Source organism: Notamacropus eugenii, chromosome X, assembly GCF_028372415.1.
Source record: "Notamacropus eugenii isolate mMacEug1 chromosome X, mMacEug1.pri_v2, whole genome shotgun sequence".
NCBI classification, from domain to species: Eukaryota; Metazoa; Chordata; class Mammalia; order Diprotodontia; family Macropodidae; genus Notamacropus; species Notamacropus eugenii.
In genome coordinates, this window is record NC_092879.1 from 20,576,392 (window position 1) to 20,720,570 (window position 144,179).

Genomic DNA, 144,179 nt, shown 5'->3' on the forward strand with positions numbered 1-144,179 from the left:
ACTTGACTTTGTTTTGAGTGAGGGAGGGCTGTGCAGGTCACCAGCCTCACTTCTCCCCCAGAGCCATCTGAATCCAGTGACCAGATATTCATCAGGATGCCTGGAGATGACCCAGGATGAGGCAATTGGGGTTAAGTGACTTGCCCAAGGTCACACAGTTAGTGAGTGTCAAGGGTCTGAGGTGAGATTTGAGCTCAGGTCCTCCTGACTCCTGCACTGATGCTCTATCCACTACACCACCTAGCTGTCCCATGGCTGGGATACAGTGCTTTAAAAAGTGTTGTAAGCTCTCTGTTCTTCTACAACTCACAATTCCCTTATATAAAGACCGCATGGTGAATCAGGAATTCTAGGACGTTCCTAGTTTGAATTCTTCCTTGAGTAGGAGTAATAAGAAAGTGTCTGCAGGACATGCTCAATTCACATCCTTCAGGATTAGTTCTAAGGTACAGCTCCAGGAGCTCTGGGGTGAGGGTCTCAGCTTAAAGTTAGCATAAAGCTGAAGTGTAGGATCCAGATTTCAGGAGGTTTGTCTGGTTCCTAGAGAACTAATTGTTGTTGAGTTCTGTCAGACTGTACATGACCCCATGGACTTTGTCTATGGTGTTTTCTTGGCGAAGATACTGGAGTGGTTTGCCATTTTCTTCTCCAGTGCGTCCCCATTTGAAAGATGAGAAATTCAAGCAAATAAGGGTTAAATGACTTGCCCAGGTCAGGCAGCTAGGAAACTAGCAACAAAACAAATTAAAAATCCCCAATTAAATGGAACAAAATAATTCTGAGAGAATGAACGTTGACCACAAGTAAGATTTAATTAGAGACAATGTGTCTTACAGGGTAAAGCTCAATGTGAGGCAGGAAGACGGGTTCTAATGCTGCCTCTAACAGACTGGCTCTGTGTCCTTGGACAAATTGATTAACCTCTCTGTGCCCAAGAAACTCAAAGTCTTTAAGTTACACAGAAGGTGCTGACTCACATTTCTAATTGTCCATTTGGTCTTCAAGGTGAATTCACAGGTTTCAACAAGAAAAGATGAGGTTTTAAAGACTGTATCATAGAGTAGAAGGCAATTTTTAAAAAAATTATTCATTGTTGTCATAACTATTTACAGTCTATTCCTCTCACATCACCCCCCACCAATCCAATTCAGCAAATAAACATTAAATTCTTTTTAAAGGAGGCAATTGTTTACCAAACAAATTCCCCCACTGGCCAGATCTGAAAATGTATGTCTTTCCCTACATTATAATTTGATGACCTCTCTGATGGGAGGAGTGTTCCATCTTCTCTCTTTTAGCCTGTTGATTTATCATCACATTAATCAGACTTGTAAAGTCTTTTGAAATAGTTTTTTTTTCTGTAGAATACTGTTGTCACTCAATAAATTGTTCTCTGAATCCTTCTGTTCACTTTGGGATTCTTAGAGTCCTTCCGAGGTTCCTCAGAACTACTCATTTGATCATTTCTTTCTCTCTTTTTTGATACAGTAGGCATATATTAAATGCTTTATTATGTGCCAGTCACTATTCTACCTAATGATAAGTTGTACTGAGAAGACGACCTTTGGCTCCCAAGAGATATCCCAGGAAAACAGGTTCTACTCCACTAGAAAGACTTTAATTATGAACCTAGCAATAAACTTTCTGTGAACCAGCCTAACTAAATACCACAGAGGCTTATCACCAGTAATCTGGTCACTATTTGAAAAATTCTTTGGCAACAGCAGCTTATGAAACAAAGAAAAATTGTAGATGTCCTTCAGTACAGTATGGGGCCATTCTGCTGCTTTAGTGATCATTTGATCATTTCTTAGGGCAAAATAACACTCCATGATGTTCATATCTCCCACTTTGGTTAGCCCTTCACCAATAGGAGGACATTCTGTTAAGTTCCAGTTTTTGGATACTGTGAAAAGAGCTACCATAAATGTTGTACATATAGATTTTTTCCGTCATTCTTTGGTCTCTTCTGGGTATAGGCCCACTAGTGGGATAGTGGGAGAGGCACAAGTTAGTACCTTGTAGGGTATAATTCCAAATTGCTTTCCAGAATGGTTGGACCAATTCACAGTTTCACCAATAGTGCACTAGTACTCCTGTTTTTCCACAGCTCCTCCAGCATTTGCCATTTTCAACTCATGTCATCTTTGCTAGTCAGATGTATGTAAAGTGAAACTTGGATGTTGTTTTCATCTTTCCATATATGGCTATTGATAGTTTGAGTTTTTCTTCTCCTTTCAAAGCTGCTGTTCATCTATTTGACTACTCATCAATTGGGAAATAGCTTTAGATCTTACAAATTGGAATCAGTTCCTCATTTACGTTGCATGCAAGTCTTTTATTAGAGAAACTTCCTGCAAAATTGTTCCCCCCCCCCCTTGCTTTACTGTTCCCTACTAATTTTACCTATATTAGGTAAAATGTGCCAAAACTTTTAAAATTTTATATAATCACCATTGTCCATTTTATGCTATGTGATGCCATTTATTGTCTGATTAGTCATGAACTCTTCCCCTCTCCATAGATCTGAAAAGTATTTTATTCATAACTTTTTTTGGTTATGATGAGACCTTTAATATCAGGGTCATTTATCCATTTGGAGTTTACATCAGTATATTGTGTGAGGTGTACATCTAAGTCTAATTTCTAACAAATTTTTCTCTAGTTTTCTTATCACTCTTTGGCAACTAGCCTTTCCCCTGCAACTGTGGTCAAACATTGTGCCAGTGTGATTGTTCTCTGCTGGATATTGTATTTCTAATCTGTTTGACTGACTGATCTCTCAATTCTTCACCAGAGTCAAGTGATTTTATAATGATTATGCCTTTACTTGTAGTACAGTTTGAAGCTGGCACTGATAGACCCTCTTCTTGGCTACTTTGTTTTCATTATTACACTTGAGATTCTTGACATTTTGTTCTTCCATGTGAAACAGGTTGTCATTTTTCCTAGCTCTGTATAATATTGTTCTGGAAGTTTGATTGGTATAGCACTGAATAAGTCAATGAATGTAGGTAGTATTGTCATTTTTGTTATATTTGTTGGGGGTGTAAGCTCAGTTTTCACGTGAACAGTCTCGGGCAAGTAAAAGTGAGGACTTCTAAACCTCAGAGTTCTCAAGAGGCCCCCCAGGGAACAGCTGGGGATTGAGGCATGAAACACGGGCTATCTCGTGCATTTCCACCTCTTCTCAGTGGGAAACTTGCTGGGGAGAGCATCCCACCCTTGAGATTGGCCCGTGGTCTGAGCACACCTGTTGTTGATTAGCTAGGGGCTGAGAGCACGCACAGTATTCATGTGCAAACTATGCAGCGGGAGAGCTTAAGTAGGGACAGGAAAGCCTGAAAGTGCTCTTCGCGCTGAGGGGCCCTTGGAGGGAAGAGGGTCCCTCCCCTCTTCCACTCCCATCCTCTTGCTGTATGATCCTTGCCCCTTGGGAGGAGGAGGATTCCTCTCTCCTGAGGAAGAATTCACCCTGCATATGGATATGTAACTAAGACCCTGAATAAAGCCTAACCCTTGTTCGACTCTGGAAAGTCTCTTCTCTCAACACGTTTATCCAGCTGATCACCAAAGACCTGCGAGAGGTAAGAAGGCTCGGGTAGCTCATCGGCCTCTAGGCCGAACAATATTGGCTAAACCTATACATAAGGAATCACTGTTTCTCTCACTGTGTAGCAATCTTTCTTTCTACCAAGATTACTTGATAGTTGGACTCATATAATTACATTTGGTTATAGAATTTTAGCATTTCCACTAGGTACTTAGTTGGCACAAAAGCAAGTAAGAATCTCTGGGAGAAGATTCTAAACTTTGCTGGATATCTTCCCAGGTAAGATGGCAAGGTCATGGTCTGGTTGCCTGCCTAGAGAGGAAGGGAAACATGGCTGGGCATTTGGCTGGCTAAATAGTGGACTTGGCAGTTTTGTGCTTACTCACCAAGGAGGCTGGGCAGGGAGGAGGATTCCAACAGGGTAAGAATGAAGTCCCCAGAAGGATTTTCTCTGTAGGTGCAGGGATTGTGTACTGAGATGAGTCAGGGAAGCACTTATTAGTTGTGTGACTTAACCCTACCTCCATGGCCATCCCCAAACCCATTCCCTTTCCAGGCAGATCATTTACCTTCTCTGGGCCTCTTTTCCTCCATCTCAACAATGAGCGTCTTAAGACTTGCACTTTCCACTTTGGAATTAGGTTGAGAGCTCTTACAAGGGTCTTGTGAAAATCAAAAGGGGCATGTGAAAGTTTTTTGCAGTCCTTAAAACACATGTGATCTGCAGAGCATTCTGTAACATTCAGAGATTTTCTTGGGAAATTTAAGATTTCAGGAATATATTTGACCTAGGGACAGACTTTTGGACACCTGGTTAGGAGGGGATCATTGAGTCTTTGAATGATTTGATGGATTTCATGTTTGTTCTCCTAATCCAATTCTTGTAGCCACAGCTGGTTTACATATTCTCTTTTACATACTGTTCTGCAGTTAGCTTCTCTCTGTCTCTGTCTCTGTGTCTGTATGTCTGTCTCCCTCTCCATATACGTATGTACACACATTTTATATATACACACACACACACACACACACACACACACACACACACACACATATGCATTTATGAGATTTGGGATATGTTTGTTATCTCTCATAAGACTGCAGTACCTAGGGATTTAGGTCTGTGCTGGTTGGCTACTCAGAACAAAGAGGAAAAGAAGCCCCCTCCTCCTGTTGGCTGAGGAATCATCATAATGCCAGCCTAATAAGGAGCTATTATCAGAGCTTGCAACTCAGGACAAGATTTCCTTGGTAACAGACTAGTCACCATGACAACCAGGGATAGGGCCCCACTGACACAGCTTCAACAACACAGTTCTTCCTCAGCAGGGCCTCACTCCTGAAGGGCGGGGCTGCAGCCTAGAGCCCATATTGGGATCCTATCCTCCTCCAAAGACTTTGCCAGCATTCTCCTGTCCCCCATTCCCGCAGGACAAAGAAAAAAGAACTAGGATATTGGGGTAAAAATCCACATGATTTTACACAGGAAGAGCACATTAATCCTTAAAGCACTCCCTCAGCATTTCTCCCCTACCAGTCTCCACATTCCCAGGAGGAGAGATGTACCATCTGACCTGTGACTTCCTGACTGAGGCCTGTGTTGACATTCCCCCTGCTGTAGGGAGGTTGTCACATCTCCCTTCAATTAACAGTAGACATAGCTTCTGCACAATCACTTCAGAAGGATGAGGGGGGAAGCAGACATTGAAAACATGCTACCTTTTGTCTGGGCCAGTCATAGGTTAGAGAGGCCCAGACTGCAGAGACTCTATTGAGGTTAGACTATAAACCTTTCTCGCTCTGAGCCTTCAATGACCATAAAATATGATCTATGTTAATTCAACCAAGACTTAGAATGAAAATTATGCTAAGGAAGGACTCAGGGAGAGGCTATGCTTGTTTCCTCCCCATCTCAGTGCTTAAGGCAATACTGGTATATAGTAGGTGTTGAATAAATGTTTATTGATTGATTAATTGAAGTCCAAACCTAGAGACTTTTCCTCTATATCACAATGAATGAGTGGAATTTACAGGTAGAGAGAAGCATGGCTTGGTATGGGGCTGGCTAGATAGTGTGGTCTAAATGAATTTGTTCTTACCAAGGAGGGCAGCTGGAGGTAATGGGTAAGTGGGGAAGGATTCCAAAACTGCAAGGATTAAGTCTCCAACAACATGGTTTCTGTAGGTCAGGAGGGTGAGGTCTGACACAAGTGTGGAATGAAAGAACTGTTAAGTGTGTGACCTAACCTTAGGCCCATGGTTATCCTGAAACTGACATTCTTTCTAGGCAGGACATTTCCCTTCTCCAGGCTCTCTATTCCTTCATCTGGGCAATGAATATCTTAATACTTGTACTCTCTACTTGGAAATTATGTTAAGAATCCTCCCAGTGTCTTGTGAAGATTAAATGTGGCATGTGAAAGGAAAATTATAATCCTGAAAGTTCTTGTGATCTACAGAACATTCCTTAACATTCAAAGATTCTCCTGGAAATTTTAAGATTTTAGCAAGATTTCAGGATTAAGGACAGACTTTTGGGCACCTAGTTAGGAGGTGCACTGAGTCCTGGAATGGTATGATGAATGGCATGATTCTTCTTCCTACTGGCTCAATTCTTGTAGGAACCACTGGTTTACATATCTTCTTACACATTTTGTTTTGCACTAGCTTCTACATAAGTCTATCTCTGGTTCAGCTTGTTTCCTACTTTCAGTCTCTCTGCTTTCTGTGTCTGTTTCTCTCTTTCTCTCTGTGTCTCTGTCTCTCCATTAATATCTATGTACGTGTATATATATATATATATATATATATATATATATATATATATATATGAATGTAGGGGTTTTGGGATATGTTCAGTATCTCCTGTTCATTGTACTCTATAGGGCACTTCTTGTGCTCATTTGGCTCTTCAGAGCAAAATGGGGAAGAACACCCTTTGTCCTCTTGGCTGAGAAATCATCATAACATAGGCCTAATGAAAAGCTAACATGCAGCTAGCAACTCAAGAAATCAGATTTCCTTGGCAACAGACAAGTTACCATGGCAACCTGTGATGAGCTCCAGCTAACACTGCTTTCATGGACACTTAGTTCTTCTTCAGCAGGCCCTCACAGCCTGAAGGATGGGGCTGCAGCCTAGAGCCTCTATTGGAATCCTATCCTCTTGTAAAGTCTTTGCCAGCATACCCCCCTTCCCCTTTCTGACAAAGAAAAGAGAATTCAGATGTGGTCAAATTGGGATGATATGACACAGGGGGAGGACGGTAATCCTTACAGCACTGCCCCCACCAGCCTCCATGTTTCCAGGAGGGAAGGATATGCCATCTGACCTGTGGCTTCCTGACTGAAGCCTATGTTGATTTTCCCCCTACTCTACCGGCTTTGTCACATCTCCCTTCAATTAGCAGTAGACAGAGCTTCTGCACAGTCACTTCGGATGGAAGAGGGTGGGAGGTGGGCATTGAAAACAGACCTCATTTGACCTGAAGCAGGGTACCTCTTATCTTTGCAACAACAGGCTAGCTTATCCCCTTGGATTCAGCATGGCTGCCTCTTAATATTGGTTCTCCTGGTCCTCTCCTTCTGTGTGGCTCTCTTGCTGCCATCATGGGCTCAGGGGGCTCCACAGAAGCCATGGTATCCTGGCGATGATACCACCCCAGGGCAGATGGTCCTGTATGCTGCAGGGCTCCGAAGATATATTAGTAGACTGACCTGACCCAGGGATAGGAAGAGAGCAGTGGGCCAGAGAATCTGCCAGGATGTGGTGGATTTCTTGGAGTAGATGGTTCTGCTGTATCATTTTCAGGACACTCAGTCAGATGAAATTTCACTGCTCCTGGTTGTTTCCCCTGTCCCCATTTCCAGAGCCCTGTAGAAAGTCCTGGTCCATAGGTTCTATGGCTCTGGCAGAAGCTGAGCTACAGAATTCTATCCTCATCCCTAAACTAAACTTAAAAAAACTGAATCAAAATCACACACACACAAAAAGAAAACATTCTATCTTCTGTCTGGAACCTGCCCTAGGTAAGGGACCCCCAGGACTACAGAGACTGCTCAGGTTATTCTCTAGAACCTTACTGGCCTGAGCCTTCAATGACCATAAAATATGGTAGGTGCTAATTAAGCCAAGACACAAAAGGAAAGCAGGATGAAGGGAAGAATTGGGCAGGAAGTCATGGTTACTTCCTCCCAATTAGGACAAAGTCTGGCACATAGTAGGCTTAATAAATGTTAATAAATGGTTTTGATTCATTGAAATCCAAAAGCAGGGGTCTTTCCCCTATATATTAAGTGATTGTGTAGAATTTACAAGTAGAGAAATTTGGTGATGGGAACAAGTGCCATTTCTGTGCCCCTCAAGTCACACTTCTCAGGCAGACACCTCTTGTGCCAGCAACAACAGTCAAACTTGTGGACTAGCTCCACTGTTTCCTAAATAAGGATCCCTCTAGTGTCAAGGCATTTTGTTTCTCCGGAAGTTAATAGCTCACCAGCTGATTCTGATTTCTACCAACATGTGGGAATGACTATGGGAACATCCTAGTGCAGGAGGAAACCCTGGGTCTGCCTGAGTCTAGACATGTGGGGATGGACTTCATGGAGCCTTCCCCACCTACAGTCCCAGTTTCCTGGCTCAGACCAATGGGATCCATTTCTGTAATGGCTCCTCAAGGATGGAAATCCCAGAAGCTCTTAAGAAATATATCTATTGGATCTTATGATGAGAGATTGTTTTATTCATTGTATTTAAAACCCCAGACCATAGAGCAGTGTCTGCACTAAGGCTATTGTTTGTCCTTCATTCTGGAAGAGGAATCTGACATCTAGAAGGAGATATCATGACTTGGAAGTGAGTTGGATTTAAATGAGGCAGATATCTTGCAAGGTTTCAGGGATCAAAATTTATATTCCTTTGGGCAGAGCACCCATGGGTAAGGGTATGTGGACAGAGGGAGAGGAGGTAGGCAGAGAAGGAGATTAGGAGGGAAGGGAGGGAGAGAAGGAAAAAAGGGAAGAAGGAAGGAAGGAAAGAAGGAAGGAAGGAAAAAGAACTGCATTGTTCAACTGGAACTGGCCAATTGGATACTCTCTGGAAATGGACCTTCACCTCATAGCACATTGCAATATTAGCGAGTTAAAGATTTTCCCCATCCATTAATGGGCCTCACCATTAAAGGAAGCTTGATTAGGGGAGGCCCACACCTTTTGTTAATTTCTAATGCACCGGTTCTCAAGGATTGTGATGCCCTCTGGCTCTCAAAAGTATACAAATACTCTGAGGTGAGATTTGACTTTGGGGCTTACTCATCAGAAGTGTTTATTTGGCCAGTCGAGACTCTGGGCAGCCACTAAGGAGGCCCCCAACCCCGCTTTGGAAACCCAGATGTTGGTGCTTATTTCTCTGATAACTATGTACATTTGGTCAGAGAATTGAATCTGTCTGTTGTGTGATGTATATTGGAAGTCCTATCTGTTGATTATTATTTCTTTGTATTTTCTCTGAAGTTCAGGGTGCTGACTTTTCCCCCTGAACTAAGTGAATGATATATGTGCTTGATTAAAGTGATTGGTGATTAAAGTGAAAGTTGCCTTTCCTTTTAGAAAAGCAGATCAAAGAACCTGAGATAGCAGATCATCCTGGATGTGTCACGGGGCTTGCTTTTATACACCCACGCAGAGGGGCACATCACTCTGTTCAACAAGCTATGCATGGAGACCTATCCCTCCACTCTCCTACAAAAGGAAGAAAGACATGGATGCCTGCCATTTTAAGAAGGATGTCCCACAGGCGTCTCAAACTCTACATGTTCACAAGAGAAGTCATTTTCTTTCCATCAGACATGTGCCTCTTCGGAACTTCTCTATTCTTGTCAGGGACAGCATAACCCTTCAAGCCAGCCAGGGCTGATACCTCACAGTCATTCTCTAATAGGTGACCTGACAGCTTATCTTTCTTGGAGTCAAGACTGCACCTCATTCTCTAGTCACCAACCTCAAATCGTTCACTTTCCCTCTCTTTGCAATTCCAGGACAGTTGTTGTTTTTTTTTAATTTAATATATATATATATCATTTTTCTACTTCTGTTTAATTTACTTTATATCAGTTCAAATAAGGCTTGCCATGCCTTTCTAAATACATTGAATTTATCCTTTCTTACAGGAAAGTAATATTCTTTTTTCTTTTTTAAAAAAAATTATTTAGTATTTTATTTTTCCACAGTTACATGTAAAAACAATTTCAGTATTCATTTTTAAAACTTGTAGTTGCAAATTCTCTAATTTCTTCCCTCCCTACCCCTCCCCTGGATTGAGAAGGCAAGCAATTTAATATAGGTTATATACATATGTGTAGCTGTGCAAAACATTTCCATGATAATTATATATTCAAAAATATATTCAGACACCATCACTTCTTTCTTTGGGGATGTGTAGCATTTTTCATCATAATTCCTTCAGAGTTGTCTTGGATTGTTGTACTGCTGAGAATAGCTAAGTCATTCACACCTGATCATCTTACAACGTTGCTGTTATTTGTACACAGTACATTTCATTTTGTATTAACTCACGTCTTTCCAGATTTTTCTGAGAGCATTCTGCTCATCATTTCTTATAGCACAATAGTATTCCATCATAATCATATACCACAATTTGTTCAGCCATTCCCCAGTGGATAGGCATTCCAAAATTTCCAATTCTTTGCCACCAGAAAAGAGCTGCTTTAAATATTTTGTATGTATAGGTCTTTTTCTTTTTTGTTTTTTATCTCTTTTGGGATATAGACCTAGTAGTGCCATAGCTTGATCAAAGAGTATACATGATTTTGTAGCCCTTTTGGTATAGTTCCAAATTGCTTTATACAATGGTTGAATCAGTTCACAACTCCACCAGCAGTGCAGCTGTTTTCAGAGATACTTCTAAGGACCTGTAAGTTTTCACTTCTCTTGGGGTGGTATGATCTAAGGAGAGTTGTTTACTACACTGCTGGCCTATGCTCTTGTCTATGAACAACACACAAGCACCCTTTTCAGCCCTGGAACTATGAAAAGAGTCCCTGCTCCACTGTGGCCACAAGCCCTGGTATGGTAGTGCTTCTCACCCTGAGACTGCCACCTAGGACTGGGCAAAGCATTAGAATCCTGCCTCAGTGCTAGCCCAGTGATCTCCTTCTCACCAGTTCTTCAACCCCCTTACTGTCTGTGGGCTGGGAGCTCTGGAAGCAGTGACTGCAGCTGCTGATTCAGTGGCTCCCAAGGCACAGCCTTCTCAGGACTGTACTCCTCTCTCACCCTGATACAACAGATCTTTCCTGTTGGCCTTCTAAGTTGTCTTGAGCTGAAAGATTGTTTCATTCCATCTTTTTCTGTGTTCTACCATTTCAGAGTTAGTTATTTAAAGGTATTTGGAGGGGTTTGGGGGAGAGCTTATGTAAATCCCTGCCTTTACTCCACCATTTTGGCCCTGCCTCTCCAGGTCAGTTGTTTTTGATAGAATGGACCTTACATTTTGTTTCACTTTTAAAAATCTTTTTACTTTCTTTTAATAGTTATTGTCCCAAGAAGTCACTGCTTTCTCTGTTTTCTTCCCCTTGAACATATGCTTGGGCAAATCACACTTTTCATCAGCTTGTTTGTTTATATTTGAGATAGCAAAATGACTTTACAGAATTATTTTGAATCCAGAGCTTTAAGAATGTGAAATGCTATAACAAGGGAAATTATTATACTTATGAATGGAGTTGAATCAGATCTACGATTTCTACTTTCCCTCCTACTCTGAGACCTGGAGTCTTACAGAGCTGCTTGAGGAACTAGTGTATGAGCAGGAAAAGCTATGACTTCTTTCATTATAAAGATTAGAAAAAGAAAAACAGAGATCCATTTCAGAGTATAAAGCATTGAGGCACTTTTAGGAAGGTCTGCTTTGAGGGTTTCTGTGTCCCTGAGGTTAGTGAGCTTTCCTTCAGGTACACAGTACAGGAGTGTTGATTGGCTAGTTAGAGTGATCCCTGAATGACTGCCACATGCAAAACATTGCCACATCCCATAGAAGAGCAGTCTCTGTTTGGTCATATACCTGTTGACATCTTCATTTACACAGTGCCCTCCTGGTGCCTGATGGGGAGGGGGTAGAAGAGACAGAAGATTCTTTGGGTCTCAGATGGGCAGACCTTCTGGCAAGATCTAGCAAACCCTAAAGGCTTCTAGGGAAATCTCAGTGATGAACTAGGTGTCTGAAGTGTGAGCACTAGCCTAATCAGTCTCCAAGAAGATCATCAACACAGCTTTCATGACCATGATTCCTTTGGTCTTCTAGGGAATGGCTTTTATGGTCAGAACAACTCATACACCACTGGCTAATCTGTGAAGGGTTTTGATTTAAAGAGATGGAGGTGATGCTAGCTCCTACCCCACAGCCCATAAAATACCTGTAAAGAAGAACTCTCAACAAATTCTGGAGCAGTAGAAGTCACAGAACATCGGAGTGGAGGAGATTTCTATCCCAGAGAGACCTGAAAGTCCAATGAGACAGATCTGTCATGCACCACACATGGAGCAAAGCCCAGCCCTGCCTTGACCATGCAGCACTGAGAGGAGCAGATCTGAGCAGACTTCAGGGACAGAATCTCCAGCAGCAGCACAGATCCCTCAACCCACAGGTTTTTCAGCTGGCCAAGAGGGGAGCAGGGTGTCCCCATAACTCGGGCCTCCTCAGGTGGCAGCAGTAGAAGAAGCAGCAGAAAGGGCTCCCAAAGCAGGCAGTAGCCCGCATCCATTGTTGAAGGTCTCATCAGAAAGCCCCTGAGGGAACTGAACCCTGTGTAGAGGCCCTGTCCCCACTTGAGTAGCTGAATTTAATCTCGCAATAAATAGCACCCCTGCCCCCCCCCCCAGAAAGCCCCTGAGGCTTGGGAGCAGCTCATTTGAATCTCAGCCCCCAAGCTCTGGCTTGGAGGAACTGGAGGAGAGGTGGGTGTGGAGAAGAAACTTAGAAGTCAAGCAACTGGTTGGGAAAATGCCCAAAAAAGGGGAAAAAAATATAAGAGCATAGAAGGTTACTTTCTTGGGGAACAGGTGTCTCTCCCCATCCTTTCAGATGAGGAAGAACAAGGCATACTGTCAGAGGAAGTCAAGGCCTCTGCCTCCAGAGGGAACTTACACTGGGCTCAGGCAGTAGAAGACCTTAAAAAACAAGTTAGCAGCTTACTAAAGGAGAACCAAAAAAATGCTGAGGAAAATAACAGCTTTAAAAAAAGGCTAACTCAATTGAAAAAAGAGGTCCAAAAAGCCAACGAGGAGAAGGAGGTTTTAAAAAGCAGAATTACGCAAATAGAGGAGAAGGTTTAAAAGCTCACTGAACAAAATAATTCATTGAAAGAGAGAATTGAGTTCAGGGAAATGAATGACTTTGAGTTAAACCAAGTAGTTAGTAAACAAAACCAAAAATTTGAAAAAATAGAAGATAATGTGAAACAACTCATTGGAAAAACAACTGACCTGAAAGCCATGATCAAAAAAAGAGCCTAGACATTATCTTCCATGAAATTATCAAGGAAAACTGCTCTGATGTTCTAGAATCAGAGGGCAAAAAAAATATTGAAAGAATTCACTGATCACTTCCTGAAAGAAACCCGAACAGAGAAACTCTTAGGAATATTGTGGTCAAATTTCAGAGTTCCCAAATCAAGGAGAAAATACTGCAAGCAGCTAGAAAGAAACAATTTGAGTGCTGTGGAAATATAATCAGATAACACAGGATCTGGCAGCTTCAACATTAAGGGATTGAAGGGCTTGGAATGGGATGTTTCAGAAGTCAAAGGAACTGGGAATGAAACCAAGAATCACCTACCCAGCAAATCTGAGTATAATACTGTAAGGGAAAAAATGGTCATTCAATGATATAGACAATTTTCAAGAATTCATGTTGAGGAAAAGACCAGATCTGTATTTAAAAATTTGATATCTCAATACAAGAATCAAGAGAAGCATGAAAAGGTAAACAGAAAAGAAAAATCATAAAAGACTCTCTAAAGCTGAACTGTTTACATTCCTACATGGAAAGAAAATATTTTTAACTCTTGAATCTTTTCTCAGTATTTGGGTAGTTGGAGAGATTGTACATACACACACACACACACACACATACACATAGATAGATAGAGAGTACAGGGTGTGTTATATCAGAAGAGATGATATCCACACACAAAATAAATAAAATAAAATAAAAATGAAGGGGTGAAGAAGGAAAATTCCAGGAAGAGAAAGGGAGTAATGAAATGGGGCAGGCTATAACTCATAAAAGAGATAAGAAAAATCTTATCCAATGGAGGAGATAAGGGAGAAGGGGAAAGGGGGGGAAATAAAGCTACTCTCCCCACATGTGGCTGAAGGAGGGAATAACATTCTCACTAAACGTGATATGGTCAGAAGGGAGGGCAAATGGGAGAAAGGAGTCACTAAAAATAAACACTTTCAAGAAGTGACAAAATCAATTGAGGGGGAAAAATAAGGGGGCATAGGGTAGGACAGAGGGCAATATAATTAGTATAACAACATAATTATTATGGAAGTCTTTTGCAAAAGAATACATATTTAGTCTGTATTGAATTGCTTGCCTTCTCAGTGGGGTTGCGGAGGGAGGGGGCAGGGAGAGAAGTTGGAATTCAAAGTATTAGAAACGAATGTTGAGAATTTTTATTGCATATAATTGGGAAATAAGAACTACAGGGAATGGGGTATGGAAATTTATCTTGCCTTGCAAGAAAAGAGAGAAGATGGGGATAGGAGAGGGGTGGGGTGTGATGGAGGGGAGGGTACATTGAGGGAAGGAGTAATCAGAAGGCAAGGTATTAGGAAGCAGGGGGAGGGGGGTGATGGGGAGAAAAATTGGTCATGTTACAAAGTGAGGTAAAAGCAATTAGTATTAAAACAATAGACTGAATTAATTACTGAGAATAAATCAATGACATCTTTAGTTTGGAGAAAAGAATTTCAGTCTAAATTTCCTAGAGGAAGGTAACCTCAGGTAAAATTTGGCATTGATGGAAAAGTCAAGGTTTTAATGGTAAATTTGATTTTATGATTGCCATTTAATCAGGAACTAGAACATGTATAGAAAGGCATGTAGGCGACTTAAGATTTGCCTCAAAAGATGTTCCTTAGTCAAAGTGAAACTACAATCATATTTGAAACCTGGTTATTGCCATTTTTAAATGCTATGGAACTATTAAGTGACTGTTCTTCTGAGTCCTAACTCCAGGTATGGGTAGCAAGAAAGGTGATCTGAGCCAGTAAGCTGAAGAGGTGCTGGTATGAACTGCATAAGGTGATCTCAAGGGAAGGGTGGGAGAGCAGTTGTTCATCATGGGCTGAAGTAGGATTCTCCTGACTCAGTTTCCCCACTGACACCTGGCAGACTTTAAGCCTGACTGAATGCAAGTGGATAATCTAATTCTGCCTGGAACTGACATGAAGTTGGGGAGATATTGTTTCCCTGCAATGTCCCTACTCTTGGTGGTAATTTCCTATAGTCAAAAGGTTTGTAAGCTTAATACCAAATCTATTCAATTATAGATTATTGGTAGGAGAACATCCAAGGTTGTCTAAAATTAAGCTATTAGGCATAGGACTTTAGACCAACAACAATAAGTTAGGGTCCTTTAATTTTTAGTAATACTGTGCAGACAATTAGGTCAAGAGCTTGTGAAGTTAGCAACTTAAATATTGTTTGCATCTCAGTTGGTTAATGTTTTAAAAAAAAATTCTTTTGTGGTCCATATTGTAAATGCTTTAAAAAGAAGTATCACCTGACCAAAAGTCTGAATTGCTTTATATGTTATAAACTGTGTTAAAAATAAATAATAAAAAGACAAAGAGATGGAGGTGAATACACCTCCCCAAATAAAATACAGATTCTGGGCGTATTGGTGTAGCTCAAGATTACAAAATGTCCTCCTACAACCACTGACTTCTTTCCTTATAATAAGAATTATCTTCTGGTGATAAAAGAGGCTACTTGAGGGTTCCAGAAAGAACACTAGGTGAAGAGGAGATCTGGATCTAATGCACTCTCTCCTCTCCCCCCTCTGCTGGGTCATCTTTGACTGGTCCCTTCCCCTGTCAAGGTTTTCCTGTCCTCATTGGTCACATGAGGAAGTAGATGGAGGCCTTTGATTTCCAAGGACCTTTTCAGCTCTGACATTCCAGGAATTTGACTAACCCATCATCATAAATGTTTAACAGTTAGCTCTCAAAAAAAAGTATGCATTGCACACTTTTAAATTTAATCTGAAATATTAACATTTTCCATCACTTTCTTAAGTATAGAAAATTAACAAAATAATAAATCAAGCCTTAATTGCCAGTTTCTGGCTCCCATTGAAAATTTCAGTATTGGTTCTCTCCAGCAGGTATGAGTTGGCTCCAGCATATCCCTGCACTGATTTCAATGGCACTTGCCAAGGTCTCTGGAAGAAAATAGACCAAGATGAAACATTTAAGTAGTCTCCCTGCCTTTAGAAACATTTATATTCATTTTGTTTTATTCTGAACTTCACATCCAGAAAAAAGAAAGAATATTTCCATATACAAAATAGGACAGAAAAAGAAAACATTGATATAGTTTTTGCCTTATATAAAAGTTCTTTCAATGTACCATTCTAGAGCAAGTGCTTCATTTGGTTTGATTTTTGGAAAAAAAAGCAACTATTTCTGCAAAATCACTTATAGGAAGAAAATAATGGAATTGTACTGAATGAACTCCAAGTTTTTCTCCAGCTCTGACAGGCAAACATACAAACATACAGGCATACATATCTGGCACTCCCTCCTCTCTCCGTGCCTTTCAGTTGGGGAAAATTTCCTTCTGATTGTGAAGGATTCCAGACACCCAAGATAGGGAGGACCTGTCTGACAGGGAGCTAGAGGATTTTCTTTGGGATCCTGAAAGGCTGAGGATAACCTGGACTGAGAGCAGTAGTGAGCTCCTAGATAGGCATCTAGAGGTGTAATGGAAAGAGCCGTGGTCTGGGAGTCAAAGGACCTGGCTCCTACCTCATGGGTCAGGATACCTGGGTGAGCTGGGGCAAATGAGGCTCCCTTCCTAGGCCTCCCTTTTCTCTTTTCTACAATGGGGAAGGGCGGCTGTTATCCTAGATGATCTCTGAGTTTCCTTCCAGCTGTAGAGTCTATGGTCTCTACTCACAACCTGGACCTTTCAAGTCAATTCAACAAGTGTTCACTGAATCCCTTCTGGGGGCTGATGGAGCTCTTAGTGCTTTCTGCTGGGAATAATATAAAATTAAAGTTAGCATAGTCTTGGAGAGTGGGAAGGTGGATGACTTAGTGGGAAGTGACAGAGATGCAACAAAGAGGGAGAAAAAGTCAATATATAATAACAATAAACAAGAAAAAACAAAATGTTCAAAAGATGGCATGGAAACAAATTGGATGATTTGTTCATAACTTCTGCAATAAATACTTTAAGGCTGTATGTAATAGAAGTTTTGTGTCATATATGATTCTCTTTTCCTTCTTTGTGTGCCAGAGTTTGTTGAAGATTGTTCAGCTCATAATCCAAACATAAAACACTGAATTGTTGTTAATTTCCTGCCTTTAATGACCTTGGTCTATAGGGGTTGTTGTGAGTGGGGGGTGAAAGTGGAGTGGAGTGAGGACCAGGATGTTCCACAGTAAAACTCTAATGATTGTGTAAATAAAATTGCCCTAAGCTTCAAAGCCTATAGAAAAATCAACTGCTATTAGTCTGTGGGAGAAGCAAATGAGAGATCCAGAGTGTCAAAAGAAGTTTGAGGAGGGAGAAGACATTTACAAGGCTTCAGGGAAGACTTCCTGGAGACTTCTGTTGCTCTAGGGCTTGAGGAAGAAAAGGGACTTTAGTTAATGCAGATGGGAGATAAAGGATATCAAATATGGAGGCCTGTGGGAGTCAAGGCAGGGTGGTGGGAGAGGGTAAGTAGAGAGGAAGTAGTTCAGGGGGTTAATTCCATCCAGGGTTAATAGATAGGGGGGCAAGAAGCTGCTGCTCAACAATGAAAAATATTTGATAAGTTAGCAAGAGAGGCAAGCAGAGGGGCAGCAAGAAGAGGAACAATGGCTTGACAACAGAGGACTTGAGTTCAAATCCTAGTTCCCTGTGACCCTGGGAAGTAAATTCTCCTGAGACCTCAGTTTCCTTATGTATAAAAAGAAGTGGTTGGACTGGATGATCTCCAAGGCTCCCTACCTGTTGCTAATGAAGAATAGATGGGTGGGTCCTAGTGTCCCGAATGAAATTCAGTTGGACCGTCTCCAAGTTAAAGAAAGGCATTTATTGGGATCATGCACCCAAGCAGGCTCTATTTCCACATGAGAGAAACAGAAGGATTACTCGAGTTAGGGGTCTTGATTTAAATGCAGTTTGGGGGATAGAGAATGCCTGGGAAAATCAGGTAATCTGGATGTACTTTTATCATACAGATAAGTATTAGAAGAGGAGGACTACTACAGGATGTCACATAGTCCATCCAGTTAAGCTGAGAGAATAGGAAAGGGGAGGGAGAGAGTTGTCAGGTTACTTTGCAGTGCTTTGTGAAATTACACAGCTAAATCCATAGTGGGAGTCTTCAATGCATAGTCTTCTTTGATCACTTTTCTGGCTGGTCTCACCCTGCGTCTTATCACTTATCCTGCACCCTGTTTGTTCCCCTCTGTCTCAAACACATCTGCCTGCCTCACCTTATCATTTTGACATTTTATATTCTAACGTCCCTTCCAGCACTAACCTTCATTTTATGAATATTCTTTCCCCATGCTATCTTTTCCCCCCAAAAAAAGGCAGTTGGGGGAGGGTGCTAACCAAACACCTGTCACTGGCATCTTTATCCTGCTGCTGACCCGCTGCATTTGACAATGACCTCTCTTGTCTGCAGGGATCTTTGGTCTTCTAAGGCCTAAAGTATTTTGCCCCTCATAGCTTTCACCAAGCAGCAAGCCAAGTTTTGGTCCAGGACTAGGTATCCACTTCTCTTGCTTTGGGTTGCCTACTGTGTGCATGTCCATTTCTGCAGGCTGGAAGGGCGAAGGTGCGGCAGGAATCCAAAAGAAACGAGTGGCCCTTTCTCTCTGGGGCTCCCTCCTCAGCTCCCTGCTGCTCTTGCTGCAAGGCTCCTGAAGCTGCCAACTACTGACAGAACTGTTTTTGGCTGGGGACTTTGGGAGCAGCTGTAAATGTAAATTTAGGCCTAAATGCCTCTGCCTAAGTAGAAGGAATTTCCTGACTGGGGGCCCAAAGAGGCTGTGGTTGAACTCGTAGCTTCTTGTCTAAGATAAACTCACTAAGCAAGAGAGGAGGTAAGTCTATCAATCTTAGGGGCCATTACATTACACACAGGCTTTCAAATTGCTGAATATTGTGTCAGGTTTTACACTTAGAAAAGAGGTGATAAGAGTATCAAAACTGGGAATATGCTTAGATCATAGAATATCAGAGCTGGGAGGACCCTTAAATCCCAGAACTTAGAGGGACAGAGATGGAAAGAACCTTGTAATACTGGATGTCAGAGTTGGGAGGTCATAGGTCATATGTGGGAAACAAAGGAAGGAATTCTGCTTCCACAGAGTTAAAATTCCTCCCAGCTCTAAGTGATAGCAGTCAATCAGAGTTGTGACCTAGCATAATCAGGTAAAAGGTCAGAAACTTATGTGCAGTCTTGACAAGTTGTTTGAGGGAATGCTTATTGGAGAGGAGAACGTGAAGTCATGTGACCAATAGATGGTGTGGCGGGAAGTTCAAAATTTGGAACACTATAAAGGGGCTTGCATTGGTCTGAACAAATTGTAGTCTTCCTGTAGCCTTACTTGGGAGCTACCAGTTCATTCAGGGGAAATGAACATAAAGATTAATAAATGCTTTCCTGATTTCACAACAAGTACTGTTTTTTGTTTAAGGTGACCATGTTTCTCACAGTTGGGGGCTTGTTGGGCTCTGTTTCTCACATCATAGAATGGCAGAACTGGGAAGAAATTTGCAGAGGCTTACAGAGTTTGTGATGGGGATAACAGCTTCTCTTTGCGGAATACATGAGCCTCCTGGAAGTGGAACTCAGACCAAGGATGAAGGTGTATATTCTCACGATCTATGATTTTTTGGAGCTAATTAATGCCACCCTCTTCCCCACAACATCTTGCCTGTGGTAGAGAAGGAGTGTATTTGGTGCAAATGGGATCCATCTAATCCTCAAATGAGGCTCTTCAGTGATTTTTAGTAATAAGTGAATTGATAAAGTAAAAATTAGCTCCCTGCCAAAGTAAAACTAACTGATTTTGAATGATTTGACTCTACTTATTCATGTTTACTCATGTGGTAGAAAGGCATTTCATTTTGGATTTGGAGTCAGCAAGCATTTCCCCACCCTTTTCCTTCCTTGGCTCTCCTTTTCATCTGTATTTGAGCTGAATCATCTTCTACTACAAGGTGGGAGGAGGATCTCCCAGGCAGTCTCAACATCTTTGAGGGTCCCTAACCTTGGGCCAACCCTAGGGAGAAAATAGCATATTTTCAGTGTCCCCCCACCCCCCCATGAACAATTGAGCCGAAATTAGAGTTTGTTGCTTGTTCCAGAGAGGTACAATAGTAGAGTGAGGACAATGTGTTGGCAAAGTCTCTGAAACAGCAAGAGGCTCCCAAGGGAATATCAAGCACACCTAAATTGAGAGGTTTTTAAAGGAGTGCTGAGTGAGCACTTTAGGGATTCCCAGGCTCTTCCAGGGTTAATTTAGCCAAATTTTGCCTTGTTAGATTCTCTGTTTGTTCTGTGGATTTGAACATAATTGCTCTATATCTGGTTCAGAATCCCTCTTTCCTGGAAGTTTGGGGAGTTAGTAGGGTGTCAAGAAAATATTTAATCTGACATTTTACTACTTGAATGGCCCAGAAGGCTTTCTGTTCCTCTCAAAGAACAGAATAAGGTATGATACCCTCCTGATACAATATCCCCATTCTACCAAATCTCACTGACATCTACTGTGTGAGACCAAATTGGTCTCCTTGCATTAGATTATTCTGTTACTCCCATTTTATGTATTACTGGTGTCCATATGTGGACTAGGTTGGATTGCTACCTATCTTTCTTTATACATATCAGTCTTCTGTGAATTACTTGTTCTCTGTTGCATTTAATCCTGTGATTTGACAGTAGAGATCAGGAGAGAATTTAAGGCTGGATACACAGATTTGAGAATTGCCTGCATAAAGATAATTTATTGAACCCACGGGACTGAAAAATCTGCCAAGTGATATTTCATAGATCAAGAAGAGAAAAAGATCAAGTGTAGACACTTGGGGGACATCCAGTCTTAATTGGGTATGACCTAAATGAAGATCCAACAAAGGAAACTTAAAAAATGATCAAAGTTCATTATCTTAATAATATTACTGTTGTGTAGATTCTTCTTCTGGTTCTGCACAATTGGTATCAGTTTGTATCAGTTCATACAAGTCTTCCCAGATGTTTCTGAAACCATTCCCTTCATTTTTACTTATAGCACAATAGTATTTCATGACATAACTTGTCCAATCATTCCCCAATTGATGGGTTGATTTTTCCACATCCCCTTTGGTACTTGTTATGTTTCACTTTGGTCATGTGATTTAGGCTGACAGGGGTGAGGTGCTTTGGGATTGCTTAATAGGTTTTGGGTTTTTAAGTTGCATTTCTCTAATTTTTAGTTATTGAGAACACATTTCCAGATAATTATTGATCACTTAGATTTCTTCCCCTGCAAACTGTCTATTCATCCCATTAGGTCATTTATCAATTATGGAAATGCTCTTATTCTTGTAAATTTAACTTCATTCTTCCTTGGAGATTTCATAGAGAAGAATTTCAGTTGAAAGTCAAGTGAAGAAAGAGGGAGATCATGCTGAATGGCCTCAATTACTTCAGTATGAGGTGAAGTCCTCAGATGAGAGATTGAGGAGAAATGTGCCATGGGAGAAACAGAGACAATTTAGGGAGAAAAGAAAATGGCCAAGAGTTAGAACACATACTTAGGAATATAGGATGGAAAATAAATTGAGGAAAAAAAATGTTTCGACATGAAACAATGAGGACATAGTAATGATTAAATAACAGGAATTTGTCATGTTCCCAAGAGGTATAATTTTGTCTTTTATAATTCTTCACATATATATATATGTATATATATATGTGTATATATATATATATATATATATATATATATATATATATATATTTAAATGAATTGTTGATTGTTATCATCAGCAACCATGAACACCATCATGGCAGCACCAATATCCGCCTTCTTCAGCTCCTTTGCTTCAATGGCCATCAGTATTGTGCTGAGGTATCTCTACAGGTGAGAATCTCCTTATACCAATGCAGATCCATATTTCCTAGGGTTCTGAGAGCTTAAGTAGCTTTCCCAGCTACTCACAGGGCAGTGTTCTCTGGAATTCTTGTTGGTCATTGTATCAATTAGCTGTTGCTGTTTTAAATCAAACTTGTTTTCCTTTCAAATGTTTTCACTATATTTTTTGCTCTCCTATTCCTACTCACTTTTCTCTGAATGAATTCATACATATCTTTCATTTCTTATATCACCATAACAATCCATTACCTTCATATACAGTATATATTTAGGCATTCCCAAAATGATGGGTACTCACTTTGTTTCCAGGACCCTGATATAACAAAAGGTACGGATGGATCTTTTTCTTCTGTCTTTGCTCTCTTTGAAGTATTCACCTAGTAGTTGTATTTCCAGACTAAAGAGTATGTACAATTCAGTTATTTTTGAGGTACAGTTTCAAATTGTCTTCCAGAAAGGTTGGATCATTCTCATTTTCACCTGTTCTTATCATAGCCACTTAAATAATTGCCATTTTTCTTGCTTTGCCCTCTTTTCTAGTCTTCTGTTTATAAGGTCAATACTTTGATGTTTTAATTTAGAATTCTTTCATTTTAGTGACTTGGAGTATGTGTTCATATAGTTATTATCACATTTTTTTTCTTTTGGAGAACTGACTATTCATTTCCTTTGACCATATATCTATTGGGGAAGGGCACTTGTTCTTATCTATTTGTGTCAACTGCCTATATATGTTGGTTACTAGAATTTTATCAGAGAAATTTACTGCAGAGATTCTCTCCAATCCTCAGTTTACTACTTTACTTTTAATTCTGACATCTTTAATCTTGTTTGTACAATAGTTTTTAAATTTTATGTAATCAAAGCTTTCTGTCTCCTGTGAACCTGTCACATGTTTGTGTAAAAAAAAAATTCTTTCCTCAACAATGGTAGGAAAGGTATCTCCTTTGCTCTTCTAATTAATTAATTATCTGACCTCTCAATCCAGGACAACCATTTGAAGCTGGTTGTTCCATATGGTGTGAGATAATAGTCGAAGCTTAATTTCTCCCATGCTGTTATCCAACTTTTCAAGCACCATGATATGTTGTCACATACCTAGCCTTCACCCCAGTATTTGGTATTCTTGGGTTTCTCAAATCCAATGCTATTACATTCAGCAAATTTTGGATCTTGAATACTTAATTTGTAGTACTAATTGACTTTCCTATTTTTTAAACTACTACTAAGATCTTTTGATAACTATTGCTTTGTAGTGTAATTTGAGATCTGGTATGGTTACTCCTACTTCCTTCCTATTTTTTCCATGTTTTCTGTAGAACTTTTACATCATATGTTCCTCCAGATGAATTTTACTAGACCTTTAATAGTTTGTTATGATTCTAAATCTACAACTTATTTAAGGTAGTATTATATGAGCTTGGCTCATGAGAAACCATATGGCTTAGTGAATAAAGAGCCAGCTTTAAAGCTCTGAAGACCTAGCCAGGTTCAAATCCTTCCTCGGAAACACAGTGACTTTGTGACCCTGAGAGAGTCACTGAAACTCTCAGTGCTTTAGGCAACTCACTAAAAGTCTAAGTAGCAGAGAAGATTTCAGACCTAGAAGGAGATTATTCCTTAGGGATTTCAGTATAACAATGCAATCAGAGGAGCACAGTTAAGCACAGGTGGTGTTTGCGTAAGCCAGTGAGAGGCCCCCAACCTCAGTGCAGTAGGCGATCTGCTAGTGCTAAAACCCCTTATGCAACAGAACAGTCATCATAATTGGTTCTTCCCTACCCCATGCATCAGATGGCAACAGCCACAGATGCCTTGGCACAGTAACACAGTCACCTAGCACCTGGGCCATGCTTCAAGAATATTAAAACAGTGCCTCCAGTACTCAAGGAACAGAGCTCAACTTTAAAACTCACAAAATATTCTGGAAAATGAGCAAACAAATAAACCAAAAAAAACCTTGACCACAGAAGGCTACTATGACAACAGGGAAGATCAAAAAACAAACTCGGAGAAGGACAAAATGTGAAAACATTTACATAGGAAAGCTGAAAGAGAAATATGAATTGTTCTCAGGCCTAAAGCCCCTGGAGGAATTGAGCTACTGATCTAAATCTCAGCCCTGAGCTCAGCCCTGGGGTGAGGAGGAGCTCTGGTGTGATGGAGATGGAGGTAGGGGTGGTGAGGGAATTCTAATTGCAGATTCTGGACAGAAAAGTTTTTGGTTGCTCCGAGACCAATGTAGAGGCCAGGAGAGGCATAAACTCCTCTCCCTTGATTTTACAACCTTAGAGGAACTGAAAACTTACAAATTCCCAGAGTATACCCTTCTCTTGACAAAGGACTCAAGAGTCAAGTAACTGACTGGGAAAATGCGCATAAAAGGAAGAAGAAATAAGACCATAGAAGGTTACTTTCTTGGTGAACAGGTATTTTCTTCCATCTTTTGGATGAGGAAGACAATGCTTATTTTTTTTTTTTCCCAAACTACAAACAAGTTTTAATTTACGAACAGGATTTCTTTCCAAATGAAAGTTTCTCCAATGGGAGGAAAAATCAATGTGAAGATTTGTTTGCTCAAGTGTACTGATTATGGAAGGGGCTTAGGGCCTGCTGCTTCTTGCAGAAACTGAAAAAGGTCCCATCCTTAGGAGAAGGAGGAGAAAGACTTGCACTCATCCTTCTGGGGCACATAAGGAGAGAGTGGAGTCTCACAATTTGAGAGCTTCTGGAAGCTGCCAGAGGAATTGGATATGCTCTCCAGCAGTCGGGTAATGCCTCGGCCCCGAACGTTGCTCGTCTTGCCAGCTGTTTTCACCCCAGATGGATAGTCACAAGTGGATGTGTTGGATCTTTGCTCCTGATGAGAAGAGTTTGAAAAAGGAGGACTATCAACTCTTAGTTTCTGGAAACGCCCTGCATCCAGCACCACCATTTTGGGGTTCACACTGTTACTGGCTTCATAATCCTGCAGTGGTACATGAGCTTCTGTGAGTGGAATTCCAAAAAGAGTACCTAGGGAATTACTGATGCAATATGCAATCTTCTTGCAGACAGCCAGAGCACAAAACAGAATATTGTTTTTTTCATGCCACTTGCACCTTGTGTTGCTAGAGTAATCCCACATAGACACATCGAGGAGGCTTCGTACCCAGGTCTTCGACGGCTCCTTATGAAGTTTTTGTTGGTAGATTCCCACCACCAGGTCCTCTACGGTGAGGATTTCTAGCTCGTGCCTGATTTCCAATTTCTTTGCCATATGCTTCAGGCACCAGTTAACTCTGTACCTATCATCAGACTTGCAGTACACAGGTGGCCAGCTGCTTTGGTTTGGAGAAATAAATCGATATAGGTTTTGTAACACAGTTGCATAGTCATCTCCTGAGTGAAAGTTAGAAATAGGGATCTTGTGACTGGCATCACTTGCAGCCTGACAATGAAACCGGAAGCCTCATGGCACCTCACCTGGGTCTATAAATCGGTGGAATTCAGCCACAATTCCTTCCTGAAGTGAATATTTGATGCAGCCAGTTTCACAAGGGAGGAAGCGCTGCTCACAGTGAGGAGGTAGCTCTCCGTGGCTAAAAATGTTCAAAAAATAAAAAAAACTTCCAAGCACAGCCTGATCACTCTTCAAAGACAGGCTTGAGACATCTGGAAGTGAAACATTCTGAGTCTGTACAGGGGAAAGCTGGTTCACTGATTCAAGGAATGTTGTGGGAACAGATTTCTGCTTTCCAGGTGGCGAAGGGACCTTCCCCTGAGTTGCCTTCCACTCCCGAGCCATTTCTGCATACTTCTCTTTTTCCTCTTCCTACAGGAGCCCCCAGTTGGAGGAGCAGAAGGGGATGGCGTCCGCCACGCAGGTGACAGGCAGGCCCTGGCGCCGCAGCTCCGGCATCTTCTCCAGCACGAAGAAGTAGTAGGCGTTGCGGCTGGCCCTGCGGTTCGGCATGGCAGGAGGGCGGTGGGGCGGGCGGCCGAGCAGGGCAGGGGGGCAGCAGACCAGCACAGCCTCGAGCCGGCGACACCACGGGCCACCAGGCGCCACTGACAATGCTTATTGTCAGAGGAAGTCAAGGCTTCTGCTTCGAAAATCTCCAAAATAAATACTCAATGGTCTCAGGCCATGGAAGAGCTCAAAAAGGATTTTGAAAATCAAGTAAGAGAGGTGGAGGAAAAATTGGGAAGAAAAATGAGAGATATGCAAGAAAAGCATGAAAAGCAAGTCAGCACCCTGCTAAAGGAGACCCAAAAAAATGGTGAAGAAAATAACACCTTTAAAAATAAGCTAACTCAATTGGCAAAAGTGGTTCAAAAAGTCAATGAGAAGAAGAATGCTTTCAAAAGCAGAATTAGCCAAATGGAAAAGGAGGTTCAAAAGCTCACTGAAGCAAATAGTTCTTTAAAAATGAGAATGGAGCAGATGGAGGCTAATGACTTTATGAGAAACCAAGAAATCACAAAACAAAACCAAAAGAATGAAAAAATGGAAGATAGTGTGAAATATCTCATTGGAAAAACAACTGACCTGGAAAATAAATCCAGGAGAGACAATTTAAAAATTATGGGACTACCTGAAAGCCATGATCAAAAAAAAAGAGCCTAGACATCATCTGTCATGAAATTATCAAGGAAAACTGCCCTGATATTCTAGAACGAGGGGGCAAAATAAATATTGAAAGAATCCACAGATCACCACCTGAAAGACATCCAAAAAGAGAAACTCCTAGGAATATTGTAGCCAAATTCCAGAGTTCCCAGGTCAAGGAGAAAATATTGCAAGCAACCAGAAAGAAACAATTCAAGTATTGTGGAAATACAATCAGGATAACACAGGATTTGGCACCTTCTACATTAAGGAATTGAAGGGCTTGGAATATGATATTCCAGAAGTTTAAGGAACTAGGATTAAAACCAAGAATCACCTACCCAGCAAAACTGAGTATAATACTTGAGGGGAAATAATGGTCATTCAATGAAATAGTGGACTTTCAAGCATTTTTGATGAAAAGACCAGAACTGACTTTCAAACACAAGAATCAAGAGAAGCATGAAAAGGTAAACAGGAAAGAGAAATCATAATGGACTTTCTAAAGTTGAACTGTTTACATTCCTACATGGAAAGACAATATTTGTAATTCTTGAGACTTTTCTCGGTATTTGGGTAGTTATAGGGATTATACATACATACACACACACACACACACATACACACACACATACATATATAGACAGAGAGCACAGGGTGAGTTGAATAAGAAGGGATGATGCCTAAAAAAGTAAAATTAAGGGATGAGAGAGGAATATATTGTGAGGAGAAAGGGAGAAATGTAGTGGGGCAAATAATCATGCATAAAAAAAGCAAGAAAAAGCTTTTTCAATGAAGGAGAAAAGGGAGGAAATGAGAAGGAAAAAGCAAAGCTTACTCTCTTCACATCTGCCTTAAGGAGGGAATAACATGCTCACTCAATTTGGTATGAAAATCTATCTTACTCTACAGGAAAGTAGGGGAGAAGGGGACAAGTGGGGTAAGGGGGATGATAGAAGGGAGGGCAAATGGGAGGAGGGAGTAATTAGAAGTAAACAGTTTTGGGGAGGGACAAGGTCAAAAGAGAGAATAGAATAAATGGGGGGCAGGATAGGATGGAGGGAAATATAGTTAGTCTATACAACATGATTATTATGGAAATCTTTTGCAAAACTACACATATATAGCCTATATTGAATTGCTTGCCTTCTCAGTGGGGATGGGTGGGGAGGGAGGAAGGGAGAGAAATTGGAATTCAAAGTATTAGGAATGAATGTTGAGAATTGTTTTTGCATACAACTGGGAAATAAGAAATACAGGTAATGGGGTATAGAAATCTATCTTACCCTACAAGAAAAGAGAGAAGATGGGGATAAGGAAAGGGACGGGTCTGATAGAAAGGAGGGCATATTGAGGGAAGGGATAATCATAATGTAAGGCATTATAGGGTAAGTGAAGGGGGGAGATGCGAAAAAAATTTGGAACTCAAAATTTTGTGGAAATAAATGTTGAAAACTAAAAATAATTAAGTAAACATAAAAAAAGAATTGTATCTCTATTAGGACACTTAAAAGAATATAAATAGACAGACAGTGGGGTTACAAGTTGATTTTGATGGAATGAAAGAAAAAAATTAAGGGGAGAGGAAGAGGATTGCACTGGGGAAAGTGGATAGAGAAAGGCAGAAGGGGGAATTAAATCTAATGAAGAGGCATAAAAGACCTATTAGTGTATAGGGAAAGAAGGGAGAGGGTTAAGCTTCTTTTGAACTTTACTCTCACCAAATTTAGCTCAAAGAGCGAACAACATACACACTCGGTTGGGTATAGAAATCTATCTTACCCTATAAGAAGTAGGAAGGGAAAGGGGAAAGAAAAGGGAGAAGGGCTGATAGAAGGGAGGGCAGATTGAGGGAAGTGGTGGTCAGAAGCTAAACAGTGGTGAGGAGGGAAAGGGTGAAAGGACAGAGGAAAGTATAAACGGGGTCTGAAATAGCATGGAGAGAAAGACACAGTTAGTAAACATAACTGTGATTATGAATGAGATGAACTCTCCCATAAAAGGGAAGTGGATAGTAGAGTGGATTAAAAACCATAATGCTACAATATGTTGTTTACAGGAAACACATCTGAAGTAGAAAGAGATACACACAGAGTGAACGTAAAAGGCTAGAACAGAATATATATTATGCTTCAGCTGAATTTTAAAAAAAAAGCCATGTAGCAATCCTGATCTCAGACAATGCAAAAGCAAAAAGAGATCTTATTAAAAGAGATAAGGAAGGAAGCTACATCCTGCGGAAACAGTACCAGAGACAAAAAAGAAAGAAAAAAGTCAAATTACCAGTATCAAAAATGAAAAGGATGAACTCACCATCGAAGAAGAAGGAATTAGAGCAATAATCAGGAGCTATATTGCCCAATTGTATGCCAATAAATCTGATAACCTCAGTGAAATGGATGAATATCTGCAAAAACATTATTTGCCCAAATTAACAGAATAGAGTACTCACCCCCATTTTAGAAAAAGAAATTGATTAACTTATCAATAAACTCCCTAAGAAGAACTCCCTAGAGTCAGATTGATTCACAAGTGAATTTTACCAAACTTTCAAAGAACAATTCATTCTAATACAGTATGAACTAATAGGAAAAATAAGTGATGAAGTAATCCCACCACATTCCTTTTATGACACAAATATGGCACTTATATCTAAACCTTGAAGAGCCAAAACAGAGAAAGAAAACTATAGACCAAATTCGCTAATGAATATTGATGCAAAAAATTTAAATAAAATACTACCAAGGAGATTACAGCAATATATCACCAGGATCATATACTTTGACCAGATGTGATTTCTATCGGGAGTTCAGGGCTGATTCAATATTCAGAAAACTATCAGCATAATTGACCATATCAATGACAAAAGCCAACAGAAATCATATGATTGTTTTAGTAATTGCAGAAAAACTTTTGACAAAATATAGCACCTGTTCCTAGTAAAACACTAGAGATCATAGGAACAAATGAAGCTTACCTCAAAAAGATAAGTAATTTTTATTTAAATCTATCAGCATGCAATATCTGTAATGGAGATAAGTTAGAAGCCTTCCTGATAAGATTAGGGGTGAAGCAAGAATGCCCATTATCACCCTTGGTATTCAATTTGTACTAGAAATGCTAAGTAGAGCAATACGAGAAGAAAATGAAATTGAAGTTATTAGAATAGGTCAGGGGTGGGGAATCTGTGGCCATGAGACAACATGTGGCCTTCTAGGTCCTTTGGTATGGTCTTTTTCCTAAATCCAAGTTTTCAGAAAAAATTCTTTTATTTAAGGAGATTCATTCTGTGAAGCTTGGATTCAGTCAAAGCACTACACTTGAGGATATAGAGGACCACGTGTGGCCTTGAGGACGCAGGTTCTCCACCCATGGAATAGGCAATGAAGAAACAAAGCTATCACTCTTTGAAGATGATAGGATGGTATCCTTAGAGAATTCTAGAAAATCAACTAAAAAACTACTTGAAATAAATACCAAATTTAGTAAAGTTGCAGGATACAAATAAACCCACATAAATCACCAGCATTTCTATATATTACCAACAAAGTCCAACAGCAAAAGATAGAAAGACAAATTCCATGTTAAATAGCTCTAAATAGAAAGTACAAAACACTTAAGAGTCTCCCTGCCTAGACAAACCAAGGAACTATATGAAAACAATTACAAAATATTTTCTTTTTTTAAAAATTAACTAATTTATTTGTTTTCAGTTTTCTACAATCACGTCCATATACCTTAGATCTATCTGCCTCCATATGCCACATTTCCTCTCTCTCCCCCTCCCACCCTGAGATACAGTATTATTAAATATATTTTCGCCTTAGTCATGCTGTATAGAAGAATTAAAATGAAGGGGAGAAACCATGAAAGCAAAACAAAACATAACACAAGAGAAAATGGTCTGCTTCATTCTGCGATCCAATTCCATAGTTCTTTCTCTGAATGTGAAAGGCATTTTGCCTCAAGAGCCCAATGGGAATTTTTTAGGTCCTTGCATTGCTGTGAAGGGCTAAGTATACCAGAAAAATTCCTTAGACACTCTGGTTGTTGCCGTATACAAAGTTCTCCTTGTTCTGTTCCTTTCACTCAGCATCAGTTTATATAGATCCACTAGGCCTTTCTGAAGTTTTCTGTTCATCATTTCTTATATCACAATAGCATTCCATTAAATTCACATCTCGCAATTTGTTCAGTCACTCCCCAATTGATAGGCATCCCTCAATTTCCAATTCTTGCCTACCACAGACAGAGCTGCTATAAATATTTTTGTACATGTGGGGCCTTTTCCCATTTTTATGATCTCTTGGGAATACAGTCCTAGAAGTGATATTGTTGGATCAAAGGGTATGCACATTTTTGTAGCCCTTTGGCCGTAATTCCAAATTGCTGTCCAGAATGGTATGATTAGCTCACAGCTCCACCAACAATGAATTGGTGTCCAACTCTCCCACATCTTCTCCAACATTTATCATCTTCCTGTTTTATCATGTTACCCAATCTGATAGGTGTGTTGTGGTAGCTCAGAGTTGTTTTGATTTGCATCTCTCTAATCAATAGTGATTTAGAGCATTTTTTCATATGATTATAGATAGCCTTAATTTCTTCCTCTGAAAATTCCTTATTCCTATCCTTTGATCATTTATCAATTGAGAATGACTTATATTTTTGTGAATTTGACTCAGTTCTCTATATATTTTAGAAATGAGGTCTTTATCACAGACACTACTTACAAAAATTCTTTCCCAGTTTTTTGCCTCCATCGTAGTCTTGGTAGCATTGGGTTTAGTTGTGTAAATACTTTTTAATTTAATGTAATCAAAATTATCCATTTTGTACTTCATAGTGTTCTCTACCACCTGTTTGGTCATAAATTTCTCCATTCTCCATAAATCTGACAAATACACTATTCCTTGTATACCTAGATTATGTATCCATTTGGACTTTATTCTTGTGTACCGTGTCAGGCATTGGTTTATGCCCAGTTTCTACCACACTGTTATCCAGTTTTCCCAGCAATTTTTGTTAAACAGTGGCTTCTTATCCCAAAAGCTGGGGTCCTTGGGTTTATCAAACAGTAGATTGTTATATTCATTGATTACTGTGTCTTGTGTACCAAACCTATTCCACTGGTCTACCCCTCTATTTCTTAGCCAGTATCAAGTTGTTTTGATGACTGCTACTTTATAATAAAATTTGAGATCTGGTAGGGCTAGGCCTCCTTCCCTAGCATTTATTTTCATTAGTTTCCTTGATATTCTGAATCTTTTGTTCTTCCACATAAATTTTGATATTATTTTTTCTAGCTTTAGAAAATTATTGTCTGGTAGTTTGATTGGTATGGCACTGAATAAGTAAATTAATTTAAGTAGAATTGTCATTTTTATTATATTGGCACAGCCAAGAGCAGCTGATGTTTTTCCACTTAGTTAGATTTGACTTTATTTTTGCAGAGAGTGTTTTGTAATTGTGTTCATATAATTTTTGGGTTTGTTTGGCAGGTAGATTCCCAAATATTTTATAGCGTCTATCCTAGCTGTAAATGGGATTTCTCTTTCTATCTTTTGCTGTTGGGCTTTGTTAGTAATATACAGAAATGCAGATGATTTGTGTGGATTTATTTTGTGACCAGCAATGTTGCCAAAGTTGTTTATTATTTCAAGTAGTTTTTTACTTGATTCTCTGGGATTCTCTAAGTATATCATCATATCATCTACAAAGAGTGATAACTTAGTTTCTTCCTTTCCTATTCTAATTCCTTCATTTTCTTTTTCTTCTCTTATTACTATAGTTAACATTTCTAGTACCATATTGAATAATAGTGGTGATAATGAACCTCCTTGTTTCACCCCTGATCTTATTCGAAATGTATCTAGCTTATCCCCATTCATATAATGCTTGCTGAAGAATTTAGGTACATATTGCTTATTATTTTATGGAAAGTTCCCTTTATTCCTATGCTCTCCAGTGTTTTCAACAGGAATGGGTGTTATATTTTGTCAAAAGCTTTTTCTACATCTTTTGAGATAATCATGTGTTTTCAGTTAGTTTTCTTGTTGATATTATCAATAATACTAATAGTTTTCCTAATGTTGAACCAGCCCTGCAATGCTGTATAAATCCTACCTGATCATAATGTATTATTCTTGTGATAAGTTGCTGTACTCTTTTTGCTAAAATCTTATTTAAAATTTTGAATCTATATTCATTAGAGGAATTGGTCTATAATTTTCTTCCTCTGTTTTGGGTCTTTCTGGTTTAAGTATCAGAACTATATTTGTATCATGAAAAGAATTTGGTAGGACACCTTCTTCACCACTCTTCTCAAATAGTCTATACAGTATTGGAATTAACTATTCTTAAAATGTTTGATACAATTGACTTGTAAATTCATTTGGCCCTCGAGATTTTTTCCTGTGGAGTGCATTGATGGCTTGTTCAATTTCTTTTTCTGCGATGGGGTTATTTAAGTATTCAACTTCCTCTTCTATTAATATGGGCAATTTATATTGTTAAAATATTGATCCATTTCATTTATATTGTCACATTTGTGGGCATAGAGTTGGACAAAGTAATTTCTAATTATTGTTTTAATTTCCTCCTCATTGGAGGTGAGTTCACCCTTTTCATTTTTGATATTGGTAATTTAGTTTTCTTCTTTCTATTTTTAATCAAACTGAACAAAGTTTTATCAATTTTATTGGTTTTTTCACAAAACCAACTCCATATTATTTATTAGTTCAATAGTTTTCTTAATTTTAATTTTATTAATCTCTCTTTTTGCTTTCAGTATTTCTAATTTGGTATTTGTTGGGGATTTTCAATTTGTTCTTTTTCTAGCTTTTTCAGCTGCATGCTCAAGTCATTGATCTCCTCTTTCTCTATTTTATTCATGTAGGCATTCAAAGATATAAAACTTCCCCTAAGAACTGTTTTTGCAGTATTCCATAAGAGTTGGTAGGTTGTCTCATTATTGTCATTCTCTTGAATGAAGTTGCTTATTGTTTCTATGATTTGTTGCTTAACTGACTCATTCATTAGGATTAGATTATTTAGTTTCCAACTGATTTTTGGTTTATCTTTCCATGGTCTTTTAATCCATATGCTTTTTATTGCATCATGATCTGAGAAGGATGCATTGACTATCTCTGCCTTTCTGCACTGGATTATGAAGTTTTTATGTCCTAGTACATGGCCAAGTTTTGTATATGTGCCATGTACTGCTGAGAAAATGGTATATTCCTTTCTATCCCCATTCAATTTTCTCGAGAGATCTATCATATCTACCTTATCCAGAGTTTTAGTCATTTTCTTAACTTTTTTCTTGTTTATTTTGAGGTTAAATTTGTCAAGTTCAGAGAGGGGGAGGTTGAGGTCACCCACTAGTATAATTTTGCTGTCTATTCTTCCTCCCTTAACTTCTCCTCTAAGAATCTGGATGCTATACCACTTGGAGCATATATGTTTAGTAATGATATTGCTTCATTTTATATGGCTCCTTTTAGCAGGATATAGTTTCCTTCTTATCTATTTTGATTAAATCTATTTTTTTCTACTTTTGCTTTGTCTTAGATTAGGATTGCTACCCCTGCTTTTTTTACATCTGCTGAAGCACAATATATTCTGCTCCAACCTTTAACCTTTACCCTGTGTGTATCCCCCTGTTTTGGATGTGTTACTTGTAAACAAGATATTGTTGAATTATGGTTTTTAACCCATTCTGCTATCTGTCTCTGTTTTATGGTATCGTTCATTTCATTCACATTCATAGTTATGATTCCTCTATTCTCATTCCCCCCATTTATGCTTTCAGTTCTCCCTTCTCCTGCACAATACAGTTTTAATTTTTGACCACTGCCTCCCTCAGTCTTCTCTCCCTTTTTTCAGCCCCCCTCCCTTTTACTCCCCTTTACCTTACTACTTCTTCCCTCCCTTTTGGACTCCCCTCTCTTTTCTTTCCCCTTTCCTCTCCTACTGACTATAGAGCTAGTAGATTTCCATACTTAACTGAGTTTATTGTTCCCTCCTTGAACCAAATGAGATGAGAGTAAACCTTGAACATTGCTCATCTACCTCCCCTCTTTCCCTTTACTCTAATAGGTTCTTATGCCTTTTCTTGTGATGTAATTTACCTTTTTTCTACCTCCTTCTTCTCATATCTCCCATTACAATCCCTTTGCACTCTTAAATCACATTTTTATCATCACATCATTTAATTTATGCCCACTCCCTCTATCTATGTATATACCTTTTAAATATCATAATAAATATACAATTCTCAAGATCAACAAGTATCATCTTCCTTTATTGGGATGTAAACAGTCTTTCCGTATTGAATTGCAAGTTACTTTTTTCCCTGTTTACCTTTTTATGCTTCTCTTGACACTTGTGTTTGAAGATAGAATTTTCTATTGAGCTCTGGTCTTTTCATGAGGATGGTCCAGAAATCCCTTATTTCATTGAATGTTCATCTTTTTGCCTGAAATATTATGCTCAATTTTGCTGGGTAAATGATCCTTGGTTGTAGTCCCAACCACTTTGTCTTGCAGTACATCATATTCCAATCCTTCCAGTCTTTTAATTTAGAAACTGCAAGGTTCTGTATGATCCTGACTGTAGCTCCTCAATATTTGAATTGTTTCTTTCTGGCTGCCTGCTGTATTTTCTCCTTCACTTGATAATTCTGGAATTTGGCAACGATATTCCTTGGTGTTTTCTGTTTGAGATCCCTTTCAGGAGGTGAACAGTGAATTCTTTCTATGACTATTTTGCCCTCTGGATCTAGGAGTTCTGGGCAGTTTTCCTTGATGATTTCTTGGAAGATATTGTCCAAGCCTTTTGTTTCAGCATGACTCTCTAGTAGATCAATAGTTCTTAGATTTTTTTTCTCCTGGATCTATTTTCCAGGTAAGTTGTTTTTCCAATGAGATATTTTACAATTTCTTCTATATTTTCATTCTTTACATTCTGTTTGACTGATTCTTGTTGTCTCATAGAGTCATTGGCTTCTATTTGCCCAATTTTAATTTTTAACAAATTGTTTTCTTCAGTTAACCTTTCCATCTCCTTTTCCATCTGTCTAATTGTTCTTTTTAAGGAGTTATTTTCTCCAGTTAGTTTTTGTACTTCCTTTTCCATTTGTCCAATTTTCTCAGTTAGATTTTGTTCTTCCTTTTCCATTAGTCCAATTTTCTATTCAAATTCTTCCATGATTCTTTTTTTCATATTTTTTAAAATCATTGGTTAGTTTTTCTTCTACTTCCATAATTTGGCTTTTAAAATCCTTCTTGAGCTCTTCCAAGAATGCTCTTTGGGCTTGAGACCAGTTCATATTCCCTTCTGAAGTTTCAGATGGGAGTACAGTCTCAATGCTGACCTCTTTGGTATTCATGTTTTGGTCCTTGTCCCCTTAGAAAGATTCTATGGTCTTATCTTTTCTGGTTTGCTTCTTGCTCATGATGATCACCCTGATCACCCTTTTCCTGACTTTTAAAGTGGATCTCTGCTTCTTGGCACAAGGGATTCTGTCTCATGGTTTTTATGCTTAGAACTTGAGGCTTTGTGTATTATGGCCTCTTGTTCTTTCAGCTAGAATCTAGAATGCTGTAGCTTACCTGGTGCTGAAGTGGCTGATGTGACAAAGCAGAGGCCAGGTGAATTCTTTCTGAGTTTCCCTGGAGTTACCCTTGAGCTAGCTGAGTTAAGTGTGGGGGAGGGGGTGGTCTAACTGTAGGAGGTCTCCTCTCTTGAGCCCAGGCAGGCTCAGTGGTTGTTGAACTCCATTTTTGTTAGTGTCATCCTGATTCCCCTAGCTGTGCTGAGGCAGGCCTTGGGTCCTGGTGTTGATGATTGCAGTACTACCTCCCTGGGGTTCAGAATCTCTTTCCAGTTTGCTGTGGTGGGGCTGTCTGGGACAGTTCTCATCCTGCACTGGTCCCCTTCAGTCACAGCAAGAGGGATCCCCCCTTTGCAGTTTTTTCTAGCCTCACATGTTAAGAAACTGTTTACCCCTTTGGCTGATCTCACTGGGGAAATTTTTCCTGGGGAAATATTCTCTGGGTTTTTCAAAGTCAACAGGGGGAGGGGTAGAGCATTTACTGATCACTCCACCATCTTGGCTCCCAGAATTTCAAGTAGTTGACTTACAGACATTTAAACTGTGGGCTGATAGTCTCAGGAGAAGCTGCTGCAGTTACCTGGGGTTCTGCAGTTCTCTCTTGCTCACTTCCACTGGACTCCTGTCGTGGGCTGATATGTTTGAAATTCTACACTGTTGCTCCTGCTTCAGACTGCCTAGTGTTTCCTGCTAGGCTTCACTGTTGTGGGGTCTACTCTGTGTATTGTGCTCTCATCTTGCCCTGTACAACAGATCCTTTCCATCTACCTTCCAATCTGTCCTGGGTTGGAAATCTGCCACACTGTCTCATGTTGGATTCTGCCACTCTAAAATTTGTTCAGATTCTCTTTTTAGAGGTATCTGAAGGAGTTTTTCTTAGAGCTTAGGTGAGTAGTTGCTCTCACTCCACCATCTTGTCTCCACCCTACAAAACACTTTTCACAGAAATAAAATCAGATCTAAAAAAAATGGAGAAACATTAATTGTTCAAGGATAGGCTGAGCCAATAAGATAAAAATGACAAGTATACCTTAATTTACTTTTTGAGTGCCATACCAATCAAACTACCACAAAATTATTTTATCAAGCTCAAAAATAAAACAAAATTCATCTGAAGGAACAAAAAGTCAAAAATATAAAGGGAATTAATGAAAAAAAAATGCCAAGGAAAGTGTCTTAGCCATTTCAGATTTAAAATTATATTATAAGGAGGCAATCGTCAAAACTATCTGCTATTGGCTAAGAAATAGAATGATGGATCAGTGAATAGATTAGGTGTACAAGACACAGTAGCAAACGAACACAATATCTAGTGTTTGATAAACCCAAGGGCCAGCTTCTTAGATGAGAAGTCACTATTCGACAAAAGCTACTGGGAAATCTGAAAAATGGTATTGTGGAAACTATGTATAGACCAACATTTTACATTGTATACCAAGATAAGATCAAAATGAGTACATGATTTAGACATAAAGGCGATACCATAAGCAAATTGGTTGGTTGGTCAGTTGGTAGTTGTTGTTCTTTCTTGAAGAGGATCAAAATGACATCACTATGCGAGATCCAACCTACAACAGGTTAGGCACAAACAGTCCAGGTGAATATTCAGGGTGGATACTCCAAATTTGTGCATCCTGCATTTCCTTTGAGCAGTCTCATTTCTGCTCATTGGGCTCAGGATCATCTCTGTTGTGGGCCCACCACACTGAGTGCTCCTATGCCAGTGTCTTCCATGTCACATGATCAATTCCAAAGTTCTTAAGCAAATTAATAGATCAGCGAATTGTTTACCTGTCAGACGTATGGAGCAGGGAAGAATTTATGATCAAACAAGAGAGATAGAGATGAATGTAAAGAAATGTTATTGTGCTATTAGAAATGACAGGCAGGTGGATTTCAGAAAAACCTGAACTCACATGAATTGATGTAAAGTGAAGTAAACAAAACCAGGAGAACAATGTGCATAATAACAGCAACATTTTGTGATGATTAATTATGATTGACAACTCTCCTCAGCAATACAGTGATTCAAGACAATTACAAAAGACATGTTGGGAAATTCTCTCCATCTTCAGAGAAAGAGTAATAGAGTCTGAATGTATATTGAGGCATAGTATTTTCACTTTTTTCATGCTTTTATTTTCCTTTTTGTCAATTTCTAATTTCCCAACATGCGTAATATGGAAATATGCTTTACATGATTGCACATATATAACCCATATCAAATTTTTTGCTGTTTCATAGAGGAAATGGGGAGGGAGGGAAAAATTTGGAATTCATAATTTTTTTTTTTATTTTGTAATGTTTAACAATCACTGCCATACAACTGCGATTTTATCCCTCCCCACCTACTCCCCACTACCCCCCTCCCTCCCCACGACTGCATACAATTCTGTATAGATTCTACATATACTTTCCTATTGAGTATATTTTCACTATAGTCATGCTATGTAGTCAGATTAAGATAAATGAAAGAAATCGTATAACAAATCAGAACATGATACACAAACACATACACATACACAAACATGATCTGCTATAATATGTGAGTGACTTCCATATTTCTCTCTCTGAGTGTGCCAGGCATTTTGCCTTGAGATCCTCCATTGGGATTTTTTTTTTTTTTTTTTTGGTAAGAAGTTCTTGTGTTATTACAAAAATCTAAGTCTACCAGAAAAAACTCTCACACACTGTGGTTGTTGCTGTGCATAAAGTTCTCCTGGTTCTGCTCCTTTCACTCAGCATCAGGTCATATAAGTCCTTCCAGGCCTCTCTGAAGTCTTCTTGTTCATCATTTCTTATGGCACAATAGTACTCCATTACATTCATATACCATAATTTATTCAGCCATTCCCCAATTGATGGACATCCCCTTGACTTCCAGTTTTTGGCAACTACATAGAGTGCTGCTATAAATATTTTTGTACATGTGGGACCCTTTCCCATTTTTATGATCTCTTGGGGATATAGTCCTAGTAGCGATATTGCTGGGTCAAAGGGTATGCACATTTTTGTAGCCCTTTGGGCATAGTTCCAAATTGCTCTCCAGAATGGTTGGATGCGCTCGCAGCTCCACCAACAATGAATTAGTGTTCCAACTTTCCCACATCCTCTCCAGCATTTATCATTTTCTTGTTCTGTCATGTTTGCCAATCTTATAGGTGTGATGTGGTACCTCAGAGTTGTTTTGATTTGCATCTCTCTAACCAATAGTGATTTAGAGCATTTTTTCATAGAATTCATAATTTTGTAAAAATGACTGAAAAATTGTCTTTACATGTAATTGGAAAAAAGAAAATATTAATCAAATCAGCATTTATCTGAAATCAAGATAGATACAGTATTTGTTGATATAATTATGTATTTATCTTGTTTTTGTTATTAATGTGGCTTATTACATTTGTGTTTTTCTTAATATTTAATTTGACTGCTGTTCGTAGTATAAATGCAATTTGGTCACAGTAACATCTTTTTAATATTTTCTACTAGCTTCTTTGTCAATATTTTATTTAGTATTTTTGTACTGATATTCATCAGAGAGAATGTCTACCATATTCTTTCTTTGACTTTTCTTACCCTGGTTTTTGGTACTGAAAAAATCACATTTTTCTCTCATTTCCTTATTTTAAGAGACAATTTATATAAGCCTGAAATTAGTTTTTCTTTAAAGATTTGTTAGAATTCCCTTGTAAATCCATTTGCTCCTTGGGTCACTTCTCTTTGTCCCCCAATCTTTGCAAGTTTATGGTTTATTTAATTTCTTTTTTTTTTCTGTTAATCTGAGTACTTTGTGTTTTTGTAAATAGTCACCCATTTATCAGTTTCGTTGGCATTAAATTGGGCAAAAGATTTTCTGTCTTTTATTTCATGTACTTCAGATACATCCGCACTCTAATCCATCCTACATAAAGCCCCATACAGCACAGGTCTGACTATAACTGCCCCCCCCAACATAAACATAAAGATGCACACACAAAGACTCAAACTCCAGTGGCTCCCCATTTCCTCCAGGATCAAATGCCTCTGTTTGGCATTCAATGCCCCTTCTAACCTAGCCCCCTCCCACCTTCCCAGTCTTTTTACACCTTAATCCTTCCATATATTCTTCAATCCATTGACACTGGCCTCCTGGCTCTTCCACCACCAAGACACTCTGTCTCTGGCTTTGGGCATTTTCTTTGACTGTCCCCCCTACCTGGAATGCTCCCACCCCCCATCTCTGCTTCTTGGCTTCCCAGGCTTCCTTCAAGTCCCAATTAAAATCCCATGTTTTATAGGAAGCTTTCCCCAAACCTTTTTAATTCGAATACCTTCCCTCAGTTCATTATTCCTACCCACAGGTCGCTCCTTTGTACATATTTGTTTGCTCGTTATCTCCCCCCCTTAAATTGTGAGCTGTGAGGGCAGGGATCGTCTTTTGCGTATTTTTCTATTCGGTTCTTAGCACAGGTTATGAAATGTTAATTGACTAACTGATTATCATCCCTTTTTCCCATTAAAAAAATCCTGGCAATTTGGTTGTCCTTTAAAAGGCAATTAATTTGCTATTTGTTTTGGCCAAATTTTATTCGTTTCTTCTATTTTGCAGAGCTTCTCTTTATGTGCAGTTTTTTTTTCTATTTCTTTATTTTCTGCGTTTCTTTTTAGTCTTTCAGTTTTCTGTTTTATTCATGAGCGCATTTGGAAAGATAAATTGTACATCAGGATTGTTTTGCCTGAATCCTGAAAATTTCGGTACTTTGGGTGTTTTTATCAGTTTATTTGATGAGATGATCTCTTCTTCTTCTGGTTTGTCCTATGTTCTTTGTGATTTCTAGCTCTGACCCAGTGTCTGACACGGAGTAGGAGCTCCCCAAATCTTGATTGACTGACTGATTGGTTCTGCAGAGGTGGCACTCCGCCCCCTGTGTCCCGACCAGCTTTCCATTGGCTGAATTAAGCCCCGCCTCCCAACGTGACGTCACAGGTTTCCTCCTTTCTGCGGTTTTCACCCGGGCTGGGGCGTCCAGCATTCTTTGAAAAGGGGCTGCTAGCAGCTCAAGCTGAATTCGCCTCCTGTCCGCGTCCCCGAGTCTGCTGGATTCCCCGTGGGAGTCCACTCTGTGTGGGAGGTAAGTAAGGGCCCACGGGGCGCCCCTTTTACTCCCTCCCTTCATTCCCCAGAACCCCTAGGGGTGTGTACGTGTGCGCGCCCCCACCCCCTCATCCCCAGACCCCCAGACCTCCATCCAGGGCCTTTTGGACTTCACCCTTGGATGGATCCACAGTCGTGTATGCCCAGAGTTCTAGCTTTCTGGAGGGATGGAGGTCCCTGGAGGACGCCCGCCCCCACCCCTAATACGCTGGCCCCTCCCCAGCGCCGCTCCAATTTACCCGCTCCTCCCACCCTCCCAGGCCCTCGGTGGAGCGTGGCCCAGAAGGTGGGACTATGGGGGAGAGGGGGGGAGTGTGGGTGGGGAAAGAAGAGCCAATCTACGAAATACCTCTTATTTTTATGCCTTTTCATTTTATTCATTCATTGTTATTCTGGATTCATCAAACGCCCGATTTAAATAAACATTTCCATGTACACATCTTACAGTAGAAAAAGGAGATTGTCAATGCACCTGTTGATCTGCCATCTCGTTTAGTTTTTTGTTTGTTTAATATTTAATAAATTTAATCTGTATTTTTCAAAGTTACCAGTGCTTCTTTCTGGCCTTCCTTCTGTTCTCGTCTGTTCAGTTTTTTGACTTTTTAGATGTCTTAGTGACTTCTTTTTTTCTGTAGTTTTTGTTTTTCCTTAACCCCCACTTCATTAAAAAGAGACAGACAGAAAGAAAGAAAGAGAGAGAGAGAGAGAGAGAGAGAGATAGCTTTTGTAACAAATATTTATAGTCAAGGATAGCAAATCTCCACTTTAGCTGTGTGTGAAAATGTGTCTTATTCTGCATCTAGATTCCCTCACCTGTCAAGATGTGTGTCCAACAACAAGTACAGGAACAAAAACCTCCCAGCAAGTATGCACATTCTAGCAAAACCAAGACCCATCTTGACTGTGTCCAAATAGGCAGGTGTCATTCTGGATTTTCAGTCCATCCCCTCTTGGGCAGGAGGTTGGTAGCATGATTCACCTATAGTTCTCTGGACTGCATTACTTTGGGCTCCAAACACTTTTAAAGTTTTTTTTTTTTCTCTCTATAATGTAGTCATTGCATAAGTTGTTCTAGTCCCATTCACTTCAATCTGTATCAGATCTTAAGAGTTCTTTCTAGTCTCCTGTGACACTGTCCATTTCTTATGGTACAAGAAAATATGCTGCTATTACGTTGAAAGACCACAACTGAGTTATTTCATCACAGGTGGAAACCCTTTTGAATTTCCAGTTTGGGGCTACTTCAAAAAGTCCTCCTAAAAAATAATTTATGTGTGTGGATCCTTTTCCTTTTTCTTTACTCCCAAAGTGGTCTAAGCACAATGGTGGTACAGATGGGACAGAATTTAGTAACTTTGGGGCACAATTATAACTTGCTTCCCAGTATGTCTGGAACAATTTGCATCTCCACTAGCAGTGATTTCTGCATGCCCATTTTCCTGCAGATTCTGCAGCATTTGTCATTTTGTTCATTAATAGTCAATAAACATTTATAAAGTACCTACTATGTGCCAGCCACTGTGGTAAGCATTGAGGATAAAAATACCAAAAAGAAAGACAATTTCTGCGTCAAAAGTTCACAATGTAAGGAAGGAAGATAACACACAAAAGAAAGCTGGGAAGTGTGTGTGTGTGTGTGTGTGTGTGTGTGTGTGTGTGTGTGTGTGTGTGATGGTTCATTTTTCATCCTTGTCAGCCAAGGCGGGACATGAAACCTCAAAATTGCTTTAATTAGCATTTACTTATTATTAGTAACTTGGAGCATTTTATCATGTGGTTGTTGAGTGTTGAGATTTCTTCCTTTGAAGCCTACCTCTTTGATAGCCTTTGACTGTCTATTAGTGAATGACCCTTAATCTGATAAATTTGAATCAATTCCACATGTAAATGTATACACACACACACACAAAACAAACAAGATAAAGCCTTTAATACAGAAATTTGCTACAATTTTCCCCCAAAAGCTTTTTCAATTTTATACAATCAAAATTGTTTGTTTTTCTGTTATCACCTGCATAACTTATTTGCTCATGACCTCTTCCCTATTCTATAGATGTGAAAGGTAATTTTCCCCTTGCTCTTCTAATTTCTTCATAACCTATATAATTTGTGCTCTTAGCCAGAGTGGGGGACACCTCAGACTCTCTTTTTAAAATGCTACACAATATGAATGACCTTACCACATGGACAGGGCTGTATTGTAATAGGAAAAAAATGCATTATAATTACTGATAGCCAACAAAAGGAAGATATTCCCCATTCAGTTCCAGGATTAAAAATCTCGAGATTTCTCTAATGACAGAGGAGGACACATTTCGACCTTAGAATCCCTAGGGTGTTCCACACCATAAATTCAACCCATGATGCTGTACTCATTCAGTATAGCATCAAATTTGTACTAGTGGAGAGGGTAGAAACCTGTCACCCTGGGAGAAATGAAATGAATGCCTCTGTTGTACCCCATGTCTTTTTGTTTTAAGAATGATCTAGTCCTTTCTCCATTGAAAGAGAAAAGGAAAAGAGGCTGCACATGAAACTAGCTTATTTTTATTTAAAGGTATATATTCAATTTATTATGGTAATAACCAACATTACCCTTCTTGTCTGTATCCCCTTCTGAACTTCTGCTCTCTTAATGTATATTTTAAAAAAGATTTCATTGACAATATTTTCTTTTTTGTTTTTGCATCACTCATTATCCCAAACTGTTCCATAAATCCCCTCCATGCCAAAAGAAAATGATCTCTCTTATAACAAACAAGTACAGTCAAACAAAAGTCTTGAGATTTTAAATAGTTTCACTTTGTGTGTTTGTATTCCCACTGCCTGGCACACAGTTGGAGCTTAATAAATGCTTGATTTTCTGGGGGAGAAAAATGGTGTAGTCCCTAAGAATGCCCTCAACTTCTTAAATAAAATGGTTAGAGATAGTTGTACCTCTCTCAAAAAACCAGCCTTCCTGATGGATTATCGTTAATATACAGAAACACCAAAAATTTGTCTGCGTTTATTTTGTATTATGCTACACTATTGAAGTTGTTAGTTTTTTAGTTGATTTCTTAAACCATCATATCATCCACATAAAGTGATAGTTTGGATTCTTTTTATCTTTATCACTGCTTATTATTTCTTGAAAATGTCTTTTATTGCTATTTCTATGCCTTGAAGTTGTAGTAAAATATCAAATAGCAATGGTGATAGTTTCATCCCTAAATGTACTAGAAAATCTTCTAACTAATCCCCATGAGAGATTTGCTTGCTCTTAGGTTCTGATAAACTTCTTATCATTTTAGGGAACTCTCCAATTATTCCTATGCATTTCTGTTCTTTGTTTTAAACAGGAATTGTTATTGTATTTTATCAAACCTTTTTCTGAATCTATTAAAATAGTCATGATTTTGTAAGTTTTGTTATTAATATGGTCAATTATATTTACAGTTTTCCTTATATTGAACTAGACCTCCATGTCTGGCATAAATGCAGCCTGATCATAGCATATATCATGGTAGCCTCCTTGCTAATATTTTATTGAAAGCTTTCATATATCTAATCATTATCAAAATTTATAGTTTTCTTTTTGAGTCTCTATATTTTGTTACCAAGACCACATTTGTATCTTTGAAGGGATTTCATGTGACCCCTATCCTTTACCTCTTTTTTCCAAATAGTTTATGTAGTATTATAATTAATTGTTGTTTAAATGTTTGGGAGAATTCAGCTTTGTTTGGTTTTTTTTTTTTTTCTGAATTAAACTTTTTTTAACATTAACAATTAACTTTAACATCATCTTTTTAATTTTGAATTTCACATACTCTCCCTCCCTCCCCTCCCCTAGTCACTGAAAATGCAAGTGATATGATATCCATTATATAGACCATATTTCCATATTAGTCATGATGCAAAATAAAATGCAAGAAAAATTTCTTAAAAAGGAAAAAAAAACATTCTTGCCCACACTCAAGAGTTGACCATCTCTCTCTGGATGTAATCTAGAGTGATTTGGAGCATTTTTTTCATATGCCTATTAACAACTTTGATTTTTTTTCTCTGTACTTCTGATGAGGTCAGACTCTGGGAACCTCCTTGAACTCACTTAATCTGCCTTTTCATACCCAAATCTGTTACCCTTAACCTAGCCTGGCCCCCCCATTGTCTGTTGTCTCCAGATTGCCTCTGGCTGATTCCCATACTTGATCACTTCCCACCCGAGCCCTTGATTGTCTGATACCTCCCCTATTGCCTCCAGTTGTTTCCCACCCTTGATCAGTCACTGTAGTCCGATCTCGACCCTCCCTCAACCCCTCCTCCCATCATCCCAGACTGCTTGGCCACCCCTAGATCTTTCCCAGGGTCTTTCTGTATGTAATCTCTCTCTTGCTTCCATAAAGGTGCTCTGATTCAGTGTGGCTCATATCCTATCCAGCCTGCTTGTCACAAATGCTGAGGCTTTTTAAGTGTCAACCCAATATGGCTAGTCTTTAATTGACTTATTTTGGCTAAAAGAAGGCGTGGGTCAAATTCATTCAGGCAGGACCTGGGTGTCGGTATCTTGGGGTCCGAAGCACCCCAAACCTCAACTTTATGGTTCCCTGACCTCAACACTACTTGTTCATATCAGCTGGGGAATGGTTTGTTTTTCTATTTGACTCAGTTTCCTCATCCATAGGGCTGACAGGTAAAGTTTTCCACACTCCTCTGATTTGTGTAAATCCTTTACCCATTTGAATCTTTATCTTGGTATGAGCTGTTGGTCTCTGCCTAGTTTGTGCCAAACTGCTTTTCAGTTTTCCCAGCAATTTTTATCAAATGCTTAGTTATTACCTCTAAAGCTTAGATTTTGGGATTTATCAAAGACAAGATTATTATGGTCTTTTCTTACTGTGTGTTATATACCTAATGTATTCTGCTGATCCCCTACTCTATTTCTTAGCCAGTGCCAGATTGTTTTGATGATTACTACCTTATAACATAGTTTGACATCTAACACAACTAGGCAGCCTTACTTCACATTTTTTCCAATGTTTTTATATTCTTGACCTTGTTTTTTCTAGATGAATTTTGTTAATATTTTTTCTACCTCTATAAAATAATTCTTTAGTGGTTTGAATGTCATGACACTGAATAAGAAAATTAATTATTTTATGTAGAATTGTCATTTTTATTATATTGGCTTGGCCTATGCAGGAGCCGTTAATATTTCTCCAATTGTTTACATCTACCTTTATGTGAAAAATGATTTGTAATTGTGTTCATAAAATAACTTCATTTGTCTTGCAGATCAACTCCCAAGAATTTTATATTGTTGTTATTTTCAATGGAACTTTTTTTTTTAACTATCTATGTTGTATTTTTATTTATTTTGTTAAGCATTTACCAATTACATTTTAATTTCACTCTACACACTAGGGAATTTTTTTTTCCAACTGAAATTTAACATTTATTTCAATTATGAATGTAGGTAACAAACATACTGAAAAGGGGTGTATAGATTTTTCCAGACTGCTAAATGCGTACTTTAAAAAAAGTATCCCTGAATTAGCTATGCAAGACTTAGAAGTAATCAAAGAAATTGCATTTTTTAATTTTTTTTGTGGTCTCATTTTATTTTTTATTTTTTTAATTTTTTAATTTGTTTTCAGTGTTCTACAATAAGTTCCATGTAGCTTTTATTTTCCCCCTTGCTCCCCCTCCTTCGCCCCTACCTCCCCACTCCCTCCCTGAGACAGCATATAATTTTATATAGGTTCTACACATACATTCCTATTAAGTACATTTTCACCTTAGTAATGTTGCATAGAAGAATTAAAATGAATGGAAGAAATCACAAAACAAAACAAAACATAACAAAAGAAAATGGTCTGCTTCATTCTGCAATCCAATTCCATAGTTCTTTCTCTGGATGTGGAAGGCATTTTGCCTCAAGAGACCACTGGGAATTTTTTAAGTCCCTGCATTGCAATGAAGTACTAAGTCCACCAGAAAAATTCCTCACACCCTGTGGTTGTTGCTGTGTACAAAGTTCTCCTGGTTTTGCTCCTTTCACTCAGCATCAGTTCATATAAGTGTTTCCAGGCCTTTCTGAAGTCTTCCTGTTCATCATTTCTTATAGCACAACAGTATTCTGTTACATTCATATACCACATTTTATTCAGCCATTCCCCAATTGATGGGCATCCATCCATCAATTTCCAGTTTTTGGCCACCACTAAGAGAGCTGCTATAAATATTTTTGTACATGTGGGATCCTTTCCCATTTTTATGATCTCATGGGAATACAGTCCTAGAAGCAATATTGCTGGGTCAAAGGGTATGCACATTTTTGTAGCCCTTTAGGCATAGTTCCAAATTGGTCTCCAGAATGGTTGGATCAGGTCACAGCTCCACCAACAATGAATTAGTCTTCTAACTCTCCCACATCTTCTCCAACATTTATCATCTTCCTGTTCTGTCATGTTTGCCAATCTTATAGGTGTGACATGGTACCTCAGAGTTGTTTTGATTTGCATCTCTCTAATCAATAGTAATTTAGAGCATTTTTTCATATGACTATAGATAGCTTTAATTTCTTCCTCTGAAAACTACCTGTTCATATCCTTTGACCACTGATCAATTCGGCAATGACTTGTATTGTTGTACATTTGACTCAGTTCTCTACATACTTTAGAAATGAGGCCTTTATCACAGACACTAGTTGGAAAAATTCTTTCCCAGTTTTCTGCATCACTCCTGTTGACCTGAAAACTTTGTTAGAGAAAAGGCAACATGGCTAAATGCATACATTTTATGATTTAATTAATTAATCAATTCCCCATAAAGAAAACAGTTACATAGCGCTATGGAGTCAGAGGTGACTCTGACTACCTAGTACAGAAATCATCTGTCTTAAGTACATTTTGCCATGAGAAAGAAACTCTCCTAATTAAGCAAATCATAAATTCAGTAAGACAGGACAATTAACAAAGCAATGTTAGTCAGGCCTTGGGATTTCAGGCTGGGTAAGCATATGTCTCGGTGATAAGGAAAGAAACCCCACCACTAGTAAGTGGCAGGCTTCCTCCCCTAAACAGATAATTGACATAGGAAAGGGTAAACAATGTTCAATAGAATTATGACCTAAGATGTCTATATTTTCTTTACCATTAATATGCCACAACATAGTACATGTCTGTAGATAATAAGATTCAAAGGAAAGTCTCATTATTCAAGATATAGTGTCTTAGGTTAAAGGTCTCCTTAAGGAGTGTAGAGTCGGCCTTGGCTGGCTTTTGCTGACATAGGAAGAGGCACTCTCTGAGTTTACTTCAGAGAGAACAAAGAGATTATTCCAAAATTTTATATTAAACATTATCACTCCAAATCTTGCATGCATTGGGTTTGGTTGCACAAAAACTTTTCAGTTGAATGTAATCAAAATTATCCATTTTGCACTTCATGATGTTTTCTATCTCTTATTTAGTCAAAAATTTTTTGATTCTCCATAAATCTGATATATTATTCCTTGCTCCACTAATTTGTTTATAGTATCAATCTTTATACCTAGATCATGTACCCATTTGGACTTTATTCTGGAACTTTTCTTTCTATCTCTTCAGGGGGGGTGTTAAAATGATTTCTGTGGGTTTATTTCATGTTCTAAAACTTTGCTAAAATTGTTCATTGATTCAACAAGTTTTTGAGTTGATTCTCTAGGGTTCTCTAAGGATATCATCATACTGATGGGGTGTTTGTGACCCAGCCCTAACATCACATCTCTGGAACCCTCCCAATTTCTCAGTGGAGCCCTGCCTTGTGAGAAAATTTTCTCTTGTTGCAAAACACATTCTCTTTTTAAAAAAATTTATTTTATTTATTTATTTTTAGTATATAATTTATTTATTTTTTCAGTTCCTAACATTCACTTCCACAAGAATTTGAATTCAAAATTTTCTCCCCATCTATCCCTGATGGGATTGAGACTCTGGGAACCTGCTTTAACTCCCCTTGAATCGTCCCACTTAATCTGGTCTTTCATACTCAAATCTGTTGTCCTTGACCTAGCCTGGCCCTCTCTTGATTGCTCCCCCTGCTTCCTACCCAAGCCCTGCATTGTCTGATACTTCTCAATTGCCTCCAGCTGTTTCCCACCCTTGATTATATCACTAGTTACCCCAGTTCCATCAGGTCCTCCTTAGACCCTCCTCCTAGACTACTAGACCACCTCTAGATCTTTCCCACAGACTTTCTATATTTAAGTTCCATCTCACTTCCATGAAAGTGCTCACGTTGAATTTAGCTCAGACTCTGTCTGAGATTCTATCTGGCCCATGTTGTGACAAGTGTCACAAATGGTTAAGCTCCTTAGGAGTCAACCCAATATCGTGAACCTTTAATAAACTTTGTTTTACTTTGGCTGGAAGAAGTCTTGAGTCGAATTCATTTGGCAGGACCCAGCATGTTGATATTTTGGGGTTCCGAGCACCCCAGACCTCAATATGATTCCCCAACTGGGAATCACTGCTAATTTCAAGTTCTTCTCCAGTCAACACTGGAAGGTATGTAAGCCTTCCCTTGTCCCTCTCCCAAGTACCTTGGAAGCAGTTTTTTCAGGCCTAATCTGTCAGGTCCTGGTAGAACAGACAACTAAGAGGCTGTCTGGTACAGGTTCTTGGTCCAGTGGTTATGTTGAAAGCCATGGACCTGGCTACACTTCCTGAAGTATGTGGAGGACAGGGACAGAGGCCTTGTTTGGAAGTGTTTGCCAGATTCTTTTAATTCTCTCAAAGGTAGGGAATTGGGAAAGCTTCAGGTACCTTTTGGTGGGTTTTTTTTGTCTTGTTTTGTTTGTTTTTTGAGGCTTACTCTCAGATCTCCCTTTACAGAGGAAGGGACTTCTAGCCCCCATGCCTGTAATGCATCACTCCTTTGCAATTCCCTAAAGTTTACCTTTAGGTTGTCTTTTACAAAATTGGGAAAAATTTAGTTTCTCTAAGGAACTGAAAAGTAAAAAGCTCATGTTCTTTTGCAATACTGTTTGGCCTCAGTATTGCCTAGAGGGCCTCAAAGCATGGCCCATCTTTGGGACTTTAAAAATCATTACTCTTTTGCAGTTAGAATTATACTGCCGCCAAAAAGGAAAATGGATAGAAGTTTCCTTTGTTGAGCTCGCTCAAAACCCTGTTCTCAGGAGAAGACTGTAAGATGCTTGTAGCCAAAACTACCCCTAAAAGTGGCAATGGAGGTCAACCAGACATTTTTGACAACCCTCTTCTTATGGGCCCCAGAGTTTTGGCTCCCTCTACTCCCCAGGCCCAAGCCAAGGGTCTTGCTGAGGTGCCCCTCTTTGGCCCCTCTCCCTGAGGCGACACCCACTTAGGCTTCAGGCCCCATCCCCATGGCAGTCTCTAGGGCATCTCCCCCTCTCACCCCTTCCTCTCCTCAGGTGCCAGTTGATCTTTCCCCTTGCCACCCAGATCCCTGGTCCTTGCAGCCTAATCCAGTTCAGCCAGCATTCCCCAGTCCCTCCCTCACAAGAAGTGGGACTTCCTATCTCTCTTCCCAATCCCCTTCAAGGCTTTTTCCCCTGAGGGAAGTGCCTGCCTCTAGTGGGACAATTAGGGTGCATGTCCCTTTCTCCATCTCAGACCTCATTCAGGTTAAGAAGAAACTGGAGAGATAGTTGGAAGATCCCACTAGATTTACTGAGGGTTTTAGGGACATAGCCCTACAATTCGAGCTTTCTTGGGGTAATCTGCATGTCCTCTTCCCTGTTGTACCATTGAGGTAAAGTGGGAACATACTCAAAAGTTTGGGGATCATTTGGCCAGCGATGACCCCATTAAATACCCCCAGGAGCAGCTGTTGTTCCCACTAGTGACCCAGAATTGGATTATCAGAAGAATGAGGATAGGGGAAAGAGAGACCATAAGATAATTTGCCTGCTAGGAGGCCTGAGATCTGCATTTCAAAAGCAAGTAAATTTTCAGAAAATTAGGGAAATTACTCCGGGAGAAACAGAAAACTCTGCCCTTTTTCAAGACCTGCTAATAGAAGCTATTAATTAAAAAGCATACAAATTTGGATCCTGACTCTGTAGAAGGAGCAGCAGTTCTTACAATGTATTTTATTATTAATCAGTTGGCTCCAGATATTAGGAGGAAACTGCAGAAATTGCCAATGGGACCCCAAACACCTCAGGCCCAGTTACTGGAGAGACAGCCTTTGGAGTCTTTAACAACAGAGACCTAGATGCAGCAGAGAAAAGTGAATGCAGGGGAAGGGCTAGAGACAGGGAGCATGCTCAATTTTTGACTGTTGCCATGGCCAGGAAAAGACCTGGGAGTACCACTCCAGGGTGCCCTCTTGGAGGAAGCCCAGCTACTTGGGCAGTGGGGAAACTGGCTTTTGATGCCATAAGGAGGGTCACTGGTCCAAGGAGTTCCCCTCCAAGGCACCCCCTCAAAGGGAGCCTCAGAAATCAATGACTGGAGCCGTGCCCATGTGACCAGAAGGGACATTGGAGGAAGGATTGTCCCTCAGGTTGTGTCCGGCCTAGAGGCCGATGGGCAACCCGAGTCTTACCTTTCTTGGTCTTTGGCGGCCAAACCGGATAAACGTATGAGAGAAGAGACTTTCCAGAGTTGAACAAGGGTTAGGCTTTATTCAGGGTCTTGATTACATGTGCAGGGTGAATTCTTCCTCAGGAGAGAGGAATCCTCCTCCCAAGGAGGCAAGGATCGTACAGCAAGAGAATGGGAGTGGGAGAGGGGAGGGACCCTCTTCCCTCTAAGGGCCCCTCAGCACGAAGAGCGCCTTCAGGCTTTCCTGACCCTACTTAAGCTCTCCCGCCACATAGTTTGCACCTGAATACCGTGCCTGCTCTCAGCCCTTAGCTAGACAACAACAGATGTGCTCAGACCATGGGTTAATCTCAAGGGTGGGATGCTCTCCCCAGCAAGTTTCCCACGGGGAAGAGGTGGAAATTCATGAGATAGCCCGGGTCTCACGCCTCAATTCCCAGCTGTTCCCTGGGGGGCCTCATGAGAACTCTGAGGTTTAGAAGTCCTCACTTTTACCTGCCTGAGACTGTCCACATGAAACTGAGCTTACACCCCCAACAAGGTTGGAAAAGTGGTTGATCCACCCACCAGTACCCTGTCTTCCAGTCTTCTCAAGACTTGGAATGACAGGAAAGCCTGGGTGCTGGCAGCCCTCCCACTTTCTCCACCTCTCTCTCTCCAAGCCCTGGGCAAAAATCGAGGCTAAAGGTAAAGTTACCCACTTTAATATGGCAAAGTTCCCTGCTTTAACCAGTAACTCTGGTCCTACCCACCCCTTGACCCATCAGATCATGGGCATGGAAGGAGATATTAAGGGATGTCTCCAGACATACCCCCTCCCCAGCCTACTTGAGGATCTGTTGTTTAAATGCTCCTTTCTTATGATCTCTTTTTACCGTACCTGATAATGAAATTGGGGAGTCGGTTTTCTCCAGTTCAGCCTGCCATCTCTCATTTCCCTCTGTTCACCAGATCTCCCCATGTTTGCTTGAAAGTGTGGGAGACAGTCAGGCCAATTCTTTGGGATCCAGGAATTCTAGGCTAGCTACTTCTGCCACCCCAGCCTTTGCTTGCCTCCCAGACCCTAAAATGTTCTCTAGTTAAGCCCAGGGTCTGGGAGGGACTGCAACCATTAAGACACTGACTCACTCCCTGTAGAGTGGGACCCCAAGCAGGATAAAGCTTTTGAGACTTTGAAAATTAAATTGACCACCATTCCAACATCAGCTCGACTTAATCTAGAAAAACCTTTCACTCTGGATGTTGAGGAAAGGAGAGGACAGGATTTGGGAGTCTTAACTCATTCCTTAGAACCTGAATCCAGGCCAGTTGATGTTTTTATTTACTCAAAATATGCTTTCCATCTTCTACATGCCCATGGAGCAATTTGGAAAGAAAGAGGATCTCTGACAGCAAAAAACTCCTCTATCAAACATGCCCTTCTATGTATTGACCTTGCCATAGTCATCTTTAATTTTCTCCGGGGAAGTTGTGTTTTATGCCAGGGAAATTGTCTTTTCTTTATACTCCTTTTGTGCCTTTGCCTTACCTCCTGACCAGGTTTGTCTTTTCCAGAGTGCAAGCCATCAGCTTCCAGATGACAACTCAGGCTATGCACCCCTTGAACAGGACCCATGATGGTAGGGACAGCTCTACACCCCTTCCCAGCAGGAAGCAGTTTCAGAAGCTGAGACCTTCACCTTTTGCCCCAAAAGAATTTGGGTCTCATTTGTTTGAGGTGTGAATGATGGGGTTCAGACTCTGGGAACCGCCTTGAACTCCCCTTGAATCTTCCCTCTTAATCTGGTCTTTCCTACTCAAATCTGTTATCCTTGGCCTAGCCTGGCCCTCCATTGTCTGTTATCTCTTAATTACCCCACTTGCTTCCCACTCAAGCCCTCCATTGTCTGATACCTCTCAATTGCCTCCAACTGTTTACCACCCTTGATTACATCACTAGTTACCCCAGTCTCATCAAGACCACCTCTAGATCTTTCCTACAGACTTTCTGTATATAAGTTCCATCTCGCCTTCAAGGCGCTCATATTGAATCCAGCTCAGACTCTGTCTAACTGAGATTCTATCTGGCCCACTTGTCAATACAAGCATCACAAATGGTTAGGCTCCTTAGGAGACAACCCAATATAACTTTATAATAAACTTTGTTTTACTTTGGCTGGAAAAAGTCTTGAGTCGAATTTATTTGGCAGTACCTGGCATGTCAATATTTTGGGGTCCCGAGCACCCCAAACCTCATGGTTTCCCAGACCTCAACATCCCTACCCCCATCCCAGAACAGCATGCACTCCATCCACCCCTTCCTCCAGTCCTCTCTTCTATTACTCATCCTTCTTCCATTTCCCCTTCCCCTCTATTTTCCTGTAGGGCAAAATAGATTTCTGTACTCCATTGCCTGTATAGCTTAATTTCCAATTGCATACTAAAACAATTTTTAACACTCATTCTTAAAGCTTTGAGTTCCATATTCTCTCTCTCCCTCCCTCCCCACCCACCCTCATTGAGAAAACAAACATTTTGATATAGGTCATACATGTGTAACAATGCAAAGCACTTCCATAATATTTATGTTGTAAAAGATTAACCACATTTTCCTCTACCCTTCATTTAATTCATTCTCTTCCTTGACCTGTCCTCCCACAATAGTGTTTGCTTCTGATTATCCCTTTCCCCAATTTGCTGTCCCTTCTAATATCTTCCCTCTCCTATCTCCTTCCCCCTTGCCTTCCTTTCTGCAGAGTAAAATAGATTTCCATATCCAATTGAGTGTGTGTTATTCCCACCTTAAGCCAAATCCTATGAGAGTAAGACTCAATTATTTCCTTTCATCTCCCCCCTCTTCCTCTCCATTGTAGAAGCTTTTTCTTCCCTCTTGTATGTGTGATGATTTGCTACATTCTCCCTCTCCCTTTCTCCTACCTAGTACATTTCATGCAACAGTAAATTTTATATTTTTTAGCTATTCTCCCTTCATATTTGGCTCACCCTGTGCCCTCTGTCTATGTATGTGTATGTATGTGTTTATACATATACACATGTACATGTACACATCTACACATACATCATATACACATAAATACATACCCATACACACCTACATATTTATATTCCCTCTAACTACCCTAATACTGAAAAAGGTCTCATGAGTTACAAAGAACATCTTTCCATATAGGAATGTAAACAGTTCAACTTTAATGAGTTCCTTAAGGCTTCTCTTTTCTGTTTACCTTTTCATATTTCTCTTGATTCTTGTATTTGAAAGTCAAAGTTTCTATTCACCTCTGGTCTTTTCAACAAGAATGCTTGAACATCCTCTATTTCGTTGAAATTTCATTTTTTCCCCTGAAGTATTGTACTCAGTTTTGCTGAGTAGGTGATTCTTGGTTTTAATTCACCTCTGGAATATCATATTCCAAGCCCTTTGATCCCTTAGTGTAGAAGCTGCTAAATCCTGTATTATCCTGATTGTATTTCCACAATACTTGAATAGTTTCTTTCTGGCTACTTGTAATATTTTCTCCTTGAACTGGGATCTCTGGAATTTGGCTATAATATTCCTAGGAGTTTTCCTTTTGGGATCTCTTTCAGGAGGTGATTGGTGAATTCTTTCCATTTCTATTTTACCCTCTGGCTCTAGAATATCAGGGCAGTTTTCCTTGATAATTTCTTGGAAGATGAGGTCTAGGCCCTTTTTTTTTGATCATGGCTTTCAGGTAACCCCGTAATTTTTATATTTTCTCTCCTGGATCTATTTTCCAGGTCAGTTGTTTTTCCAGTGAGATATTTCACATTGTTTTCTATTTTTTCATTCTTTTAGTTTTGTTTTGTAATTTCTTAGTTTCTCATAAAGTCATTAGCTTCCGTTTGCTCCATTCTGATTTTTAAAGAGCTATTTTCTTCAGTGACCTTTTGAATTTCCTTTTCCATTTGGCTAATTCTTCTTTTTAAAGCATTCTTTTCCCCATTGACTTTTTGGAGCTCTTTTGCTTTTGGTCTATTTTTAAAGGTGATATTTTCTTCAGCATTTTTTGCATCTCCATTAGCAAGCTATTGACTCGCTTTTCATGGTTTTCTTGCATCTCTCCCATTTTTCTTCCCAATTTTTCCTCCACCTCTCTTATTTGATTTTCAAAATCCTTTTTGAGCTCTTCCATGGCCTGAGACCATTGCATATTTATTTTGGAGGTTTTGGATTTAGAGGCCTTGACTTTGATGTCTTCCTCTGATGCCATGCTTTGTTCTTCCTCAACCAAAAGAATGGAAGAAAATACCTTTTCACCAAAAAGTAACCTTCTGTAGTCTTATTTTTTCCCCTTTTTGAGCATTTTCCCAGCCAGTTACTTGACTTTTGAGTCCTTGGTCAAGTAGAGGGTATACTTTAGGGACCTGTAAATTCTCAGTTCCTCCAACATGGCACAATTAAGGGAGAGGAGTTTACTCCTCTCCTGGCCTGCACTCTGGTCTGGGAGTAACCAGGAGCACTCTTTTCTGCCCACAATCTATGAGTAGGATTCCCTGTCCAGAGCCTCCACCAGCTCCACCACACCAGTGCTCCTCCTCACCCCTGGACTGCAGCTCAGGACTGAGACCCAGATGAGCTGTTCGATTCCCCCAGGGTCTTTAGGCTGAGGGCTCCAAAAGTGGATGCTGCTGCCTCAGTGGCTGCTGCCGACCTGGGGCTGGAGCTCACCCTGGTGAGAGAACTTTCTCACTGACCTTTGAAGCCATCTTTGGCATTTGTGGGTTGAGAAATCTGGAAACCGCATATGCTACCCATGATTCTTCCCCCTGAAGCCTGCTCCAGTCCTGTCTGTGCCACATGGTCAAGGCTGGGCTGTGCTCTGCTCCCATCCTGGTGCAATAGACCTTTCTTCTCAGTCTTCCAGGCTGTCTTGGGCTGGAAATCTCTTTCACTCTGTTGTTTTGTGGCTTCTACTGCTCTAGAATTTGTTTAGAATCATTTTTTACAGTTATTTTATGGGCTGTGGTGGAAGAGCTAGAGCAGGTCATCCTTCTACTCAGAACGTATTCTCTTACCAGAACAGATACAGGGTTGCCTGACCCAAGGATTTTTGTCCTTAGCTGGTCCAAGTACTCTCCCTCCTACCAGATCCCCAAGTTCCATGTCTCTGGCAACCAAAGAAACTCTTTTCTCCCTCAGTATCTGGTGACAACAAAGTTATCTCTGTAGATGCCCTGTATTTTTTCCATCTATAGATCACTGATACCTACTCCCAAAGATACCTGGACCCTTTGCATTACCCAATTAGTAGCCTTAACTTTCCTTTCCCTGCCACTGTTCTATATAAGCTTTAGATTCACCCCCATTACGTTGCAAGTTTTCCAAAGGGGCTTCTCCTACTACTATTGGCATTACAACAAATTTTTTGCCAGTTAGTCAAAGAGAAGGAAAGCATAAAGTGTGTGAATTTGTTCCAGGAAACACTGCCTTGGCATTCTTGGGGTCCCAGCATCCCTAACCTCTTAGATATCTTCTACGAATGATAGTTTTGTTTTTCTCATTGCCCACTCCTATCCAATTTCTTTTTCTTGTCTTATTGTTATTGCTATCATGCCTAGTACTATATTGAATGATAGTGGTGATGATGGATATCTTTGCTTTATCCAGATCTTATTGGAAAGGGCTCTACTTTTTCTCCATCAGAGATCATGCTTGCTCTAAGTTTTAGATGTATAATTCATTTTAAGAAAGGTTACACTTATTTTTTACTTTCTAGTGTTTTTAATAAAAACTTTCTGAATCTGTTGACATAATCATATGATTTGTGTTATTTTGGTTATTGATATGGTCAGTTATGCTTATGGTTTTCCCAATATTGGATCAGCCCTACATTCCTGTTATAAATAACACCTGGTCTTAGTATTTGATCTTTGTGATACAGTACTATAATCTCCTTGCTAATATTTTTTAATTTTTTGCATCACTATTCCTTAAGGAAATAATCTATAGTTTTCTTTCTCTGCTTTTGTTCTCCCTGACCATATCTGTGTCATAGAAGGCATTTGGGGTAGGACTCTTTTACCTGCTTTGTCAAGTAGATAAATGTTTGCTAGAGTTCACTTGTAAGTTCATCTGGTCCTCAGATTTTTCTTAGGGAGCTAATTTATTGCTGGTTCAGTTTTTTTCCCCTAACATAGGGCTATTCAGAGAATCTTTCCTCTTCTGTTAATCTGGGCAATTTACATTTTTGTAAATTTTCATCCATTTCACTTAGATTGCCAAGTTGATTGGCATATAGTTGGGCAAAATAGCTCCTTCTAATTGCTTTAATTTCGTCTTCATTGGTGACCCATTCCCCTTTTTCATTTTTGATACTGGTAATTTGGTTTTCTTTTACTTTTAATAAAATTAACCAATAATTTATTTTACAGGGTGTTTTAGGGTCTGGTTTTATTTATTCATTTTTTAACTTAAACTTTTATTAATCTTTCCTTTGTTAGAATTTTCATTTGGGTGTTTAATTGGAGATTGTTTATTTATTTTTTGTTATTTAATTGTATGCCTAGTTCATAGATCTGTTCTTTCTCTTATTTATTGATAACCCCCCTCCAGGACTGATTATTCCTATCATTTGTTATTTTCTCAGTTTTCAAGGTGGAAAGAGGAAACTCAGGGTTGTTTTGATTTCCATTTCTCTTAGTAACGATTTCAAGCATTTTTTCATGTGGTTGTAAATACTTAGAATTTTTGTTCATATACTTTTATTACTTATCTAAGCATAAATCTCTTTTGTTCTCTTATATATCTGTTAATTATTTATGTATCTTGGGTTGGTTGGTTGTTGTCCTTGGTTCTTGAAGAGGACCAAATTGACATCACTATATTAGAGTCAACATGATCAGACCGACATGAGCTCGGAATGCTCTACCACAGATCGGGTACAAATAGTCCATGTGAACATTTGGGGTGAATTCTCTAAATTTGTGCATCTCCTGTTTCTTTTGATCTAATTTAATTCTGCTTTGCTCATAGAGCCAATCTCCTTTTAATGAGGGCATGCCATGCTGGCCTGGCCTGTGCCAGTGTCTCCCATGTCACACAGTCAGTTCCAAAGTTCTTAAAAGAGACCTTGAGAGTGTCCTTGTATTGCTTTTTTCTGACAACATGTGAGTGCTTACCCTGTGTGAGGTCTCCATAAAATAGTGTTTTGGGGAAGTGTACATTTGGCATTAGAACAATGTGGCCAGCTCATCTGGGTTGCATCCTCTGCAGTAGAGTTCGAATGCTCAGCACTTTCATTTGAGAATGGACCTAAGTGTCTGTTACCTTATCCTGACAGGTGATCTTCCAAATCTTTCTTAAGATATTCAAATGAAAGTGATTCTGTTTCCTGGCTTGGCTCTGGTATACTGTCCATATTTCACAGGAGTACAACAATGAGGTCAGCACAACCTCTCTGTAGACATTGAGATTTGTAGTCAGTCTACTACCTCTTCTCTCCCACACTTTCCTACAGAGCATCCCAAACAATGAGCTAGCTCTGGCAACTGGCAATACCTTGTGTCAACCTCATTATCAATGTGTACATCCCTGGAAAGTATACTGCCAGGGTAAGTAAACTTATCTACAATATTCAAAACTTCTCCATTTGCTTTAACTGATGGATGGTGTGGTGCTGGCTGATAGAGCACCTCTGTTTTCTTGGTGTTGATTTTTAGGCCAAAATTAGCACAGGCAGCAGAGAATCAATCCATGCTTTGTTGCGCCGCCTTCAGAGGCTGCATTGAGTGCACTTTTTTTCCCCGTTGGAACACTTTCTTTCTTTTCCAAGGTGCATTCATTTTGTCTACACAGAACCTTTTTTTTTGTTTGTTTTATATAATTTAAGACATTTATCTTCTCTTTTGTAATTGCCTTTTTGATTAAGAATACATCTCCTACCCATAAAAATGAGAGGTATATGATCTGCTTCTCTTCTAAAATTTTTATTGTCTGATCTTTAATAGTAAGGTCATGTATCCATTTACAATGAATTCTGTAATATTTCTATTTTCTACAAGACTGCTGTCCAGTTTCCCAGTTTTTTTTTTATCAAATTGGAAGTTCTTTTTCCAAGAGTAACATGATTTCTACCTTATTGAACATTAGGTTATTAAATTTCATTGTTGTTGATTCTGCTTTGTCTAGTCTTTTCCCTTCATTGCTCTACCATTATCTACCTGTAATCACTCTGAGGTGGTTCTAATGACTGTTGTTTTATAATATGGTTTGAAGTTTTGAGGTGTTCATTCTTCGGTCCTGCCTCATTTGGCCGTTTCACTTGATATTTTAGATCTTTGGTTTTTCCACATGAATTTTGTTATTATATATAAAATTCTATGAAGTATCCCTCTGATAGCTTGACTGACATGGTATTAAAAGGCTAATCTAACTTTCTTGTCATGTTTATTCTATTGGCACAATCCAGCTGTGAGCACTGGTATGTAAATTATTCTTTATTTCTTGAAGGCACACTTTGTAATTGAATCTCTATGTGTGCATTTGTGCGCATTTGTAGATTGCTCCACAGATATTTTAAATCTTTCCTAGTTATTTGGAATGAGATTTTCCTTTCTTATATTGCCTATTGTATTTTGTTATTATTACATAGAAATGCAGTGGATTTTTGAGGCTTTATGTTGTGGTTTGTCTTAGGTTGAAATGGACCTATGTGGAGCCAATCCTTGAAATAGTAGTTTATTGAAAAGAGGAAAACAGGAGCACCCAGAGTATGTGCATGTAGGTAACCTGAGAGAGACTATGAGAGAAATCTGCAAGTGCAGTCTTTTTCATATGGACCACAAAGTAGGAACTTCTCTAGGGGTCTAAAAATAACTCATGTACAGTACAGCTATTTCTCAGAACTTATTTCAGTACAACTGTTTTTCACAGTTTTCATCCAATTATTTTTTCATTGGCATGTTTATCATGACCTACGTACCTCGATAATGTTGGTGTTAACATAATTCTGTTGAGCTGAATTTAGCTTCTTCCTTCATAATACCTAACATTTATATAGCACTTACTATATGCCAAGTACTAGAGAGGGGCGGAGGAAGGGAAGCAAGAAGAGGGAGAGGAAGGGAGAAGGAAGGGAAGAGAAAAAACAGAGAGGGGAAAGATAGAGAGAACAAAAGAGGGAGTGAGAGAGAAATGCAGAAAGATGGAGGGGAAGGGATTGTGGACAGAAAGTGGGAACAAAAGAGGGAGAGAGAAGGATAGAGCTGAAGAGAGAGAGCATAAGGATAAAGAGGGAAAGGGAGAAAAAGGAGAGAGAAAAATGGAGAAAGAGAGAGAGGCAGAAAAAATAGAAATGGAGAGAGATGGTGAGTAAGGTGGAGAGAGGAGGGAGGGAGGGCAGAGAGAGAAGGATGGAGGAAGAGGGAAAGAGAAAGACAGTGGGGAGGAAGATCAATAAAATAATTGACAAGGACAGAGAAGGATGAAGATGGAGAGAGAAGTAGAGGGCAGACAGAAGTATGGAAAGGTAATAAGACATGGAGGAAGAGAGGGAGGAGGCAGACAGAGACAAAGGATGGTCTCCAGGTTTTGCCCTCTATTAGACTATAGACTAGGTCCCTAACCAGAGTACTGAATCCATTGGTAGCCACACCTACACTAGTCAAGTTTGATACTGTGAACCCAATTGTAGCAAGCAAAGCTCAATGGGGAAATTCTCTCTCCTCCCAGGAGGTTTCATTTTGTACCAAAAGTACTGACATAACCCATGGGTTTTTCCTAAGCCATTAAGTGACCCCCAGTTCTGGTGCTAAAAAACTGGCATCTAGTTTTTTGACATCTTGAACAGTCAGAAAGGGATTCATGCTAGGGACTTCTGAATCCAGATCAGATTCATAAACTGAGCACGAGAACTGTGGCAAGACTGTTTAGCCAAGCTGCATGGTCCCTCAGGATGCTCTCCAGGAATGATTAAAATCTTAACCAAGGTATTCTTGAAGTCCCTCTCCACAAATATCCCCCCTCCCGTCCAGATTGTAAATTGGATCAGTAAAAAAAGAATCTTTTTAAATATCTCCAACCAGAAGAGATAATATTTATCTGATAAGGAGAAGTAAAATCAAGAAGCTGCTACTGAAGCCTCAAGCTAACAGCTAGTGGGACCTCACATTCATTATCTGTGTGTGTGTGTGTGTGTGTGTGTGTGTGTGTGTGTGTGTGTGTGTGTGTGTGTGTGTGAGTGTGAGAGAGAGAGAGAGAGAGAGAGAGAGAGAGAGAGAGAGAGAGAGAGAGACAGACAGACAGACAGACAGACAGACAGACAGACAGACAGATTTTACTTGGCCATATTTAAGAATGTTATACATATATGTACACACACACACACACACACACACACACACGCAGAGAATGAGAATAGTAGAATAAGCAAAAATAATGTGCCAAAGGAAATTCCTTTTGGCAGAAGCTACTTGAAGCATGAGATAAGGAAGAACACCCAACTGAGGCAGGAATAACAAAAAGAAACAATAAGGTTTTGTAATATCTGGCTTAAAATAGGAAAATTTAGCTGGTGAATTACTCTGGCTCCAGTTCAAAATTTTGGATTAGCATAAGCTGAGAGATTTAAAATAGTGTTAGCAGATAAAAACCAAGAACACACTATTGGTATTTATAGAATGAATTACCTTATCCTTTAAATGAATTTAAATCATCTGATTGCATTTTTCCCCTTCAAGAAGGCATTACTCATAATTGAAGACACAATGTAGGTTTTTAAAATTTTTTGTGATAATTTATTTTTTCTCAATAACAACAAAACAATTTTAACCTTCATACTTTGACAATTTTTAGTTCCAAATTCTGTTCCACCTTCCTTCTCCTGCCACATCATTGAGAAGGCAAATAGTTTGATGAAGGTTAAGACATATACAGTCATGCAAAACATTTCCATATAAGTCATGTTGTGAAAGAAAACACAGACCAAAAAAAAAATCTCAAGAAAAATAAAGTAATAAAAAACAGTAAGCTTTGATCTGTATTCAGATTCCATCAGTTCTTTTTCTGGAGGTGGATAGCATTTTTCATCATAGATCCTTCAGAACTGTCATGAATTTTTCTATTGCTGGAAATAACTCAGTCATTCACAGTTGATTGCTCTTACTCTGTACATTCTTTTGATTTTGATCACTTCACTTTGCATCAGTTCATGTAAGTCTTTCCAAGTTTTTCTGAAAGCATCCTGCTTGTCATTTTTTATAGTACAATAGAATTCCATCTCAACCATATACCACAACTTGTTCAGCCATTCCCCAACTGATGGGCATTCCCTAAATTTCCAATTCTTTGCAGTCACAAAAAGAATAGCTGTAAGTATTATTGTACATGTAGGTCCTTTTCCTTTTTTAAAAAAAAAATTGATTTCTTGGAATACAGACCTAATAGTGGTATTACTAGGTCAAGGGGTATGCACCTTTTTATAGCCCTTTGGGCATAGTTCCAAATTGCTCTACAGAATGTTTGGATCAGTTCCAGATTCCATCAATAGTGCATTCAAATGTCCCAATTTTCTCACATCCCCTCCAACATTGTTTTCTTTTTCTGCCATTTTGACCTATCTGATAGGTGTGAAGTGGTATCTCAGTTTTGTTTCAATTTGCATTTCTTTAATCTGTAGTGATTAAAATTAGTATTTTTTATATGACTAGACATAACTTTGATTTCTTAATCTAAAAACTGTCTATTCATATCCTTTGACCACTTGTCAATTGTGGAATGACATGTATTATTAATTTGACTCAATTCTCTCTATATTTGAGAGATGAGGCTTTTATTAAAGAAATATGATGTAAAAATTTCCACCCAATTTTCTGCTTTCCTTCTAATCTTGGAAGTGTTGATTTTGTTTGTGCCAAAACTTTTCATAAAAAAACCATTTTACATCTTGTAATGCTTTCTGTTTCTTATTTGGTAATAAATTCTTTTATCTGTAAATCTGAGAGGTAAACTCTTTCATATTCCCTAAATTTGCTTATGGTATCACCTTTTATGTCTAAATGCTCTAATATGTGGTCAGTTTTTTGTAGGTGCCATGTGTTGCTGAGAAAAAAGGTATATTCCTTCTTATTCCCATTTACTTTTCACCTCCCAAGTCTTTGCTACAATTATAGTTAACTTAGTAATTTTTATGCAGTTTCATTAATATATCATAAGTCATCTTATAAAAAGTTTCCTGTAAGGAGGGAATTGAATAATTGAATTCAATTGAATTGGAATTAAATTAAGTAGTATTTAATTTTGGAGTTTTAAAATATTAAACAGTTAAAATAAAGATTGTAAAGTAAAAACTTGAATAAAAATTTTGAGAAAACAAGTTTAAATGACTATGTATATAATTTGGAATGTTTTAAGAGTTCTGCTTTCTATAGCATTTGAAATACTTAGTTTGTATTTGAATGTCTTACATATATCCATGTAACGATAATCCTTTAGCTTGTTAACAATATTTATGTCAGGTACAGAGTATAAATAAAGATAGATATGCATGGGATATTTATAACCTAAATTCTCTGAAATTTTAAGTGAACTACGGGCTCCTAATTTTCTGTTCCTCTTATAGCTCTGATACTGATTAAGGCAGAACCCCGAGAGTCCATCTGGTTTCTAACACATGCACTAGTTGTTAGAGAAGTAAACTTTGTGGCTAGTATTGAAATCTTGTATTGAGATCTGTTTTGTAGAGGATTCTAGCAGAAACATCTCCACTGAAGTGGTTCCCCTGAGGACATGATATTTTCCAGACTGCCCCAAAAAGAGATGTGCCAGGGACAGGATGACAGCATGGGACGTCTGAGATCCAAGATGAAATGTGTTGATTGAATGGCTATTGGGAAGAGCTATTGCAGGGAGACTTAAGATTTGTTCATATTGATGTCCATTATTATACCCTTTTGTCTTTTATTTCCTCTGTTAACGAAGTTCTCTTGACTTTCTTGATGTTGTGTGATTTCCCCTCTGGGTAAATCCCTCCTTTTGAACATTCTCACTATGGTTTGTACTGTGCTTTGTTTATGGTTCTGATTTCACATTTTTATTAATTTATTTTAAACTTAAATATACAATAAGAAAAGAAAAAGAAACATTACAAACTTTTAACTTATATACAAAGAAAAAGACAAAAAGTATTGCTATGTGTACAGCAGAATGTGAAGATTCAAAATAAATACCTATAAGTTTCCATTTCAAGAAAGCCATTATAATAAACACTACACATTGTGTTCTAAGCTGTCCGTCTTGGCTTTGCTTCCTTGTAAGTTTTGTCTTTGCTATGCATTTTTTACTTTGCTCTTTTTTTCTCCCTTCCTCTCCCAAGAAGGCTACAATTAAGTGTGGGGACACACACACACACACACACACACACACACACACACACACACACACATGCATACATACATATAGTTAGATACCTATTATCATACTTGTATATAGACATATACATTCCTATGTATCTGTGTAAGACCATATTATACTTGTTTGTCCTCTGCTTCTCTGAGGGTGGATAATATCTTCCCTCATAGATCTAAGTCTTTCCATATTTTTCTAAGTCCACCAACTCATTGTTTCCTATGCCACAGTAATCTAACTGTATACTGTCTGGGTATTTTAAATAGTCTAAAAGCAATATTGATTAATATGGCTGACATATAGTGTATTTTCTTTTTTTTCTCTTTTGATTAAATCCATTTTTGCTTTAACTTTGTCTGCAATCATGATTACTGCCCTTGCTTTTTTCCCCTAATATATTGTACTCCTGATCTTTATTTTTATGTTTTTATGTATCTCCTATCTCCTATCCCTCCTGACTCTTCTACTGCTACCTTGCCCCCTCCTATTACTTAACCTTACCTCCTACCAAAGATCCCTCCCTCATCCTCTCCCCCAACCCTGAAAATCCCTCTCTTATTATCCTCCCCCACTTCTCAGTCACCTTTGCCTTTTATTTCTTTCTGAATTTAGAAGACTTACACACACACACACACACACACACACACACATTTATGTATTTCCATCTTTAACCCATTACTACTGAGTGTAGGGTTACAGAACTACCAGTCCTCTTCTTCCATCTTAATTCTTCTGTGTCAGTTTTTCCTCTCCCACCTCACTTGTATAAGATAATTGCTATTTTTACCTTTTCCCTAATGGTTTACTCATCTCTACCCTAATTTTTCTCCCTAACTACCCAATTACTAATAACAATCTTAGACATACAATTTACATTTCCTCATATAAAAAGTGAACAGTTTGTCCTTAGTGAGTCCCTTGTAATTAGTCCTTGATGTTTACCCTATATTTCTCTTGAATCTTGTATGTCAAATTTTCTATTGATTTCAAGTCTTTTTGCAACAATATCCTGAAATATCCCGAAAGTGTGGCTATTTGTTAAATGTCCATTTTTCCCCACTCAGGATTATGCTTAACTTTTCTGGGTATGATATTTTCATCCACAACTGCAGTTATTTTGCTTTTTGATAATATAGTATTTCAAGACCTGAGGTCTTTTGCTATTACTGCTGCTAGGTCTTGTGTGATTCTCATTCTGGTTCCACCATATTTGAATTGTTTTGTTTTTCTTGTTGCTCATAATATTTTCTCTTTGAGTGGGAGCTTTTGGAATCTAGCTATGATATTCCTGTAGGTTTTCCTCATAGGATCTCTCTGAGGTGGTGATAGATGGATTTTTTTCTATTTCTACTTTCCCCTTTTATTCTAATACTTCAGGACAATTTTCTTTAATTATTTCTTGTAATATTGTGTCAAGATTCTTTTTGTGATCCTAGCTTTCAAGTAGTCCAATTATTCTTATGTTTTCTCTTCTTGATCTGTTCTCTAGATCAGTTGTTTTTCTTATGAGATGTTTCATTTTCTCTTCTATTTTTTCATTCTTTATAGTTTATTTTGTTATTTCTTGGTCTCATAACTTTGCTGGTTTTGCCTTGCCCAATTCTAATTTTCAAGGAGTCTTTTTCTTAAGATTCTGGATCTCCTTTTCTAGCTGGTTGGCTTTCTTTTCATAATCTTATTTGGTCTTTGATTGTCCTTATTTTTTGAAAGGTTTTCCTCAATCTTTCTTGTTTGATTTTTAGTCTTTTTTTTAAGTTTTTCTATAAATTCTTTTTGGGCAAGTGACCATTTCATGTTACTGTTTGGGGTAAGAGAGGCTTTTTTTTTTTTTTTGCTTCAATATCCTCTGAAGAGGAACCCTGATCTTCTCTGTTCCCATAGTAACTTTCTATAGTTAGGTTCTTTCTCCTTAGCCTGCTCATTTTTTTTATTTGTAGAAGCTTGTTATTGTAATCACTTCTAGTCCTGGGGTATGTTGGATGGTACCTCTGGCCTTAGATCCTCCTTCAGTTCTCCCCTCTGCCTGGATCCAAAACCAAGAATTCTGCCCTTCTATAAGTGTTCCCACCCTGCTGCTTCTAAATTCACCAGGTATATGCTGGTTCCTTCTTGCCCAGGGCCACATCTCAGCAGCACCACTGGGCCTGTTTCCCTTATCAGCAAAGGTTGTATCAATTTTCCCCTGCCCATAAACTCCCCACACTGTCCAGAGAGGTGAAAATTCCTGTGACTGGGTCTGAGGCTACCTCACAACTCAGCTAGGCCCAGGGTTTGTCACTTGTTTGAGTGGAACTAGCCTGGAGATGTTTACACTTCACAGGGACCAAATCTCAGATCTTCTCTTGTCCCATGAGAATGGCTCTTCGGCTCTAACTCTTGTTCATTTTTACCACTCTACATTCACCCAAAGGTGATATTTTGTCTTATTTATGGAGGAAATCTGGAGAGCTTGAAATTTCCTGACCTACTCTGACATCTTCCAAGAATCCTCTCCTTGATCTCATTTTCTAATTGGAATTACCCTGTATCAATCTTGAGACATAAAATGCCCTAAGTCTCTTGTTAGCTTTCTGTCTGTTGACCTTTATCTTTCTAAAGTGTTTCTTTCTCTTGACTTCAGAGACCCTTCACAGGTAGTGAACATTATCCATAGGAATGTTTTACCAAATATACTCTCTGTGGTCATTGGCATACCCTAGAATCATCTTTGACCACTGGGGTGGTGGTTCGAGAATGTTAAAGGGTCCCCTGAAGTTGTCTTTTTGAGTTGCCATATTTTGTAGAAACACTGGACCTGGAGTATGCAACAGGTCCTGAATGTGTCAAGGATGAAGGCCCCCTTGGTTGAAATGATTTGGTGTTTGTACCCCCAAACTGGATTTCCTCTGTATCATTGGGAGTCAAGACAGGCACCAGAGTGAGAAATTTGTTTCTTCACCTGGAACACTTGGAGATGAGCAGACCATCACATCTTCATGGTCTAGCAATTTCCAAGGGCAAAGAAGGCTGTCGTTTTACTTATTTATGCTTTTTCTTCCTCTTTTCCCCTTCCCTGTGACTTCCCCTTTTCCCAGTACCTTAAATAACAAAACTTTCCCAGCACTCCTGGGCTCCTTAGAATAGGAAGTCCCCATATACATGTGCCTTTTTCTTGTAATAACTCCAATTGCCACATGTCTCATGGACTTGTGATATTGTTTTTGGTTAACACTGTACATAATATGCTGATGTTTTTTTCCTTCTGGTTCTGTTAATATCTCACTTGCTCATTTGCTATTGTCTATCGATTTGATTTTCTCCCTTTTTAATCAGATTAGGTAAAAGTTTATCAATTTAATTAGACTTTTCAAAGAACCAGCCTTTAGTTTTAGATATCATTTTTTTGGAGCATTTTTGTTTTCAATTTACCTGTTTCTCCTTTACTTTTATTTTAAGCTTCCTTATTCGATAGCTTTCTAATTTTTTCCAGTGAATATTCAGTTCATTATTCCTCTTATCTTCTTTGTGGTTAATGTATATTTGTAAGGATATATACCTTTTTCCTCCTTAGGACTCCTTTATCTACATCCAGGAAATTGTATATTGTTTCATCATCATCCTCATCATCATCAATTTTCTCACCATTTTTTTCAAATAATTACTTGTATTTTTTAAAATGTACTCTTTGACCTTGTCATTATTTAAGATTTCATTGTGAAGTTTCCCTTTAGTTTTCTTTCTTATGTTTGTGCTGTCTTAACCAATTACTATTTTTATTAAGTTATGGTCTGGGCAGAGAGATGGGGGGTAGAGAGCTGATAGCAATTTTTATCTCCCCTCTCTGCTTCCCAGTTTTTCCCTCCAGAGGCCAGCGAACAAACATCACAGGCCCAGATCTTCAAGTCAAGATTCCCTACCCTGCCCCGATGGCCACTGGCAACCTTGCCCACAGCCCGTTGCACGGGATCTTGGTCCGGGTGTCTGAGAGCTGCTTTGGATTGGAGAAGAAGCTGCAAAAGTATTTCCAGAACCACTTGAGGTCCGGGGGAGGCAAGTGCAAGGTCAAATCCGGTCCCCGTGAAAGCACATTCTGGGTAGAGTTTTATAAACGGCAAGCCAAGGATGGTGTGGTAGCAAAGAAAGATCACTCTTTGGTGGTCGGTGCTACACATGTGAACATCTACATAGAAGCAGATGAAGACACAGATGACAACATCACTTTGGAGACAAGCCAGCATTCCTCTCAGAATCAATCACTCCCAGAAAAAGCTCCAGATGAGAAACAACCAGATGAAGGAGGGGCTGCTAGCTCCTCTGATTCCTTGACTCAAAAGATATTTCTCCAAGTAAGAGCCCGGCTGAACTTCAAGCTTTCCAAAGAGCAAAGGGAGAAAATTCTTAGCCTCTGCCCAAATGTCAGAATCGAGGGAGGCCAGGATGAACCTGAGAAAGTGATTGGTGACTTTGAAGATATTAAAAAGATTTATCAATTCTTAAGTGAGAGGATGCTGGGAACTGACTCAGCCTCAGCAAGAGAAAGCAAGCACAATGACTCCAACCCAAAACAGAGAACAGAAGAGGAGTCAACCCTTATCTCAGTTCCTTTACGTTTGTATGAATATTTCAAATATTTCTTTGCTGAAACTCTGGACAGAATAGAAAGTGAGTATCAAGTCCGTATTAAAAGTACTGTGTCACATCCTACAGGCAATGTGAGTTTAGACTTTGAGACAAGTAAGTCATGGGACAGGAGAGCAGCTCAAGAAGCTTTTGCCAGAGAGTTTCAGAGGGAAGTAAAGAATGTGAGCTACAAAGATGTTCATTTCACAGATAATAAGCTGGTCCTTGCAGTCCAGAAAATACTGAGTAGCGTGTTTAAAGGTCTCCGTATTAAAGCTGAAGGAAAAGTCTTGATGCTGTGTGGAAGCCCACAAGATATGTTAGGAGCTCAACATTTCATTGAAACAAACTTCTCCCGCAAACAGCCTCTGGAAATGATACTTTCCCAAAACACGATGAAAAACGAAGTTGAGGTTGATACTGTTTATCTGCGCCTTCTGCGCCAAGAAGTCAAAGACATAGAGAAAACCTATGACACTGTGATGGAATTGGTGAACAGACCCCAAACTGGGAAAACCCTGGTTACATTTAAGCCAAAACGCAAAGACGTAGACATCTCTGCACATGCTTATGAAGATTTCATCGAGGTCTTTCAGATGCTCTTAACTGAGCTTGTCAAAGAGGTAGTTATATTGAAAACAGTAAGCCAAGAGAGAAAGTGTCGGCCTGAAAAGACCTTCTTTGAAGAGTTTGAAAGAAAGCACCCCTATGTAAACCTGGAGTGGTATGAGCAAGAACTGGCACTGACTGGTTTGCCCAAGTACCTGGCAAAAGCAATGAAATATGTTAAGAGACATTTTATTATTGAAGGGCCTGCTCAGCAAAGACAAATTCCAGCTCTCTCCTTTGGAGAAATCTGGTATAGAGACCCCAAATCCCCCTTGGTCATAAATGATGCTGATTTCAAGACAGCTTTCCCTAACTTGGATGGATTGCCTAGCTGTGGGGACTTAGGAATAGAGGAGGAAGAGGAGGATGAGTGTGCCATCTGTCTGGACGTCATTCAGGAGAAAGAGGTCCTCTCCAAGTGCAAGCATGAGTTCTGTGCCCCTTGTATCAGAGAGGCCATGAAACATCGGCTAGTGTGCCCTGTGTGCCAGACTTCCTATCAAGTTGTGAAAGGGAATCAGCCAGATGGAACAATGACAACCTCTTACAGAACATCTTCACTTCCAGGTTATAATTCCTGTGGCACTATTGTGATTCATTATGACATGCAGGGAGGCATACAGACCCAACATCATCCCCACCCAGGAAGACCCTACGAAGGAACAAGACGGGTGGCATACTTGCCAAATAATGAAGAAGGACGGCAGGTTCTGAATCTCCTCAGAAGAGCTTTTGACCAAAGGCTGATTTTCACAGTAGGACAGTCTCGGACATCAGGAATCAATGATGTGATCACTTGGAATGATATTCACCACAAAACTCTGCAGTTCGGTGGGCCAGAAAACTTTGGCTACCCTGATCCCAACTATCTTCAGCGAGTCAAGCAGGACCTGAAGGCTAAAGGAATTGAGTAAGAGTGCTGACATCAAGGATTCCTTGAGAGCTGGGCACCTAAAAGCTGTAGGTGTGCAAAGGAATCAAAGCAGTCATGAAGATACATGTGTGTGTAGGTACAATTTAGAGAAAAATAAAAGGATTTGAGAAGAACTTAGTTTATTTAGGGGTGAACCTGTAATCTGCTAACCAGTCTAATTTTTTGGAGATTTTACTTCTTATTAGACAAACAGTCTGATAGGAATATAAAAGTTGCTCTAGTGAGAACCCAAAGTGTATCTGTAAGTGCTTTCCTGCCTGTCTCCATTTTGCTCTCACTAGAGATGCTGGAGTTATGGAACCTTCCATTTGTACCACTTATACAAGGTGATGCCTGAACCTCAGATCAATTCACATTATTTGTGCTAACCAATTAGTGTCCTCAGAATTCACCAGAACTTGATCTCTTCTAACTGGAATGGTAGCCAGGAACATTAAAAAGATTGGAAGACATCCTGAAGAAGATTAGTCTCTAAAAACATGAGTTCTTCACTTCAAAAAGAAACTATCTTTCCTTGGGCCTCTGGCAAATTTAATGTAAATCAAGGAGTGGGGCAAGATATTTCTGTCTTCAGTCAAGTCCAGTGACTTCCAATCACTTCCAACCACTTTTGACATCAAGGATTCCTTGAGAGCTGGGCACTAAAAGCTGTAGGTATGCAAAAGAATCAAAGCAGTCATTAAAATATGTGTGTGTAGGCACCATTTAGAGAAAAATAAAAGAATTTGAGAAGAACTTGGTTTATTTAGGGGTGAATGGAATAACCTGTAATCTGCTAACCAGTCTAATTTTTTGGAGTTTTTAACTTTTTATTAAATAAACTGAGAGCCTAGTAGAAATGAAAAAGTTGCTCTAGTGAGAACCCAAAGTGTATCTCTAAGTGCTTTTCTGCCTATCTCCATTTTGCTGTCACCAGGGATGCTGGAGTTATGGAACCTTCCATTGTACCACTTATACAAGGTGATGCCTGAACCTCAGATCAATTCACATTATTTGTGCTAAGCAGTTAGTGACCTCAGAACTCAACAGTGCTAGTTCCTTTCTAACTGGAATAGTAGCCAGGAACATTAAAAAGATTAGAAGACATCTTGAAGATTAGTCTCCAAATACTTGCCTGAGTCCTTCACCTCCAAAAGAAATTGTCTATTCTTGGGGCTCTGGCAAATTTAATATAAATTGAGGAGTGGGGAAACTTATTTCTGCTTTCAGTCAAGTCCAGTGACTTCCAGTCACTTTCAGGAACAAATAGAAAAGCCTCTGTTTGATCTTCAAAGCTCTTCATAGCCTTGCTCCTCCCTTTACTCCCCCACTCTGTACTCTGTGATCCAGTGATAAAGACTTCAACCTTGATGTTTCCTGTACAAGAAGCTTCATCTTTCAGTATTTGGATTCGGATTTTCACTGGATATCCACAGTACCTGGAAATCTTTTCCTCTTCGTTTCCACCCACTAGCATCCCTGACTTCTTTCAAGTCCTACTTAAAATCCCACCTTCTACCTGAAGCCTTTCCCAAACCCCTTAATGGTAGTGCTTTTCCTGCATGGATTTTCTCCAATTTGTCCTGTATGTAACTTGTTTGTATATAGTTGTTTGCATATTGTCTTCCCCATTAGACTATGAGTCACTTGAGAGTGGAGACTGTTTTTTTGCCTTTTTTTGTATCCGTAGTCCTTAGCATATTGCCTACAATATAGTAGGTACTTAATAAATACTTGTTGACTGACTGACTGACCATTGGCAAGCTCATTGTTTCCAGTGTTTCATCAGTGTTTCCAGGTTAATAGGCAACTGGCATTGACTTGTGTGCTGCCCTGCTTCTCTACATTATTAGCTAACCTTTTATGGTGCACGTTGTGGCAATTGGTCTGTGTCTAGTCTTAATGAGACCATATTCAAACCCAAATATTTTCTGACTTTTAGCCTCCATAAAATTGTATTCTCTCAATTTGCCATTATTCAAGGTGTCCACTTACAGGTGTAGTTGTGGGGAAACACATGAAATGCCCATTCATCTCTGAATGAGTTCACTGTTTGTATTTTCTACAGAAATATTCATTAGGAGTTTAAATACTGGATTCTGCAGTGTTGCTTGGAGAATGAAAGAGAACCTGTTACACAGAGAGGTTCCTTTCCCAGTTACAAATAGCTTATTGGTGATAGTGTAACACTGTGCCCTAGTGTTAAGTATTGGAGCACAAGTGCTCTTTAATTGGTTCTTCTCTGCCTCTATGCTTATGTTAGGGAAGACATGATTTAATGGCTGTGTCACATACTACTAATAAAGCTGAGACTGTGTAATGATCAGAAAAATGTTACAGTTTTGTGAAAATATCAACTATTTCTGTGTTTTTATATGTGTTTGTAATATCTCTATGTCCTAAACTAAATGGTCAATTTTTATAAAAGTTTCATGTGCTTCTGTGAAATGTGTATATTCTTTCCCAGTCCCATTTATAAGATGCCAGAAGTCTTCTGATCTAGTTTCTCCAGCAATTTATTCAATTCCTTATGTTCCTTTTTGTTTATTTTTCTATTAAGAGCATTCCAAACTTAGAGATATTGATGATTTAGTATGTAAACAGGTTTCATCTATACTGTTATCTTTTCATAATGTGCAAAGTAGTAATTCACTCATGTGAGCCAGGAGGATGCTTGCATCTCTGTGGAGAATGCAGGAGTCAAAATTATCGAGCACCCAATCACAGGATAAAGGCTGGGAAGGCATAATGAATTAAGGTGGATGCTTTGGTGGAATAAACAGCTTTAAATTTCCTGGGGATGTCTAGGAATGATAGTAGATGAATCACAGGGACACTTACATTTGGAGATTAACTTTACCTTCTTTTCTTAAATCAGTAATACTACATGGGCACTTCTCTTTTTGGTAAGTCCTTATTTCTCAAAATCTTCAATTATATATGGTATTCCTTCAATTTGAATTTGGACAGAGGGTATTGCTTAATGCATGGCTACGGTTTATCCTTGGAATAACTGATAATAACAGGCTCAGTTCCTTTTATCAAGCCAGAATCATTCCTAGTCCAAACCTAAAAGATAGACATTTCCTTTATATAGGATTGATTTTCCAGTATAAGGTGAAACTGACCCTTTCACTCATCCTGTTCCTGAATCTGAAGCCACATAGTACCTAAATTAGCCTTTTCTTACTGGAGTTACAAAAACACCTCCTGTGGGGCATAAAATATACAGTATATATATATATATATATATATATATATATATATATATATATATATATATATATATATATATATATATATATAATTTACACAAATGGATTCTTCCCAAAAGATTAATGAGCAAACCAATGACATCAAAAAACTATGATTTTCAATTAAAGGTACTCAAGGTACAGAGGTTTTAGAGAGACAGGGAGAGCTTTTAACTATCTTACCTCTTCTTATATTTTCTTCCATTTTTCTTCTTTCTGACTATTGAAATAATTTTTTTAAATTTGTCGGATGCATAGTACCCATTTCCAAGATACCAGAAATCCTGTTGTTTGAATACAGTCTTTCTCAAAATCCCATTGAATGCTAGTTCACCTCCTTCAGATGAACCTTCTTTTAACTATTACGGGTCTGGCTTTTTTTGTAAATATAAACATTCCACACCTGACAGAAAGATATTATCTTCTTGAGATAGAGACCTTCTAGCAACCAACAAAGCTTCCCATATTTCTCCACCATTTTAGTCAGTGGAGGTCCAGACAGGATCTTTTCAGAGCATGCACTATACATTTTCTTATTTACAATTTCAAGTCTCTAATTTCTACACAGCTTCTGAGACACTGGTTGGTAGAGTCTTGGAATAGATGCTTATAGAAAGTCAGGGTCATTCACCTGCTAGAAAGCGACCATGAATTCCCCCAGGAAGTTCACTCACCATTCCTTCAGTGCCTGAGAATTCTGTCCAGTCAGCCAGATTTTCAGGATGGAATCAATTTATATAGAGATCATTCTTGAAATAAAAGAAAATGTTTGAAGGGAGAAAAATTGTGTCATCCAGAGTATATACATATAGGCAGTCTGCTATCAGTAAATCAATATTATGCACCTACTATGTGCCAAGCACTGTGCCAAGATACAATAAAAGGCAAAAGACAATCCTTGCCCTTGAGGAGCTTATAATCAAATGGGGGAGACAACATGTGAAATGAATGTAAACAAACTATATATGGAAGAAATAGTAAATTATTAAGATGGAAAGAATTAGAATTAAGAGGGACTATGAAAGTATTCCTGTAAAAGATGGGATTTTAGTTGAGATCAAAAAGAAATCAGGGAAGTCAGTTGGTGGAGCTGAAGAAGCTCTTACATGAGGGACAGCCAGAGAAAATGCCCACAGATGGCTTGTCCTATTTGTAGAACATTTAGGAGTCCAGTGACACTGGCTCCAAGAATATATGATGGTGAGTAAGGAGTCTGGAGAGGTAGAAATTGGCTAGGACATGAAGGGCTTTGAATGCCAAGTGTAACATTTTCTAAGAGTTATTGGGGGAATTGTGACTTGGGGTGACATGATAGGACCTGATCTTTAGGAAAGTTAATTAAGTGAATCAATGGAGGATGGATTGGAGTGGGGAGAGACTTGAAATAGCAGGCCCACCAGCAGGCTACTACAACAGTACACCCATGGGCTGATGAGGGCCTGCACCAGAGAGGTGGCAGTGTCAGAGAAGAGAAGGGGGTGTATTCAAGAGATATTACACAGATGTCATTGACAGGCCTTGGCAACAGGTTGGACATGAGGTAAAAGAGATTGAGGATGTCTCTCAGATGGGAGTCTGAGGGACTTTGGAGGATGGTGCTGCCTCCTAGAGTAATAAGGTGTGTGTGTAGTGTTAAGTGGAAAGATGATGAGTTCTGTTTTAGGCATGTTAAATTTCATATATCTATGGGACATCCAGTTCAAGATGTTTGAAAGGGGGTTAAAAATGGAAGATTGGAGGTCAGTAGAGTTTGGAATAGTAAAGGAAGATTTTAGAATTATCAACTTTATGAAGGTAATTAAATCCATGGGAGCTGATGAGATGACAGTAGAGGGAGAAGAAAAGAGGGTCCAGGATAGAACCCTGAGGGACCCCAATGGTTAGAGGTTGTGATCTGGAGGAGCATCCAGGAAAGGATACTAAGAAATAGTAGACAGATAGTAGGGGAATCAGGAGAGAATGGTGTCTGAAAAACCTAGAGAAAAGAGTATCAAGGAGGAGATGAAGATCACCAATGTCAAAGGCTGCGGAGAAGTGAAGGAGAATAAGAATTGAGAAAAGGCCATTGAATTTTGCAATTAAGAGATCATTGGTAGTTTTGGAGAGAACAGTTTCAGTGGAATGGTAACTTTGGAAGCCAAAATGTAACAGGTTAAGAAGAGAGTGAGAGAAGACAAAACAGAGGCACTTTTCAAGGATTTTAGCTACAAAATCAATGGAAATATAGACAATAGCTAATGGAGATAAAAGGGTCAAGTAAGAGTTTTTTTGAGGATGGGGGAGACATGGGCCTACTTGTAGACAGCAAACAGGGAGGGTTTAAAAATAAGTGACTGAGTAGGAGTGACAGAGCACTCTTGTCAGAGGACATGGGATGGAATGACATTGCTAGAACAGGTAAAGGGTTAATCTTGGTAAGGAATAAAGCCATGTAATCCTGTGAGAAGAGTGAAGGAGATAGTGGCAGAATGAATCTGAATGATCACAGATGAGGAAGAGGGATCTCAGGTGAAAGGGTGGTGGAAGAGGGTACTGTTCAGAGGTTTGAAGAGAGATGAAAAGGTTGGAAAGACCTGCTATGGAGGGTTGGATAATGATGGGATAATGAGTTGATAGGAGCCATGATAGCATTTCCTAGCAGCCCAGTTGAGGCTGTGTAACTTTATGACTGAGTCAGAGCAGTTGTAGATCTTTCTCTACCTTCATTCAGCAGTGAATATGGAGGAGGTAAAGCAATCCTTTGTGTGACCTTGCGTCTTGGTCAGAACATATTCAGCAATGGAAGAGATCTAGGGATTTATGTGTGGTGGATAGTGTAGAGTTGAATTGGTTCAACAAGGGGTTCAAGATGGAGGGAGAGGGGAAGAAAGTATCTACTTTAGGAGTGAGGGCCTGAAAGATAACTGAGATCAAGGGATTTTAGATAGTGGTATAGACAGAGTAGGACTGTAAGCAAAGGCAGAGGGAGAAATGAAAAGCCTATAGGTTGTGGTTGCATAAGGGGGTTTTGGAATTTTTAATCATGGAAGTGGTACATTTGTGAGTGATGATAAGATCAAGGGTATGACCATGTTTGTATATGACTGAGGTATGGTAGAGTAGAAAATGAATAGGTTGAGAAACTGAGTGGTTAGGGTGATAGAGGGAGAGTCAATATTTGTGTTGAAGTCCCTTAGTATGGGGGCAGGAGTTAAAGAGGAAAAAATAATTGTGAGCCATGTACCAACCAGACCGAGGATAGAAGGGGAGTGACTTGGGTGTCTGTAGACAGCAACTACCAGGATTTTGATTGGGTGGTACATATGAATAGCATGAACCTCAAGGGAGAGAGTGACCGAGGTAGGGAGAGAATCTGGAAGTGATAATGGGAAGCAAGCAATATTTTAATTCTACAAAGGTTCGCAAAGTGGGCAATATCCCCCTTGTGGCGGGGATTGGAATGATCCGAGGGAGACAGTAGTTTGAAATGGCACAAATTTCAAAACAAAAACATTAAATGGTTAAAGAAAGTAGATTTCCAAGGGGGTAGGTGCTAAGTAATTTTTGTTTTTTAAAGGGAGCATTAGACCAAATAAGTTTGGAAACCTCTGCTACCTCAACCAGTGAACTGAGAGTGAGAGAAGGTGCATCCAGTACTAGAAAGGGTGACCAGGGAAGGTATCATCTAGGGGTAGCCAGGTTTTAGTAACAACTATATATGGAAGGAATGGGAGAGGAAATGATTTAGGATGAAGGGACATTTATTGCCTATGGAACAGCTATTCATTCCACAAGGCACTGTTGAAGGGTTGGGTGGTGGAGAGTTACTTAGGGGTGAGAGAGTTGAGGGGGATAGGAAAAAATAATTGGTTGATAGGGGATGTGGAATATGGTTTGGATGATCATCATTCTCCAGGGATTCAGAATCACTGCAATGAGAAGGGTATGACCAGGTATGAGAATATTCCTCATCGAAGGGGGTGGCACCTCTTCCCAATGGAGGCTGGAGGAAATACAGTGTGTGATTGAAAGTATACATTCAGATAGTCAGATGGGAAACCCTACTTCCCTAGTCTTCTTCCCTTTGAAAAGTGAAAATTAGGCAGGAAATGTGTACAGCAAGAGGTGAAACTCACATCTGTGCAACAAGAAACCAAGTCAGAAGTCCCATTCCCCACCAACTTTCCTCTTCCCTCAAGAGACAGGTACAGCAGGAGATGGAAGACCTGATGCAAAAAGGTAGGTTTCTCTTCTTTGCCCCAGATATTCTCCACACCTTAGTTGTGAGATCGGGCTGGCAGTAGGGGATAGATGTTCTTGAGCTTATACAGATGGAATTTGTTGCTTTGGGGCAGAAGGAAGACTCCTGACCTGGCCTCTTGCCACCTTCCTGCAGAGGATCTGCTGTGCCCAGCAATGGACAGAAGGCACAAAGCATGGGGTTAGAGGAACGTTGGGCTCCTCTTATCAACTGAAGAAGCTGGTGAAGAATGATGCCAACAGACAAGCACAATGTTACAAAACTTTTGTGAAAACTAGGTTTATTACCAGAGAAATAAACATGCATGTGGAGTCGCAGAAAGATTGCATTTTTATAAGAGCAGAAAAAAAGGAGGAGACACCAGAAATAGGTGTGGCATGGGTGGGGGGGAAGTTACAGTAAAAGTGAGAAAAAGATGACTACCACCTCAAACGCCCCCTCCCCAAAGGGTATAGCAAAAGCCTCATTCTTTTCTCTTCAGAACTGCTAGACTGAAGATACCATGGTCTGCATATCTACAAGGGTCCCACCATACAAGCCAATTTCCCAGCTTGTCACAGACTGGCTCTCCTTCAACTGGAGAGGGTGGGTTTGGTCCTTGGAATATTCAGGCTATCTCTCCTTCATGCTCTGGGTCCAGGATTTTTGGAAAATATGGCAATTCGAGAAGATAAGTTCAGGGAACCCCTTGGTTAGCAGGAAGTGGTAGACTCCCCATGGAAAGGAAAATCCTTTGGGGCAGATGAAAGTGCCTGGTCCTTTGCCACCTTCTCTCAAAGGACACAACAACCAGTATATTTAATTTTCTTCCAACTTGTTTTCCTTGTTCTTTGTGCCTTTTAATTTCCTTCATTCTGGATCCAGAAGGAGAATGTGAGGCTGGTGACCTTGCGCAGCACTCCCTCACTCAAAACAAAGTCAAGTGCAAGTCATGTCATCGTTTCTCTGATGTCATGGTCTTTTTCAAAAATGAAGGACGAACACACAACAATAAATGTAAGGAGGAAAAATAGACATCGTAAGTGACAAAGGATGTCCTAGGTCTGGGCTGGAGTCAAGGGTCAACCAGGGAATCAATGTCTCTATCTTTTTGTCTCTGAGTCCCTTAAAGTTAACATTTCTCCATTTGTGGGTCCTAGGATTATTCCAGTGAAGAGCTCAGCACTCTCCCTTTTCTGGACACATTTCATTTTGAAAAGTTCACTGTTATTTCAGAAAGGTGAGTTTCCAGAATTGAATTTGCTGAAGAAATTTATAGAGGTGGGGGCTGGGAGCATCAGTCAGGCAACTCTGGGCTGGGACCTCCTGATGGGCCAGTGAAATTATTCTACTGCACTCCTGAGACATCTTTCTTTGCAAGTGCTCCTATGCATCTGTGCCAGTAAAAAGAATATAAGAGTAGGATTCTATAAAGAAAGCAGTATAATTTGGGTCACTTTTGAACCTATGAGCAAACTGTGAGATTAATAACTTTCTTATCCAGATGTTACCGAGGAGAGACCAGAGGATAACACAGGATATGTAACTTGGTTACCTTGACAGGTCTGGTAAGTGGATGAGTTGGGAGGTAAAGTTCAAGCTTCCTGATCCTACAGGTCAGTTTGTGACCACCAAGCAATCTGGAACGTTGCCTGTCAAGCATCATTTTCCTTCCCCTGCCACATGTATATTTATTCTTGCCATGCTTGACTTCCCTAAGAATTCATGGTCCATATAGCTAGAACTATGGGCCTTTCCAAGGCCTTCTATTTGGAAGACCCTTATCAGACAATTGAGAAAATTGAGGCCACCCTGTTTTCCAAAACCTAATCGAAAGAATGTACCTGATGTGTGCATCAGGTCCCCTGCTTGGCAGACTCCAGATGCTGGCCACTGGACACTGCCATAAGTGTGCCTCTACTTCAATCTGATTTGATTCTTCTTGTTCCCATTCTCCTGCCTCCATCGAATGTAGTCAGCAGGACAATAAATTAGAAGTAGTTGGGATGCCAGACACCTGGGATGATTTGCAGGGCTGCCCATCAGTCCATCTTTCCAACTCTTTTCCTCTTAGTCCCAGTCAGTCTTGCCTTATCTTTTCATCTACCTCCCAGTGGCATCACATCCTTCTGCACTTCTTATTCCTAGGATTGTAATGTCCTGGAAGATTTGAGAAGTTCCCCTCTTTTTTCAAATTTCCTCATGTAAATATCCCTCTTCCTTTTCAAAAATCAGTCTCTTCAATTCCTTTTTCTTTGGGGAGAAATGGATGAAGGTCGCCATTGGGGGTGGTGTTTGGCTTTGCCTATGAGCTCTGCTATAATGTAATGGATAGATCCCGTTCTTGTGCTCCCAGCATGCCAGGACTGCTCCTTTGAGGAATAATCACAATTCAGGATTAATCACGAACAACAGCATGAAAGCCACAATAATATCTTCAACTACAAAAACAGAAAAGAACTATAATAAATATCATTTATGGAGTACAGTATATATAGTTATCTCCTTTGACCCAGCAGCAGACTTCTGATTTTGATGCTCTTTGTAGTTTATTTGGCAGAAGAATTAAGTGATGCTAAGACATGAAATGGGACTTTGCCAGGATGACACATCTTATACGTGGCTTAGGTGGGATTCCTGGTTGGGTTTTCTTGTTTCCATGTCTAAGCCGCTAAGAGTCTACAACCACTTTTCTCCCTGTGGTTCATTACTTGTTTTTCTTTTCATTTATTTCCATTTATTATATTTTTTAAAGTTTGAATTATAAATTCTCTCCTTCCCACTTTTTCCTCATATTGTGATCAAAGGAAACATGATAGCAATTGCACTTGTGAAATCATGCACAATACATTTCTATATTAGTCACATTTCAAAAATAAAGTCAAAATATTATGATTGAATCTGCATTCAGATTCCAACAATTCTTTCTCTGGAGGTGCATATGATTTTTTCTTCATAAGTCCTTTGGAATTCTTGTATCATTATATTGATCAGAATAGCTAAGGCATTCAAGTGGATCATCATAGTGTATTGCTGTTACTATGTACAGTATTTTCCTGGTTGTATTCATTTATTTTGCATCAGTTCAAAGAAGTCTTTTCAAAGCATTCTATTTTAGTTTTCTCATGACACAGTTCAATTCCTCATCACAGTCATCTATCACTACTTGGTCAGCCTTTCCCAGTTGATGGACATCTCATTTTCCAATTCTTCCCCACCATAAAAAGAGTCGCTATAAGTATTTTTGTATAAATAGTTACTTTTACCTTTTTTTTTAAAACTTCTTTGGGATACCAACCTAGTGAGGTATTCCTATGTCAAAGGGTAAGGAGTTTTATAGCTCTGAGCATAGTTCCAAATTGCTCTCCAGAATGCTTGGATCAGTTCACAACTCCACCAACAGTGCTTTAGTGTCTCTAGTTTTCCCACATCACTTCCAAAATTTTTCATTTTCCTTTTCATTAGCCAATCTGACAGGCATGAGGTAGTAGTTCAGAGTTGTTTTAATTTGCATTTCCCTAATCAAAAGTGATTTAGAACATTTTTTTATATGACTATGGTCCTGCTTGTTAATCACTTCTAGGAAATCTCTTAATGATGGCTCTGTTGGGAGAGCTTCACCTCTCTTCAGCTTTTGTATTTCCCACTATCCCTCAAGTACTAGGCCACCTGCTACTGATGGGGTACAAGCCCAAGCTAAGACCTTTTCCCTTGGAACAGGAGGACTTTTGTCACATTTGTCTGAAAGTCCCTGAAAAGTCTGGCCTTGGGGGAGCGCCTTGGATTCCCCTTCCATTTCTCCCAGCCCTGTCTGATCACCATTTAGCATTCCCTTCCTTTGATCCTAGCATCCTTTTGATATTCTGGACTACTTAGCATTCTCTTGAAGTCCCAGTTGCCCAACCTGGATTGTGGATCCTCCCTGGGTTTGATCTATCAAGACCATCCCTGGGACCCCAGACCACTTGGTGACAAGTGAATTCTTCCCTCAGTCTTTTTCTGTATTTAAGTTCCATCTCGTCTCCATGAAGGCACTCAGATTCAATCCAGCTCAGACTCTGTCTAACTGAGATTCTGTCTGGTCCACTTGTGAATACAAACGTTACAAATACTTAGGCTCCTTAAGAGTCAACCCAGTAAGATGAATCTTTAGTAATTTTGTTTTTCTTGGCTTTAAGAAGGCTTGTGTTGAATTCACTCCAGCAGGACCCAGACTGTCAGTATTTTGGGGTATAGCACCCCAAACCTCAACATTTTGGTTCCGAGTGGGAAGAACTGCTAATCTCAAATTCTTCTGCGAAGACTGGGAAGTATGTAAGCCTCCCCCTCTCCCTATTCCCTTCTTGCTTTTCAAGCACCTTGGAAGGGGTTTTCAGACCTCACCTCAGGTCCCAGTATCAGGAAGTGTGTGCCCAACTCTCTGAATTCCCTGGGTGCTAAGGAATTAGGGAATGTTCTCAGTTTGTTGGTCCAGTGGCTGTGTTTGAGGCCGTGGACCTGGGCACACCCTCCAAAGCATAGATCAGTAAGTGTGTGCCCAATTCTCTGAATTCTCTAGGCACTAGGGAATTAGGGAAACATCAGTTACTTTTTTTCCTCTTGTTTTTTTTTCAAGGCTTACTCCCACGTCCTCTTTTATGGAGGGAGGGACTTCCAGCCTCATGCCTGTAATGAGTTAATCCTCTTCAGTCCCCAAAAATTCGCCTCTAGGTTGTCTCTTACAAAACTGGAAAAAATTCAGCTTCTCTAAAGAACTTAAAAAGAAAAAGTTGGTGTTCTTTTGCAACACAGTTTGGCCTCAGTATCACCTGGAGGACCATGAAGTATGGCTCACTTTTGGGACTTTACAATGTAATACTCTTTTACAGTTAGAGTTATATTGTCGCCAGAAAGGAAAATGGATAGAAATACTCCACATAATGGCCTTCGTCAAGCTCTCTGAGAACCCCATTCTCAGAAAAGATTGTAAGATGCTTGTATCCAGAGCTGCCCCACAAAAGGGCAATGGGGGTGAATTGGACGTTGGAGCCTCAGCCTCACCTCCTTCCCTATCTCCATTCCCACCATCCCAATTCCTATCCCCACCTCAATCTCCCCCAGTCCCTCCTGTTGCTCCCTTACCTCCCCCAACCCTGGCCATCCCTTCTTTCCCTTGGTTTCCCTTCCCTTTTCCTCTCCCTCAAGCCCCCTCATTTACTTCATTTACCTTCCTGTCTCATTTACCTTCCATGTCTCCTATCCTGTATCTCCTCCCATGGCCCCTCCCCCCTCAGTGAACCCCTGCTCAGTTCTGAGCTGCGGGTCTTGCTGAAGTGCCTCCCTCTGTATCCCCTCTCCCTGGGGCAACATTCACTCAGGCCTCAGGCCCCACCCGCATTGCAATCTCTGGCGTATCTCCTCCTCTAACCCCTTTGCCTCCTTGGGTGCCAGCTGATATTTCCCCCTGTCAGCCTGATCCCTTGACCTTACACCCCAATCCAGTTCAGTCGGCATTCCTCAGCCTCTTCCTCACGAAAACTGGGACTTCCTATCTCTCTAACCAAGCCCCTGCCCCCACAGCACCTCATGTCACATTCTCCATCTCAGACCTCATTCAGGTTAAAGAGAAACGGGGGAGATACTCAGAACACCCCACTAAGTTTACGGAGGGTTTTAGGGACATTTCCCTACAACTTGAACTTTCTTGGAATGATCTGCATATCTTTTTCTCTGCCTGCTGTACCATTGAGGAGAAGAGGACTACATGGGAACACACCCAAAAGTTTGGGAATCGATTGGATAGCAATGATCCCACAGAATACCCCCAGGAGCAGCTACTGTTCCCACTAGTGACTCAGGATGGGATTATCCAAAGAGTGAGGCCATACGGTAATTGCCTTTTGGAAGTCCTAAAAACTGCATTTCAAAAACAAGTAAATTTTCAAAAAGTTAGGGAAATTACTCAGGGAGAAAAGGAAAACCTTGCCCTTGTTCAAGACCAGCTAATAGCAGCTATTAAAAAGCATACAAATTTGGATCCTGACTCCATAGAAGGGGCAGCAATCCTTAGCATGTATTTTATTAATCAGTCTGCCCCAGATATTAGGAGGAAACTTCAGAAATTGGCACTGGGACCCCAAACCCCTCAGGCCCAATTACTGGAGACAGCCTTTGGAATCTTTAATGACAGAGACCTAGTTGCAGCAGAGGAAAGAGAATGCAGGACAAGGGCCAGAGATAGGGAGCATGCTCAATTCTTGGCTGCTGCCATGGCCAGGAAAAAAATCCAGGAAGTACCCCTCCAGGGTGCCCCTTTGGAGGAAGCCTAGCTACTTGGGCAGTGAGGAAACCGGCTTTTGATGCCATAAAGAGGGTCACTGGTCCAAGGAGTTCCTCTCCAGGGCACCGCCCCAGAGGGAACCCCAGGAACCTGTGGAACTATGCTCATGTGACCAGGAGGGACTTTGGAGGAAGGATTATCCCCAAGGTTGGAAAAGTTGTGGAGCCTCCCCCCCCAGTACCCTGTCCTCCAGTCTTCTCAAGACTTGGAAGGACAGGAAAGCCTGGGTGCTGGCAGTGCTCCCACTTTCTCTACCTCTCTCTCTCCAAGCCCTGGGCAAAAATGGAGGCTGGAGGTAAAGTTACCCATTTTACCATGGTTAAGTTCTCTGCTTTAACCAGTTACTCTGGCCCTACCCACCCCTTGACCCCTCGGGTCATAGGCATTGAAGGGGAAACTAAGGAATGTCTCCAGACATACTTCCTCCCCAGCCTACTTGAGGATCTGTTGTTTATACACTTCTTCCTTAGGTCCTCCCCTAGCCCTGCCCCCTTGCTGGAAAGGGACTTGATGGTGAAATTGGGGAGCCAATTTTCTCTAGTTAATCTTCCTCTCTTTTCCCTCTGTTTGCTAAATCTCTCCATGTTCGCTTGAGAGTGTGGGAGATGGTTGAGCCAATTTTTTGGATCCACGAATTCCAGGGCGAGCTACCTCTGCCACCCCAGCCATTGTTAGCCCCCCAGACCCTAAAGTGCTCCCCCATCTCAGTCAGTGTCTGGGAAGAACTACAACCTTTAATTGAAAAAATTCCTTAATTATAAAACCCTTGTTCCTTGTTCATCTCCATGCAACACTGCAATCCTTCCTGCAAGAAAGCCTAATGGAGAATACTCACAATTTATTTTTGCCTTTGAATGTACTTTTCCTGGGGAATCAAATCCATGTCAGCTAACATGGACAGTCTTGCCCCAAGGAATTCGAGGTAACCCTCATTTATTTGGTCAGGCTTTGGGAAGGGATTTAAGGCACCTGAAACTTGCAGGTAGTAGCCTGATTCAGTGTGTGCATGGTTTCTTTTTACTTCTCTCTCTCTTGTGAAACTGTTTCCTTTTGAATTGGCAATGCTAGTGTTAATCCTTTTCCTCCTCCTCCCTGATATTTCAAGTACCCTTGGCCTCCCAAAGTGAGAGGATAACGCCTTGGTCAAACTGGGAAACTCATTAGGCAAGGGGGTAATAGAAGATTATTGGGTGTGTCACTCACACCCACAAGGTTACACTCACCTCCCACCAAGGGCTATTTTTGTGAAAGCTCCCCTCCCCAATATGACTTCCTCAGAGGTCTATGCCACCCCTTTTATGTTGACCACCCCTCTATGGTCTGCTCTTTCCATCTCAACACCCTGCTTCTTTGCACGGGAATATTCCTGTACAAGTTCCACAGCCACTGAACAAGTTGAAACCCCTGTTAAGAGAGGGCTTGTAAAAGTCTCAACTGGTCATTTGACCTGCATCACTTGTATAGATATGAAAAGTGATAAGTGCCTCCAGAACTTTGCGTTGGCTAGTTGTACCAATTGCCACGAGGGAGTATTTCCTATTTGCACCTATGTCCGCATTCCCTCCCCCTACTCTTCTAGTACGTCACCACTTTCTAAGGTTCACCCCTAAGTTTAGCCACAATGCCACAGCTCCTTCTAGCTACAAAACCCTTATTGATCTCTTAAAAGACACCCCTCCCAACTGGGAGTTTAATGTGCAGCCATTCTGATCCTTGGGGTATCCAAACTCAGAACCTTTTAACGACTCACCCCTCTGTTCCCCCAAAGGTTATATCTTCTTTTGTGGGGTTGGTGAACCAAGTAAAAAGAGTCCTGGGGAAGAGGTGAAATGAAGTGCCACCGCATGGCAAGATCCCATAACTACCATCATGACCACTCAATGTTTAACTCCTTACAAGGATTTTGGGATGTGTACCCTTGGATTTTTAGCATCTCCCTTCTCCATTTTCAATGCCACACAACCCAAGCTCTCTAAATTAAAAAGAACAAAGCACAGATTCAGGGGAAATGTCCCCTGGTTCCCTAAAAAGGGAACAGAATATTTCATGCCCTGGTATGGTCACCTGCAGCATGAACTCATTCTCTCTAACCTTACAGAGACCATTCACCAGTTAGTAAATGAGACAGCTTATGATCTCTGAGAAATCTAGAAATCTTTGGATTCCATAGCAAAAGTGGTTCTGGATAATAGAATAAACTTAGACTACCTGATTGCCTCCAGTACAGGTGTGTGTGCTCTAGCAAACACATCTTGCGCTATGTACATCAATAATTTGGGACAAGTAGAGCTCTGTACTGAACGTATCTTGGAAAAGACACAGTGGATGCAAGAAATAACCAGTGCCCCCCAAATCATCCTCTTCATGGGAATGCTGGCTTCTTTCCTTACTTTCCCCTATTCTTATTCCTCTGCTGGCTATAATCCTTTTGTGCCTGTTTAGTCCTTGCTTGCTTAATATTCTGGCTAGATTTGTCTCCTCCAGGGTTCAAGCCATCAATTTCCAGATGACAGTCCAGGCTATAGACCAACCTCAGCCTGAAGCCAAGGTCTCCAGCCCACTGGACCTGGCACTGCCCAGGTTCTGAAGTCTGACCCCTTGAATAGGACCCAGAGAGGCAGGGACAGCTCTACACCCCTTGCCAGCAGGAAGCAGTTTCAGAAGCTGAGACCTTCACCCCTTACCACAAAAGAATTTGGGTCCTATCTATTTGAGGGGAGAATGATGGGATACAAACCCAAGCTAAGACCTTTTCCCCCTAGATCGGGAGGACTTTTGTAACATTTGTCTGAAGGGCCCTGGAAAGTCTGGCTCCTTGGATTCCCCTTCCATTTCTCCTAGCCCTATCTGATCACCTTTTAGCATTCCCTTCCTTTGATCCTAGTATCCTTTTGATATTCTGGACTACTTAGCATTCTCTTGAAGTCCCAGTTGCCCAACCTGGATTGTGGATCCTCCCTGGGTTTGATCTATCAAGACCATCCCTGAGACCCCAGACTACTTGGTGACAAGTGAATTCTTCCCTCAGTCTTTTTCTGTATTTAAGTTCCATCTCGTCTCCATGAAGGCGCTCAGATTCAATCCAGCTCAGACTCTGTCTAGCTGAGATTCTGTCTGGTCCACTTGTGAATACAAACGTTTAAATGCTTAGGCTCCTTAAGAGTCAACCCAGTATTATGAATCTTTAGTAAACTTTGTTTTTCTTTGGCTTTAAGAAGACTTGTGTTGAATTCACTCCAGCAGGACCCAGACTGTCAGTATTTTGGGGTATAGCACCCCAAACCTCAACACTACCTGTTAGCTAGCAACTACTGGCAAATAGAGAGGAACTGAGATATAATATCCCATCTCCTCTTGGCGATGTGGACATATCTGAATTATCTTTATGTCGTTATGAAAGTTATAAATAAAAACTGGCTCCATCTCTAGGGAGCATCTTGTCAGTGTGTTACTACCTTAATGTACTTTCAATAAACTTTAAATATCCAGGGAAAAGCCTAAAGAACTTGCCTTTTAACAAAGGAAGAACCACCAGGAGTTTTTGAGAGTTTTCAGCTCTGGCTATCACTGCGGATAGACCTGCTCCAACCCTGGAGCTGTTGAGGTGCTGGGGACCCCAAAATACCAACACACTGGGTCCTGCTCAAATGAATTGGGCGCAAGCCTTCTTAAAGCCAAAGAAAAGCAAAGTTTATTAAAGATACGCCATATTGGGTTGACTCTTAAGGAACCTATGCATTTGTAATGCTTATATGGACAAGTGGGCCAGATAGAATCTCAGCTAGACAGAGTCAGAGATGGATTGAATCTGAGCACCTTCACAGAGGCAAGATGGAACTTATGTACAGAAAGTCTGTAGAAAAGATCTAGAGGTGGCCTGGATGAGACTAGGATAACTAGTGATGTAATCAAAGGTGGAAAACAGTTGGAGGCAATTGAGAGATATCAGAAAATGGAGGGCTTGGGTGGGAAGCAGGTGAGGCAATCTAGAGATTATGCACAATGGAAGGCCAGGCTAGGCCAAGGACAGTAGATTTGAGTTGGAAATGCCAGGTTTAGTGGGAAGATTCAGGGAGGTTCCCAGAGTCTGAACCCCATCAGAACCAACAATCAGATACTGCCTGATAGCTGGCCCACCCCAGCAGTTAGTTAAGCTGTGAAGTGGCAGAGGTGTTAGTGCCCCAAAAATCAGAATGGAAAATGGAGAAATAGGAAATCTAAATTTTGATATTTTTTTTTATTTTGCACCAAGAAGGGAAGGCTGAAGGAAAGACAAAAAAGTTAACCAGGAAAAGGCTGGTAAGTAAATGACATTGGCTGTATTTGCATGGGAATACCAGTATTCCTAAAGGGAATGGGAGGCCTTCAGTTGTAATAGTTTGGTAAGCATCCTGCCAGATAAGTCCACAACTGACTGAGGATAGGTAGGGACTATAGAAATTATGGGGAGGTGAGAGAGGGGGGGAAAAAGGCATATTTTGACCAGATAAAGGATGGGACCTTAGATATTGAACTCAATCAGATGGGCATTCTAAATGTGATTAGGAAAACTCGAGGCTAGGCAAACCAGGGGTTTTCAGTGCTTTTCATAGACATTGAAACATCAGTTAGGGAAGATGATTAGGCACTAGGAATACTCTTTGGGGAAGAACCAAGTAGAACTTTCAAGGCTTTCAAATATGAACTTAGAAGAAGGAAAATCTCTCTCTCCCTTTCTGACTGTGGCCGAGTTGAAGGGGCACACAAGAGAAAAAGAAGGGGAAAAAAGAAAATTATCTCTATAGATAGTCTGGGATATGATTGGTAAGGGAAGAATATGAAAGAAACAAGACAGGTGCAGTTGTGAAGGGCTTTAATCTCATTGGAGACAAAATTGACACACAAAAAAGTATCAAGAAAAATTTATTAAAAATGGAGTTCAGAGTAGGGAAGAGCTACATTCCTTCCCCTGAAGGAACAGATACCTTCCAGCTTGGCCACTGGAAGGACTGCAACCAGGTCCCTGAGGCAGGACCCTTAATGGAATTCTGAACTTTGGATTTCCCGAGATACAGTCCCCTGGCCATGTCACTCCATGTTTTCCTCTCTGATAGGCCCTTCCTCCCACAACTCCTTGGGCCTGCACGTTAGTTTCTGACCTCTAGCCTGTCCATGCTAGGTCACAACCCCCATCAAAGTGTGGAAATAAAACTTCCTGTTTTCCCACAAACTCCCTCCTTTTCTCTTTATTAAAATTTTGTTTCCACACCTAAATCCAAACTATACCTCACTTTCTTTCCCCCATGAACTCTTCCCTTCATCTATTTCCCTTTTATATGAATATGGGAAGGGAGCAAAGTTGACCAACGCATTGACAAATTACAGGAGGGCAGCCCCCTTGTTATAAGTACAGATACAGAGATTCAAAGGAAAAGGTAAATTAGTGAACTGTCCATTTAGAGGTTCCGTCTCATAGAGCAGATCTGGGGAGGAACATCATCTGATGCAGTTTTCTGGTCTGGATGCTCCTTCAAGCAGTCTTCAGCACAGCTTCTCAGCATCTTCTTCCCTTTATCTTCTTGTAGAAATCCAGATGTCCACTCTCCTACAAAACTGACCTTAATACAATTTTAGATGATCCTTCCTAAGTTTTATACACTTATCACCCTTAAAAATCAAAATTGGAACTTTGGTGAATCGTCATGTTTAAGAAATTCACATTAGAACCCAGCTTTTACATTTTACATTAATTCACTATTCATTTCCCCCATGAGGAACATGAGATTTCACTAGAGTCAGTACCAGGCTCCAGTACTTACATAAATACAATAAATAATCATTTTCAACACAATGCATATCACATCATAAAATAATCCCAACTTCAGGTCATGTGATGCTTCTTTTAAAGCATTTACACTATAGACTGCAAACCGTTTTTCTTTTAACATTAACCAACTGAGACAAAATAATAACTATGTATGCCAACATCACAAGCCCTTGACCCGATAGTCTCCACACTATTACTAAGAATTAAAAGGCCCTAACTTATTGTTGTTGGTCTAAGATCCTAAGCCTGATAGCTTAATTTTAGACTTAACCACAGATGTTCCCCTACCAGCAATCTATTATTTAATAGACCTGATATTATGCTTACAAAACTCTTGATTACAGGAAACTGCTACTAAGAGTAGGGACATGACAAGGAAAGAACATCTTCCTAACTTCATGTCAGTTCTAGGCAGGATTAGACTGTCAACTGGCATCTAGTCAGGCTTAAAGTCTGCCAGGTATCAATGGGGAAATTGAGTCAGAAGAATCCTACCTCAGCCCAGGCTGAACAGCTGCTCTCCCAACCTTGCCATGAGATCACCTTTTTTCAGTTCATACCATCATCTCACAGGCTTAGTGGCATCATGGATCAGTGGCTCACATCGCCTCTCTTGCTATCCATACCTGGAGTTAGACTCAGAAGAACAGTCAGTTAATAGTCCCATAAAAATCTTAAAATAGCAAGCTCCAATAATCAATTTCAAATATGAGTATAATTTCACATTGGCTAAGGAACATCTTATGCAGCAAGTCTTAAGTGGCTTACATGCCTTTCTATACATGTCCTGATTAAATAACAATCATGTTATTGCTCTAATAGATTTACATCTGTTTCCCAAACTACTCTGTCCCTTTCTAAACCTGCTCAATCTAAAAGAATGAGCTACACATATGATAAGTTCAAACACTAACTTCAACTTATGTCCATGAAATGAATTCAAATCAAAACGAACATTTATCTTTTCCATCAATGCCAAATATTACCAGAGGCTACCTGCCTCTAAGAAACTTAGACTGGAATCCTTTTCCCCAAACTAAAGATGTCTCAGATTTAGTCTCAGTAATTAATTCAATTGTTTTAATACCAATGGCTTTTACATCATTTTGTAACATGTAAAGACTTCATTCCAAGTTGGAAACTTTGTCCATTACCCTAAAAGAGTTTTAGTCTCATTTGTCTAAAAGGCCCTGGAAAACCTGACCTTGAAAACCCCATGGTTTTCCCCATGTGAACTGGCTCTCCTGACGCCCAGTCTATCGCCATGCCCAAATCTCTGTTCTACTTCCCACTCTTAATCCTATCAATCCAAATCCCCAAGTTACTGGCCACTCCCATCAAGACCATTCCTGGAACCCCCAGACCACCTAGGGCCACCCTGGCCTCATTCCCTCAGTAGATAAGACTTTAAATCCCAATCTTGTTCTATGGAACAAAGATTCAATATCACATTTATATTTTGGCTTCCTTTCCTTTATCTAATTAGTCCCATTAAGAAAGAATGTTCCCAGGGATTTTATCTTACATCTTAGATCTTAAATTTGTCCTAAAAGCCAATCACTGGAGATCATTTCTATACATTTTCAAACTCTCACCAAAGCAAATTCTTTATACAATCTCCTCAGCTGCTGGGGCTGTACTTTTTGATTAGCCTGAGGACTGCTCCTTTCCACACATATACACACAGTGTACCAGCTTTAGGTTTTAGAATTAGAACTATAAAACAGCAAACTTAGAATTTTCATAAGTGATAACAAAATTGTTTTAGCTGTGAACACAATAAATTTCAGATGACATCAATTGCATTTTCATATCATATAAAAATTATTGACAGAAGGATGGGCTGTCTTACCAAGTGCAGACAGCTATTGGCTGACTTCTCCATCCTGACCCATCCCTCTTCACCCTCTACCCATGGCTGTGGCTATGTGCTGAACCTAGATACTTCCAGGCTGTAGCTGTAGTCCCTTCAATAGAGTAATCCCATCCTGAGTCCTGAGGGATATTGTAGGTTCACCACTAGCCAAAAGATTACCAAACTTTTGGGCTTGTCACCCCAAGAAAGCTTCCCTTGGTAATGGGGTCTTCCCAGTATCTTCCCAATTTCTCTCTAACCTGAATGAGGTCTGAGATGGAACATCCACTCTCATTGTCCCATTTCTTATGAGGGAGGGGCTGGAGAATGCTGCCTGAACTGTATTAGGCTGTAAGATAAGGGGATCTGGCTGGCAAGGGGAAAGATCAACTGATACCTGAGGAGAGGAAGGGGTCAGCAGGGGAGATACTCAAAGACTGCTATGGGAGTGGGGTCTGAGACCTAAGCAAAGTTGCCTCAGGGAGAGGGGCTGGAGAGGATCACACCTCAGCACGACCTGTTGCTGGAGCCAGGGGAGAAGGCCATAAGAAGGGGATCATCAAAAATGTCCAGTTAACCCCCATTGCTCCTTTGGAGGGTCAGTTCTAGCTACAGGCATCTCACAATCTTTTCTGAGAATAGGGTCCTGAGAGAGCTTGACAAAGGCCATTATGTAGGAAACTTCTTTCCGTTTTCTTTCTAGGCACACAGTGTAATTGTAACTGTAAGAGTATTCATCTTTAAAATCCCCCAAACGACCCATACTTTGTGGCCCTCTAGGCGATACTGAGGCCAAACATGTTGCAAAAGAACACTAGCTTTTTCCTTCAAGTTCTTTAGAGGAACTAAATTTTTCCCAATTTTGTAAAAGACAAACCCAAAGGCAAATTTTGGGGGATTGAAGAGGATAGACCCATTACAGACATGGGACTGGAAGTCCCTCCCTCTGTAAAGGAGGATGTGGGAGTAAGCCTTGGAAAAAGATACAAGAGAAAAGAGGCAACTGACGTTTTCCTAATTTCCTAGCTCCAAGGGAATTCAGAGAGTTGGGCACACCCTTCCTGATAGGGCATCCATCTTTGTCTATGCTTTGGAGGGTGTGTCTGGGTCCATGGCCTTGAACACAGCCACTGAACCAAAAACCTGAGTGCAAGACAGCCTTCTGGCTGCCTGACCTACTGGAACCTGGGGTCAGGTCCAAAAACTGTTTCCAAGGTGCTTGGAGAAGGAGAATACCTTCCAGTCTTGACTGAAGAGGAGCTGTAGTTCCTTGTCTCTTATTTTCCAGTTCCCATAAAACCTTTATGTAACAAATTAACTTACAAATACAAATTGGGTAGACCTTCCAAAAACCATACAAAGATTTTACAAGGCATTTCTTAATACAACAGATATTTTCCTCTCTTAAGAACAGTTTACAATTCATCACAACCCTCTTGCACCTAAATGGCAAAAAAAAAAAATTATAAGAAAAGGCCTAAAACCAAGGCATTTTCACATTTGCCCATAAGCTTCCTTTTACAAACATGCCTTAGTAAATGCTTGATTCATAGAAAAAACAATTTCAGTTAAAATTTTCTTCTTAATAGCTGAAATAAACTTTTAGCATACTTAATCCATCCTTAGATGGAGCAGGCTTGAAAATCACACCCATATATATGTATATATATATATATATATATATATATATATATATATATATATATATATATATATATATATATATGTATGTATATGCATATATATATAAATATATGTATATATTTTTAAAGGGTTCTCATTTTCTCAATAAGAATTCTACAACAAGGAAACTTATATAGAATTCATAACTGCTCTTTTTTTAACCAATTCATTAATTTAACAATGCAAATCCTAATATAACAACATTAAGATTTACTTAATAATGCACACTCTCACCTGGTATCCTTTCAGATAGAGTCATCTCAAATTTGATTGAGGTTTTAACTATATTATATCAAGTTACCTGATTTTTCTGTCTTAAAATACTTCCTCACGCCCTCACTACTTACTGAAACCATCTGAAATTGACCCATCCAGAACTATTCAAAACCTGATTCATTTTTTCAAGTCTCTTAATCCCATTACTCAGATTATCCAGTTCCTCCACATCTTAATTATAACTGTCTGGGAATCCCTTTCTAGCTTAAATCTACCATTATAGCAAACTTCAGCATTTTCACTGCTTATTTATATCCAAATATAAGCTTGAAATTATCAAATTTCTATCACATCCTTTTTAAAACCCCAATCTACATGTAACAAACTCCAAATTTAAAAATCATGTAACAATTATATTAGATTAATGTTGCATCTAAAGTATCATCCTTATGTTAAGCACTTTACAATCATAAATGCCAAATAATATCTTTTTCTGCTTAATCCTGATAGGAAGAGCATTCTCAGATGCTGCTCTGTATTCTTTCAGGACAGATTTTACCTTGAATCACATCAAACCTGGATTTATAATCACTAATGATAAACATTTTAGCCCTCTTTTTAAAAAAAATACTGTTTATATTAAAAGAAAACTTTATTTATAACTTCCCATAATCTCTCTTTTTTTACTCTACTTCCTTAAAGAGCTGAAATGCCATCTTCCAGCTCCCCTTCCCCTCTGAGGGCCACCAGACCAGCTCTCTCAATTAACTCAGACTGGGAGGGGGTAACCTCCCCCTTGTGCATGTGGTCTGAGCACATGGACAGAGTTAATGCTTCTAAAAGAAATCATTGAAATTCTAAAGTGAATTTGCAATTTTAAGCACACTGTCTAGTATCAGATATATTTACTTAATTTGACCACAAAGTGTAGATTTTAGCTTTGAGATCTCATTAAATCAAAACTCAACTTTTCACTCCAGACTGCCAGTCTTTTACTCTGCTAATTTTCATTACAAAAGAGATCTTCCTTTAGGTAAGGTAGGGAATGACCTTCTACTCCTATATCTGAGGAGGAAAGACTTTCCCAGATTCAAAAAGTTTTGAATCAGATTAATTAAAGAGTCTCCTTGCCTAGGCAAAAAGGCCTAAATAATTTAATACTGATAAAGTGTGACTTCCAAGCATGAGGCTTGGGAGCTTAATAACTAATAGTAATAACTACAAATCACAATAAACAATTTTTAAATCTTTAAATCCAATAACCTTCCTTAACTGTGTCTGTTGGTTTCCCAATCAAGCTAAACATTTTCTGAATTGGGATGGGGGAGTAGGGAGTACAAGGTCCAAGCACATTGCACCCATATTCCTTCCCTCCTTTTATATTTCAAAGGAATCAAATACTCACCACCTCTTCCAGCTTCTTTATTCCTTAAAAAGAAACTTAGATGTTAAGAGTCTAACAATTTAATTTAACATTTAACTAATAGAGCCACATGTTTTTTTTTAAGTTGAATACTCTGCAAAAAAGAGCCAAAATCTTTTTTCTCACATTCACAACCTGGCCAGGGTTCTAGAATGCAGAAAGAAAGATTTTTCTAAAGCAAATTATTAAAAGTTTTCAAACTTTTTTTTTTAGTTCTTGGGTTTTTTTATATTAATTTCATTTCTTTTCAGTGTTCTGCAATCACTACCATATAACTTAGATTTTTTCCCCTCCCTCCACAAGACAGCATACAATTTTATAAAGGTTCTACCCATACATTCCTATTAAATACATTTTCACAATAGTCATGCTGTATAGAAGAATTAAAATGAATGGGAGAAACCTTATAATAAACCAAAATGTAATACAAAAGAAAATGATCTGCTACATTCTGTGATTGAATTCCATAGTTCTTTCTCTGGATGTGGAAAATATTTTGCCTTAGAAGATCATTGGGAATTTTCTTAAGTTCTTGCATTGCAATGAAGTTCCAAATCTACCAGAAAAACCTCTCCCACACTGTTGCTGTATACAAAGTTCTCCTGGTTTTGCTCCTTTTACTCAGCATCAGATCATATAAGCCTTTCCCGACCTCTCTGAAGTCTTCCTTTTCATAATTTGTTATAACACAGTAGTATTCCATTACATTCATATACCACAGTTTATTTAGCCATTCCCCAACTGATGGGCATCTCCTTGATTTCCAGATTTTGGCCACCATAAAGAGTGCTGCTATAAATATTTTTGTAGAAGTGGACCCTTTCCCATTTTTATGATCTCTTGGGAATACAGTCCTAGAAGCAATATTGCTGGGTCAAAGGGTATGCATATTTTTGTAGCCCTTTGGGCATAGTTCCAAACTGCCCTCCAGAATGGTTGGATCAGTTCACAGCTCTACCAACAATGAATTAGTGTTGCAACTCTCCCACATCCTCTCCAACATTTATCATCTTCCTGTTCTGTCATGTTAGCCAATCTGATAGGTGTAGTGTGGTATCTCAGAGTTGTTTTGATTTGCATCTCTAATCAATAGTGATTTAGAGCATGTTTTCATATGACTATAGATATCTTTAATTTCTTCCCCTGAAAACTGCCTTTTCATATCCTTTGACCATTTATCAATTGGGGAATGACTTGTATTTTTGTACATTTGACTCAGTTCTCTATATATTCTAGAAATGAGGCCTTTATCACAGACACTAGATGCAAATCAAACTTTCTATTAACATTATTATCAAGCCAAAGAGTAGAGTATTTTTTTCTCTCTCCAGCCCACTCACTCCTGTGAGGCTGCTGTAATCAGGGAGAGAAGAGGGGGAGATTAAGAGATAGCAGAATTCCAAGGGGAAGTCCAGCCACAGCCCTTGCTACTCTGGCTGCATTGACACTTTAACAAAACACTTCACAAACACAGACATACAAAGAACAGATAGAATAATACAGTTCCTCTCTTTTTAGGAAATAAACTAATTTTAGATTAGACCACTCAAAATTCAACTATCCATCTCAATTTACTCTGACTGACTCCAAGACAATTCTAAGGATTAAATTCCTCCCTAATAAGCTCACTCCAGCTTCTAGGACAACCTCCTAGAGGTCCCAACTCCAGATGGCTTAGGGAAAAGGTCAGTAGCTGTTGGGACTAACTCCCTGGGCCCTAGGGACCACCTTAGTTCTTTTGACCTGGGAGTAGATCAAATCCTCCCAGTATCCCCAGGGGCTCTCCTACTTGCTATGGCTCAAATTCCCAGAATTCTGTCCAAGTTTTCTGCATTTGCTTAGTGCCAATAAAAAAACTCCCAGACAGGAAAAAGGGGCTAACAAAGAGTTTGCCACTCCAAACTCCCCTTCCTCAGTAAAAGACTGATCCAGAGTGGAAGTTCCCAAGGTGACCTGATGTTTGCTCAACATACTGAGTTACATGGTCTACTGGCAAAGTTTTCTCCCTTCCTTCCTTCCTTCCTCTGAACTCCTGCCCATGGTTCAATGTCTCGTGCTTGGACTGTAGGAGTTGTAATTTACAGGAATTGTAAAAAAAAAAAAAAAAAAAAAAAAAAGCAACTTTCTTACAGGAATGCTCATGCCATAAATTCAATTTAATCTCACTTCCTTCAAGGCAGCAAGTTGGGGGAGCCCCACGTTGGGCACCATGTTTGTTAGAGACAAACTTGACACACAAAAACGGTATCAAGAAAAATTTATTAAAAATGGAGTTCAGAGCAGGCAAGGCCTACATTCCTTACCCTGAAGGAATGGATACCTTCGAGCATGGCCACTGGAAGGACTGCAACCAGGTCCCTGAGGCAGGACCCTTATAGAATTTTGAACTTTGGATTTCCCGAGATACAGTCCCCTGGCCATGTCATTCCATGTTCTCCTCTTTGATAGGCCCTTCCTCACACAGCTCCTTGGGCCTGCGCATTAATTTCTGACCTCTAACTTGTCCATGCTAGGTCACAACCCCTATCAAAATGGAAATAAAACTTACTTCCTGTTTTCTCACAATCTCACTTTGAAAGAAAGGAGGAGGTAAGGTTTAACCAAATTAGGGATAAGAGGAGGTGGGTAGGAAGTTATTAAAAGCTGTAGTCTCTTTTGCACTGATAGCATGAGTCAAGCTTTGAGAGTAAAGGATTGTGAAAATTTGGAAAGAAAAGTGAGGAAGGGTTTGATCTCATTCAGAGAAGAAGACTGAGAAATTTTATTTTGGTTATTCAAGATGATATGGAAAATATACAAATGTGTTTGCTGCAACTTGGGATAGCAAACCATTAGCAGGGTCTATAAAATATGTGGGCAAGATGCATTGATAATTTCATTACTGCATAACAGAGGCTATGTTTGCAATTTCTGTTTCAGAAAAATCTCATGGATCCTAAAAGAGAGGAGAAAATACAAGACTGATGCTTTAAATCTTTAAGGGTTAGTCATAAATGATCCTTGGATAAATTGATATTTACATATTACCATTAGTGATTATAAATCCAGATAATCATATTATGGTCTCATTTATAGTGAAATGTGTTCCCCTTGCAGAATAATTCTGGTAAATGAGAACTTGATGCAAAAATGCATTTGTTATTTGGTGTTATGGCAAGAAAAAAAATCCTAAAAAATGCATGACTCAGGAAAACATCAATCAAAAAGTCCCATCTCAGAAAAATATTGATTGTGTGGCTTCACCCCTGTTTACCCCAGTTACCCCATGTGTAAGGGAGAACATGAAATAATGGCACCCACCTCTCAGGATTGTTATAAGGATTACATGATTGGAAAGTGATCAACACAGTGCATGACATGGCAACCACTATGTAAATGTTAACTTGTTAATATGATAATTTCTTTAATTAAATGTAATTGTTCCATGCCTGTGGACTTGATACCAGGTTTTAGATATGATCAGTGGAAAATGCTAAAAGTCATAAAATGGAGATATTTCTGTGTAAAAGGATTCAGAGACCCATTCAAATAAATTGATGTTATTTGTGTGTAAGATACAGTGATCCTTACTCAGATTAAACTCAGAGACTTCTCAAGGTGGAAGGCAAAAAGGAATTTATTCAAATCTCATGAGAAGGGGCACTTCGCACGAGACCATGGGTGGTATCAGCAAGGGAGTGCACCTGAGTGGAGCAGAGTACAGCATTATATAGTCCCTAATGCAGAAGCCCACTAGCCTCTCTTTCCATTGGCTGGGAATCCAGGTGTACTGTCTAAGCATGGGAATCTACCCCAGAGACAAAGAACTCAGAAATGATCCTTGCTCACCAATGAGGGTTTTTGTTGCCAAATATGGAACCTAAGGGAAGAATGCTGATGTGTCAGTGGTGAAGGGGAAGGGTACACCAGGTCACATGACCAGAACTTTGGTGGTTCTCCATCCTGGAACATTTTATTTGTCTAAGGGAGATAGTTATTTTAACTTTGGCAGGAAGAGTGGGAGTTTTGGGAAATTCATGTCTGAAGGGTCTTCACTTAACCTTGATCTCATTTGGCATCCAGAAAAATGTACCTCCAAATTGTTATGTTTTCAAAATCCATAATATTGTTTATCTTATTGTGATCTTTCTAAATTTTTTTTTCTTATGGATGTTGGAAAGCTATTGCAAGGGACATGCTGAAAATTCCTTTTGCTCTGGTTGCTGTGAAATTATTAAGTCACTCAGGTTTATTTTCATAATGTAAAAACCTATCAGCTATTTATTTGGGTATATTTTGAAAGGGAAAATTGAAAAATACTTACCGTATGGGTAAAGGTACAAAGACAAGACCTTGTAAAAATCTCCTTTTTTGTCATCTTCCAAGGTATCCCTGAGACCATCTGCTTGGTCAAGCTCATATAATCTTATCAGCCCTGTAAAAGAACTTGCTGGTGTTGTGAAATTCCTCAACAATGAACTGGTTTTCTGAGAAAATGGGATTCCCCTCTTCTACTCCTTGCAAAAATAGGGGAGAAATTTTCAAACCTGCTTATAATAAAGAGTGAGTTTCATCTAAAGTATCATTTGTGAAGATTGTGGAATTATACCCAGAATAGTATATATTGAAGTTACATCTTTAACCAACTTGGTCTCAACAAACTCCAATCTTGAAGCTTTATTTTTGCCTTAAGGGGTGAATATAGAACATCTTAAGAGATGGATATCTGTTAGTCTGGAGGTTGACAGCAATTGACTAGTATTTTTCTGGGTTTTTGAGTGAACTCATATATGTCTCTGTGAAATTCCAGAATGTAATTATTTTCTTGATTTCTAATTGATTTTTATATCAGGATGAATTGAAATTCAAGGAGCAGACGAAAAGGGGGAAAAAAAAGGAAAGGATGTTGAGTAAATATTTAGAGACCTGGTAAACTTTTTATTATTGCAACACCATGAGAGCAATAAGAAGAGCTGTATCTAGATCTAAGCTGTGATTAGCTAATTAATTAATATTTGAAGTAAAATCTCATGACACTGTAATCTGATGTCCTAAATTTGGATTTCAGGTATGATTATTTGTATTGTTTCATGAGACCAGTAGTTCACCATTCAAGGGGGAAGCAATGTGCTTCTCAAATGGAGTGCAGTCTGGGAACTGCTACAAATGGATATCTGGGTCTGGAAAAGGTTAAAGGAAAGACTTGGGCATGGCCTAAAGGAGAATTCTCTTGATTCACTTTCTCCATGGTGCTATTCCTTTTTGAACATGTATGTTTCCATCTCATTAATCCTGAACTTGACTAGTTATGGTTATGGTCATGGTTATGATACCCTGTGAATAGGGTGGAATTTTCTGGTTCTAGCTGTTTTAAAACTTGACTATGACTTACCTGAAATCAAACAGAGCTAAGGATGCCTTATCCTGGTATGCCTTTTTTTTTGAGTCATTCTGTACCCTTAGGCTTATGCTTGGAGGACTAGTTTTGACACTGTTAGACTTATGTCCCTCCTTCCTCTCATAGAATATCTCTGTTATCAAGGTAGGCAAAGAGTTGAAGTTTGTCATTGCAGTGCTAAATGATTATCTTTTAAGCAAATTCATTTATATAACTGTTGAACGTAGGGATAAAATGCATCTGCTTACAATGAATGTTGGCAGCTATGTATTCATGTGTAGGATAAGATCATCAAACTCTCTTACTCCTGCAGGGGAATCATAGGCATGGAAGATTTTGAGAAAACAACAAGATCAGACGATTTATATATATAGGTCTTAAACATGTTATAATAGTATTCTAAAAATTTGGTTCAGAACTTTACCAAAAAAATTACAGTGATAATTGTAAAGAACTGAAAGCTAGAAACAGCAAGTGGTCTGTAAAAAAAAATGAACATTTCTGAAGTTTCAGGTGAATCATGGGTTCCTAATTTGATGTTCTCATAGTTCTATTGTCAATAGGACCAGAATCATAAACTTTGAGCGGGATTGAATTAGTTACTGAAAAAAACACATTTAAGAGGTTATACTCAATTGTATTGAGCCTGGTTACTGAAAGATTTGAGTAGAATTACCCAAAAATCTCTGCAAGTGCCTTGGAACCAGAGAAGCAAATCCACTGGAAAGAGGCCTCTTCAGAGCTGCCCTGGGAATGAGACCTATTCCTGAATGTCCAAGGGAAGACTTCTGGGACAGATAAGTACATGGGACATCTGGGACTCAGGATGAAATGTGCTGAGTAACTGAGCACTGAGGGGGTGGGTTACAAGGAGAATTGATGTCATTTAACACTGATGGTCACTATTGTATTATTTTGGTCTTTTGTTTCATGGTATTTATATTTACTGAGTTTTCTTGGTGACCTTGCTGATATGTAAATGATGAGCCCTCTCAATGGTTTAACCTGGCTTAGTTGGCATATAGAGTTTATTTAACAAGGTTTGTCTCCTTAAGGGATACATCAGATTATGACTCTGCACCTAAGTTTATTCAACTTTATGACGTTGATGGAAACATGGGAGTATGATTTTTGATATTCATGGCCACAGTACATTTGTTTCCTATTGTAAGCTTAAGTCCCCTAGCTTATAGCCACAGATATTTGCTCAAACTCATGTGGCATGATCAGCAGAGAGTGGAATGATGCAGCTGAGAATAAAGGAGTGAGATGAAACCAGTTGTGGTACTGTACCATATATATGGTTAGCACCAAATGGAGGAATTATTAGAAGTTATGCTGACTCAGTGATCCATTGTTCCCAGTTCTGCTTGTCAATCACTATTGGATGAGGAATCACCCAGATTGCAGCTTTTGTATTGTGACCTGCTATCCTTACATAGCATGTCACCTACTACCTGTTACCTTGCATGTCCTCCCAATTGCGGAAGAGCTGAGATGTGATGTCCCATCCCCTTTTACTGATGTGAACTTATCTGAAATGTCTTTATTTTGTTAAAATGTTATCTTGAATCCCTGGTTGGTGTCTTAGAGATCAGCTAGTCAACATATTACTCCCTAGATGAACTTTTAATAAACTTTGCCTCATTAATTAGGGTGAAAGCCCAAACAAAGAATTTTTCTTTGAGTAGAACACTGGCTTCTCTGTCACCTGCAGAAATTGGTATTGCTCTGAGAGTGAAACAAATAGGGAAAGGAGAATTCCCAGAGCAAGCTCTACAAGGCAAAGGCAAAAACTGCCTTGAGGGGAGAACCCAGATTGGATACCTCAAAAATTTTCATTCCATGAGGAATGCAGAGAATAGACAGAAACTAGATCAGGGGTAGGAAACCGGTAGCCTCAAGGCCACATATGGCCCTCTAGGTTCTGAAGTGCTACCCTTTGACTGAATCCCAACTTCCCAGAACAAATCCCCTTAATAACAGGATTTGTTCTGTAAAACTTGAACTCAGTCAAAAGGCCTCACCCAAGGACCTAGAAGGCCACATGTGGCTTTCAGACCACAGGTTTCCCACCCCTGGACTAGATAATTATAAGGTTCAAGGAGCAGAGAATGGAGAATTAACCTAGAGAGAATGGATAAGAAAGTGAGAGAAGTCCTTTCTGAAAAGGCATTCAAAATAATGTATTTATTTTTTAAAAAACTAATGAAAAGGACTAGTTGAAGGGAAAGAGAGAAAAGGGGAATTAAATTGACTAAGAGGAGAAAAATAGGGGAAGAATTTAATTAGATTAAAAACAGGAAGGAAAATTTAATTTATAATAAAAAAACAAGGAAAGGGGTAACAAATGGGAGATGGGGTGAGTGGAAGATTGCCAATGGGACAGAACTTTTAAAAATATTAAGTTAAAGTAACTGACAAAACATAGGACTGTGTTTACAAAAGAAGAGGGAATAAATTCTCAGCTTAAAAAAAAATCATAGGAAAATGGTAAAAAAAAAATATATAAGTGTAACTTTTATAGCTTTAAATGTGAATGGATTAAATAATCCAATAAAACAACAACGAAAAAGGACAGATTGCATAAGAAAATAAAAACCTACAATCTGACTTACAAGAAACACATTTTAAAAAAAGAAGACACACAAAATGAACTGTTTGGATGGGAAAACATTTAATTTGCATCAAGTGAATCCAAAAAAGCTGAAGTTGCAATCATGCTGTTTTACAAAGCTAAAACATTCAAAATTTTAAAAGAATAAATAAGGATACTATATTATATTGAAAGGAGCCATAGACAAACTAATATCAGTAATAAAATTATTTGCTTCAAATACCTTTGCATACAAATTCACAAAGCAAACGTTAACTGAGCTACAAAATCACATAGATGGTAACACAGTAGTGACAGGAGACTTCAATATCCTCACTAACAAAAAGTAGGCAAAATGGATAATACAAAACTGAAGAAATCAGTGGAGAATTTAAAACTAAAAGATTTATAATAACTTTCTAAATGGAACAGCAAAGATTGTACCTATTTCTCAGCATCTCATAGTCCTTTTAGGAAAACTGACCATGGTTTACTTACCCTGAACAGTCAAAAAAATATTGAACAGTCAAAAAAATTATTGAAACAATAAACAAATTTAGCAGAGTTATGAGATATAAAATAAATTCACCTAATTCATCAGCATCCCTGTATGTTACCAACAAAACCCAGTAGGAAGACCTAAAAAGAGAAATTGCATTCAAACCAATTCTAGGAGGTATAAAATATTTGGAAATGCAGCTTCCAAGATGCAACCAGAAACTCTATGAATCCAAGTATGAATCTCTCTTTGCGGAAATAAAGAATCTTGAACAATGGGAGAAACTTTAAGTGCTAATGGGCAGGTCGATCCAATATAATAATAAAAAAGCAATACTATCCAAATTGATTCCTTATTCTGTGCTATATCAATCAAAGCACAAAAAATATATGTTGTATAGAGCAAGAAAAATAATAACCAATTTCATATGATGGAACAAAAGATCAAAACCCTCAAGACTAATAATGAAAAGAATGTGGCAAGGAAGGGGGTCCATCAGTATTGTGCTACAAAGTAGTAATCATTAAATTAAATTAAAATGACTTGGAACTGGTTGAACAATTGACAGGTTGGTCAGTGAAACAGATCAGCTATGTAATACATAGCAGAAAGTAACTGGTAGCGAAGTAATTGATAAACTTAAAGACCCTGGTTCGGGGTGGGGAACCTGCTGCCTTAAGGACACATGTGGCCTTCTTGGTCCTTGGGTGCAGCCTTTTGACTGAGTCCAGGTTTTACAGAACAAATCCTTTTATTGAGGACGTTTGTTCTGTGAAGTTTGGATTCAGTCAGAGGGCCTTAGGTTCCCCACCCCTGAGCCCAGTTACTGGGGAAGGGACTCAGTATTTGACAAAGCGTAATGGGAAAATTGGACACTAGTCTGTCAGAAATTATGTTTGGACTAATACCTCACACTGAACACCATGATAAACTCCAAATTGATATATGACCTAGGTACAAAAGATCACAACATAACCAAATTAGACACGCTGGGAATAAAACTTTTTAATTGATTTTTAACATTGATTTTTTTTTAACTTTCAGTTCCAAATTCTCTCCCTTCCTCAGGCTTCTCTCCCAGTCACTGAGAAAGCAAGAAATATTATACCATTTAGACATGCAAAGCGATGCAAAATAGATTTCCATATGAGACATGTTATAAAAAAGTCAAGGAAAATAAAATAAAAAAATATGCTTCAATCTGCACTCAGAGTTCATCAATTTTCTCTCTGAATGTGGATAGAATTTTTCATCCTGCATCCTCTGAAATTACTGTGGATCATTGTATCCATCAAAGCAGTTAAGTTTTTCACAATTGATCATTCTTACAATATTGCTATAACTGTATACAATGTCCACTTTGCATCAATTCATGTAAGTCTTCACAGGTCTTTCTGAAAGCATTTGTTTGCCATTACTTATAGCAAAATAGTATTCCATCATAATAATATACCATGACTTGTTCAGCCATTTCTCCATTGATGGCCATCCCTCAATTTCAGATGTTTTGCCTCCACAAAAAGAGCTTCCATTAATATTTTTGTACATGGAGGTATTTTCCCCTTTTCTTTAATCTCTTTGGAATACAGACCTAGTAGTGGTAATGCTGAGTCAAAGGGTATGCAGTTTTATATCCCTTTGCAAATAGTTCCTAATTGCTCTCCAGAATGGATGGACCAGTTCACAACTCCACCAACAATGCTTGTGTGTACCTATTTTTTCCACATCCCCTCCAGCATTTTTCACATTATTGTTAACCACCCCTTCTAATTTGTAGATAGTAGGGTAACTGATGTTTTAGATAGGGGAAGAAAAGTGGGAGTGGAGATTTCTGACATTAAAATCCACGTTACATTACAGTTTATTAAGGAATTAGTCATGACTTGGGGTCCAATCTTTCCTGCCCTTTCTCCTAGAATAGTTGCAGGCCCTGGGTTGTTAGGCAGGCTCCTTAATTTCATTCTTCCATAAGAGGCGTGCCTGTACTAGGTGCCCCTGCTAATCCAACCAGGCTGTTCAGGAGAGTCAAGGAGGCAGTAGCTTGGAGGGATCCAGGAGCTAACTTGCTGTTCCATCCTGAGTCTTGACCATTGGTCCATTACTTTCTCCATTGCTTTTAAACATCCCATAGTACTCTAGCCAGAGATCAGAGAAGACAGGAGCCAGATATCCAGGCAGTGATTGTCCTGGGGTCCAGCCAGTCCAGAGCTGCCTGTGTGCTGTAGAGATGAGAAAAGAAAGGAGTCAGTCCTACAGCCAGCCCTGCCTGCCATCCAGCTAGTTTGGGGCTGCTGAGTGCTCCAGCCAGAAACCAGAGAGGGAGGCATTCCAGGTGCTACTTACTGACCAAAAGCACCTACGTAAACTGGTCACTGTCCTAGGAGGGGAGCCTGTGCTGGCCTTTCATGGGCCCAAGACCTGCAAGGACCTATGTGTCCAGGTGGAGATGTAATACAAACAAGTCAAGTCTAAGGTGTGTTACCCAAATGCAGACTTTTTTGACCCTAGGGCCAGGGATTAAAATCCTGTCCTTAGATATCTCTGTCCTTAGAGCTGGCAGGGGTCATACAAAATCAGAAAATACAAAACACATCCATTCTGCTTTTTTTCACAAATTTACATTTTTCTGTTAATTATCCCAATGAATGATAGCATAATTTTTAAAGCAAACATCGGATTAAATATAATTATTTTATCATGAGCAGACTTTATTTCAGCACACACACATGTACACACATATATGCTTACACTGTCGCACACAAAATCAGAGAACTGTTTTTTGAAATGTATTTTTTTCTGTATCTGGTGGATTAAGCCAATGACAGATAATCATTTAAGAAAAATAAATTACAAAATATACTCATGATTTGATAAACAGCTTTTATTTATGAGTATTGAAATCAACACCATTTTGATGTTCTGAATTAAAACTCAAGTCTTTGACCATGAAGCTTAAAGGAAAAAATGAATAGAAAGTACCTGCAATGGTTCTTTAAAAATGAGAATGAACAAAATAATTCCATATAGAGATTTGATCAAACAAATCTGGTATTAATATCCCCATTTTTGGTAATAAATGGAGTGAATATATTTTTTCAAAATATTACTATAACTCCCAAAGTTGAAGGGACCACCTTTTTTATTTTAATAACACTTGCTAACAGACATGCAGAGAATTGAAACAGAAGGACAAAAATAAATCAAGACTGAAACTGTTAGTCAGGGGTGAGCCCTTAGAGCACAGAATGATCAGACTTTTAGAGATTTCCAAAGATAGACTGTAGGTGGTTGGAGCTACAATAGAGAATGGTGGATCTAGAAAGGCATTGGGAAGCAGGGATATCAGCCATAAGAGAGTCCTTACTGCAAAGTAGGTGAGAACTAGGAGTGTCCTGATGTCTCCAGATTGTCAGAGATAGAAAGATCCTCAGATTGTAGATGATAACCAACAATTACAAAGTAATTTAATATTGTTGGCAGCTAGGTAGTCCACTGGATAGAGGACCAAGTTTGGAGTCAGGAAGACCAGAGTTCCAATTTGGACTCAGACACTGGTGTGACCCTGGTCAAGTCATTTAACCCTTTTGTCTCAGTTTCCTCATCTGTTAAATGAGCTGGAGAAAGAAATGGCAAAGCACTCCAGTACCTTTGCCAAGAAAACTCCAAATGGGTTCATGAAGCATCAGACATGACTGAAATGACTCAACAACTTGTCAAAATCCTTGACAAATAGAATCACATTTTAACCCTAAAACAACACTGTGAGCTAGGTGCTCCTATAATCATCATTTTTATACAAAAGGGAACTTAAGTAAAGAGAGGTTCAGTGAATAGCTCAGTCACACACCTGATTATAATCAGTGACTGAACTTGAATTTAGGTCACTGTCAGACTTCTAAGCCCAGTGCCATGACTTTTCTTGTGAGCTGAGAGGATTTCATAAAGTGACTTTATCCCAACTCCACTACGTGAGAAAATATGCTGTGATGGAGGGTTCCAGCAGCCCTTGGTTAACTACTGCCCTCTGAAAAGGCAGGAAGTGATATCATTTAGCTCCTCCTCAGAGATGGCTCAGGCCAAGAGAAAACTGAAATAAACCAGTAGACAAAGGCATTCAGCAGAGAACCGACCCCTCAGGAAGGAGGGGGACCTAAAAAAGGAACACTGAACCCATTACTTTGGATGCTCTCTAGGTCATTTGTAACAGACTGCAGAAGCACCAACAATTGGGCAAGTCAATAATAAGAAATGTTTAAATAACAGAGTGTACAATCTTAGCAATCCACAGTTACCGGATTTCCAAAGAGAACAGGTTATAAAATTTAAGATTTCCCAAACCCAAATAGACTTTCAGAGAATGTCAAATTTATTTTTTAAAAGAAAGTTTAGAAAGATTTTCACTTTCATTGTTCTTGGAAGAATTTTAAGAGTAAAACCTCAAGTCTGAGGAAAAAGCAGCCTGGTTGCATAAGCTGATCTCAACCTGGAAGGTACTTTGTGTAATAAAAATAAAAGTATGACAGATAGTGGCTTGCCAAAGCCGGTTCAAACTGGCTGGCTCAGGCTTCCGAGAGCCAATTGCTAAATTTTCAGAAATATCTGAGATCTGGTTATTCAACATAGCCATTGTAGAATTCAATCAGCTTCTGCACAGATGTTATTTGTTATTCTGAAAGAACTGGCATCAGTCACAGCTCTTTCTGCCAATATGATTAAAATTCCTTCAGCGCAGGCCTTTGTCATTTTGTCTTTGTAACCCTAGCAACCAGAATAATGTCTGGCCCTTCCTAATTGCTTAAGAAAGGCTTATTGAACAAAGAATTGACTTTGAAAAAAATAGTGTTGTCTTTCTTGGCATCTAGTGTCCAAAGAGGATATTGCAGGTCCGATTTATGAAGAATGGAGAAATTTATGACCAAACAAGAGACAGAGAACATTATGAAGTTCAAAATGGATAATTTTGGTTACATTGAATTGAAGTTTTTGCACAAACAAACCCAATGCAACCAAGATTAGGAGGAAAGCAGGAAACTGGGAAAGAATTTTTGCCACTAGTGTCTGTGACTAAGTCCTCATTTCTAAAATATATAGAGAACTGCCAAATGTACAAGAATATGTATATATGTGCACCCACATGTGTGTGTTTATGTACATGTGTGTATACATGTGTGTGCATATATGTATATATATACATATATATGAAAACACAAGGGAGTTACTGGTGAGAATTCCCAATATGCACTGAAATATTGATAATAGCAAAACCAAATCATTCCCCACCAATTTTGTAATGGCTAGAGAAATTATGAGACATGTATGTCATGGAATATTGCTGTGTGGACACAAAGAGTGAAGTTGATAAATACATAGAAATGTGGAAATATTTACAACATCAGATGAAGCCTGAAGTGAACACAACAAACAAAATGGCACAAAAAGATTCCAATAACAAATGGAAAGAATAACTAAAAGACACTCAAGAGTGAATGTTGTAAAATTGTATAATCCTGTAATGATTTCAAAGAAAGGGCACAAGAAGACACTCTCCCAATCTTCTGCAGCGGTAGCAGGTCCATTATTGTGGTACAATGCATGTATTATCAGGTATTTTGGAGTTATTGATGAATATTGTGAAATTTTCATTTGTTTTAATTTTTTAAAAATGTTATATGGGATGTCTCCCATGGAGGGAGAAGAAGAGATATTGGGAGAAATTTTGTTCATAAAAAAGTTATCCATACAATTATATTTTTTTAAAAATGTTAGGCCATGTTCAGACACTAATTTGATGCATCTCCTTGGAATTCAGAACTCTTGAACCAAAGTGACCCACCAGCCAGTGATCTCCCCTGCAGCAAGGATTACATGGGAGGTGGGCCAACGTGTCTGGTCAAATTTACAAAGTTATTGTGACAGTTGAATTAAGTAGGAGAATAGTCTACAATGTCTGATATAAAAATTACTTTTTTAGAAAAGAAATGGTATGCTGTATTTGAAAGAGTGATGGATGTGGACATGAGGTCTGAGGAAACATGAGTTCAAATCCCATCCTGACATGAACCAGCTAGGGAACCAGGGATATGTCACTGGAATTTTCTGAGCCTCAGTTTCCTCAGCTTTCAAATAGAGATAATAATACATCCCAAGGAGGTTATTAGAGCCAAGTGAGTTATGCATGACTAGCCTAGACCTGAAGCTGTTAGTCCCACTCTCACCCACACTGGGGCAAGGCAAGTCCCAGGGGACATCTCCTTATATCTCCCTAGATATAAGGATATAAACCTAAGGGCTTGGGCCAATGTCCTGAGTCATGAACTTCCACTAGTGTGTTTTCCCCATGAACATCAGTTGATATCATTTAACTAACCTGACCTTCTTAATGTTCAGAAAGGTGTAGTTAATGCGATGGTAGAATTGGCACAAAACCAACTCCAACCCCCAGAGTCACTCTCTAGTCCACACAAAGTCTAAGAGAAAGCGGGCTCGACAGTAGATAGCCAGTTCCTTGAAGTCCTTCCGCTGGATCCTCAAGGTATTCTCCTTACTTAGGGTGTAGCTTTTCTGCCCAGCCTCTTGGTGTGGAATGTGCCCTCTCCTCCTGATGCAGACTCTCACTGCTGCCTGTTGGGACACTGCTAGGATATTGATGAAAAGTCCAAATCCTCTGGTCCTATAGAATGTACATGGTCCTACTTGACTTGAGAGGAGAGGATACTGAGAGGATGCACCTCCTTACCCTCTCGCCAGGTGATTCCTGCTGAAGGACTTGGCTGGAGGCTTCTACCAATGAACTGCTAGAAACTGAGATGTCCTGATCCCAAACCACTTCTGGGTTTCTCAAATCTGTCAACTAATCTGCATGTACTTCCGGTCACACAGTAAAAATGCCAAATGTGATGCCCAGCTCTGGTTCACATCTCGTTCACACTTGTGGGTTTCTCATTGAATTTAAATGAATTTTTACCTAATGGAGGTAAGACTGGGCTGTAGAGCGTGGGGAGATTGATTGGTTGATTTCATCCACACCCAGTGTTGTGCATAGAGGAGGCTTTACTAGCCTTAAAGTGAACCACTTGTCTCAGACAGCCTTTGAAGGGAAGTAGGGCACTTATCCTTAGCCCGTTTTACAGTTCAGAAAGTGGAAAGATGAAGTGACTTCTGAGGTGTGCTGGTAAATTTTATCAACTGGCTTTCAGGGAAAAAAAAAAAACTGTCAAACATGCTTAAGTTTAATCTTCTTTATTAACATTTCTACACCACTTCCTCAATTCTAGACAATAAACAAAACAATAAAGGTAGCCCACAACTTTAGCATTTCCTCTGATTTCTTAGGAGGCAGAAAAGTATGTAAGGATTTCAGGGGAAATGACCTAAAGTTTGTCTGATATATTCCCAGAGAAGATAGGAAGGCCATGGCCTAGTTGTCTGCCTGGAGAGAAAGGGAAGCATAGTTTGGCATGGGGCTAGCTAAATACAGTGGGCCAGGTGAATTTGTGCTTGTAAGTGAAGAACTTACTAGTTGTGTGACTTAACCCTACCCCCATGACCATCCACAAACCCATTCCCTTTCCAGGCAGGTCATATCCCTTCTTGGAGCCTCTTTTCCTTCATCTGGGCAATGGGCATCATAAGACTTGCAGTTTCCCCTTTGGAATTAGGGTAAAAGATCTTACAAGGGTCTTGTGAAGGTCAAAGGGGGCACATGAAAGGTTCTTTTTAATCCTTAAAGCACGTGATCTGCAGAGAATTTCTTAATCTTGGAGATTTCCTTGGGAAATTCAAGATTTCAGACATATATTTAGCCCAGGGACAGACTTATGGGCACATGGGTAGGAGGGTATCATTGAATCCTTGCATGAAATGATGTCTTGAATGTTCCTTCTCCTGACTCAATTTTTGTAGCCACAGCTGGTTTGCATACCTTCTTTTACATACTTTTCTGCAGTTAGCTTTTATTCTCTATCTGTCTCTCTTTCTCTCTGTCTCTACATGTGTATATATGTATATATATATATTATATATATATTTATAATATGCATATGGGTATGAAATATAAGATTTTTGGATATGTTTGTCATCTATTAGATTGTATTGCCTAAGGATTTAATTCTGTGCCCAGTTATCTGCTCAGAGCAAAGGGGAAAAGAATGCCCCCTTCTCCTCTTGGCTTATAGCTCATCATAATACCAGCCTAATAAGGGACTAGCATCAGACCCAAACTGAAGATAAGATTTCCTTGGTAACAGACAAGTCACCATGACAACCAGAGATAGGGCCCCTCTGATACAGCTTTCAATAACACAATTCTTCTTCAGCAGGGCCTCACTCTTGAAGGGTGGGGGTGCAACCTAGAGCCCATTATTGGGACCCTATTCTGCTCCAAAGACTTTGCCATCTTGCACCCCCGGCCCCCATTCCCACAGGACAAAGAAAAAATAATTAGGATACAGTGAAATTCCAATGAATTCACACTGGAGAAGCACATTAATCCTTAAAGCCCTTCTCCCCCTGCCCAGCCTCCATATTCCCAGAAGGGAAGGACACATCATCTGATGTCTGCATAGCTGACTGAGGCCTATGCTGACTTTCCCCCTGCTGTAGAAACCTTGTCACATTTCCCTTCAATTAGCAGCAGACAGAGCTTCTGCACAGTCACTTCATAAGTAAGAGGGTAGGAGGTGGGCATTGAAAATATGTTATTTTCTCTCTGGGGCCATTCCTGAATTGAAGAGCCCCAGAATTGCAGAGATTGCTTAGGTTATACTCCGAGCCAGGGGTGGGGAACCTGCAGCCTCAGAGCCACATGTGACCTCTCTAGGTCCTAAAGTTCCACCTTTGGGCTGAATCCAAACTTCATAGAACAAATTCCTTTAATAAAAGAATTTGTTCTGCAAATGTTGGACTCAGTCCAAAGACTACACTTGAGGACCTAAAAAACCACATGTGGTCTCAAGGCCACAGGTTCCCGACCCCTGCTTCTAGACTGTCCCCACTCTGCACCTTCAGTGACAATGAAATATATTAGATATTAATTCAATCAAGACATAGAAGGAAAAAGATGTTAAGGAAAGACCTGGGGAGGAGGCCATGCTTGTTGCCTGTCATCCCAGTGCTTAGGACAATGCCTGGTATATAGTAGGTGATTAATAAATGTTTATTGATTGATTGAAGTCACAGAGGTTGTTCCTCTGTGACACAGTAAATGAGTGGAATTTGCAGGTAGAGAGGAGGATAAGCATGGCTTGGTGTGGGGCTGACTAGATAGAGTAGTCTAAGTGGATTTGTGCTTACTCACCAAGGAGGGCACCAGGAGGTGATGAGTGGGGGGAAGGATTCCAAAACTGCAAGGATTAAGTACTCAAAAGTATGGTTTCTGGAGGTTAGGAGGGTGAGTGCTGAGATGTTCAATAAAGCATCTACTATCCCTGTGACCTAACCTTACCGAATGGCCATCCTGAAATCAACATTCTTTCCAGGCAGAATATTTCCCTTCTCTGGGCCTCTATTTCTTCATTCAGGCAATGAACATTGTAATACTCATAAACTTTACCTCAGAATTATGTTGAGAACCATCTCAGGAGGCTTGAGAAATTGGAATGTGGCATAACACCCATAGGAAAAAAGTGACAGTGTGTCTCTGATTCTATCTGTCTATAACTCTTCAATTCCAATACAATTCCACAGAAATCATTTTTTTAAGTATCTGTTGTGGTGAGGCACTGTGCTAAGCCCCTAGGCATACAAAGATCACAGGAGATAGTCTGTCAGCCTTTGCTCTGAAAGAACTTAGGATCTAGCTGCTAGAACAGGTAAGACGTGGACAAATAATTACAATGTAATACGAATTAGACTATCCTAGGAGAAAGGGAAGTCTAATGAAAGTACAAGATTAGAGCAGGCATGTAACCGACTTCTCCTGAGTTGATCTAATTACTTTTAAATAGAGAAGCTTATCTGAAAAAATTAGAAACTGAGTTGCGAACATTTTAACAACTTCATAGTTTGTATATTTTTCCGTCTTTCAGGATATGTCACTCAGTAACACTTCACTTTCTCTCTTCCCTTTTTTTCCACCACCCCACAGCAAAGTTTTCACTCTGCATATTATACTTATGATGGAGACTATAAATTTTTATTAGTTAAATGCTTTTTCAGAAAAAAATTTTAAATCTTAAGTATCCATCTTCTTTAGAAGTCTCTTTTGAGTCTCAGCCTTCAAGGACAAAAATATTAAATCACAAAAGCAAATTTCCTGGCAGCTTAAAGAAGGAAGTTCTGTTCAGTTCTATTCTGTTCCGTTCAACAAACATTCAGCACCTACAATGCATGAGACACTTACTAAAGTTAACCTTTTGGCATTGTCTCTCAATTAAAGGAAGAAGCCTGCTAAAAGGGGGATCTTGCCTCTGCTTATCTAGTCTTCCCCAAATATGTCAGGTCCATGTGTAGTTTTTAAGTAGGGAACAACATTATAATACTTTTCCTGCACAAAAAAAAAATCTGAGTTTCTGGTAACATTTAATAATTGGCTAAAGGTAAACTGATAACGTCAGCTTCTTCTTACTTATGGAACAAGTGGGAGAGTAGTGGGATCTAAGAATTATAGCAGTAGTTTGGGAAGCTACTGGGTTCTACTTCTGACTTTGCATTAAGTTCATTGTGTGTATTTGAGTCTCCCTTTAGAAAAAAAAACTGGGCTATCAGAAACTTAGTGAGTTGCATTTAAAGAACTTATAATGAAAAATAACCCCACACACTTTAGAAAGGCAGAAAACTGTCCAGATCAAGGCAGGAATTCACAAGATGAAAATAATTGAAAGGAATGGAAGTGATAAAGGAAACCAGGAATTGGTTTTGGAAAAGACCAACAATTCAGTACCTCTGTGGAGCTGATGTATGAGATGAATCATCTCTAAAGACCAAGCCACTATTAATATATTAAGAAAATAAAAGTTCTAGAGTCAGGTGGAGACAAAGATGCTTCTGGAAGAACTATCGCAATGGCTGCCCAAGGAGAACCCCAAGTGCAGTTCAAACTTGTATTATTTGGAGATGGAGGTACTGGGAAAACCACATTTGTTAAACATCACTTGACTGGTGAATTTGAAAAGTATGTAACCACCCTGGGTGTTGAGGTCCATTCTCTCATGTTCCATACTAACAGAGGTCCTATTAAATTCAGTGTATGGGATACAGCTGGCCAAGAGAAATTTAGTGGTCTGAGAGATGGTTAATACATCCAAGCTCAGTGTGCCATTATAATGTTTGATGTAACATCAAGAGTTACTTACAAGAATGTACCTAACTGGCATAGAGATCTGATATGAGTATGTGAAAATATCCATATAGTGTTGTTGGACAACAAAGTGGATATTAAGGACAGAAAAGTCAAGGCAAAATCATAGGAAGAAGAATCTCCAGTATTATGACATCTCAGCCAAAAGTAACTACAACTTTGAGAAGCCCTTCCTTTAGCTTACTAGAAAACTTATTGGAGACCCTAATTTGGAGTGTGTTGCCATGCCTGCTCTTGTACATCCAGAGGTTGGCATGGATCCAGCACTGGCCACACAGTATGAGCAGGATTTACAGATTGCTCAGACAACTGGGCTCCCTGATGAAGATGATGACCATCAGAGATCTAGTTTTATAGGCAACTGTCCTGTGATGTCAGTGGTGTAGTGTGTTTGCCACTTTATTATATAGCTGAGCAGAATATGTGCTTAATCTTTGGGATGCTGATGGAAATGAATGGGCTTCTGAGTGAATGTGGCAGTTTAAAAAATGTATAATTCATATTTTGGACCTGTGTATTTAGCTGTTTTGGACCACAATTATGTCCCCTTGAGTTTCAAATATAAGACTTCTGCAGTCCCATAACAATATTCAGTAGTGAATCTTGTTTTTTACTGTCATTCCCATTCCTTTTTTATTTAGATCATAATAAAGTTGTGTTTCAAATATCTAAAAAAATTAAAAAAATAAAAATTCTAATTACTGAACCACTAAAGGGGTGATCGCAATGAAAGTAAAAATAAAATATTCATACTATATAATGTATAGTGTTATGTGAAGGTATTTGATAGCTTAAATAAAATGGATAGATATCTCCAAAAATATAAAATAGCCAAACTGACAAAACAGGTAATAGATAACCTAAATATACTGATCTTAGAAGGAAACATCAGACATGCCTTTAATGAGTTCTACTAGTGAATTTGTTCAAACCTTTAAAGAACAAACAATCTCTTTTTTTTATATTATTTTTACCTATATTTATATCTATGCCTATTATTTCTACCTACTTATTGTGAGAAAAGAGCCCAACAAGCCACCAATTGTGAGAAACATGCTCACCTTAATGAATAATACTTGTGAAATCAGGAAATTTTTTTATTAAATTTTTACATTCGTTCCCCATGAATGAACAGGTAGCTCCTTGGGGAGTGCTACAGGAAGACTAAAATTTGTTCAGACCAACATGCAACCCCTTTATACTGTTCCAGGTTTGAACTTCTGGTCATGCCATCTATTGGCCATGTGACTTCATGTTCTCCTCTCTGATAGGCTTCCACTCAAACAGCTCGTCAAGCCTGCACACAAGTTTCTGACCTTCCAGTAGATGAATTATAATCCTGAAAGCACTTGTGAATTGCTGAATATTCCTTAATATTCAGATATGCTCTCAAAAACTTCAAGATTTCATAGTGAAGTGAGCAGAACCGGAGAATGTTACATACAGTAACAGCCACATTGTGAGATGACTGATTTTGATAGACTTAGCTCTTCTTAGCAATGAAAGGATCTAAGAGAACTCCAAAAGACTCATGATGGAAAATGCTATCCACATCCAGAGAAAGAAGAACTAGGCAGTCTGAATTCAGATCAAAGCATATTTTCTATTCTCTTTCTCTTTTTTTGTTTGTTTCTTCTTCTCATGATTTCTCCCATTAGTTCTAATTCTTCTTTACAAGACTAATGTGAAAATAGCTTTAATATGAATGCATATGTAGAGCCTATATCAAATTGTATGCTGTCTTGGGATGGGGGAGGGGAGAGATGGGGAGAAAATTTGGAACTCAATGTCTTATGGAATTGATTGTTGAAAGCTAAAAATAAATAAATAATTTTAAAAAAAAAAAAAACAACTCAAGGTTTCAGGACCCTGGACAGACTTCTGTGCACCTGGCTTAGGAGGTGATCATTGAGACCTGGAATGAAATGATGGATGGCATGACTGTTCTTTCTCCTGGCTCAATTCTTGTAGCCAGAGTTGGTCTCTATGTCTTTTTACACATATTGTTCTACAGCTAGCTTCTATATGAATTTGTCTCTGGTTCAGCTTCTCTCTCTCTCTCTCTCTCCACATACACACACACACACACACACACACACACACACACACACACACACACACACATACACACACCTCTTCTTCTTCCTTTTCTTCTTCCTCTCCTCCGTTAGATTGTGAGCACTTTGAGGGCAGTGAGTTTTTCTTGCCTCTTTTTGTATTTTCAGCACTTAACACAGTCCCTGTCGCACAGTAGGAACTTAATAAATGTTTATTGATCCGTTGATTAATGTTGAAAATATATTGATTTTATTGACAAAAATAGGTGTATTTTTATGATTCTGTGAATTCCAACAGATCCCAAGGTACTAGCCAGCTTGTAATCAAGGAGAAATAGATATTCCTTCTGTTCTAGATGAGACATTGTGCCCCAGTAAGACCTGGGCCTCCCAGAAGGGAAACCAGCTCAGAGTGAAGAAGTGAAGTGGGGGTGGGAGTGGGAGTTTTGGGGACACTACCTCCCCATTCCTTTAAGATGATTACACCAGGTTTCCTTGGTGGTTCTGAAAACCAGCAGCATTACCAAGGCCAAAGTGATGGAACTTATTTCTGCTGATTCCAGCTATAAGGGGAAATAGAGGTAAGCTGGCTAGGAGGGTGTGGGCCTGCTCTCATCAGGGTTTCTGTTCTTCTGCCCAGGGCCAGATGCCCCAGCAGTGGTGCTGATAATATCCTCTTTAGCAACCTGCTGTTCAGTCCTGGTGAAATGTGGTTCAAGCCTTCTTCAGTAGTTGCTAGATGAGCTTTTATTTATAAAGTGTAAAATGCTATATAAATGCTTATTCTTGTTATTATTATACATATGTCCCTAAGCATAATTGAAATAAGCCCTTTAGTCAAATGCAAAGTGAACCTGGAGAAGCCCAGCCTCCCTTGAGCTGCTCTTACTCTAAAAATATGTGCTTTCCTTCTTAGACACTAGATGTGTGACCCTGGGCAAGTCACTTAATCCCTATTTGCCTCAGTTCCTCATCTATAGAACAGGGACACACTGAAGAAGGAAATGGCAAACCACTCCAAGATCTTTGCCAAGAAAATCCCATGGACAACTTCCAGGGGGTCATGCAGAGTCAAACGTGACAATAACTGAACAAATTATTTGTTTATACTAGACATTCTTACCCTGAGATCTGTGAACTTGTTTTTTAAAATTCTGATAAATATATTCTAATATAATTGGTTTCAAAAAAAAATATGTGCTTTCTTCTCATGGCACATATAAGGGGCACTCTAATATTTGTTCACTGAGGCTAGCTGTATATGGAGAACTTTCCCTCTACTTCCTTACAAAAGGAAAGGAGAAATGGATCCCTGCCATTTTGAAATGGATATCCTAAAGGCGTCTCAAGTGCTACACATTCACAAGAGAAGTCATGACTTTTCCCTCAACCACATGCCTCTTTTGAACTTCTCTATTCTTGTCAAGGACAGCATAACCCTTAAAGCAAGCCAGGGCTGAAACCTCACAGTTATCCTCTAATAGGTGACCTGACAGTGTATCTTTCTTGGGACCAAGGCTGGACCTCATTTACTAGTCACCATTTACTTTCACTCTCTTTCCAATTACAAGTCAGTAGTTTTTGATAATATGTGCCTTACGTTTCCTCTGGTTTTAATTCTTTTCACTTTGTTTTAATATTCATTGTTCCATGAAGCCATTGCTTTCTCCATCTCCTTCACCTTGAACATGTCCTTGAGTAAATCATTTCCCTTCTTAAAGGCCCTGTTTGTTCATATTTGAAAATAGGAAAATAGTTATTTGCACTAATGACTTTTTGTTTTGAGGCCAGTTCTTTAGAAATGTGAAAGTGCTATGACAAAGGGAATTAGTATGGTTATTAAGGTGGTTGAACCAAACCAATGATTACTACTAAGGCAGTTTGACTCCTGCACTAGAATTTGGAGTCTTACAGAGTAGCTTGTATTTCTTTTCTTTTGTTCATTTCCTTTGACCATTTATTTATTGAGGAAGGGTGTTTGTTCTTATATATTTGTCTCAATTGTCTATGTATGTTGGGTACTAGATCTTTATAAAAAAAATTTACTGCATAGATTCCCTCTCCACCCCTACCATTCCACTCTTGCCAAGTTCACCATTTTGTTTAATTCTGACCTCTTTGATCTTGTTTCTACAAAAGTTTTTCAATTTTGTATAATCAAAGCTATCACTTGTAAACCCAACAGCTGTTTGGTTAAAAAAAAATTCTTCCCCAGCTACAGCAGGAAAAGTACCTTCTTTGTTCCTCTAATTTCTTAATGATCTGACCTTTCTATCTGGGACACAACATTTGAAGTTTATTGTTTTATATGGTATGAGCTATTAGTTCAAGCTTAATTTCTTCCATGTTGCTTTCCAATTTTAAAAGCACCATGATATGTTTTTATATATCTATACCCCATCCCAGTACTTGTTATTCTTGGGTTTCTCAAATCCAATGCCATTACATTCAGTGACTTTTGCATCTCATATATTTAATCTGTCGCACTGATCACCTTTTCTTTTTTTTTTAAACTAATATCAAATTCTTTTGATAATTTTTGCTTTGTAAAATCATTTGAAATCTGATATGGCTACCCCACTTCCTTCCTATTTTTTCCATGATTTCCCTAGAGATTTTTGATCAGGTGTACCCCTAGATGAATTTCAGTAGAACTTTGATAGTTTGATTGGTATGGTACTAAATCTGCAACTTATTTTAATGTAGTGATGTCATTTTTATTAGACAAACTTGGTTCATGAGAAATCATATGGCTTGATGAATAAAGAGCCAGGTTTAAAGCTCAGAAGACCTAACCAGGTTCAAATACTTCCTCTGACCCATATTGGCTGTGTGACCTTGAGGAAGTCACTGAGACTCTCAGTGCCTTAGGCAACTCACTAAGAGTCTAAGCTACAGAGAAGGTGCCAGACCTAGGAGTAGCTTTCTCCTTGAGGATCCCCTATAACAATGAAATCCCAGGTGCTAATTGCTTTGTCTAAAATTATTTAAGTCACCCTTTTTTTTTTCTTTAATCAAGTTTTGTGGTTGTATTCATATAATTCCTGAATATCACTTTGTAGGCAGACTTCCACATCTTTTATGAATTCTATGGTTGTTTTGAATGGAATTACTTGTTCCATCTCTGCTCAATTTTGTTGTTAATATACAGGAAGGTTGACTATTTTGTGGGGTTTTGTTTATATCCTGCTACTTTACTGGATTTTGTTTATTTATTTTACTATTTTAGTTGACTCTTGGGTTCCCTAAAATGTCACATCAACTGTAAAAAAAAGTGACAATCTTGTTTTCTATTTACCTATTTTTTACTTTTTGTCTAATTGCTATACTTAGCATTTCTGTTACTCTATTAAATGATAGTGGTACCGATAAATATCCTTCCTTTATCCATAGTCTTATTGGGAGGGTCTTTTGTGCTAATTCATGACACATAAAGTTTTTGAAAAACTATACCATCCTTTTATATAAAAAGGAAAGTATAGGAATAAAAGCTGAGTCCCTTTCCTTAGCAGAGTCAACAATATCCATTTAGAGGAAGAGCCAAGATGGTGAAGAAAAAGAAGGAAGTTGCACAAGTTCTCCCAAACTTTCCTTAAAACAAGTTTAAATCAAGGATCAAAATCAGTTCTGGAGTAACATAACCCACAAAAGGATGGAGTAAAACAATTTTCCAACTCAAGATATCTTAGAAGGACTTCAAGAAAGGTCTGTGTAGCTTGGGTAAAAGGGCAGTGCAGCCCAGGGCAAGTGGTATTTGGGCAAGCCAGTGAGAGGCCCCTAGCTCCAGCACAGATCAGCAACCTAGGCTTCTAGGTATAAGCTCAGCAGGCCAGAGCACAGCTGTGAGGCCTCTAGCCCCAAATATCAGCAGACAATCTGCCAACCCTAAATCCCCCCATGCAACAGTAGAGTTGCCAGCCCCAGAGGCTTGAGCACAGCAAATTGGCCCCTTACCCTTGCTGCAAAAAGATTGGGAAAGTGCCTCTTGTACCCAACGAGCAAGGCTCAACTTTTAAGGTCACAAAATAGGCTGGAAATGAGCCAATAAAATGCCTGTCCATAAAAAGGTACTATGGCAACAGGGAAGGTCAAAATCTAAAATCAGAAGAGGATAAAAATGTCAAAACACCTACATGAAAAACCTCAAGGAATTGGTTTCAGGCCCAAAATGTCCTCCTAGAAGGGCTGAAAAAGGATTTCAAAAATCAAATAAAAGAAATAGAAGAATAGTTGGAAAAGAAAAGAGAATTATACAATAGAATCATGAAAAAAGAGTGAACAGCTTGGAAAGAGAAGCAAAAAAATGGAAAAAAAGTTGTATAAAAATTCAGTGAAGAAAACAACTCCTTATGAAGTAGAATTGACCAAATGAAAAGGGAGGTACAAAAACTAACTGAAGAAAATAACTTCTTAAAAATTAGATTGGGCAAGTGGAAACTAATGACTATGAGATACCAAGAATTAATCAAATGAAATCAAAAGGATAAAAAGGAGAAGAAAATGTAAAATACCTCTTTGGAAAAAAGTAACCTGGAAAATAGATCCTAGAGAGGTGATCTAAGAATTAATGGACTACCTGAAAGTCATGATTGAGAGGGAGAGGGAGGGAGAGAAGGAGAGGGAGAGGGAGAGGGAGAGAGAGAGAGAGAGAGAGAGAGAGAGAGAGAGAGAGAGAGAGAGAGAGAGAGAGAGAGAGCCTGGAGAGTATCTTTCAAGAAATTATCAAGGAAAACTGTCCTGATATCCTAGAATCAGAGGATAAAATAGAAATTGAAAGAATGCACTGATCACCTCCTGAAAGAGATCCTAAAATGAAAACTCCCAGGAATATTATAGCCAAATTCCAGAACTCTCATGTCATGGAGAAAATCTTGCAAGCAGCCAGAAAGAATCAATTCAAATATTGCAGACTCACAGACAGGATTACACAGGATTTATCAGCTTCTACATTAAAGGACTGGAAGGCTTAGAATATGATATTCTAGAAGACAAAGAAGCTTGGATTCCAACCAAGAATCAACTACCCAGAAAAACTGAGCATATTCTTTCTGGAAGCGGGGGAATGAACATTCAATGAAATAGCGGACATTCAAACATTCCTGATAAAAATTTGATTTTCTAATACAAGACTCAAAAGAAGCATAAAGAGGTAAACAAGAAAGGGAAAAAAACATAAGTTATTCGCTAAGGTTAAACTGTTTGTATCACTACACAAGAAGAGTATATGTGTAACTCTCAAGAACTGTATCTATTAGGGCAGTTAGAAGGAGTATACATAGAAGGTGTGGATATAAGTTGACTTTGATAGAACAATAGAAAAAAATTAAGGAGTGAGAAAGGATTGAAATGGGAGAAGAGGGAATGAAGATGCAGAATGGGGCAAATTATATCACATGAAGAGGTACAATGACTTATTAGAGTGGAGGGAAAGAAGGGAAAGAGGGTGAACATAGTTTGAACTTCAATCTCATTGGATTTAGTTCAAAGATGTAATAACATACACACTCAGATGGACATAGAATTCTATCTAACCCTACATGGAACTAGGAGGGGAGGGGGATTACAAAAATGGGAGCTGATATAAGGGAGTGAACATTGAGGAAGGCAATTCTTAGAAAAGAAACATTGGTGAGGAGGGACAGTTTGAAAAGAGAGAGAGAAAAAAAATGTATGAACAGGAGGGAAAATAGGATGGAGGGAAATACACAGTAATCATAGCTGTGAATGTGAATGGGTTGAACTCTCCCACAAAATGGAGGCAGATAGCAGGGTGGATTAAAAACCAGAATCCTACAATATGTTGTTTACAAGAAACACATTTGAAGGAAAGAGACACAGACAAAGTAAAAGTAAAAAGGCTGGAACAGAATCAGCTGAAGTAAAAAGAAAAATCAGGGGGTAGCAACCATGATCTCAAACAAAATAAAAGGAAAAGTAGATCTAATAAAAACAGATAAGCAAGGAAACTACATCTTGCTAAAAAGTACCACATACAATGAAGTAATATCAGCATTAAACATATTTCCACCAATAGTATAGGATCCAAATTTCTAAAGGAGAAGTTAAATGAACTACAGGAGGAAATAGACAGCAAAACTATATTAGTAGGGGACCTCAACTTTAACCCCTCAAACTAGATAAATCCAATAACAAAATAAACAAAAAAGGAGTAAAGGAGGTGAATAGAATTTTAGAAAAGCTAGATATGATAAACCTCTGGAGAAAAGTGAGTGGGGAAAGTAACAAATATACTTTTTTTCTCAGTGGTACATGACACACAAAAATTGACCATGTATTTGTGCATAAAAACCTCACAAGCAAATATAGAAAGGTAGAAATATTAAATGGTTCCCTTTCAGATCAAGATGCAATAATAAAGGGCCATAGAAAGAGAGATTAAAAATTAATTGAAAATTAAATAAAATAGTCCTAAAAATAAGTGGGTCCAAAGAAGCAATCAATAATTTCTTTAAAGAGAATGACAATAAGAAAACACCAACATTTATAGAATGGAGCTAAAATGATACTTAAGGTAAAATTTATATCTCTAAATGCTTGCATCAATACAATAGAGAAAGAGTAAATCAATGAATTGGGCATACAACTAAAACAAACTACAAAAAAAATTTTAAATCCCCAATTAAATTTCAAATCAGAAATCCTGAAAAATCAAAGCATAGACTAATGAAATTGAAAATAAGAAAACCATTAAACTAATAAATAAAACTAAAATCTGGTTTTATGAAAAATAACAATGAAATAAATAAACCATTGGTTAAAATGATTTTTAAAAAAAGAAAGAAGAAAGCAAAATTAACAGTATTGAAAATGAAAAGTTGACTTCACCACCAATGAGGAGGAAATTAAAGGAATAATTAGAAGTTATTTTGCTCAATTGTACACCAATAAATCTGGCAATCTATGTCAAATGGATGAATATTTACAAAAAATATAAATTGAACAGATTAACAGAAGAAGAAATAGAATACTTAAATAAGTACATTTTAGAAGAAGAAACTGATCAAGACAATGAACTCCCTAATACAAAACCCCCAGGGCCAGATGCATTATTCACAAGTGAATTGTCCAGAACTTTCAAAGAACAATTAATTCCAATATTATATAAAGTATTTGGGAATATAAGAGTCCTACCAAATTCTTTTTATGATGCAAATGCTATGTTTATTCCTAAATGAGGAAGAGTCAAAACAGAGAAAGAAAACTATAGACCAAATTCCCTAATTATTATTGATGCAAAAATTTTTAAATAAAATACTATCCATCGCTTGGATCATACACTATGACCAGGTAGGATTTATACCAGAAATGCATAGATAGTTCAATATTCAGAAAACTATCAGCATAAGTGACCATATGAATAAGAAAACCAACATGTGATTACCTCAATAGATGCAGAAATAGCTTTTGACAAAATACAGCACCCATTCCCATTTTTAAAAAATAATTAGAGAGCATAGGAATGAAGGGATCATTCCTTAAAATGATAATTAGTATATCTGTCTAAAATCATCAGCAAGCATTATCTGTGATAAGCTAAAAGCCTTCTCAGTAAGATCAGAGGTGAAGCAAGGATACCCATTATCACCTCTATTTTTCAATATTGTATTAGAAATGTTAGCTATAGCAATAAGAGAAAAAAAAGAAATTGAAGGAATTAGAATAGGCAATGAGGAAACAAAATTATCACTCTTCGCATTGGATATGATGGTATATCTGGAGAATCAACTATAAACTTCTTCAAACAATTAACAACTTTAGCAGAATTGTAGGCTATAAAATAAACCCATATAAATCATCAGCATTTCTATATATTACCAACAAAGTCCCAAAGCAAGAAAATAAAAAGAGAAATTTCGTATAAAATAAATATAGATAATATAAAATTCTAAGGAGTCTTCCTTCCTAGAGAAACTCAGAAACTATATGAACACAATTATAAAACACTTTTCACACAAAGTCAGATCCAAACGACTGGAGAAATACTAATTGGTCAAAGGTAGGCTGAGTCAATATAAACAAAAAAGACAATTCTAACTAAATTAATGTACTTATTCTGTGCCATACCAATAAAACTACCAAAAATATTTCATAGAGCTAGAAAATATAATAACAAAATTAATCTGTAAGAAAAAAAGGTCAAGAATATCAAGGGAATTAATGAAAAAATGCAAAGGAATGTGGCCCAACCAATTCAATATCTAAAATATATTAAAAAGTGGCGATCATCAAAACATTTTGGTACTGACTCAGAAATAGAGTGGTAGATCAATGGAATAGATTAGGTATACAAGACACAGAAGCAAATCAACATAGTATGTACTGTTTGATAAACCCAAAGAACCCAGCTTATCAGATGAGAACACACTCTTTGAAAAAACCTACTGGGAAATCTAGAAAACAACATGGTAGAGACTAGGTATGGACCAATATCTGGCATTGTACGTTAAGATAAGGTCAAAATGGGTACATGATTTAGACATATAGAGTTGTTTGCCTGTCAGATCTATGGAGAAGGGAAGAATTTGTGACCAAGAGATAGGGGCATTATGAGATGTAAAATGGATAATTTTGATTACATTAAATTAAAAAGTTGTGGCACAAACAAAACCAATGCAACTAAAATTAGAAGGAAAGCAGAAATTTGGGAAACAATTTTTGCAATAATATCTCTGATAAAGGTCTCATTTTCTGAAATATATCTAGAACTGAATCAAATTTATAAGAATACAAATCATTTCCTATTTGATAAATTGTCAAAAGATATGAACAGAATGTTTTCAGATGAAGAAATCAAAGTTATCTTTAATTATATGAAAAAGTACTCTAAATCACTATTGTTTAGAGAAACACAAATCAAAACACCACTCTGAGGTACCACCTCACACCTCTCAGATTGGCTAATATGAAACAAAGGAAAATGATAAATGTCTTTAGGGATGTGGGAAATTGGGAAACTGATGCACTGTTGGTGGAGTAGTGAACTGATCCAGCCATTCTGCTGAGCAATTTGGAACTCTGCCCTAAGGGCAATAAAACTGTGCATATCATTTCATCTAGCAATGCCCACTACTAGGTCTGTTTCCCAAAGAGATCATGAAAAAAATAGGAAAGGACCTCCTTGTACAAAAATATGTATAGCAGCTCTTTTTGTGACAGCAAAGAATTGGAAATTAAGGGGATTCCTGTCAGTTGAGGAATGGTTGAACTAGTGGTTCATGAATGTAATGGAATACTACTGTGCTATAAGAAATGAGGGAAGGTGGATTTCAGAAAAAGCTGAAAGACTTACATGGATTGATGCAAAGTGATACTAATCAGAGAGAATGGTATGTCATATTTTTTAATTAATTTATTTATTTTTAGTTTACAACATTCAGTTCCACAAGTTTTTGATTTTTAAATTTTCTCCCCTTCCCCAAGATGGCGTGCATGTCGTATTTTTGCTTTGATTTTTCTTGCCCTGGTTTTTGGTGTTTAAAATCATATTTGTCTCACAGAAGTTCCCCTGTTTTAAGAGACAATTTATCTAAAACTGAAGTTAGTTTTTCTTTAAAGGTCCTTTGTCTCAGGGCTGGGATGCAGATCTCTGTGAGACCCTGACTGGTGAGAGCATCACCCCTGAATTGGAGCCCACTTACACCATTGAGAACACCAAGGCAAAGATCCAGGACAAAGAAGGCATCCCCCAGATTAGGAGAGGTTGATCTTTGCCCAAAAGCAGCTGAAAGATGGGCACTCCCTGTCTCAACACAATGTGCAGAAAGAATCCACCCTGCAGTTTTTCCTGTGCTTCAGGAGAAGTGTGTAAATTCTGTCAAGTTTCTTTCAAGCTTTTGAGTAATTTCATTGCATTTTTCTTTCAATAAAGTTGTGTTCCTTTGCCCCCCCTCAACAACAACAACAAAAAGATTTGCTAGAATTCCCTTGTAAATCTATTTGCTCCTTGGGCTCCTTCTCTACTTCCCCCAACTTTTGCAAATTCATTTATGGTTTGTTTAATTTGTTTTTGTTCTGTTAATCTGGGTGCTTTATATTTTTGTAAATATTTACCAGTTTTGTTGACATAAAATTGGGCAAAAGAGTTTCTGCTAATACTGTCTTTTATTTCATCTGCCTCAGGTCTCTCTCCACTCCAATCCACCCTACATACAGCCAACAAAGTGATTAAGCTAAAGCACAGGTCTGACTGACCCCCCTTCCCCCTTTCTTCTTACTCCCTCCCCCCACGTACACATACACACACAAAGACTCATAAACTCCGTGTTTGACTCCAGGATCAAACAGAATCCTCTGTTTGGCATTCAATGCCCCTTCTAACCTAGCCCCCTCCCACCTTCCCAGTCTTTTTACACCTTAATCCTTCCATATATTCTTCAATCCACTGACACTGGCCTCCTGGCTCTTCCACCACCAAGACACTCCATCTCTGGCTTTGGGCATTTTCTTTGACTGTCCCCCCTACCTGGAATGCTCCCCCCCCCCCCATCTCTGCTTCTTGGCTTCCCAGGCTTCCTTCAAGTCCCAATTAAAATCCCATGTTTTATAGGAAGCTTTCCCCAAACCTTCTGAATTCTAATGCCTTCCCCCTGTTCATTATTTCCTATTTATCCTGTAGGCAGCTCATTGGTACATATTTGTTTGCTTATTATGTCCCCCTTTAGGTTGTGAGCTCTGAGGGCAAGGATTGTCTTTTGGCTCTTTTTTTGTTCTATCCCCACTGCTTAGCACAGACCTGTTTGACTGACTGATCTTTCTCCATTTTTTCCTTTAAAAAGCAAAATCAATCAGCTGCTTGTTTTGTCCAAATATTATTCATTTCCTCTTTTGTTTTCAGAATTTTTCTTTATGTAGAGTTGTGGTTTTTTTCTATTTGTTTCTTTTCCAGGTTTTTTCTTTCAGTCTTTCCGTTTTCTCTTTTATTCATGAATGAATTTGGAGAGATAAATTGTAGATTAGTATTGCTTTGCCTGAATCCTGAAAGTTAGAGTTTATTAGATGAGATGATCTGTTCTTTTTCTGATTTGTCCCATGTCCATTTTGATTTCCTGACTAATCTGATCAGCCGTGGCAGCATCCCCCGCGCCTCGTTACGACCTGCGTTCCATTGGCTGAATCAAACTCCGCCTCCAAACTTGACATCACAGGTCTCCTCCTTTTTGCGGTTTTCACCTGGGTTGGGGCGCCCTGCATTCTGTAAAAAGGGGCTGCCAATAGCTTAAGCTCCATCCTCCTCCCATCCTCCTCCCGTCCTCCCCCGCACCCAGGCCTGCTGAAGCCGCCGTGGGAGTCCACTGCGTGCGGGTGGTAAGTAAAGGCCCGTGGGGCGCTTCTTCCTTCCCTCCTCAGAACCCCTAGGGGTGTGTAAATGTGCACGCTCCTCATTCCACCCGCACCCCCAGACCCCAATCCAGGGCCTTTTGTACTACCATAGACTACCGGTGGATGGATCTGTGGCCGGAGGGAGGTTGTTCCTCCGAGAACACATCCAGTAATTCCCACCCCTACCCCTTCCGTGGCCCCATCCCCACCACTGCTCTTCCCCCTCCCTCCCCCTGGCCCCTCTATGGAGCGCGGCCCAGAAGGTGGGACTGTAGGGGGTGGGGTGGGGAAAGAAGAGTCGATCTACGAAATACCTTTTTTTTTTTTTTTGCATCCTTTCATTTTATTTATTCATTCGTCCATGCATGCATACATTTATTGCTATTATTCTGGACTCATCAAACACGCAATGAAATAAACATTTCCATGTACATCATACAACAGAAAAAGGTGATTGTCCATGCACCTGTTGATTTGTCTGTAGCTTATTTAAATATATATATATATATTAAAAAAAACACAAATTCAGTCTGTATTTTTCAAAGCAAAGCTGCCTGTGTTTCTTTCTGACCTTTCTTCTTCTCTATTTAGTTTTTTTTAAGATGGGTTAGTGACTGTCCTGTTTTTGTTTTTCTTTTTACCCCACCTCTCTTTTCTCTATCCCCAACACCCCCATCTCATTAAAAATAAAGAAAAAGATAGCTTCTGTAACAAATATGCATAGTCAAGTAAAAGAAATCTCCACTGTGACTGTGTGTGAAAACGTGTCTTATTCTGCATCTAGATTCTGTCACTTGTCAAGATGTGGGCCCAGTGCTTCATCCTCAGTCTTCTAGGATCACAAAGGCAAAACTCACCTTTTTTCAGACTCGCTGAACTGGATGCAGAGCTAATATAGCTTTGTGAGGGCCACCAGGTATGGACAACTCCCCATCTTAAATACATAAAAATGCACAAAAGGGTGGTTCCTATATAGGGCATCTTACCAATTTAATTGAACTTTGAAGAGCAATTCTTTTATTTTAAAGTTTTAAAAAAATTATTTGGACAAGCATTTATGTTTACTTTCTCCCAGTGTCACCTCCTTCCTCACAGCAACACAAACAATGACAAAATCCTCACAATAAATATGTATTTTCCAGCAAAACCAATTCCCATCTTGACCATGTCCAAATAGGCAGGTGTCATCTGGATTTTCAGTCCTCCTCTCTGGCAGGAGGTGGTTATCATGATTCATCCATAGCCCTCTGAACTGCATTAATTAGAGCACTAAAAACTTTTAATTTTTTCCCCTCTATAATGTTGCCATCGCATAGGTTGTTTTAGTTTTACTCACTTCAGTCTGTATCAGATCTTAAGAGTTCTTCTCAGTTTCCTCTGACACTGTCCATTTATTATAGCACATGGAAATATTAGCTGCCATTGCAGTCAGACCACAGTTGATTATTTCACCATAGGTGAAAACCCTCTTAGTTTCCAGTTTGGGGCTACTTCAAAAAGCGCTTCTATAAATATTTTTGTATGTGTGGGTCCTTTTCCTTTTCCTTTGCTCCCATGTGGTCTAAGTCAAGTGGTGGTACAGTTAGGCCACAATTAAGTTTGGGGTACAATTTTAACTACTTCACAGTATATCTGGACCAATTTGCATCTCTACTAGCAATTATTTTCATGTGCCTATTTTCTTGTAACCTCAGTAGCATTTGTCACTTTGTTCGTTAATAGTCCATAAACATTTATTAAACACCTACTATGTGCCAGCCACAGTGCTTGGGGCACAAATACCAAAAAGAAAGACAGTCCCTGTGTCAATAAGTTTACAATGTAATAGAGGAAGATAACACATGGAAAAGAAAACTGGGAAATGTGTGTGTGTCTACGTTTTCCTTGCCAACCAGTCTGATGGGTGGGAGGGAAAAACTCATAAAATTCCTTTAATTTGCATTTCTCTTATTATTAGTAACTTGGAGCATTTTATGATGTGGTTGTTCAGTGCTGGGATTTCTTCCTTTGAAGCCTACCTTGTCATAGCCTTTGACCATTTATCTATTGGTATGTGTCCCTTAGTCTGATAAATTTTAATCAATTTCACATATATGTATGTATATGTTTACATCCATATATATATGTATACACATATATTACATAAAGCCTTTAATAGAGAAATTTGATACAAATTTTCCCCCATTGACCTGTTTCCCTTCTAACTATAATTGCGTTAGATTTGTTCATGCAAAAACTTTTTCAATTTTGTATAATTGAAGTTATTCATTTTATTTTTTGTCCTGTCTGCTATAGCTTGTTTGCTCATCACCTATTCCCTTATCTGTAGATGTGACAGGTATTTTTTCTCTTGCTTCTCCAACGTCTTCTTAACCTATGATGTGTGATCTTCGCTATAGTAGAGGACACCTCAGACTTTCTTTTTAAAATGCTACACAATGTTGAATGATGCTACATAGACAAGGTTGTATTTTCATGAGACAAAATGCCTGTAATTATTGATACCCAACAAAAAAAGGTACTGCCCATTTAGTCTTAGGACTAAAAATCTCTAGATTTCTGTCATGACAGAGGGGGACACTTATTTCAACCTCTGAATCTCTAGGAAGTTCCGCACCATAAATTCATTCCATGATGCTATTGTACCTCATGGACAGGGTGAATCTAGCACCCTGATAGAAATTAGATGAAGTAAATCACTCTGTTGTATCCTGTGTCTCTTTTTGTTTAAAAAATGGTATAGTCCCCAATAACTCTGAGCCTTGCAGATAGAACAGTTGAAAAGAATGGGAAAAAATAGTTTTACTTCTCTCAAAGAGCCACCCTGCCTGTTGGATTATTGGTAATATACAGAAACACTGAATCTTTAGGTTTATTATATATTATGCTACACTACTGAAATTGTTCATTGTTTTGATTAGTTTTTTAGTTGATTTCTGAAATAAACTTTCATAGCATCTATGTAAACTGATAGTTTGGTTTTTCCTTTGCCAATGCTTATTTCTTCAAAATATTTGTATTGTTTTATTTCTATGCCTTGGATTTGTAGTAAAATACCTAATGTCAATAGTAATAATGGACACCCTTGTCTCACCTCTGATCGTATTGGAAATTCTTGTAGCTAATTCCCATTAAAGATATTGCTAGCTCTTAGCTTTAGATAGATAGTTCTTATCATTTAAAAAACTGCCAATTATTCCTTTGCTTTTCAGTTTTTTTAAACAGGAATTGGTATTGTATTTTATCAAAACCTGTTTTTGCATCTATTTAAATAATCATGATTTTGTGAGTTGTGTTATTAATCTGGTCAGTTATATTTATAATTTTCCTTATATTGAACTAGACCAGCATTCCTGGCATAAATGCAGCCTAATCATAGCTCATATTATTGTAGCCTGCCTGCTAATATTTTATTGCAAGTTTTCATATCAATAATTATCAAAATTGTTCTATAATTTTCTTTTGACTCCCTGTATTTTGTTACCAAGACCATATTTATGTTATAAAAGGGATTTTGTAGGATCCCAGTTTACCTCTTTTTTTCCAAATACATTATATGGTATTAGAATTAATTGTTGTTTAAATGTTTGTGAGAATTAAGGGATTTTTTTCTGAATTAACATTTTTAACATTAACAATTAACATTATTTTAACAATTTGAATATTCATTTTTTATTTTGAATTCCAAATATTCTTCCTCCCTTCTCCCTACTCATTTAAAAGGCAAGTAATGTGATAGCCATTAAACGTAACATATTTCCATGTTACTCATGTTGCAAAATGAAAAGCTAGAAAAGAAAATTTAAAAAATGCTTAAATCTGCACTCAGTTGATGAACTTTCTCTCTCTCTCTCTCTCTCTCTCTCTCTCTCTCTCTCTCTCTCTCGCTCTTGCTCTCGCTCTCTCTCTTGCTCTCATTCTCGCTCTCTCTGTAAAAGTGATCAAGAGTAATTTAGAGCATTTTTTTTCATATGCCTATTGGTAGCATTTTTTGCTTTTTCTGAATGTTAACTGTTCATATTAGTTGGGGAATGGTTTGTAATTTAATCAGTTTTACTCAGTTTTCTTATCCATAGGTCTGACAGGTAAATTTTTCCATGCTCCCCTAATTTTTCAAAAATCTTTACCCATTTTGAACTTATCTTTGTGTGAGTTGGTGGTCTCTGCCTAATTTCTGCCAAACTACTTTTCGGTTTTCCCAGCGATGTTTGTGAGAAACTGAATTTTTACCCTCAAAGCTTAGATCTTTGGTTTTCTCAAACACTAGATTACTATGGTCGTTTCCTACTGTGTATTGTTTACCTAATCTATTCCATTGATCCACCATTCTGTTTCTTAGCCAGTCACAGATTGTTTTGATGATTACTGCTTTATAACAGCTTGAAATCTGGCACTACTAGGAAGCCTTCATTCACATTTTTTCATTGTTTTCCTCAATATTCTTGACCTCTTCTTCTTCCAGATGAATTTTATTAATTTTTTTCCTACCACTATAAAATAATTCTTTGGCAGTTTGATTGGTATGCCACTGAATAAGTAAATTAATGTTGGTAGGATTGTCATTTTTATTATATTGGTTTGGCCTATCCATGAGCAATTAATATTTCTCCAATTATTTAGAACCGTCTTTATGTGAAACATGTTTTGTAGTTGTGTTCATATCACTCCTAGCTTTGTCTTGCAGATAGACACCCACATATTTTGTGTTGAATTGTTATTTCAAGTGAAAGTTCTCTTTCTATCTCTTCTTGCTGATTTTTTTGGTGATAAAATATAGAAATGCTGATGATTTATGTGGTTTTATTTTATATTCTATAACCTTGTTAAAGTTGTTCATTGTGTCTGCTAGTTTTTGAGTTAATTCTATAGGGCTTTTCAAAGGTACCATCATATCTTTTATAAGCAATGATAGTTTTGTTTTTTCATTCTCTACTCCTCTGTCTTTTTCTTTTCTTATTGCTATAGCTAGTATTTCTAGTACAATATTGAATTATATTGGTGATAATGGATATTACAGCTTCACCCTTGATCTTACTGGGAAAAGTTCTACTTTTTCCCCGTGAGAGATAATGCCTACTCTAAGTTTTAGATAAATAATTCATTTTAAGAAAGGTTGCACTTATTTCTATACTTTCTAGTGTTTTTAATAAGAATGGATTTTACCAAAAGTTTTTTCTGTACCTGTTGATATAATCATATAATTTTTGTAAATTTTTTTATTGATATGGTCAATTGTGCTTATATCCTAATATTGAATCAGTCCTACATCCCTGATATAAATAACACCTGGTTTTAGTGTATGATCTTTGTGATATCTCCTTGCAAATGTTTTATTTAAAGTTTTTTTGCACCAATATTCATTAGCGAAATTAATCTATACTTTCCTTGCTCTGCTTTTGCTCTCCCTGGCTTAGGTATAAAAACCATATTTGTGTCATAGATGGAATTTGGTAGGCTTTCTTTATCTATTTTGTCAAATAGATAAATGTTTGGTAGAAGTCACTTGTAAATCCATCTGGTCCTGGAGATTTTTCTTAGCAGCTAATTTTGTTGCTCATTCAGCTTATTTTTCTAAGTTACAGTTATTCTTTGATTCTTATTTCTCTTCTTTTAATCTGGGCAATTTATACTTTTGAGAATTTTCATCTATTCCACTTAGACTTTATTGGCATATAATTGACCCAAATAGTGCCTTATAATTGTTTTACTTTCATCTTCATTGCTGATGAATTCACTTTTTCATTTTAGATACTAGTAAATTGATTTTCTTTTCTTTTTAATCTAATTAACCAATTTATCTTATTAGGGTTTTTAGGTTCTAGTTTTATTCAATTTTGTTTTTACTTAAAACTTTCTTAATCTCTCCTTTGATTTTTAGGATTTTTATTTTGGTGTTTAATTAGAGATGGTTCATTTTTTCATTTTTATTTTAGTTGCATTCCCAGTTCATTGATATGTTCTTTCTCTTGTTTATTGATGTGTTTAGAGAGAGAAAATTTCCCCTATGCGTTGCTTTGGCTGCATCTCACAAATTTTGCTTGTTGTCTTATTTTTATCATCTTTTCTTCCTTCCCCATTCCCACTCCTAATTTATAAGGTATTTATTAGGCCAGTTGTAATCTGCAAATCTTTACCCTTTATACTCTTTGGTTTCCAGCTTCTTATCTCTTTCTTCAACGATGGTGAGAGTGATGCAAAATGAAGAACAAAAAAGAAGAAAATAAGGAGCATAACTGATCCATACCTGAAAAAAGTTTGAAAATATGTGCAATATGCGACACCTGTGGATGTCCTAGCTCAACTAAGGGTTGGGTTATAAGCATATTCTAATACCTCTTCTTTCTACACATTGTATAACATATGTGTGCATATGTATACATATATACATATATACACATACATACACATATATACTCATATAATATACATATAAGTATATGTGTATATACACACATACATATATACATACACACACACATATATACTCACATATAGTATACATATAAGTATGTGTGTATATATACGCACATATTATATGTATAAATTTTTGCATGTCTGGTTGCTCTTTCCATCTATGTTGTTGAAATCTTTATGCATATTGCTTTCTTGACTCTCTTTATTTGACTCTGCATCAGTTCATATAGGTCTTTCCTTAGTTCTCTGTATTCGTATTCATCCTTTCTTAGAGTTCAGTAGTATTTGATTACATTCATGCACCACCATTTGTATGGCAATTCCCCAGTTGGTGAGAATCTATTTTGTTTCAATTTTTTTGCTAACTCTACAAGTGGTGCCATAAATATTTTTCTCTATATGAACTTTTCTTCTTGTCATTGGCCTCCTTGAGGAATAAATCCAGGAATGGACTTTCTGGGTCAAAGGGTATGGATATTTCAGTCACTGTCTTTGTATAATTCCAAATTCCTTTAGAAAATGCTTAAACCTATTCATAGCTCCACTTGGCAATTCATCTGTATACTTAACTTCCCACAACCCCACCAACACTGATTATTCCCATTTTCTCAATTTTCCTGGTATGGGGAGGAGCCTCAGGGTTTTTTGTTTTGTTTTGTTTTTATTTTCATTTCTCTTTAGTGAATGATTTGGAGAGTTTTTCATGTTTGTAAATTCTTTGGATTTCTCCTTTTGAGAATTGTTTGTATATATTCTTTTACAATTTATCTAAGGGTGAATCTCTTTTCTTTTATGTACACGTTAATTGTCTATATATCATGGATACTAACACCTAAAAGCAAATTGATACAAAGAATTTTTCCCCATTCAAACACTTCCTTTCTTTTCCTTTATATGTAACCTAATATATTTGTTTTATCTTTTGTAATTGCCTCTATCCCTTGTGTGGTTAAGAATACATCTCCTAATGATGAATTCTTCTTGAATCTTCCCACTTAATCTGGCTTTTCATACCCAATCTGCCCTCCATTGTCTATTACCTCCAGATTGCCTCCACCAGTTTCCCACCCTTGATCACATCAGAATCCTACTCTCTTGGTTCTGACCTGTAGTCACCCCAGTCCCATCAAGATCCTCCTTAGACTCTCCTCACAGCTCTCCCTAAACCCCTCCTCCCATCACCCCAGACTACTAGACTACCCCAGATCCCTCCCAAAGTCTTTCTGTATATAAGATCCTTCCTTGCCTCCATGAAGGCATTCAGATTCAATCCAGCTCAGATTCTATCTGGCAAGCTTCACAAATGGTGAGGCTTCTTAAGAGTCAACGCTATATGGTAAATCGGTAATAATCTTTGTTTTTCTTTGGTTGTAAGAATTCATTTGGGCCGGACCTAGGGTGACAGTATTTTGGAGTCCCAAGCACCCCAAACCTCAACATTATGGTTCCTTGAAGTCAATACTACCATTAACTGTGAGAAGTATATTGAGAAAAATGAGCCCGACAGGCCCCTGACTGTGAGAAACATGCTCACCTTAAACAAAGAACAATACTTGCTGTGAAATCAGCAAAGTTTTTATTAATCTTTATGTTCATTCCCCCTGAATGAACAGGTAGCTCCTAGGGAAGTGCTACAGGAAGAGTAAAATTTGTTCAGACCAATATGCAAGCTCTTTATATGGTTTCAAGTTTGAACTTTCGGCCATGCCATCTGTTGGCCACGTGACTTCACGTTCTCCTCTCTGATAGGCTGTCCCTCAGGTAGCTCATCAAGCCTGCATACAAGTTGCTTACCTTTTACCTGACTATGCTAGGTCACAACTCTGATTAACTGCTATCTGTTAGAGATGGGAGGAGTTTTAACCCTGCGGAAACGAAATTGATTTTTTGTTTCCCACATATGTGATCTGCTTCTGTTCTGATATTTTTATTATATGATCTTTAATAATAAGGTCATATATCCTTTTAAAATGAATTCTGGAGTATGGTGTGAATTTAGCCTAATTTTTGCAAGACTGCTTTCCACTTTCCCAGAAGTTATTTTTGTTTCTGTTCTATTTTTTTCAAATTGGGAGTTCTTTCTTCACCTTAGCATGTTTTCCACCTTACTGAACACTGGGTTATTAAGTTCCATTGTTGTCCATTGTCCCTTGTCTAGTCTTTTCCATAGCTCTACCTCTATCTACTTATACCTAATCTGAGATGGTTCTAATGACTGTTGCTTTATAATGTAGTTTCAAGTTCTGAGGTGTTCATTCTTCAGTTCTGCCTCATTTGTTCATTTCATTTGCTATTTTAGATCTTTGGTTTTTCCAAATAATTTTTTATTATTTTGTAAAATTCTATAAAGTATCCCTCAGATAATTTGACTGGAATGGCATGAAAAGGCTAAATTAAGTTTGATAGTTTTGTCATTTTTATTCTGTTGGCACAGCCCAGCTATGAGCACTAGTATTTAAATTGTCCTTTATTTCTTGAAAGGACATTTTATACTTGAATCTCTGTAAGTGTTTTGTGTGCATTTGTAGATTGATCCACAGATATTTTAAGCCTTTCCTATTTTTGGGATGAGATTTTCCTTTCTATTATTGCTTATTGTATTTTGTTGGGGTAGCTAGGTGGTGCAGTGGATAAAGCACAAGTGCAGGAGTCAGGAGGACCTGAGTTCAAATCTCACCTCAGACACTTGATACTCACTAACTGTGTGACCTTGGGCAAGTCACTTAACCCCAATTGCCTCATCCTGGGTCATCTCCAGTCATCCTAATGAATATCTGGTCACTGCATTCATATGGCTGTGGAGGAAAAGTGAGGCTAGTGACCTGCACAGCCCTCCCTCCCTCAAAACAAAGTCAAGTACAAGTCATGTCATTATTTCTCTGATAGCATGGTCTTCTTGGGCAATGAAGGACAAGCACATGCACACACACATACACACACACACACACAAAATGATTTTATTTTGTTATTATTACCTAGAAATGCAGTTGATTTTTTGAGGGTTTATTTTGTGGTTTGTCTTAGGTCTATGTGGAGCTAATCATTAAAATAATAGAGAGTTTATTGAAAAGAGGAAAATAGGAACACCCAGAGTATATGCATGTAGGTAGCCTGTGAGAGACTACGAGAGAAATCCACAAAAGTCTTTCTTATACAGACCACAGAGTTGGAACTTCTTTAGGTATCTAAAAATAACTCATATGCAGTACAACTATTTCTCAGAAATTATTTCAATACAACTATTTTTCCAGAATTTTCATCCAGGTATTTTTTCATTGGCATGCTTATCATGACCTATGAACTTCAAAAAGGTTGGCATAACATTAGCTGAACCATCCATTTAAATCTAGTTCCACTCTGTGCACCTGGCCTTGGGAGGAGGGAAGGAATTATACAAGACTCTTCCCTATAACTATGCTGTGTTACAATTTAACCTTCCTATGAAAGTTCTATGTTAGAATTTAACTCTCACCCTTACAGTCCCTCTTTTGATACTATTTTATAGTATTATCCACTTAGATAATTCAGATCTTTTCAAGAACCATACTGACTTATGTGACTTATAAGTGGGAGTATCTTGTGCATGGATCTATATCCCAAAGAGATCATACAAATGGGGAAAGGACTCTCCCTGTACGAACATATTTATAGCATCACTTTTTGTGGTAGCAAAGAATTGGAAATTGAGGTGATGCCTGTCCATTGGGGAATGACTTAACAAGCTGTGGTATATGAATGTAATGGAATACCATTGTGCTACAAGAAATGATGAGCAGGTGGACTTCAGAAAAACCTGAACTTATATGATCTAATACTGAGTGAAATGAGTAGAATCAGGATACCATACAGAGTAATGGTGACATTGTGATGATCAGCTATAAATGACTTTGCTCTTCCCAGCAATGCAATGGTCTAAGACAATTACGAAATACTCATGATGGAAAATGCTATCCACATTCAGAGAAAGAACTTATGGGGTCTGAATGCACATCAAAGTATACTATTTTCACTTTTTTTGTTATTTTTTGTAAGTTTTTTTCTTTTGTTCTATTTCTTTCATGTTTTACATTACTGTACATGTATAACCTGTCTCACATTGCTTGCCATCTTGGGGAAGGGGGAGGGGAGAGATTGAGGGAGAAAAATGTGGAACTCAAAATCTTTAAAAAAAGAATGTTGAAGTTTGCACACTTCTCAGGTCTTTACATAACTAATATGTGCAGAGCAGTACTATAACTAACTATAATTAGTATTATAATTAACATTGTGATAGGATGAATCAGAATCTTTAGAACAATATTTGCTTTCAGGAAATATCTCTTAAAATAAGCCTTTCACTTAATCCTCAACGTATTTCAGATGCTGGATAATATTAAGGCTTTGGACAAACCCTTGTGTGCAACATTCAGTTAATGTCCATTTAAAGCCCAAGTTTCTAATTCTGTTGTATTGTATATAGTTTTTTCCTTCATGATAGCTAACATGGTAATAATAGCTAACATTGATATAACACTTACTATATGCCAAGTACTAGGGAGATAGGGAGGGACAGAAGGAAGAAGAGGGAGAGGGAGAGAGATGAAGAGGAAGGGAGAAGGAAAGGAAGAGAAAGAGATGGGGGAAGAGAGAAGAAAAGAGAGTGAGGGACATGAAGAAGGATGGAGAGGAAGGGGGTGTGTACAGAAAGGAGAGACAAGTGAGGGAGAGAGAGAAGAATGGAGCTGAAGAAACATAGATATGTAAAGTGGAGAGGGAAAGGAAGAGAGAAAAATAAAGGAAAGAGAGACAGAAAAAAATGGAGAAAGAGGGGAAGAGGAGAGCAGCAGAAAAGAGATAGGATAGAGAGTAAGGCAGAGAGAGGAGGGAGGGAGAAGAGGGAGAGAGAGAGAGAAGAATGAAGATGAAAGGAGAAAGAAGACAGAAAACTATGGAAAGGGAATAAGACAGAGGAAGGGAGGACAGGAGAGAGTGAAGGGGAGGAGATAAGGAAATATAGTGACAGAGGAACAGGAAAAAGGAGAGGGAAGAAAAAAGACAGAAGGGGAATTGGGGTCAGTTAGCCAGAGAGACAGAAGAGAAAAATAGATGCAGAATTAGAGAGAGCTAAAAACAGATATTGAGAAAGAAGGAGGAGGAAAGAGTGACAAAGACAAAGACAGAATGGGAGATATATAAGTAGAGAGGGAGAGAATAAGGGAGAGATAAGGTGAGAAAGAGACAAAAGGATGGAGAGATATGGAAAGAGAATGAGACAGAGAGAAAGGCAGAGGGGGAAGGGGGATAGAGAAAGAAAGGAAAAAGAAAAGAATGGAGAGGAAGAGATAGGAAAATTTAGAAATAAAGTTAAGAATGGAGAGGAAATGGAAAGAGAGAGAAAGCAAGACAAGGAAAGAATGAGGTGGGAAAGTTCAAGAAGAGGGGAGGAGAGATAGGGATGGAGAGAAAGGTGGAGAATTAGGAAGAAAAAAAGGAGAGAGACAAACAGTCAAAAAGTATGGAGATAGGAAGAAAGTAAGAGGAAGAAATAGTGGATGGATTGAGAAGGAGATAGAGAAGAATGGAGAAGGATAGACAGAGACCAGAGAGACAGAATGAGGATGGATAAGGAGGAACAGAGGAAAAGACAAGCTGAAAAGGAGAAATACAAAAGAGGGGAAAAAAGATGGAAAAGGAGAGAGACAGAGACAAAGAAAGACAGAAGGATGAAAGGGAAGAGAGTGACAGAGATACAGAGAGAATGATGGGGAGTTGGGGAAGGAAAGAAAAGGGATGAAAGAGGGATGGAGAGAGATATAAAAATATAGAAAAGGAATGAGACAAAGAGGGAGAGAAAGGCAAAAAGAAAGATGAAATGGGCAAAAATTGGAAAGGGAGAAAGATTGACAGAAGAGAAGGAGAAGGAGGTAAAGTGACAGAAACAAAGCAAAACCTAGGAGGGATGAGAGAGAGAGAGAGAGAGAGAGAGAGAGAGAGAGAGAGAGAGAGAGAGAGAGAGAGAGAGAGAGAGAGAGAGAGAGATGATCTTCAGGTTTTGGCCCTTTATTGGGTTAAGAACTGGGTCCCTGAACAAAGTACTGAACATATGGGCAGCCACACCTATGCTGGGCAAGTATGGCAACTCCATCGTAGAAAGAAAGACTCATTGGAGGAATTCTGTTTCCTCCCAGGAGGTGTCATTTTGTACTAAAAGCACTAACGTAACCCATGGGTTTTTCCTTAGCAGTTAACTGACCTCCAGTTCTGGTACTAAAAAACTGGCATCCAGTTTTTTCACATTTCGCATAGTCAGAGAGGAATTCCTGCTAGGGACTCTTGAGCCTTGATTAGATTCATAAACTGAGCAACAGACCTGTGGCAAGGCTGGTCAGCTAAGCTGCATGGTCCCTCAGGAGGGTTTCATAAAATGATTAAAACCTGAGCCAGGGTATTCTTGAAGATCATCTCTACAAATAACCCCCACCCCACCCCCTTACCCTTACTGGCAAACAGGGCCAGTAAAAAAATCTTTTTAACTTCACCAACCAGAAAAAGCACTTTACCCAGTAAGGAGAAGTAAAATCCAGAGGCTGCTACTGAAGCTACAAGCTAAGAAGCTAGTGGGAAGACCTCACATTCATTATTTTTGTGTGTATGTGTGTGTGTGTGTGTGTGAGTATGAGTGTGAGTGTGTTATGTGTATCTCACATTTTCCTTGGTCATGTTTAAGAATTGTATACACACATACACACACACTATATATGTGCCAGAGGAAATTCCTTTGAGGGGAAGCTCCTTGAATCATGGGGTAAGGGAGAACTCCTGACTGAGGCAGCAATAACAAAAAGAAAGTTTGGTTTTATAGTATCTGGTTTAAAACAGGGAAAAATTTAGCAGGTGAATTACTCTGGCCTCAGTTTAAAATTCTGGATTATCACAAGCTGAAAGATTTAAAAATAGTTTTAGCATATAAAAACCAAAACAGACTATTAGTATTTATGGAATGAATGAACTGATCCTTTAAATGAATTGAAATCATCTGATTGCATGTTTCCCTTCAAGAAACTGTTAGTCATAATCAAAGGGGCAATGCAGGGTTTTCTTATTTTAATATTTTGTTTTTTCTCAATTACATGTAAAAACAATTTTAACCTTCATACTTTTACAATTTTGAATTCCAAATTCCCTTCTACTTTCCTTCCCCTGCCACATCACTGAGAAGGCATGCAAAGCATATTTCCATATTAGTTATGCTGTGAAAGAAAACAGACCTCCCCCCTAAAAAAAAGCAAGAAAAATATAGTAAAAAAAAAAACCAGTATGCTTCGATATGTATGTAGATTCCATCAGTTCTTTCTCTTGAGATGGATAGTATTTTTCATCATAGGTCCTTTAAAATTGAATTGGATTTTTCTATTGTTGGGAAAAGCTGTCTTTCACAATTTATTACTGTATAATATTTCTCTTAACGTGTACTCTCTTCTGATTCTGCACGCTTCACTTTGCTTCAGTTCATGTAAGTCTTTCCAGGTTTTTCTGAAAGCATCCTGCTCATCATTTCATACAGCACCATAGAATTTCATCACAATCACATACCACAATTTGTTCAGTTATTCTCCAATTAGTGGAAATTCCCTCAATTTCCAGTTCTTTGCCACCATAAAAAGAACTGGTATAAATATTTTTGTACATATAGGTCCGTTTCTTTTCTTTTCTTTTCTTTTTCTTGGTCTCTTTGGAATACAGACTTACTAGTGGTATTGCTAGGTCAAATAGGCCTTTTCATGGCCCTTTGGTCATAGTTCCAGATTACTCTCCAGAATGTTTGGATCAGTTCTCAATTCCACCATTCAGTTCTCTCTTTTGGAGAGATGAGGCTTTTTTAGAGAAGTTTGATGTAAAATTTTCCCCTCAAATTGCTGCTTTCCTTCTAATCTTGCAAGCATTGGTTTTGTTTGTGCCAAAACTTCTTAATTTAATGTAATAAAATTGTCCATTTTACATCCCATAATGATTTCTATTTGGTAATAAATTATTTTCTTATTTATAGGTCTGAGAGGTAAACTATTCAATGCTCCCCTAATTTGCTTATGGTATCACACTTTATGTCTAAATGCCCTAATATATGGTCAAATGTAGGTGCCATGTGTTGCTCAGAAAAAAAGCTTCATTTCTATTCCCATTCAGTTTTAACAAAAGATCTGTCATATTTAACTTTTCTAAAATTCTGTTCATCTTCATAACTTTTTTGGGTTAGATTTACCTAGTTCTGAGAGAGGAAAGTGGAGATCACCACTAGTTTAGTTTTCTTGTTTCTTTCCTCCTGTAATTCATTTAATCTCTTCTTTAAAAAAAATTGGATGCTGTACCATTTAGACATTAAACATGTATGTTTAGTATTGATATTACTTCATTGTATATGATACCTTTTAATAAGATGTAGTTTCCTTGCTTATCTCTTTTTATTAGATTTGTGTTTTCTTTTGCTTTTGCTTTGTTTGAGATTATGATTGCTACCTCTGATTT

The 144,179-nt window shown here is 38.7% G+C and overlaps 4 pseudogenes; 3 read left to right on the plus strand and 1 right to left on the minus strand.

The window, feature by feature from the left end:
- Positions 1–3,354: 3,354 nt before the first annotated feature.
- LOC140515715 (E3 ubiquitin-protein ligase DTX3L pseudogene) lies at positions 3,355–73,077 on the plus strand (annotated as a pseudogene).
- LOC140515169 (protein maelstrom homolog pseudogene) lies at positions 24,415–25,991 on the minus strand (annotated as a pseudogene).
- Positions 73,078–100,745: 27,668 nt separating the features above from the next.
- LOC140515716 (GTP-binding nuclear protein Ran-like) lies at positions 100,746–122,480 on the plus strand (annotated as a pseudogene).
- Positions 122,481–129,115: 6,635 nt separating this feature from the next.
- Positions 129,116–144,179, plus strand: part of LOC140515717 (E3 ubiquitin-protein ligase DTX3L pseudogene) — a 26,676-nt pseudogene continuing 11,612 nt past the window's right edge.